Below are 114,934 nucleotides of genomic sequence, written 5' to 3' on the forward strand. Positions count from 1 at the left end.
CCATTCATGGTTGTGCTCCTTGAGTGCAGCTCTAGTGTCAGATTTTACAGAGTTAAAAACATCAACTTCCACAGCATTTCATGCTCTGGTCCTACCCCTGTCTGACCAAACACAAACTCTTGGGCTGATACAGGAGACATGACGCTGGCATTTAGGATGAGGTCTGAGTCAGAACTCAAGATTATAATGAGCCTTTAATAAAAACCATGTCAAGTGAACTCCAGAGGAAGAACGAAGAGGGAGGGAGAGAGGGAGTGAGTGTCTCTGGCTCAGACTGCAAACTCTGATCCTCAAACCATCAATTGCCTGACCCAGGGTGTTTCACATGCTTCAGAGCGACCTTTAGAGAACCAATTACCCTTGCGATGGGATGAAAGTGTAACAGCCTGTCATGTGCAAGGGATCACTGCAGTTTATCCAATGTTTTATTCTGGTCTTAGAAATTACAAGGTGTACTTTTATTCCAACTGCAAAAGCAAGCACTCAAAGGTTAGGAAACTCCGCATCTCTGAGCAACAACACAACCGTATTTCAGCTCATTCTGTGCACTAAATGAGGCAGAGGTCCTTTGGGACAAAATGGTATGCAATCATGTAATTAAAAACTAAAGCATATGCACAAGACAGCACAATTATGGCTGTAGGAAGCTTTTCCTAGCATTTCAGCACTGGATTTACCCACCTAGATTAAATTCTTTTCTATATGTAATTTTATATTCAATATTACCATTTTTTTATAAGATCAAGGATGGTCCATTGCGTCCACGGGGACGCTGTGGGCCCTACTGCAGGGGCCAGAGAAGGGATCTGCGTTACAGCCCGGGATGAAACTGTCCCCGGGGCCACTGTGGCCCACGCTGTGCCGTGGGTGGGCCCAGCTGCTGGAGCCGTGGGCGAGGCTGAGGAGCCAGCCTGGGCCCCTCATCGCACTCCTCTCCTCCCAGCCGTTCCTGGCCTTTCCGCCATGTTCCCTGTCTTGCCGCGGTGCCAGAGACCCTCTCCAACAACCTCAAGTTAGAGGGAGGCTACCAAGAGAGACAGGTTTAGGTTTTTTACTTAATTCTTCCAGAAAAAAAGAACAGATTTTCTGCTGGTAGCATTATGCTCGTTTTCTTTTCCTTATTCTAATTTTCTTACACTGAGTTGTTTCAACCCTAGGTACAACTTTCCTTCTGCCTATATGTCTTTTTAAAACTGTATTAGGCTGTCGTTCATTGGAGAGTTTTAGAAAACCTCCATTCGTTGTAGCACCTCCCCGACATAACCCCTGCCGGCTCACGGGGCTTGGGCCCAGGGGGAGGACGGGGACTGGGACAGGCCCTCGGGCGAGCTCTTCACCCGCACCGCTTTGCGGCCGCGCCACACTCAAGATGGCGGAAGGCAGGCGTCGGGCTGGGCGCCGCGCTCAAGATTGTGCCTCTCCCCGCCTCCTTCTCCGCCCTCCCGGCGGTGACTTCCGGAGGGAGAGGGCGTCCGTCCCATGGTAACTGCGCCACGGTGGAGACGCCGCCGCTGCGGGGGCTGCTCTCTTCCTGCCGCCACCCGGGCCGCAACAACGGCCAGTCGCCTCTGGGGCTCCGCCGCCGGCAGCCGCCAGGTACGCGCCGCCGGGCGGGCGGGCCAGCTAGTGGTTTTCCCCGCCCGCCCCCGGTCGTGAGGTGAGAGGAGCCCGCCGTGGGCGGGCGGGCCCCGCGGGGCGGTCTCTCCGCGCCACCGCCGCAGAGGTGTGCGGCCCCCGCGGCGGGAGGGCGGTACCGGCCGCGTCAGCCGCAGCTGGCTCCGGCGGGCACCCGGCAGCCCGGGGCGGGCGGCGGCGGGGCCCCTCAGCGCGGCACGGGGCGGCAGGCAGCCCTCCCGCCTCTCGTCCGTCGGGGTCGTCGCCGGGACGGCTCCCCCCGCCTCCAGCCCCTCAGGGCTGGCGGGCGCGCCCCGGGCCCCCTGCCCCGTCTCCGTGCGGGAGGCGGCTCCCCCCGCCTGCGCTTTCGAGTAGGTCGGGCCGGCGGCTTGGGGGAGGCGGAGGTGGCCCCGTCCTCCGCCGGCGGCTGTAGTGGGGAGAGTAACCCCCTCAAGCAGGGGTAGCGCTCCTGAGGGCGGGCCCGCCGCCGGTGGGGCGCGCCCAGGGGCCCCGTACCCGCGGGATCCCGGCGTCTCCTCAGCGGGGGAGGGAGAGCTGTCGTTGGGGCGGAGGTGTGCAGGCGGTCGTGGTTGCCCTCTCAGCCGCTGAGCAGCCAGCGATGCCCTTGTGTCTTCTGAGCCTTATTTTAAAACATTATGTGAAAATGAATTATATTTTTACGTTTACTTCTGAATTTTTGTGTTTATTTTAGTGGGAGCTGGGGCCTTTTTTTTTTTTTTTTAAAAAGGTGTTCAGGCACCTAACTTTTTTCATTCATTATGGACTGAAATATGATCAGCCTTTCGTGTGCTTTTGGTCTTTGTTCAGACATACGCTGCTTGTAGTTGCCTAGTTTATTTGTTAGGAGCAAAGACACTGAGAACATAAGGTCTACAGGCAGTGGTTTCTAAAGGATACTCATATGGCACCCTTTGTCTTGGGAAATTAAGATACGGTAACTCCTAACTTCTGTCTGCACAACCGGTATTCTGATAAGTTGCTTAAGTATTGCTTCCAGTGGTGGTGGCAAACGCTGGAGGTGTATTGGAGAGACCATTAAGGCAGAGGTCTGTCCAGGGATACATATGTTATGAGTAGTGCACAAGCCTCTTCAGTTTCTGGATCCAGTGCAAGTAACCAGTTACCGTGTTGTCAGCCATGGCATCTGCAACTGTTGCAACTAGTTATCACTGTACTCCGCTTACAGAATGGGTTAGCTCCTGTGTGAAGGACAGCTCACCTGGTTCCATCTTTCTCCTAGTAGAGGAGGAGAGGATATTAGAAGTTTAATTGAAAACACTTCTGTGAGGAAAGTAATAGGACACTCCATCTGTTTTCTCAGCCACTGGATAAGATTGAAAAATACGATTTTGCAGAATAGTTGATGGTTCACGTATGTCAGCAAGTGAGAGCCAGCTCTTTTCAGGGGAGGGATGAAGAGCTGTAGTTACTCAAAGTGTGTCTGTAGTGTGTATGTATTTTAAATGAACAAAAACTGTCTGATCAGAATTGGAAGTAGCTTGTTAGGGAATATCTGGCTTAGACAAGCCTGAAATAGTAACAAACACTTAAGATAAGGCATCCAAATTGTCAATGGGCTTATAAACGTGCTCAGCTTTAAAAGTGTTGACTGGTGGAATTGCAGGGGAATAAAGGTGCAAGAAAGCAGTTGGGACAGATAGGGACTGGGGGGAAAGATAGGATTTCTTAACTGGGCAAAGGGATGAGAGCCTGAAGCAAACAGCCTGTGGTGATGGAGGTGGTGGAAGAGATCTAGTGTGAAACAGATAAGGGAGGTACCGATCTTTGGAGCGGGGAAATGTGTATTAGGAAAATATAAATACTTAAAACATCAGCATTTATAGACTCTTGTGGCAAATACTTAAGTTTGTAATCACTAAGTTGTTGACTCTAACAAATAATAATGCTTATAAACATTCACAGTATAATGTTTATAACATTCACAAGTTGTGTTTATCTTACGTATATTTACATTTTACTCTGAATGTGAAATAAATTACTTGTGCTTCTTTAGTTTTTCAGTAGCTCCCAGAAACTGCAACTAGTACTGGGATGCAGCTGTGCTGACTGCTGAATGTACAAGTGAACTGAGATACAAATGAGAGGCAAACAAACATCCAGGGGCTTTTTTTGCTTAAATAATTAATCTTTAAATGTTAAGTTTAAAGTAACAAAACACAACAGCCTTTGACACTAGTATTCTATTTAGGAATAGAATGGTTGAACTACACCATGACTGTAGTATAAAATATTTTGAAGTCATTAAATAGAAAGGAAAATCAAATTCTGCAGAAAGATTTATTTCTTCCTTTACAGCAAAGTGGGTAATATCCTGTAGTAATATAATAGCCTAGTTTGAGGACACAGTTATTTTGAGATTAGAAGCTTAAATGTGTATGTCAGTTAAAAGCAGATGGATGTTGAAATTGGGACCTGATACTGTAGTGGTGCAAAATATGGAAGACTGCATTAGGGTTTGAGACTTTGTAGCACAACTCAGGAGAGTGGTTTTTTCCCCCCTTTTGGGGATGTAGGGAATAAAACACAAGGATTGGGTTTTCCATTTTTTTAACCTGCTTTTGAACTCGTTGTAGCAGAGCTAAAGTTGTTTGCGGGTTGTATGATGTGATAAATAGGGCTGCAGCGGTGACTGACTGCCTTCATGGAACCTAGGAGAGAACAGTGTTGGTGGCTGGGCTTTCCTGTGTATAGAGCAGTACCTTTGCTTCAATTTGATTGTCTTCTCTTGCTCAGTAATGCATGAGAGGCGCCACTTCAGGACGAAGCTTGTTCTCTATTTTTTAGCAGACAAGCTTACAGCGTTGCTGAGAAAGTAGTGTTTTTCCCTTCAGATGATTTTTTCCTCACTCCTTCTTTCCAAATCTGCTACCTCCTTCTTTCCAAATCTGCTACCATTGCAGATTCCCAACTCTGTTGAAGAATGCCATGTGAAGCTATTTTTGACTGATCAGAGAATTACTGTAGCAGGAACAGAAGACATTGATGGGGGAGAGTGGTCCCAAGGGGCCTTGAGAAGAAAGAGATGGAATTCAGATTAGTAGCCTCCAAAAAAACCTTGCCATAGAAGAGGTGAAAAATAAGACTATAAAAGAACAAAGGTAAAAAGAACATGTGAAAACACTTAGTTCTCATAATGTTACCCTTTCCCATGAGGAGGCTTTTTGAATGGCTTTCATAGTAATGTTTCTCATATGTTGACCATAGATTTGAGCAGTAAGCTTTACTTTCCCTCTAAGCCTTTAACAGAAGTGATTGATTTATTAGCTTTGATAGAAGTATAGAATTACTTTCAAACTTTGAAATACATAATAAGCACCTCAGATAATTAGGAAGCTTACAACTATCTCTCTTTAAAGTGATCAATGGCATTAATTTGGTTTGGTAACCATGGCTATTTCTTGTTCCGTGACCGTATGGTATTTCTGAGTGTAGTGTGACTTCCTGTGAGCAGTTTTTACAAAGTCAGCTGGGCTTTGGTGTGAAGTGCAGCAAAAATTAAACACTATGGGAAGGTGTGCAAATCTTCTTATATTTAAAAAAAAAAAAGAAAAAAAGCAGGTCACTTTTCTGCCCTAAGAAAGCAGGTTGCTTTCACTTTGGTGTAAGAGTGGATTGTAGCCTCTAAATCATACATTTGGTGAGACTGTAATGCTAAAATAGTCAAAATTTGTGATTACTGCTTGTTTGACACTGAAGTTTTTAATACAAATAACTATTAACAGATCAATGTTTTCTTGTAAACAAAATACTTTCTAGCTTTACTGTAAAAATGAGACCCGTTACAGTAACTTACCCTTTTAAGGGGATCTCTTTTTGAGGTGTGATATGTAATGCTCTTGTTGCATGTGTCTTGACATTAATAGAACAGCCACATGAAATTTTCATCTGAATTCTGATTTTTGAGGCTTGCAGTAGTCAAAGTGTGAATTTTCTGTCGCATAATTTTTGGAACACCAAATCCAACAAGTCAAGAGCTTTTGAGAAATGTTCTGGGCATCAAGGAGCACAGTCCAGCTGAGTTGGTGAAAGCTAGAATAACAGAGAGGATTCCTTGGTTGGGAAGCCCTGAGCTGTGTGTGAAGCAATTTTATAAAAGTGAAAGTTGGTTTTGGTTTTTTTTTTTAAGCTGACCTTTACTCTCTGCTTATTAATAGCAGTTTAAATTGCTCCATGGGAGATTCTCCAACATGCAATATTAACAGAAATAAATTTGTCTGGGAGAGTTGTGGGGAAGGAGAACCAGTGTTGGATGGTGAACCAGGAAGGAAAAGATCTAAAAGTGGAAGCAAACAGGCCAGGTGAGTAGGGCAAAGAAAAGCATGGAAAGGGGTGTTGGGAAATGGAGTGGGGTGAAGCTAGGGTCACAGGAGACTAAAAGTTGCTAGTGGTGATGTAGGGTAGCATAGACCTTGCAAGAATAAAGTTTTCTGGGGAGGGAAGGTCGCATTGAGGAGAGACGGAGGGAGGAACTGGTTGGTATATAGGCAGGAAAGTGCCACTTGAAATTAAGTAGAAATACATCTGAAAGGAGTGACGGACACCAGAAGAACAACTCGTGACTGTAAGGTGCATGGTCTCTGAGTGTGTGGATGGAGATAAGAATCAGAGTATGCGGAGCCCATGCCGCGAGGGGAAACCTGAGTGCTGAGGTGGGGAACTGAGGGACTTGTGGTATGGAGACAGCTTAAGGCATGCAGCCCAAAACGAGAGGAGCTGTACGGGTACCATCAAGAGGGATATGGTAGGGTGCCATGCTGGGTGTCCTCAGTGGCGCAGAGCCCAGAGCGGTGGTAGCAGTGTGCTCAGCTTACAGCAGCTGTGAATGAAACACTCTTTCTGCCCTCCCTGTTCTTATTCCTCCCCCCATCTTTATCCTCTATGGTAGAGGTGAAAAACTTGCTTTCTAGTGGGTTGGTGTAGTCAACCTATGGCTGGAAATAATATTAGCTTTCTGCATTCAAGTCTCTGAAGAAAGGTCTTGCTGTGTATCTTAACCTATAGCATTGCTGTTTGTGTAGAAACAGAGAAATGCAGCACGATAAAACCATTCTTGTGCTGTCTATAGTACAACATAACTCTTGTGCTATGTAGCACAAGTTAATAAAAATGACTAAATTAAGCCATAACTATTAGCAGATGGATACTGTGTTTTAGTCTGGTATAGTCTCTCCTTGTTAATGAACTTGACATGCTGATAAAATGTGAACAAGATAGTTTAATAGGAGGAAATGTTTCCCTTGTCATCTGAAAACACATTCCCAGGTGAAGCGCGCATGCTCAGCAATAGCGCTTTCTTGTGCAGAACCATAGCATTTAGAAATTGAACTATTGTTATTCCTGGATTGTCAAGAATCTCAGCCCCCGCTAGAGCTTTAATTCTTTATCTTCTGTCTTTATGTAACCAAGGTTGGTCAAGGGCTGTAAACAGCCTTGTTTTAGACTTCCTGGTATTTCTCTATGCCATTGCCATCCTTGCATGTGATAAGACATGCCTGTTGGAGCTGTACCGAGGAGTAAATCTCAAAGGCAGTAAGTTTTATTGCCACAGCTAATACTTTTGAAAAGCAAGCTACAAACATAGTATCACATTTGCTGTTTTCCTGAGTGTTTGAAGAGAGTATCGATGAGCTTTGTTTCAGGTTTAAGTACAGCAGCATCATCTTCCTGTGACTTGTACCTGTCTGATCAATGAGTTTGCTTTAAAAATATTTTAGACTTAAAATGACTAACTTAAGAAATTGGTTCTTTCGATGTGCATCTTTTTAAGGCTTCTTTACCAATGTCATATTTAATTGTATGTGTAACATAATTTTTCTATGTTTTAGCTTAGGAAAGATGCATTTACCGCTGATATGTGTTCAAGCTGCCTTTTGTGAAGTGCTTGTCTGTGATTAAATATTTATACACAGGATGGAACATCAGTAGTGAGATTTGAGAAGACACATTTTGTAAACACAAAATCCATTCTACCTGGAATGTGAGTGGAATGATACAGCTCAGATTACACTTGTGCTTCGGGGTAGTGCTGGAATTAAAGCTGGGGCTTTTGGGGGTTGGGTGGTTTGGGATTTTTTTTTTTGCGAGGCCTCATCTGTGGTCTTCTGAGTTATGCACTTTCCTATTAATTGTAAGACAGGTGGGTGCTTGATACCTATAGACTTGGACTGAAGATGCTTCTAGACTTGATGTGAACTTAAAAGACTTTCTTAGGAATTTCCTCCTCTTCCTGTTTGCTGAAAGTAGCTGCTATGCTCAGCAATACAGCTGATAGGATCCACTTCTAAAGGTAAAAATATTTACTATTGAAACACCCTTGCTGGGCAGCAGTTCTTAAAGTTACATAAAAAGTGGGTGATGTGGAGATATCTTTGGGTGGGAGGAAGGAAGAGGGGGATTTTGAGAACTAAGTAATTAATTAAAGACTGCAGTTAATGATGTTTTGGGCTTAGAAAATTACAGAGTACTATGCCAAATAGTTTGAATATGTAAGTAAGGTAAAATATTTTCTTTAATACATATGCTGTTCAAAATAATTATATAAAGCTGAAGGGAATTTTTGCCTCTTGGAATAAACTTTACCCTAGTCTTAAACATATGTTCTCACTTATTGTTGATAGCTTCTTTAATACCATAAAAAAACTATAGCAGGTATTGCAAGAATTCAGTAACTTAATCTTAACCCTTTGAAGTTAAATCATGTGAAATGTATGTCATGCTGATACCTTTATAAAAACATAATAGAATTAAAACCAAAATCATTATTAAAACTAAAAGTAAGATCACTAATATAGTTTAGAACTCCCTTCTGTGACAGTGAAGTCTAAGATCCTGAATAGTCCTAGAAATTTGTGGGCCTGGATTAGTCATCATGTATTTGCTTTGGTGGTGAAACTTTATGAAATGAAAAAGCAAGATTTGTATCAAAGTTTTTGGAGGAGAGTATTTATAAATAATCATTGTATAATAATGTATAAACATTAAAACAGCTGAAGAAAGTAGTGTTATGGTTGACTGAACTGTAACTGGCTTTTTTATGTGTAACTGCTTAACTGTTGTGTCAGTAAACTGTTTTTCTCTGCTTAATCTGCTGTCAAGCAAAGCCATTTTAAGATCCGTTGCAAACTCAGTACTTTGGCGACTTGTTCTCTGTTAAAAAATGGTAGAGATGACATTAGTGGGAAAACAATTACTTGCTTTGTAAGTAGTGCTGTTGAGTTATGACTAAGTATATTGATTTGCCTGGCCAACACAAACTCCAGACATATTTTTTTTTTATGGCCTTTCCACGAGAGGGTCACATGGCTGTTTGTTATTGCCTTGGATATGGTTGAATTCTATAAACCAAACTGCTTTCTGGGGAAATTGAGAGGTTTTTAAATGATTTTTTTTGCAAATAGATTTTGATCACCGATGTGTGATGGTGGATGGATTGGGGGGGCTTGTCCCTCTCTTCTTAGCTTTGCAAAATCTGTTACTTTGCAAAACTCTTCTCTTTGTCACAGCTTTACCAATAACGTATACAATAAGAGGTTATTGACTTTCAGAAGTACATGTATTTCTAATCTTTTTTTACTATCTGGGCAGGACAAACTAGCATCTGTTTGCTTGTGCCAAACATGTTTTTGTTTTTTCTTAAATTGGCATTTTTTCCTCTAACCCCCAAAGGTGATTTGAATATACTGTTCAGAGTTCCTTTCTGCATTTAGAACTTAGGTTGCTAAATCTGTAAAACCCACAAACTGAAGCTGTAATAATGGGATTATGAGACACTGGGGCTTCTTCCTACTTTTGAGGTCTAACAGTAATTAACAGAGCTCCCTCTTGCCTACCCTACCTTTCAGTATTGCCCTCTCTGTTTCAGGGAAGGGTCTGGTGGTCACTGCCTTGATGTCAGAGGTTCCAAGTTAAAATTTAGTAAACTGGTAATAGTGGGTCTGAATGATAGCCCAAAATGATTATACTGCTTTGCTCTTCAAGGCTTAATGCCAGCTCTTTTGTCAACCCTGTTAAGAGGATGTTCTGTGGTATCTCGTTTGCCTTTACTGGAAACTTATATTCATATTTTTGTTATGAATTTTCTCCACTGTATTACAGCTCTAAGCAGAATGACTGGAGGAAAGTAGAAAACAAATACAGTAAGTGAAAAGATTGAACAAAGTAAATATTTTGGTAGTTCTTAATAAGATGTAGTTATAGCTTATGTGAGCTGCTTCTGGGTAGTCTTCCATGATTTACTATTTAGTGTAATAAAACATGGGCAAAAGCAAGCACTCGTGGTTATTGCATGGAGAAGGGCAGGTGGGGGTGGTAGGAACTGATGCAGCAATTTTGTTCCACGGCTTAAATTTTTCTTTCTCACAGTTACCTTCTTTCAGTGAATTTAGACTTGTACAGACTAGCTTCCTGAGAGTCTATCTATAACTAACGCTATCAAGTAGTTTTAGTTATAGACGTGGCTGCCGTGTGCAGCAACTGTGCTCTTACTGTGGGTAATGTTCTAGGTTGGGATGGCAGCACTTGCTGGGAAATACGAATCGGAACTTCCTACTACAGCACGCAAGCCCAGTAACGTGGTCTTGCTTTCTCTTTATGTGTTCATGGCATAAGACTATACAATCTGCTAAGCCAGCAGAAAACTACTGGCTTAGGTTAGCTTTCTGGTTAGCAAGTTGAATGAGTTCAGCACATGGTCAGATGTACAGCAGCATGACTGGTATAGCTCGACCAGAACAAGAGGCAAGAGACCTCATTTAGTACTGATGAGGTATTTGGTGATCAGTTAGATCGTTTCCATCTGTAACATAAGACTTTGTTTTCCCAGTTTACCAAACTGGACTATTGATAACTTGAATGTGAGATGCTGCTGGGTGTTTACTAAATTAGGGTGCAGACAACTGATAAAAGAGCTGAGTAGTGAAAATATTCTAAGAAATTAGTTGGTTGCAACCTTTTTGGAAAAGATTTGGATGAACCTTTTTTCAGAAAAATATTTAAAACTTCTGGTTTAATAGAAAGAAATCCATACTTTAATGAAAGTATAAATTTGGTTAAGAGCACATATTGGCTGAGAGTTCTGACACTGAGACAAAAGTTACGTTAATTTTAGAATAAAGATTAAAAGGTAAATATGGTTAAATAATAGAAATGCATGATACAAAGGCATTATACTGTATAACATGTATAAGTAAGCTGTTAACATTAGTGTGTTCCTGTCTTTAGAGAGGTTTTTCTACAGGGCCAGCTCTTCCTCTGTACCTGTTCAGGCATGTTTGATACTAAGGGCATCCTCTTATGCTTACTGCAGATAAGATAGCATACTTCTGGGATAGTTTATATGGTGGTAAGAAGAGTAAGGGGTTGGCCTGCTACTGAGTAAAGAAATGTAACATGATGCTGAGAAAACTGTATGTTTAGTGCCCTTGTTGCTTCAGATTGACCTTTATTGTAGGATAAGCTGCAATTATACCTGACCCCAGAAACAGAAGTGTAGGAACTTTCCTTAGGTAAGGAAGATAATGAAGAACACTTATAAAAGTGCTAATTTGAAAGGCAGGTGAAATTCAAACAAGGTTATTTTGCTTCACCTGGTTCCTGGTCTCGGAACCATTATCAGTTTCCATGTTGACAGATAAAGTTCTTTGAAGAGGGGGAGAAGCCAAGCCGGTACCTGTATCTAAGAGGGGCAGGTGGAATTCTCTCCACTAGAGAATTGGAGACCACTTGCAAAAACATTGCAACAAATATGAACTATTTGGTAAGCTCTTCAAGGAAAAAGTATAAAGGTGGTAAATAAACATAAATGTGGATTTTCTCAAAACAAAATTCCCAAGCAGTCAAATCTCCTTTAATGACATGGTATCCAGTCTTGTTTGGGAGGAACAAATATGTTCTTAGTTTAATGAGCTATTCTAATGATTTTGTCCGTATGAAAAGCAAGGAAATGTTTCTCTAAATACCGTAAAGTTGGTGAAAAACCTTAAATAGTTTTGTGGATCACTGTCAGACCAGAGGATGTCTAGACTGAATGGTCTCTGCAGGGTTCTGTCACTAATTTCGACTTAAGTGAAACATTAAAGCTATACAATATTAACAGCAGATGGTACCAAGCTAGGGATTGCTGCAAGTGTGTTGGAAAACGTGGTTAGGGTTCAGAATGATTGGAAGAAAGTGAGGAAGCAGTCTGGGGAAGAATATGCCTTTTGGATAAGGACAAGACTCAAGATCCTCCATTTATTGATCATCTCTGTACACGTAGACAATGGCGGAGTAGAATGAGTTTTGTGCAAAGGATCTGGGGGTGTTGCAGTTAACAAACTGGATGTGATTCTGTTAACACAGATGTTGCAAACAAGTTGGATGTACTGTGATACGTAGGCAGGATAACTTTCTGTCAATCGCGTGACAGTCCTTTATTCTAGGCTTAGGCATTTCATCTTAGGAAAAGCTAGAGTACTTTGAGAGAGTATAGAGGAAAATAAAGAGAACAAAGTCTTGAAAATGTAATTATTTTATTCACAGAAAGATTTGGAACTGTTTCCCTTAAAGAATGGAAGACTACAGGGAGAAGGAAGGGTTGTCTTCAGGTGAGATATAAACAAGAAGAGAGGAGAGCATTTTTCACTCTAGCCACTCTACCAGTGGTTCTGTCATCAATGTGCTTAAACTGCAACAAAGATGGTGTAAATGGACACTAGAAAAAAATTGTGAACCACTGGAACAGATTGCTTGGGAAGACTGTGGTATTTCCATTTTTAGAATGCCTTGTAAGGCACAGATTAACTATGTCTAGACTGTGCTTTTCTCTTGCGGTCCTGAGAGGGTGTATTAGCTGATTTATTGAGCTCCTTTCCAACCATTATTTTATAGTATTAGAAAATCCTAGAAGGGTTTCTAGAAAGCAGGGGCATACAAATTAAAAAGGTATCAAAGTGGTTAATAGCTTTGGGCCCATGTTAATCACTTTCTCATTTTGTGCTAATGGGTCTTGCTATCAAAATCACACATCTGTACTCCCTCATTTCCACTCCCTGCTCTTCAAAGAAAAGTAATATTGCGTTGGGGGAGAGGGGGGAAATAGTTTTATAACTCTTCTGGCTCACTTCCATTTCATGGCTGTAAATATCTTCCAGTTGATACACTAAGTGTATACTGGTGGCTACAAACTTCCAGAATCATCTTTCTTCCCCAGCTTCATATAAAATTGCTTTGGGGACAAGGGAGAAATTAGACTCTTCAACCCCCCCGGTAAGTTTGATATCAGATTCTGAGATTTCAGACTGCTTTGCTCATTACTCCAAGTTAGAGTTAAGATATAAAATAAAACATTCCCTCATTAACAGATACCAGCCTTTATCTTGCATGCCCTTTTTCCTAAAACTAGCAATTAAGATGCATGAATAAGAGACAGTATAATCTGGTAGCAGGAACTTGGGCCTGGGAGACAGAACTGTCATCATCTTAATCTTAGATATGATGTTGAATTATGATTTGCTGAAGGGCACGTTTAATTCCTGGCCCTGTTTTCCACACACAGAATGTAATGCTGTAAGGATTAATTTTTGTCTGTAGCTAAAGAGATGAAAACTCCCAGACACGTATCTCTTGCTGCATTAAAAGTCAGTATGTAAGCCCAAGATTTTCATTGATGGATTCTTAGGTTGTGTTTGACTACTTCTGCTACAGTATTTTCAGGTTAAAGAACAACTATTTAAAATTTTGGTAGGTTGAAAATACCTATCACAGTAGAATTTACTGTGGTATTTTCCCTAGTCTTTGTATATGGAAAATGCAGCCTCTTGTTTTCTTCCTTTGTTTTTTTCCTTCCTCACTACTGTTGAAGATAGCTCCTTTCTCAGACTTCAGATGTATAGTATAGTTGTTTGGCTCCGTTCATGATTTATAAGGGTACAGAAGGCCTGCAGAATTTAAATTTTATTGGAATCCCAGTTCTGTTTACTACCTAGCTTTTCTAAGTGAGGAGGCTGCATCAGTATAAATTGATTTGACTTTTAGCATTGTTATAGCAATACAACTATCCTATGGATTTCTTTTTTAAGTTCCTTAGGAGGCTGGGGGGCTGTGCTAGTATGACTTCATTCTGGTTTGACACACCAGCAGTGTTGAAGAGTGAGAGGGCGTGTGGGGTCTTTAGGGTAATGAAATACCTTTTTTTAAAACTGGTAGCATCAGCCTGAAATCCCTGTGGGTTTCAAGCTAGGCCTCTACTGACGTTTACGTTTAAGTTATTATTACAGTGTCACCCTACAGGGTTTATAGTTCCTTCAGTGAATTCTTTGTGAAAGAACTAGCGTAATTTTTTAACAGGTTATGTTGAATTCTGGTTTCCACAGCACAAGTTGCCATGGATATGTCAGGTTCTTAATGTTTGTTTACAGAGGAATGAGGTAGAGAAGGTTCACGCTAGCTATTTTCAAATGAATGTTCTGCATCCAAATGATGCTGTGCTCATTGGAAGTTAACTGGCCAGTGAACGTAAATTCTACTGCTTTGAAAATGGATTAAGTTCACTTTGGAATGAGTTAATGCAGAGATGTTCATGTATATATCTTTACTTTGCACTAGCCTGTTGGTTGTTCAGGTTGCTTTTTTCCCGCTCTGCAGTAAAATGAGCCTGCTGATTTTGTGTGCCCTGCAGTACTTTGGAGTCCTGTCAATCAGAATTTAAATAGGTAGACAATGTATATGCATTATTGCAGTGCCCAGGAACTGAGGAACGCAGCATTGCCACTGCAAAACCTGCTGTATTTTGTGCATCTTCATGAAGCAAGAAAAGGTCCTAGACTTCCTGTGATCTGGGAAAAGGGGATGGCAAATTTTGCCTAGCTAAGAGCTGGCATAACAAGGAAGTTAAACCATAAAACTCCTGCATGCATAGATCAAATGTCCAGGAGAGACTACTTAAATAATACAACACTTTAAGTATGTTTCTGGTCAGTTTTCTGCCTTCTAAACCATCTGCTTTGCTCCTTCCTAACTACTCATTTACTTTTCTCCTCTTCCAAAATAAGGATCACAAAGATGAATGTGTCTATGTAACCCCTCAAATCTTGATTCAGAAACACAGACTGCTGACTTTTAAGCCCATGCAAACTACCTGCACAGCGCACCAGACTGTGCTGTTAAGTAACCACTAGAAAAAGTATACAATTAAAACGGAAGTCAAACATTAACTTGCTGCTTTCCCAGGTCACACTGAAAGTGGCATGGGCAGGCACATTTGAAAACTTAAGAAAATCAACCCTATCTTTGTTACAATGAAGATACAGGTAGACTAAATGCTGCTCATGTCTCGTTCTAAGCTGTGCAGTCCTTAAGGACAAGGCGAACAACTGCTGCAGGATACATGATTAGTTTTTTGGTCAAATAAGCCAAAAGTCAAGAGGCAGCATAGTGGAAAAGAGTGAAAAGGTGAACTCCTTATGTGGAAAGTGAAAGATGAGTGAGGAAGAAAAACACCTATTAAAGAAGCAGCTCTGTAAAAGATAGATGACCACTTTTAATGGGGCAAAAAAACAGTTAGCAGCTGTTTTCTTGGCAAAATTGAGCCTCCTGTACATGCTGAGATAAACTTAATTCTGGAACTCCACAGCCACAATGGCTCTGCCCCTTTCACTTCATAATCAAAGGCAGGTTTCTTGAGCATGATCTTCTATCTGTGTAGCAGGGTGCTGTGTACCAATCACTTCCCGTACTAGCTCTACTGTCAACCTTGTTTTAAAGTTCTCTCACATGTAAAGCTTATTAAAGGTATTTTGACAGAAGTGTGATAGTCTTATACCTCGTGTGTTCCGCAAACCTGAAATGTCTCTACAAAGGAGTGTCTTGTCTATTTTAAAATGTGTAAATAAAATAGCCTCAGTGTGCTAATTCTAGTTGCAGTACATCTGAGCTGAGTTTCCAAATGGAGGTAGCAAGGTGTTCTATGGGTTTGGTATCCATAGCAATAGCCAGAGAGGCGTCTTTGTGAAGTGATAGGTACAGAGATAGGTGTGTTATAAACTATGCTTGTTAATAGAAGAGCTCTTTCATTGCTTTTATAGATGTAGTGCAAAATACCTCAGATGATTCATGCAAGATAAATACCACTTAGCAGCCGCCACCATTAAACATCTTCATTTTCCATTCAGAATCTGAAACACGCATTCTGTGATTTCTGCACCTGTTTGGGAGATACAGTTTAGTTGGGTCCTTCCTCGTAGCCAAGCATCCAGTCATGAGTGTGTGTCAGGGAGGGAATCTTTATCTCGCAGAACAGTGAGGCGAGCTGTAGTCTAGTTTTCTTTGACACAAGTTCAACTTCTTAGGGAAGAAAGTGGGCATGGATCTGAAGAGGCTAGTATCACATGTCTAGGATTAAATGAAGTTGTGAGAATAGTCACTGGAATCGCTGAGAAACAGATTTCTAGCTTCGGGTTTTGAGGCCTGATATGGTATGGCTCCCCTTGCTGGCTCTATTATAGCCCATATACCACAAATGTACAAATTCAGCAGGATGTTATAAAATGACAGTGCTTGGGGATGAATGCCTTTTGCAGTCTGTGCTTATTTCATTATATTAGGTGTTGTCTTAACAATACCAAACTGTCTTTCCGCTGGTAATCACCAGTGACCAAATGCTCTTGGGTTAGTCTGCTTTTATGGCAGTTCAAGCCTACTTTCCAAGTAGATTTCTAGGTAAAAGCCACCTTGTGTTTTTTTTCTAATCATCCCATATGTCTATTTTCCATACTTGGAAATTGTGCTGTAGACAGAAAAGCCACTTGGGCTAGTGACAGGAGAAGAAAACCCAAAGCGCTATATACATCTGCTGGATTACCTCATTTTCTATCAATCCTTTTGGCCCAACCCAACAGCTAGCTTCCAAAGCTGACGCTACCAGCCATCAAGATCCTAAATAGTCACGGAGCAATTTCTATTAAATGTTTTCTGATTAACCCTTAATACACAGTGAGAAAAAACCTCAGATGCAGAGTGTCGGGGGGAGGGGGGGGGGAGATATTAACTCAGAATGTTCTGTTATTCCAAAAGGGGTGACTGCTCCTGTGAGTGTGTCGATATGAAGGAAGCTGAGCAGCCACCTTGTTCTTAAGCTATACTTGCCTCCATATTACTGTTCTGGAACAGCTCATGTGATACGAGGTATATTTTGAACTAAACAATCAAGTAGATGAGGCATTAAAGTGAGAATGCTCAATCTGTGGAAAGTGTTAGGTTCTGCTTCACTGGGGAAGACTTAACATTTGTCCATTTTTTCCGTACAGTGTGTTCACATAAAAGATTCCCAATCTCATGGAAGAAACTGAAGCTTGTTCTATGAGCCATAAAAATCAGTCTTAATATTCTGAAATTATGAGACTTAATTCTTCAATATTGTTGTTTTTCCATAATCTTTTGATGTGATTTATTTTCCTATGAGAGAGGAATGAATGTGTATTACTGTTTAGTAGATTCAATTTTGAGAAGTTTGTCCCAAACCATAGGTTAGGTTTAAAACTTAAAGCTCCCCTTATGTGCAGATGGGATGTAGGAGTCTCCTGAGAGCTCATGATTTGCACTTCTATGCTGCTTTGTGCAAACAGTACTTGATAGCGGGAACTTCTCTCCAACCATGTTGTTGCAGAGATTTGTTACTCTTGATCTCTGAGGGTATTGCTTGTTTGATCCACATGCTCTTTATTAATCATCTGTGCTGAATGCCTGAGATAAATTAAGACGTAGGTAGGTACGCTCAGTTTAATAAATGAAGGCATTCTTGTATCTATTTGAAATTTCAGAAGAGGACCTCTTTACTGGCTAGAGCTGTGTATCTGACTGTTCTGTAAGGCTGCCAGGTTTTGAGGAAAATTCGTACTGAGAAATGGTATTTTTATAGTTAGTTTCTTGAAGGGTGTGGTTGAATTCATACTGCTCAGTCTTTTCTCTCATATAGTTATTTCTCTTATGTGGATAAATGTTATATCTTGATTCTCTCGTGTAGATTTACAAAAGAAAGAGGAATAAGAAATTATTCTTAACATACTTTTTCATTCACATTTAAATAGCTGAACTACTTAATCATGTTTTAGAGGTAGTGGAGCTGAAACTCAGAGAGAATTCTTTGCTTCTGGTGCTCTTGATATGATGTCCATCATTTATAAGCCTCAAAGTCATGACCAAGGCAGAGACGTAAGGCCTTGGATGCCTTTTATGTTGGTTTTTTTTTTTGTGAAGCATAAGTGTAGTAATCTAAAGTATCCCTTTTTCTTCTATTATTCCTTTCTCCTCCTTTTCGTATTAACAGAAAAACATTTATCAGCTATTTAGTACTAGAATTCTATCTTCTAATTTCTGTAAAAGGAACCTCTTAAATATGTGAAATTAATTGAATTACTGCAAGCATGTGATGTTTTTGTGAAACTGAAATAAGCATAGAAAAAGTTGCTCTTTTCTAGCATGTCAAGACATTGAAACAAGGATGCCTACGCAGGGAGAGTTCTATATACTTTTGAAAGCATGGCAAGAATGTTGGTGTTCATATGTGAACTTTGCACTTTCAAATAAAGTGGCAATGTGTTTAGAATTGATGTTACAAAGCCTACTTCCTTGGTGATCAATGATCTAAACACTTAATTTCTTGCTATATATCAGTTTTTACATATCTTAGGAAATAAACAATTGATTTTTACATGACTGAATCTCAACTTTTCTTTTTGGTTTGGAATTTGTGCACTTGGTATTGCCTCTCGAGCAGGTTATTTGTTCTGTTTTATATGTTCCTGGCTAAATAGCATGGATGTACATGTTAGGGATGAGTACTGGAAAGTCTCTGCTAGGGATTTCTTAAGTATGTACAACTCTGGAAGTGCACAGATGGCTTGCTTGCTCTCCTGTCCTAGGAACAGTTGTTACACACATGCTCTGGCATTCTTGAGGACAAAGAAACTGTTAGCTTTTCAGTTACAATGGTCTTGAAGAGAATGCTGTGAAATGTGAATATATGTTACTAGAGTATTGTATGTGTTATAATGACTCATACTTAGCAAAAGACTCTGGCTTGCCTCAATCCTACATAGCTGTTATTAAACTCTTACTTCTTTTCCCTAATATTTTAGGCTTTTTAGCAGCTGTCATTAATCATGTGGTTGAACAGTTTGAATGCTAGTTGGAAACAGGTGGTGCATGCTCTAAATCTTGAGATATAGATGATGGTCAACAATGTTGTCATTGAAAACATAGATACTTGTGTCAGCCTATGTTGATTTTGTTTTAGCAGAACTTTGATATTCTTTGCTGTGGAGAAGTATGTACAAAGCAGTCTAAAACAAATTTAGGGGTAAAATGTTGCTGAAACATCAGTTCATTATAGATTGCCAAGCCTGTACAAAACCAGCATAGAATTTGCTGGCTTAATTGTAGAGGGTATGGATTAAACCAGCAGCAGAATGTCATGACTATTAGCTGAAAGACAGCTTTGTATGAAGCATTTCATTTAGTCTTCTACGATTCCCACCCAGAATATTGCTATGTTCACTGAATGTGGCATGCGTATTAACTTAGAGATACACTTGCATAATGCAGTGAAATCTTTTACAAGCAGACACTTTGGGAAGGCTTAAATTTCAGGCAGAATCTGTTATCGTGTACCTTATTTGGACAGTAAAAACATCCAGTTTGCAATAGCTTATCCTGTAGCATAGCATTAGTTTTGGGTCTTAAATCTATTTGCAAATTGAACTTTGTAAACTTGCAGCTAAAAGTGCATAGTTTCAGGTGCACTGTAACTGAAGACTTTAGAGAAGAATCATCAAATTGAGGCAATTAATTGGGCCTCCTTAATTAAATCTGTGGCTGAAACACTTTTAATTAAATCTTTTTAAAGTATTATCCATATTTCTGTACAATGTTGTACTGACTAATCTATTCAGTTGGGTAAATGAGGGTTGATTCAGACCTTTCTGTTAAGCAAAGTCCCTAGACCTTTAAGCTAGCTAAAATAAATTTAGACATTTGGTTTTCATTAGTGTTGTAACTGAAACAAAAACATTTTAATGACTGATCCCAGAATATTTTGAAGTTTGTGCAACTTTGCTGGGAAGGTATTTAAACTGCAGTATCAGTTGCAAGTTGGCCATAGGCCAGTTTTTCGAAGCTGTTTCAAGGCAAGATGTTGGGTTTTCAGTGTGTAACGGAACAGGAAAACTTTGAGAGGGGAGAAGCAGTGGAAGGTAGTTACGGTAAAATTTGCGCTGGTGAAATGAAAGTATCTGCTAAAAGGAGACAGTGACAGTATTTGTGCTGTACTACAGTTTGCTACTCTGTTAAAGAGCTGTTTCAGTTATTTGAGAAGAGATACAATTTTGAGCTTTAATACTTGTATTAATAAAGAATCAACTACCCAAGGAATCGATGTGCTTTTTAGATGGGTTTTTAGTATCTTGAACTTGCACTAAATGGGACCCCCTTTCTAAGGGAAAGAACTTATATGTTGCTTACAAGATCTAATTTTAAAAATACCTTTGGGGAAAAATATTTGAGTTGGTCTTGGGAGAGGATGGCAATAAAATCTGATAAAAATTAGTGTGTGGACTTCACCTTTGACAAATAAAATATTAATCTGTAGTCTTACATTCATGGGAGAAGCTGGAGACTGTTAAAGTGCTGTAAGATGAAGATTGCTTATTCTGTATCATGCTCTAGTCACAATAATGTCTCATGGAAAACCTGCTGAAGTTGTTGAAATGTTCTGAGTGATCAGGGGTCAGGAGGGGATCCAGGGACTGGATATCCAGGGCTTCATCGTGTCCAAACTGGATTCTTGTGCTTGCTGCTTGGCCTGGCTACACAGAGTGCCAATAGTGGTGTTTACCAGAGTAATCTTAGGTTTTGAAGTTTGTAATTTTTTTTTTTCTTGTAGGTGATTTGGGGTTAAGTGGCAATTAGAAAAAGACCAGATTACTTCATTTAGGCTATTAGAAATTGATAGTGATTTGAGCTAGGGCAAACTAGCACTTCTAGCAAAAAAAATACTGCTCAGATGGAATTACTGAATTGTCTGTCTGAACAGGTGTGGTTTAGCTGTAATTGACAAAGACGAAGTGTTCCTACAGAAATCCACCTGTCATAAGCAAGAAGCAGTGATCTGAAAGTGGCTGAAAGTCTGGGTAGCTTCTGAGAGTTTCATCCTGATTTTGCAATTGATATGTTTATACTTGATTTTATGTATTGACCTTTTAGGAATAATGTTGTTATATAGAATGTGTATAGCCAAGCTGAACTTAAGTAAATTATGGTTGTCTTTTGCAACTATTATGTTGTTGTGTGTCTGTTCTATTCTTTCAATTTCCAGTATCTCATGTACAATATATACTTTTTTCACTAGCTTTCTAAGGATTCTGTGACTTCCTTTAAGTTTTGAACAGAAATATAGCATTTCACAGCATAAATTTTACCCAAAGTAGAAAAGTGGTCCTCTGTCTTTTTAGGAGACTGTTCTGTGCATGTCATGGAAGTTTTATTTGAATGCCTGAATTAAAGGTTTTTACAAATGTGAAATAACGCAAAGTTGCGACTCTTCTGGGGAGAGTCTGAAAGGCAGTATGCCTTTCCTTTCCTCCCATATTCTGTCTCTGGGATGTTTCTTTTGTGGTTTCACTATTGGGATGTTGTAGCTGAATTGTCCCACCTATTAAAGCTTATAAGGAGTAGCTGCAATTCTGAGACTGAATTAAAGGAACGGCCCGCTTCTCACATGTGTGCAGTGCTGAAAACATTGTGAACTTACACCTTCACGTTCTGCAAATGGAAATAATGGAACAGATGCAAACGCGTGTTTACTTTGATACCTTTAGCTACAGGTTAGAAATCCAATACCATATTCACATTTATTTAAGTTCTTTTTGCTAGGTTATGTAATAATTATCTGACCACAAGATCATAATAGAAAGATTTTTACTGTCTCCTGTGGTTAAACTGAAGATATCTTGCCTGAACTGAAGATTTTTGGTAGTACTAGTTCTGTGTTGTTCAACACATGAGAATAATTTGAATACTGAAGGACTGCATAGTTTGTCATAATTCAGTGTAAGGAAGATAACTTCATTTTGTGATCATGAAATGCTAGAAACTCATATATAATTGATACTGTGCTTTGAAGCTCCTTCAACCAGATGTAAATTTTTTTTTTTATATCTTCCCCCATTCTAATAGTCATTAAAGGATCTGTCCTTGATAGAGAGAGGCATTTAAAGAATATAGAAATGGCTGTGTTGAATTTGACTTGTGATCTGGCTGCTTACTGTGTCACCTCTGGTGTCAGCTACTGCCAGAACCTTCAGGGTCAGCGGGAAGTATTGTGGTAGGTAATTGAGAGAATCTGTTTGCTTTTGTCTTATACTCCCAGTTCTGACAGCGCACCTAGAATCTATTTGCAGCTGGCTGACGTCATCTCAGGCAAAGTTTCAATTCACTGAGCCTGTGCACCTCAGTCCACAAAATGTATTTTCAATGCGAATCTATCTGTTCGGGCATAGGGATATAGTCATCATAAATTCAGAATTGCAGATTTGTTCATAAGAAACCCCTAAACCAACAAACTGAAAAGTAGGAAATCCTATTTTAGGATAAAGACAAGTGAATTTCCCCTTTTCCTCCTAAAAAATCTGGATCTTATATAATAGCTGCAACCCCTTTTTGCCAAAATAGTGGTCAGTTGCCGTACTGCTTGTGTGAGGTACTGTTTTGCAACATCAGCTAAGTTGAAGCCCAGCAGCCAATTCTTTTCTCTGGTACTGTGATTTAAACATCTGTTGCGCTTGTGCTTCCAGACTGAAGGGAAGGAATGGTGTAAGTCCTGCTTCTGTACCAGACAAACTTGACAGCTTAGCTTTTGCGGAGAGGAGCTTTGACTTGGAAATCTTTTGAGGGAGTCAGTGAGCATGAAGGAAGAGTTTATTAGGAATAATCAAAGTTCAGGGCAATCCAGGCAATGTAATATATGTATGGCACAGAGCAGTGTTTTCTCTTGATTGTCTGCAAAAGCTTGGAGTTTGAAAGTAGAAAATCAGCAGACGGAAGAAAGAACCTGAGATGTTGGCACACATGATACATCAACAAAAGTAGTATCATGTTATGATGTGAGCTGGAGGAGAGATATTAGACACACACTTCTGAATTTGACCAGGACTAGTTCAGGTGCAGTACTACCTAAGGTCAGCTAGGGAGAAGACAAACTGGATTTGCAGTACCCTGCAGTCTGCACAAAAAGATTAGGAACTATGGCATAACTAATGTTTAAAACCATTCTAATTATCTTAAGGTATTTGGAGCCAACAGCTAAGTTCTGCTGCTTGCAAAGAAATATTTGTATATGGGCATAAATAATGTTAACTGAAAAAAATGAAAAGCAGACCTGCTCAAATATTCTGTCAGTCTGTTATGTTTCTTGTAGAGTACAGATTTTTAAAAAAAAAAAATCCAGGTTTTATTCAAATGCTGTTTGAAGTACTGACTTTCCCCTTCTGCAGTACTGTATGTTCCAGTGATCAGTATAGACATGTCCCACTTTGAAGTGGTCTATGCTTAATTACCTTGTTAAAATTCCAACCAGAGCTCCACTTAGAAATTTATACTGAGATTCCTTCCTGCCCTCGTGGGGCTAATCAGTTCAGACACTGTTTATTTTCAATCCAGGTACAACTACTGCTTTTTAACTCTTCCAAACTTTAAGAAATATGGATTTCGTAGAAAAAAAAAAATTTAGAAAGTGTTAAGTGGCATGATATTCTGATACTGATAATGAGAAACTTTGTTCTGATCTCTCTCTCTCAAGTATCCTTTGCGGAGATGTGATCTTGGCGAATGAGCACAAGTAGTTTGTACTAGTTAATTTTCCACCTCAAGTAAAGAACGTATAAACATGAGATCATATTCCTGACATAAATCAGGGTTTAAGAGTATTAGAAATCTGCCATCAGCTTGCTCACAAATGTTTACCTTTTGATTATTTAAATTATACAGATTTGATTACATTTTGGGTACTGAGTAAGGTACTTTATATTTATGTAGTAGGCAAGATCAGCGTGATGCTTACAGTTCCTTGGACCGCTAATTGATGTAGCTTTCTGCACCTAGTGTAAAATTGGAAGTAGAGGCCTTGATTGGAGTATGCTTGGGAGTCTTCTGACCCGGTGGTAATCTTCAGGGTATGCTGAAATAACTTCAGGGCATTCTTGAAAGCAAGTCTGCTCCCTTCCCATCACTCCTGAGGCTTCTACTGAGTAAAAGCTTTTTACTGTGGAGAAATGAGATTTCTATTCAAAAAATTAAATAAAAATCTCGATGGTTAACTGCAATGGAAACAGGCTCCTGTGTGCCTAGAAATTTTGACTTTCCGAGACCATCAGTTCTGAAATTAAGGCATCCATTCAATTTACATGAGCAGTGAAGAAGTTGTCTGATAACTTCTTTAACGGATACTGCCTGAAACTGGCTATCAACTAGCATATTAGAGAACTTCATTTCTCACTCCTAATCTCTAAGCTGTATTGTTATTTTCTGAACCATTCTACATGCAGTATACTTAGTGTTTTGGTATCTCAGAATTTCTCAATCCTTGCTTTCATGTTAAAAAGCTGTTTAAAAACTTCTTTATTTTTAATACTCAGAACTATATTTAAATAGCTACTTGTTGATAATAGCTCTGTTTTGTTGGTAATGTCTAAAGTTAAAGACAGAGGGTAGATGCTGTCTTCTTTCACTTTGTTTTTTGAGACTTGAAAATTTTGCTTGAAGATACTGTAGATGAAATAATAAATCCATACCAGTTACCTTTTAGGGAGAAAGGGGGATATGATGATATGCCTACTAATCTTATGTAAAAATTGCATCTTGGTCTAAAAGTTCCAAGTTAAACATAGTTCTGACAAGAAGTCATCGTCCAGGAAAAGTAGAAGTTAAGATTTTTTTAATTGCATTAGACAAACTAAAATAGAGGGTTACTGGTGAAGCAGCACAAAAGGAAAAAAAAAAATCAGTGTTACCTGTTTGATAGAGGGGTTTGCAGGAAAATTTTAAGAACTCAAAGATATTGGGCTAGTAGTAGTTGGACTCCCTGGATAACAGTAGAGTGAAGTTACTTGTACCTCTATGGTTGGCTCAAAAATAGCAAAAGAATATGGGACTCTTCTGTTGAAACACCATCGATATGACCGGTTTGGTACGTGAAGAGAATGACTACAAGCCTAGACTCTCCTCCGTTCAGAGAAAAGCTATGCCATTTCTAGGACCCCAGGTAGTCACTGCTCAAAAACTCTGTAAGAAAGCTAATGGATGCCTCCAGATGCTGCCAGCCATAAGGCTTTCAGGAAAGGAAAATGTCCATTTCTACCTTACATTTCTGTGATACCAGTCCCAGTAGCTCCAGGACAGACATCTGCTTTTCATAGTCAAAGAACTTTTTGTCTGCTCGTCAGGATTGACAGATGAGGAAATTGATGTGACTGCCACTTCCAGGTAATTGAAATTATCCTTATATCTTATCACTTTAGGTGACTTCTCCAAGACAGTGGTTTTCTTTCATGACCTACACGACATATAACCAACTGCTATGGCAGTAGGGATGTCTGCTTCATCCCTACTGCAGTTGATATCACCAGTCAGTGTACATCTGTCCCATTAGTTAGGTGATCCAGCTGACACTTTGCTGCTCAAACTCATAAAGCAATATCCAGATATAAGAACGTCTGTACTGAAGAGTTGTCAAAAGTTGAAGGTAGCTGAAGGCAGCAATGTTCTGCAGGTAGGCAAACTGCTGTTGCCAGCTTGTTCAGAGGCAAATTCAGTTCATGTTACTGATGATAGAGAGAATGTGTTACAAATAGAAGAATGGGGCCAAGAGCTGCTGTTAGTAGACTGAAATGAATGAGTCGATTCCAAGGCAGGACGTGCAGCTCTCCTAGCCGGGTGGTGTAGCAGTACAGGGGAAGCAACAGATACCCTTTGTTCTTACACTTTTTGGGACAAAATGTGGAGATAACTGGTAATTTGACTTCTCAAAATTATATGCACCCATGTTTCTCTCTTCAGAGAGTTTATTAAAAGCTTTGTTTCTCTTCTCTTCCCCGCCCCTCCCCCCCCCCCCCCCCCCCCAAGTACAGTGGGTTGTATGAGGGGAAGAGGAGGGAGAATCTGCCCTGACAAAGGAATTTCTAAAACTCATCTTAAGCTTTTCCTGTGCAAAAAGCATAATCAGTCAAGAGTGGGCAAAAGTTCATGCTAACACAAACAAGATGCTGAACTTGGATGCAGAACGTTGCATGTGACGGCAGTCTTTTCAACACATGCACACAAACAGTGAATCAGCAGTGCCTAGATAGCAGACAACAGCAGTGTCATGGGATTTCTCAAAACTGCATGTCATAGAATAGATTTATGACTTAGAATGTCTCAGACCATGCTTTAAGGCTATTTCTAATGCGCAGAAAACATGCACAGGTTTGCACGTTGAAATGGTGAATATGTTTGCCATGTTAACCCTTCTCAGGACAGTGAACTTCCATGTACAGCAGTTGAGACACAACCTCGCTCCATATTCAGACTTAACTTTACATTTCGGAAACTAAGTGTATGTGTATTAGCATGTATCTCTGTGCTACCTCTGTCTTTTGATGTGCTGGATTTGTTCTGCTTATAACTTTTCAAGTAAAACAGACATAACTGGCTAAAGACCCTTAATTTTTCTGCTTGTTTGGAATCCATTTTGGATTGCGTGGGATGTAGGAAGGGAAGTCAAGTATTGCAAAACATTCTTCCAAGCTGTGACAATAAATGCCTGATAATCTTAAGTCTCCAATGATTCTACTGATCGAACCAGCAAAATCCTTCTACAAATATTGTGATTTCTCTCAAATTGACAACAAAGTTAAGTCAACTTCTTACCTGTGACAGGCTGCTTTGGGGATTTTTGCCTCCTTTTGGCTTTTCCTTTTAAGGAGGGAAGTACATTTTGGGTTTTTTATTGTTATTATTCCCAGCCCGTATCTTGGCCAGATCCTTGGATTCCAACCTGATGATGACGTTCGGTCTCTCTCCTCTCCTGTAATGTTACTCTGGTTACTAGGCCAATTCCCTCTTCAAGTCTTTTCATTTTCTTCTCAGAACACTTGTCCAAAAGGCCAAAAGAAAGGATTTACTTTCAAATGCATAACACTTTCTGAGCCCTTCACATTAAGGGCAAGTTGAGGTCCTGCTTTGTCATGTGTATTTTCATTGTTATTTGTCTGATCTCTACCTGGTTCCGACTTACTCTTGTGGCCTTATTGAGAGGCTATGCTGTAGTTGGCATACCGGTTCTGGTTTGTCTCCTGCTGACCTCCCATGACAAATTCACAGAGGATGTCTGAGCTTCTGGCTGGCAAGCCATGTTTTGGATGCTGAAAGGCGATATCCCATTTGGTGTCTGTTTTGTTCTGCATAGGTAGTAATGTGGGGAACTTCATCGAACCAGGTGCTCAGAATATGAGATACTTGTGCACAAATAGTGGGAGTGGTTGGGCTAGAACCCTCTAAGTGCCTAAACATAGTGTGGTGAAGACATGCCTGTAGCTAAACCCTATCATTGATTCCTTGACAAGAATCAGTTTGCAGCCTCCATTAAGTTCTGTTGATAGTCAGGATTTTTCGTGTGTCAAAACAGCAGTGCTCAATTCAACTATGGAACTCTCATTGCTTGGATTGTTTCTACCTGCCTGAGACTATTGCTTTAAAAAATATTGTAAAAAGGAACACTTTCTGTGGCACTGTAAGGCAATGTTCTGTTTGATTATGTCATGAATAATTAAGATAATTTGCTTATATTATCAATAATAATATTGGTATATAAGTTTTGATATTTATTTCTTCAGTGGTGAATACACTTTTATAAAGATATTTTAGAACTGTGTACTGAAAAACCACTAAAGACTTATCTGCTTCATTTTTTCCTAACTTTGGTATTGGAAACGCAAAATATGTAGATACCCAAATTGCATTCCAGCACAACCTACTAGCAGGCAAGAGGATTTCCGTTTCAGTGCTGCAGTTCATTAAACAGTTGTAAACAGAAACGCTGCAAAAATGTATTGTGGGCATGTGACGAGAGATTTCTGATAACCTCAAGGCTGGCTCCCAAACGATCTTATTAATTCTGTGAGTAATCCGGGGAAAATCAGTAGGGTTTCTTTGACTTTTGCCCTCCGAGGTTGCAGTTTTTACAGCTTGGAGCAGCTATTAGTAACAATAGCTCTTGAAGTGTAATTTAAAAAACCCCAGGAAATGTGTTCCTGTTTTTCTTTCTGACGCAGTTACAACTGACAACTCCTCTTCCTTTAGCCCCTAATTCACTGTGCTGCTGTTCCTGGAAACCTGTTTGGAATGCTATAATGAAGTTTTTCACTTGCCTGAAGTACATCAAATGTAACATATGAGCCTGCTTTCCAGTGGAGACTTCATTCTGTGTGCAGTCAGCTGTTTCTCATGAGTCACACCGCTGGCTGGGTAAGGAGGGAAAGGGTTGCTTTGTGCAGGCTCTGGGAATTCATGATTTTAATTCTTCTGTATTGGGAAGGCTTCTGTTACAGTTGTCAGCTCATTTGTGTTCAAGGTAACTAATCCAGAACCAGAAAGTGACATCTTTTCTAGCTATTAGTGACAATTAAAGCATCGATTAAAATTTAGACTGTAGGAAATCTGGACATAAAGTGTGACTTTTTTAGTGATGGGTAGAAGAAAAGTGTAACAAGTATTTGCATATTTTCTTGTGAACACATTCTCTTTTTTTATCTAGCTTGAAGTTTGTTTTCTTCAGTTCCCCTTTGAGAATTATTTTCAATATTATTAAAATCTTATCTTGAAGAGTAATACAAAGAGCTATTTTAAATTGCTTTTCTCCTTGTGCAGCACCTTTGAGTGGCATCATCCTGCCTAGAACTGGGCTACCTCTTTCCAGGTGCCTTTTCTTCTCCTGTTCCATTTTGCTGACACTCTCCAGAGTTGACATCATACAGTCTGTGTTGGAGAGGGCAAGATTCCTGAGAATATCAGACACTAACTGTTTTGAAAGGCTTGTATCTGTGGCTTGGTGTCTGGATGTTACTTATAATATATACAGAACTGTTAACTATATATATATAAACATTTCTCATTTTAAGACTGTTCCTTACTATGCAAATTAACCTTGGCTGTTCTTTAAAACTGCTGCTCTTTAAAACTGCTTTTCAGCTTAAGGTAGGCATGCTTACCTTGCTATTCAGTGTTAGCAACATATTTCTTTGACATATATCCACATAACTTTGACACTATTATAGTTTTCCAGTTTAGCTAGCTGCCTTATCTCTCTGCTTTTAAGTCAAATTTGGTTAAAGTATACTCTTAAACCAGATAAATGGGAAAGCATGTAATTGGATACAAAAAAGAGCATTAAAAAGTTTGATCCAGTCTTCATTAGTATTTAACCTTTGGTTACTGCGGTTTGGAGATTATGAAAGGTTCAGATTCTTTCAGCTTTTTAAAATTTCCTGATGATTACTAGTTTTGAAGCCAGCAGCTGTGTTACTTGATGCATCAAACAAGTAGATGATAATATTGTGATTAAACTTGTCTTCGGAAATCTTTTCCATTGTTCAGTGTCTGTTAAGCCTAATAATACCAAAGTCACACTATAACCCTGAAAAGTCATAATATTCATTATAGCTGGTTAGTATTATTTTTGTTATCAGCTTAGAAAAATCACAAAATCCAGTAATGCTATTAGGAGGCATATTTTTTTCTCCAGATAGTTTTGATAAGAAAAGCTACCTTCTGTAGCTTGCTCATGATCTAGATAAATTGAGAATTCATATTTGATTTTTTTCCCCCACTAGTTTTCTTTCACTTATCTATCATTGTTCTTCAGAGACTGAAAGATAACAATGTCTTAATTTCTGATTTCAGGCAAAGGCAAATACAAGTTAGCCAATGTGCTGTATTTACATCCCAGGACCAGGCCACAGGAAACATATACTGTATATAATAGAGCGAGTGATACATAGTATGGCCATTGACGGTGTTTAGGCTTGTTCTCCTTTCTGCTTCTCCCTTTTTCTGGTTAAAAGAATATAAGGTCAATCTTATAAAATAGTTTCTTAAATACTGTTAGAAACATGTTAAAGTATGTGAGAAGTATTTCCAAATCGTAGTTAGTGACATACAACACACCTTGGCTTACCTGCTTTGCAAACCAGACTCGTGATACTTGCAGGGTTTAGATAATCAGAGGAGATGCAGGGTTTAAAGTGTTTCACGATTATCAGTCACTTTGATTTCTGGTACTCTCGACTGATCACAGATCCCGTTGCAGATGGGGTTGGGTAATGTGCCTTTATCCCTTCAGTAAGCGTTTAGGGCAGGCTTCTAACTGTTCAGCTATGAGTCTTAAATGGCAGAGGTAAAGAATTGTTCTTTTCTTTTCTTACGATTTCTAAAGCAGCTTTTATAAGTATAAAAAAAAGTTTAAGAAAAATAAGTACCTACAATTTGCCAGTGTCCACTGTTATTTTTAAAGCACTGTTTTCAAGGGTTTAAAGTTCTAGCACTGGTTTTCAGTATTTTCTTTTAGAAGGATAGGGGCTTTGATAAATAGCTAGTGTTTGTTCAGTGGTCTTTTGACAGTTTAAAATAGTTGACTGGCTTGATCTGAAATTGGTGAAATGTAACTGTATTGTAATTTACCAGCTGAGTAAGAATAATTTAGAAAGGGTTTTCTGAAATATTTTCTTGGTGAAGTTAGTCTGTAAAAACAAAATCATTTTAATGATGACTTTGAATATTACAGTTTCTCATGAATCTCATGAACAAAATTTCTGGTTTCGTCTTCCAGCTGTTTCCCTTAGGAGGATAAATAGCTTTGAAATAATCTTAGCCTAAATTGGAAAACTTGAGACATGCCTCATCAATGAGCTTTATGGTGCCTGACACTTCAGTGTTGTGGAAGGTGGAAATGCAGTGCAGGTCACTGCAATGATTAAAAGGTGAAACTGGTTAATGGAGTCTGTAGAACCTGTGTGCCTACACTAACTTCTTGGTTATATGTTAAAACTGTCCTACACATCTAAACTTCTTCCAATGATAAATAGTGTTTATGTAGATAGGTATTCTACACAGTAAGATTGCCTACAGGACAGATGCAGAGACTTGCCCTTTCCTATCTAGACTGCTGCTTCTAGAAATTAATCTTCTGAGTTTCTGGTTCTGCTGATTCAGAAGATTTTGTAATTAGGAAAATTCAGGAACAGAGGAGATAAATATAAAAATATAAGCAGGAGATGAGAAAGAAGCAAAGGTCTGTATAAAAGAAAGAGAAATGGTGCTGTACCTGGAGCATAGGGAGAGACCGTTATTGCTAGACTGGCAGAACTGTGTGAAATGGGTTTGGTAGTAACAACCATACCTTTGAAGTATTTTTTTTCTGGTTTTGTAGATATTATGACTTGTTCATAATTATTTTGCTGCCTTAGACTGACAGGCAGATTTTGGCAGCCTCTGCTTTCTGATTTGCCCGTGTAGTGTTCAGAGTTGGATATTGAGGAACTGTAGCTCCCCACTGTGTGGAAAACTGTTTTTATTTTAAGTTTCATTATATTCCTCTGTCAATTACTACATACACTTGTACAGATTGTTAAGGAATCCTGGAATATATGGGGACAGTGGTCTCATTTAGGTTCTTATCCCCCAAGTTTTCAGCAGCCTTAAGGGGGGGAAATCCAACTTTATCAGATGGAATATACACGCAAAGAAATGTTTGCTTTGATAACAAAAGAGGCTTAGTGCTCAAAAAGATTTTCTGGAAGGATTTCCTTCTAGTTAGAGTGCATAATTTGACAACTTTAAAATAAAGAATACTATAATACATTGATACTTTTATTCACAGCTTCAGCTAAGATGACGTGATCAATGGCTTTAGCAGGTTTTAATTAGCCTTCTGTATGTTCTGTTGCAACAGGAAGAATAACTGCCGTAGCAACAGATTTCTGTTAAGTAGGAGAATTTAACTTGGTGTGTGATTACAAAATGAAGAAAAGGAAAACTGCTTTTGTCTCAGATTACCCCATAGTATCTTCTATGTTTACATCTCCTTTAGATTTACTGTAGCTTAACTTGTTAGACTATGGGTTTGATTTAATAAATAAATAGGATATGGAGCATTTCTCTTGTAGGTCACCTTGCTGAATGCATATGATGCCAGCAAAGACCAAGCTGGCTTTCCCCTTTGGTAGCAGTGGCTAAGCTGTCCCTGTGGAGATTCCTAAATGTTCACTAGCCATAAAACTGGCACTTGTTTTCCTTTTTTGTGGTGTTTAATGCTTGCATTTTGTTTGTCTTTTCTTAGTTTTTTTGATTAAGCTTTTACTTTTACTGAATCCTTATCTGTAATGACAGTTTAATTTTTTGGAAGATAAATTGAAGTGGCATATACAGTAAAATAACTTTTCAACAGTTTAGTGCTAAATGTTTCCAGATATAGATGCAATTTAATCACATCTACGCTTTATGAAAAATGTAAATCTGCAGTTCTCTAAGGAATGTTTATTAATACCTTTAATGTTTATCATTGTACATGAGGAAAGTATACATAATCCCTTCTGTGTTAGACGGACCCTTCAATTTAAATTTATTGAAGATTACTTTACCCTGTCATGAACAAAGTGTCCCCTAAATCCAGTTCCCTCCCATGAAAGCGTGAGAATTTCTACACTACTTGGGGTCTGTGCAAATCATCTGCACTACAAAAGAACCCAGGCTCCTTCCATTTTAGGAATCTGGGAAGGGTAAATATTTAGAAGCACTGGCATAACAATAGCAGAAGTAGAAGGAAATTAAAGTTCGGGATCCAGTGCTGAGACACATTTGGCTTAAACTGTGGGTGGAAAAAAGAAAAGCTTTTTAGTAAATTGGTGAAAGGTTATGATTTTCATTTTTGGAATAAGGAATAAGCAGAACTCTTCTATGTAGAAGAAACTACCCGGTTTCACAGACAAGAAGTCTGTTTTGAAAAGGTAGCCTCTTTAGTTCTTGTTTAGGTTTTTTGGTTTTTCTGTCAGACTGGAGCATGTTGTTGTTCAGTTACTTTCTGACAGGTCGCAGGAACTAATATTTCACTGAGCAAAGACTAGCACTGTTAAGTGAACAAGTCCTTTTTATGAAAGACTACTGCTGGCATGAGAACTTGAATGTAAAGCTTAGAGGCTGTAGGTTGAATGAATATATGAAGTAGAGTGAAATTAGGACCATGGTGTAGAAATTGATTTCATTGTAGAAACCCTGGTGTTTAGCTTGCAAAGTATTTTGCTCTATAAAAGATTTTCTATAGAATCTCTTAAAGAATTTCCAGCATCTGTTGTTTGCAACAGCTGTTAGATATTGAGCAGAAAGATTCGTCTGTGCTCAGAATAGCAAAAAAAGTATTCTTTATCGTGATAAATTCAGTTCAGGTTGAGTAACCCATCGGATATTAAAACCAGTTTTCCTGGTGTATTTCACTTATCTTTAGGAGATTTTTGGCACTGTGTCCAAATACCTAAACGTGTATGTTCTAAAGACTAAAGCCTGTTTCTGCCAAAATTTGCCGTGTGACTTATGAGCCTATATAAAGACCATTATAACTTAAGCTGTAACTTAAGCTGATACTTGGCTTGTGTTTATGCAAGACAACTCCAAATAATACTTTAACTTAATTTTGAACAGTGCTACGTTTTTCAGAAAGAGACTATATAGAGTTGGCTGGAAAAAGGGAACTGTACTTTTGCAAAGAATTTCAGTGTTCTGAAATTTGATTTTTTTTTAATCCAATTTAAAAGTTAAAACAAAACATTCTGGATTTCTTTGTAGAAGGAAATAGAGTTTATCTCCAGGGCGTTTATCTCCACAGGTAGGAGACCCTACTGGGTAGCCTCATCTGATGCCTGAGGGCTCTTGGCTCTCACTCAGCTTGCTCTAAGCTGTATGGGTCATCAGAAAAGGCAGGTTTCCAGTTAGTTCTGTTGGAAGGTTGTCAAACTCTACCATCACCCTCACGTTTTTATAGTATTTTTTCGTTACCCTTCATATAATTTTGATTTTTACGGTTTCCAGATGGTAGATAATTCAGTGCAGCCCCTGACAGAGTTTGTTGAATTTCAGATCACCTACTGTCTTGAAGGCTAGCAGAAGTTGCTCTTCAGATTTAGGTGCCATTTGCTGCAAGGGGAGTGAGACCCACAGACCTTTGGAACTATAGTGAAATACATTAATTAGTATTAGTGAAATATAGTGTAATAGTATTTGGAGATAGAGTAATTTAGACCACTCCAGGACTTCAATGCTTGAGTTTTCTTACAAATTTCTCAGCATTTTGGTTATCTGCTTACATGTGGATATTTATTACCTTGGAGTTTCATTTGCAGGATGACAAAATACTTCAGTATTTAACTGCCTGTCCCCTCCTGGCTGAATCTTACTGACAGTGCTCTGCAAATTCTGCAAAGTGGAGCAAACAGTATTTATAGTAAACTGAATTTAGACCATGAAATCTGCGATCTACGGTAGTTTAGTCTCTTAATAGCAAATTAATATCAGTCTACTTCAGATTCAGAGTCTATATGACCACTGCTGAATTTTGGTCATAGTTCCACGGAACTTGTGATGAGGGTCAGTGGGATTCAAGTATCTTTGCATAATAGCTTTCTACTGGTAAAACAAATCATAACAGAGTATATTTTAAATCTATTCAAGGCTTGTGGAACTATGAGAACTTTAGTAGGTTCCTGTTCAATACTAATGAACGTGGCTTAGTTGTGACAGTGAGGTAACGCTCATTTTAGTGTGAGATTTACCATGACCATTTTGTGGGGTGTTGCATTTCTTCTCCAATAGTTCAGCTATAGGACTATTTTACCCGTCAGTTCCTTATGAACCAACAGAATTAAAGATGTTCATTTTACCCTGTTTAAAAATGGGGATTCCAAAATGCTTTTAGCTAGGATAGCGTCATTACTTCTAGAAGTTCTTCTGACAAAGTATATCAGAACTTAGGAGGGGCAACAGGGATGAAGGCCCTTGTTGCATGGGGGAGGAGTGAAGAGCTTGGTATTAACAAATGCAATACTCCAGGCCCCTTGTAGTCCAAGCATCAAGGTATACCGATGTATCGTAGAGCAGAGGCTGTGCCCAGTGCTCTTTCTACCAGTGCTCCAGTGTCTAAATTCCACTGCGACAGCAATAAAGAAGTGTCTCTGAATGCCTTGCAAAACTTTGATATAATTGCTGGGCAACTGTATGACAACTCCAAGAAAAAGATGTGGATTTTATGCTGAACTCCATCTGAAGGATTTCAAGCTCAGGTTTCTCACCAAGTAGTGGGGACTTAACTACTTAACTCCTCAGCTGTTTACTAGATTGGGATCAAGGGCATCCTTTGTACAACTAGGAACACAAAATTTACAGGACCAGAGTGAGGGAGAGCACAAGCAAGAGAAACAGGGTTTTGTTTGGAACCAATGATGAGGTCACTTACCTGGGAGGGGGGGAAACAGGCTGTACTTCGAGGACCGTATATGTATTTTACATGAAACAGTGCACAGAGTTTATTAGCAGTCTTGGAAGCTTAAACAGAACTAAGCATAGCCTATAAAGTGGTGGATTGAACAATTTTTGTCTAAGGTCCTTTGTAAATAATTGAGCGAAGCTTTAAAATGGCAGTAATAAACACAGAATGAAAGTAAGATTTTTGTGAATGTGGTTTCTTGTTTTTTCCAGATTCTTGATATTTGCAAAATTGATTCATTTCATAACAGAATGTTGCATGATGAAAGCTTCTATTTAATCCCATTTTAAGCCTCTGTTTAATCTTATTTTAAATGTGCTGATCAAGCTACGGTTTGTGTACTTGCCAGAGAAATTATTCTTGATTTGTGTTATAGTTTTAAGAGAAATGAGCATATTGAAAATCAATAGAAATTCTACATCCACATCTGTGGATATAAAATGTTGATGTAATAGCGGTGCATGCCAGCACTCGTGTATTTCTCAGTTTATAACTTCAAAGTGAAGAAAATGCAAATGTATTGTACTTCAGTGCATGACTAAATTAGGGTATTAAAACAGGTTCTTTTATTATGTTTACCTCTAATTTTGGTGGTTTAAAAAACTCACTTGTTATTAGCTAAATTTACAATGGCAGTTTTAGGTTTCTAGGAAGCTCTAGTGACCTCTGTAAAGAGGTAATTCAGTGAACCTGTCACTAATAATTTCATTCTGCAGCTAATAGTAATGGGTTTAATCCAGAAATTATGAGCTGGGCCCCCTTTCCCTGAGGGAAGTATTTCTTTCCATCTCTAAATGTAAGGGGGGTAAGCGTAGTAAATTTAACAGGACCTGGCTGTTCTTTTATTTTTGAAGTCTGAGGCTTTTGCTAAGTACTATACAGAATTCAGTAATATGCAGCACACTTTCTCTTGAATTACCTCCATCTGAAGGCACACGTGTTTCACCCATGTCGTTTTAATGGAATACAGCTTTGTTTGCTGTCACTCATGTGTTTACCTGCGGCCTTGCAAACTATCTCATGATGGCTGGTATCTTTTAGATGTGTTCTGTGCACAAGAAGCCTGACCATTACAATCATGCTCTAACTGATAATCTGAAGAGTATCGATGTTTCTGCTCCGTGTTTACAGTAGCCATGCAAGTAGATTAGTAATGCAGCACTTGTGAAGAAAGTCAGAGATGATAATGACGTTGTTGGACTGTTGGCTTGTTTAGCTCTGAAAGAAAAAGTGCAGTCATTCAACAAGAAAGCAAGAAACCTGGGAAAATGCCTTCAATGGCTTTACCAGTTGTACCCAACTATGTTTTAGTATTGAATTAGAATGCTAATCACTGAGTTCTTCTCCATCTTGTCCTAATGAAAGAAATTCCTGTACGTAGGGGACTGGAATTTCAGTTTGTAAGCGTTTCAAACACAGCCCTTTGTTTCTGCTTTGTTATTTTGTGAGAATTCTAAACCAGTTTAGCAGCAACTTGTCTTATAGAAAACTTACAACCAGAAATTGTCATGCTTATCCCTTTGATTTGCAGTTCTACTCTTTAGTTATATTCTGTGTACTACATGCTTTTTCTTAAGCAAAATTTTTTAAAAAATTTCTATTTAGTGCTAAGTATCAACTCTAAGGCCTATTGCTTTTACAGTATGTACTATAATATACACATTAGATGCCTACATTCTCCTAAGTGGACCTAAATCATCAGTGCCACTGAAAGAAGCTGTTGTGGTTTAACCCAGCAGGCAGCTAAACACCATACAGCTGTTCACTCACACTCCCTTCAGTGGGATGGGGGAGAGAACTGGGGGGGGGGGGGGGGGGAGGGGGAAGTAAAGTTCATGGGTTGAGATAAAGACAGTTTAATAGGATAGAAAAGGAAGGGAAAGTAATAATAATAATGATAAGAATATACAAAGCAAGTGATGCACAATGCAGTTGCTCACCACCTGCCAACCGATGCCCAGCCAGTCCCCGAGCAGCAGTCACTGCCCCTGGCCAACTCCCCCCAGTTTATGTACTGAGCATGACGTCGTATGGTATGGAGTACCCCTTTGGCCAGTTTGGGTCAGCTGTCCTGGCTGTGCCCCCTCTCAGCTTCTCACTGGCAGGGCATGAGCAGCTGAAAACTCCTTGACTAGTGTAAGCACTACTTAACACACCGATGTTTTAGTTATTGCTATCAACGTTATTCCCATCCTAAATCCAAAACACAGTGCTGTACCAGCTACTAGGAAGAAAATTAACTCTATCCCAGCCAAAACCAGGACAGAAGCACATCTCTCCACTCTGCTGGTTATTCTTGCCTGTTATGGTTGTCATTCTTATGCCAGCAAACAAGTTTGTGCAGGTATGTGGTGAGTTGAATTCAGAAAATTTATTTGGATTAAAACTAATCTATGAGGAGGAAGTGTGTGGGTGAGCGTCTTAGCACATGTTTGTGTGATAGGCACTCGCCTCTTAAAATTATCACCTAGCTTTGAAATTCCTCGTCCTCTGACCTTGGTCCGAGCATTCCAGGTTCCTTTTTTTTCCTCCCTTCTTCCCTGCCCCCTTCCCCTTGAAAGGCACAGCTTGCTCTCACCCCTGGCTTATATGCCAGTAACCAAGGAGCTCAGGGTCACCTGTTTCTACTCGCCATGCACAAATACTGCTGGTCCTGCCTGACATCTCACACTCCGTTGTACTGGAAAGGTGGGAAGAATGCTGGTGGATGTTACAGTCTCTTCTCATACCTAGCAATAATTTTGTATGCATTTGGCTTTGAGTTCTATGGCCAGATCCATGTGATACCTTTTTGTTCACCGTGAGGAAGAAAATGTAGCGGTTATGTCATGCGAGCATGAAGAACAAGTCATCCAAAATTGATTGGGGTGCTTTCCTCAAGGTTAGGTTTTTTTCTTTTTTTCTGTAAAGCAAACTCTTTGGGAAAGATTTTTTTTTATTTGCTGGTAGAGTTATGCATAAATTGTTTTGGAAAGGGTGTATGCAAAGATTAATATCTTCTGACAAATAGAGCAATCTTTCTGTGGCTGTTCTTTTGCTTTCAATAGCTGTGAGTTCTTGCTGGGAAGGTCAGTATCTTATGCATGCATTGCTCATATTAAAGTAGTATCTGGCTGATGACTGTTAAATACTGTAGACTAAACAAGGCTGTTAAATAAGATTTAAAATTGTAAAAAGAATATTCAGGTTTTAATATCTGAACACTGCTGTAAAAGTTCAATGCCTCGGTAGTAAACCGATTTCTTAGCTTTACTAAAATTAGCAGTGCCCGTGCCCTGGAACAGGTACGTGGCCCAATGAAGGGAGTTGCAAAGGGACCAAAACTTTTTCCTAGCCATGGAATGGCTCTGCAGCTGCTGCTGCTGCTGCAGGGCTGCTAGAAGTCTTCGGCAGCTGCTGTATGTCTGTGTCTGATACGGAGGTGGTTTACTGGTGCTAACTTTGTACAGCTGTGGTAATGCTGGCATACCCCCAGTCACTCTTTGCCAGGATATAAAAAAAAAAATCTCCACAGTCATACTCTGTAATGACCAAAAGTGACTAGTGTTCTCTCAATTCCCATACCCTGGTTTCCTGTGCCAAAGACCGGTATCAGTCCTGCTGCTTCAGAGTCCTGGAGTGCTTCACGATCCTCAATTCCTGGGTACAGAAAGAAACTGTACTCCTAAATACATTTCAGCACCTGATCCTCTTCAGATTCCTTAATTCTTATGCAAAGAGAGTTAATCTGATACTACAATTCATGTAACCACTAGAGAACCAAATCCTATTCCGATGAATCTCCTAGAAACATGTATAGTACATACAAAATGGGTAGCCTGTAGTGATTGGAAAAAGCAATATTGTCTAACTGAATTGGCTACATACATCACAGACTGTAGCAGAAGTAATCTAATTGAAGTCTGATCTTGAATTCGATCTTTAAATAGCTATCCAACTGTATTTATTGAATGCAAATCTCAAGAGGTACCATTAGGTTTAAAAAGCCTTCGAGTATACCATCTTAAGACATTTGGTCAATACTGAACACATTCAATATAAAGATTAGGTTTGTTAAATGGTCCTCATGCAGAGAAGTAATATATCTGGGTTTGTAATACAACTGTAATGCAATTTCTGTATACCCTGTGCTTTTTCCAAAGGATTTTTTGATTTGAGAATTGATCAGGAAGGTATACAGTTGCAGTTTTGTACTGACAAGAATACAGCTCAGAACTGTGTGGCTCCAGGGAACCTGTGTGCGCTGCAGAAAACGCCAAATCAGGTTTTTGAGAAGATACACCTCAGTATCCCTAGGCATAATATAAGAGGAATAGAGAGAGCATTTAAAAAAAAACAAACAAAAAACATGTCGGGGAATGTTACATAGATGTTTCATAGTTTAGACTTGTCTCAAGGTTTTTGACTTAGAGTAGCAGGTAAAACAGACACGTATCAAACTATAGTGAACAGCTTTGGAAATTATGTGGGTTGCGTATGATAGGCAGTAACTGTAGTTTAGTCTGAACAGTGTGAAATCAGAGGGTCCCAGAGAAATCTGACATCTCCTTCTAAAGCTATGGAGGTTGGTGCTCTGAAAGGTCTGGTTCTTGATTTATCTGAATGTATGAGAAATTCCCAGGCTCACATCTGTTTGCTAAGAGACAGCTAGAAAAAATTGACTTCCCATTGCAAGAGCTGTGTTTGGGTAACCCTCTGGCAGGCAGGCAGCCTAGTGAGCAAACATTGAGTTTGTGTTCAAATGGCATTTTCTCTTGCCTTGTCTGTCAGGCCTTCGTTAGTGTGTCAGTAAAGCTCACATTAAATAAAAGCTCCTCTATGGGCTCTAGCAAAGGCCGTTTACTCCAAACACTTAGATCTTTTTTTGCTGAAGAAAAAAAGATCAACTTTGGTGCTTATTTCACTTTCCTAATGAGGAAAGGTGAAGGTGTGATGTGGGTTGTGCACAAAAGGGGAGGAGCCCTTTCATGCACTATTTGAAGGTTTAGGCAGTTAATTTTGAAAATCCTTTAGAAAAATGATTACTTTTATTTTATTTTAGAAAAATGATGTTACTTTCACTAAGCCAAGGGAACAGCACGCTAGGTTGAAGGTTGAACTTGCAATAGGTAGAAGAAATGTTTCAGAACTACAGTCGTCACCTAATTTGCTCTTAAATGAATAGCGAGAACCTTCTACTTTCTTTAGCTGTGAAAGTGATTGAAATGAACAGCAAAATGAATAACTTTCTGGTATCTGCAACATAAATGTTTATTTTGCACATAAATGTTTATATTGCACACATAATATATGGCAATACTTATGCAGTTGCAATAAATATTGATGTTACACTTTTAGTTTCCCTGGAATTAAGTGCAAAACAATGGTCCCTATCTTAAAAGTAATTGATACTTTAGTGTTTTAAAAGAATCCCTTACATTTCAAGACTTTGCTGTTTCCTGAACTAAGAATATGAATCTGAAAAAGTGACTTTTCCTTTGCCTCTCTAGCTGAAATAGAAATAGTGGTAGTTGTGTTTTCTGGACTGTTGCTGTATGAATGCCTCCAAATGATGGGAAGAATGCAGTTCTTTGTTATTTCTTTGATTATAGACAAGTTAATCTTAATATGGTAATTACTGTAACAATATTGGTAAAGTGCATTTCTCCTGTCACTTGGAAAAAATTATACTGCAATAGTTGCTTTCACTGTAACATCAGGATAGTGGTTGTAATTTAAATACTATCGTTGTACAAGTGATGGAATTACTGCTTTTTATGTCATTGTTTTATGTTCAGATAAAGCATTCTGTTAGTTTTTCCCTCTGGTCGGTCTGGACTATTTTACAGGTGACATTATACACGTGTGCACTTACCTAAGATACACGTAAGTGTAGCTAGTTCATAGTGGAAAAGGTACACCTGTGAGAAAGGAATGTGAATAAGAAAATGTAACTGTGTGTAAATATGTTTATGCAGCTGCATTTTAGTGTAACTTATTATTGGAGCACTCTGTTTAGAGAATAAAACTGTTACAACTGAAGACAAGCTATTAAAAACTCGTTCAAAACATTGAGAGCTGTAGATGAATTAAAAGTATAGATCTTCAATTCTGCTTCCAGATTTATTTGTACTTTTAACAAGTTTTATTCATATTAGTATCTGAAAACTATTTGAGATGCTAATAAAGCTCTTACAAACTTCCCATACTAAAGCATTTTTGCAGAGTATTAAATCTGATTTTTTCTGGTTTTCATGATTAATACACAACTTTTTTATTTTAGTAATGTAAATAATTGCTTCCAATGTGGGGAATTTTTTAAACTTAAGAGCTTTCCAAGACTTGTGTCATGTGGGACTTGAGTTACTGTGGAGCCTCAGATGTGCATTTCAATTCAGAGTACATGTGATTTGGAAACATACAAAATAAAGGATTTATCTCTATTAGATCTTCACTGAAAAATCATTAAATTGATGTTGTTCTGTAAGTAGATAAAACAAGACAGTCTTATATTTCATAAAACTCAACCTTCACATGACCTGGTTTAAAACCTCAGGATCTCAATGAAGAAAGTTAGAGAAATACTGCTAGAGTGTCTTGTTTCAGTTGGAGGAAAAAAAAAGACTGGAAAATGTCACTGTCATACTTTGAGAGCTTTTTAAAAAAATCAATAAAGGAAATAGTTTAGAATCCTGCTGTATTTGTTTGCAATAGCATACTGAACTGACTCTTTAATTACACTAGGGACTGAGAGCACATTGTTCTAGGCACTTCATGGACAATGAAAGACCTTCTTTGCCCCCAGAAATTTATTTCTGTGCTTTGACTTTCAGTGTTATTTAAGATGATGTGACCTTAATATTCTGGAAACTGGACACTTAAAAGAATGTGCTGGTATCTGTTTTATTGATTGTAGTGTGTAGAGTTTAAATTTCCCAATTACAAGCCAGGAGTCCTTTGTTTATCTAAAAAAAAATAATAGAGCACAATCAAGCAATCATGTCTAACATTTCCCCTGTCACTAGTGCTGGAGAAGACTGCTTTGCAAGGCTTAAAGATTTTTCAGCCTCTGTACTCACTTAATTCTCAGTCTTTCTTGAAGATATCAATTATGAAAGATTTTGTGATGAAGTCTGGATGAGTGGAAACTGGAGAAGGACAGCTGATTTACTTCACGACATCTATTGATCAGACAATGTTTCATCCTCATGGAGCTAGCAGTCTAAAAATGGAAGGCTTAATACTTAAGGCTTCAGCCATAGGTATATGATGATACTGAATCAGTTCTGCTTACATTACGACCTATATTTATATGAAGGCTTGTCTCCTCCACACGCTAGGGGAAAAAAGTGTATAGAAGAATGCCAATGTAAGAGGATGTGAGTTTTTACGTTTAATACCTTGTATTTCATTCACTTCCTTTTCTTCATCTTGTATCTCAAAGAAATAAACCCACAGATCTAAATACAGGGGTTTTTTTCCATTGCTGGGTGCTTTTGTTTTTCTCTCTTACAATATTCTCTTTCATCTCTGGAAGGGTAACACTGGTTGTGGATTAAGTCCACTCTCTGTTCAGAAGCTCTAGAATGCCAATATTGAGAGTTTCCATCTCGGGGGTGATGCCTGATGAACACGTCAGTTCTGTTTTCAGGCTCAGTTTAGGTCTAGGAGCAGATGACTCATGTTTGTGTGGCTGCAGTCTCGGATAAGTCAGTTTATGTCTTCACCTTGTATATCTGAACCCAAGAGCACTTGGGAGCACCGTGCAGGCACTCGGATATCTCTGCAAAAGTGTCAGGTGTGGCACAATCAGCGGTGGTCTAGATCTAGAAATTTCCAATGGATCAAGCTGACTCAGTCCGATTAACTTTCTCAGTACTGTGCTCCTGGCATGTTCCATGTGCTGCTATAATCTGGAAGATCTCGGTATGTGCCGTATGTGCCTCTGAGTAATTAAAGTAGCTGCCGCTATCTCAGTATTACCTCAAGTGTTGCATGAAAATATACTTTATTATAAAAAGTAGGAAATAAATGGTTGGTTCCCTACCATATTTCTTCCACTGCATTGTTTGTTTTAAATGGCATTTGGTAAATTGCCTACTGCAAGTACTGTGCTATAGCATTTGAGATGCAGTTGAGAATATTGTGTCCAAGAAAAAATCGCCACCAGTCAGGAAATTCTGTAGGTGGATAGGAATTGTAATAAAAATTCAATGTAGCTATAACAAAATACTAGCAGAATACATGTGCCATGTACAGAACTCATTCTGTCACTTTAATTAGCTTTTTACTTCTATTCCATATTCCCTTATTCTCCCCAGTTTATTAGCAATTCAGCAGAATTTCTACAGCACCTCTGGTGCCCTCTGTCTGGCCTTCAAGGATTTCAAAAGTCTCTGTGCTTTTTCTTGAGCATTTGCATAGTCCTTCAGCATCAGTTTGTCCCCAGAGCACCCAAAAAGGCTACCAGCTCTCCTATTAATGTCCAACACTGTCAAAGTCCTTCAGCTTCTTCTGAATCTCTCTCCCCCCCTCCCCCCCTCATTAAAAGACACTGCTCTGACAAGAAGAATCAGTGATTAATGTCATATTAAGCTCAGAGAGGCACGTGAAGGCATCCAGCCAAGAAAAGGTACAGAGAATAGCTGCAGCTACAGTGTTGGAAGGGTGTTAGCTAGGTAGCAGCTCTTGATCGTGGGCAGCCAAAGCTAGCAGAAGTGGCTGGCGCTTGATGGCATTGCCTGGTGTCTTCAGTTTAGCTCCAGGAGAGGCTATGAAAGGATCATGGCAACTCTTTATATCTTGTTTGAATGGAGAGAAGGCTCAAACTTCATACGTTACAACACAGTATGTCAGCCATACTTTGTAAATACAAATAAGCTTCAACTTTTTAGGCTTATCTTCTTATATATTATACAAACTGTAATTCATTTGAATCTCTAATGTGGTTATCATAGTATCAGTATTTATTTTATTCCTAAGGATTGTATATAGAATTCTGGGAACTGTAGTAGTATTTCTACTACTGCTTGATTTTATTAGTTAAGCATACTATGAACAACGTTATTTTAAAATCTCAGTAAAAAAAGCCGCTTATCATGATAAGTTACAATAAGAGATGGTTTGCCTGTTTTTCTAAGTTCGAAGGATTTTTCTTTGATCAGAACATGCAAAGTACTTTTGTTTGCCCAGAGCAGCATGTCTGTCTTGAAGGGCTTGAAGTTCAAATCACAAGTTTTTAAGTAATCTGTGAAATCTAAAAATAATAATTAATCTTCAAGATGGTATAATAGTCAAATTTTATTCTGCTCATTTTTTTTTGATGCATAGTGAAGCTTAGAGTTCACTTTATTTATGACAAATCCTGTCGCTTGTAAAAATGTATTGATAGATCCATAGGTAGATGGAACTTCCTGGTGGATCGAGGATCGTGTTGACTTAAACCAAGGCTGAATTAGTAGTGCAGATGTCCTGCAGATTTTCTGCATATATGCATTTCCAGGTGGTGGATAGAGCAAAGTGTTACTCGTTTATCTTCTCGAGGCCTCCACAGACCAAATTTGACATCCCTGATCTGCCTTGAATTGGTCTAAATTCTTCCATCATTTTCCACCTTCCCCCAGTTTTCCTGTACCTGCACTCCATGTGCTGCAGAGCTCAGTTGTCTTTCCTAATCACTTACAAATGAAGAAGTCAGCATTTGTCTGATATCACTGGAGATAAACAGTGGGATAAGTAGCAACATTAAAAGTTGAATGTAGTGCAGAAGGGGATGTTAAAGGGTGTATGATGGAGATGTCAAAACCAGGAGTGTGCTGAGCGGACATTGGACAATTAAGGCGCTGCGGGGATAGAGCGTAGCATGGGGGAAAGGTTTCTCAGCACTCGCAGTGCCGAGTTTGCTTTTCCAGATACTGTAAAGGCAATAATTGACTACAAGTCTGTAATTCAAATATATGATACAGTATTTAAATCCAATTTGCACAGGAATGATTTTATTAAGCATAACCTATGAACATACATTATACATTCATTTTACTATCATCCTTGGGAACAAAGTAGCTGCAGTAAGATGTGCTAAGATGTAGTAATGCTATTTTGTGCAGTACATATAATCTAAGAGCTTTAATAGATTGTAATCCTTTAGCTTTTTATAGTACTTTTCCTTCTAGATAGCAAAGCAGTGAGCAAATATGTGCCTTTTGTCACTTCTTTGAGGTGGTTAGCAAATACAAGTGATACAGTATCTGCAGTGAACTGATATACAGTAATATTTACATACTTAAGAAATACTTTTATTAGTAGATAGGTTTTTCAAAAATACCTAGAGCTTTGTGACTTTGCAAAAGTAGCTTTGAGATTATTCTTGTGACGCTTCTGGGTATATATTATGCATTTCAGATATTCAGAAAGTGAGTACCATTTTATAGTCCTGCTTCCATTTTGAATTATGGTTTAAAGTTATCTGCTTTGAACAAAACAGCAATACTACAATAAATAGTGAGAAAGGCAAGGAACATTGGTTTAAAAAAAAAAAAGTTTCCCCTTAGAAGTGGGGAAGCAGCACAGTCTCTCGCCACCTGTTAAAGACCAGATCCAATGAGCAGGAAGAGCTGCCTTGCGTAAAAACTTGGACCAGAGTTAGGATGCATAATTCCGAGGTCACACTGAGGTAAACTGAGCGCCAGTGTTTCCGTTGGTAAGATTTTTTTTGCTTTACAAAGAGTAAAGGTGCTTGTGGATGAGAAATTCCTTTTGCTACAAACAGCTGAACTTGGCCCTGAAATCAGAGCTCCTGTATTTCAGCGGGGGAGAAAGAGCGCTCTTCTAAAAAGCCAGTCCCAGGTGGATTATGACCTGCTTCGGAGTGTCAGGACTGGTTTATAAGATCTGCCCCAGCAGGATGCCAGTTCTGAGGTTTGCATCTGAGATACCCAGAGCTGAGGGAAAAACCAGGAGTCGCCTCCCAAAACATGAGGCTTGTGAGCATGTGAGGTTCAGTAGTTAGTTTGAGCATACCCTGGTAAGGCAGGTTGAGACCAGCTTGTGGCATTGCCCATAGTAGTATTTTAAAAAGTTCCTCCTAATACAGCTCTGCAAATTGAGCGAGTATAGTGTTCCCCACCTTAATACTGAGCTCTTTGTAAACATGACCTGCTGCTTTATTCTTGAGGTCCTAGAATTGAGGGTTTAAATATCCCCAGAATTTGGCCATCCCTGTTTTTTTGTTTTGACTTGTGACCAGGCTGTCTTCTCTGCTCTGGAGTTTTCAGCTTTTTGCGTTAATGGTCTGTAATAATTACATTTGTTTAAAAGACTTTATAAATACAAACTGATCTGAGGAGTATGTGGAGATGTTCACTTTTGGACTACCAGGTCCTCAAGTGCTCAGGTGTGAAGGAAGCTCAAGAAAAGGCATTTTAGCTACAAGCATCTTAAAACCTGGTGGGGAGAAAAGCCCTGTTTTTCCAAGTTGTCTTTTTTTTTGTTGTTGTTGAAGTGTCAGCGATTTGTAGGCACGCAGAGATACTTTGTAAGAAATGCCTGACAGCTAAACGATGAAGTCAAGAGCTTGGGGCTGGGGGACGAGACATGTTTGCCAGGAACTAATGAGGACTGAAGTGAGTTTGGAAAACACTCCAAATGACACTCGGTGCTGTTTTCAGCGTCCTGCCTTCCTCAGCTCTTTCCATTTCAAAACCGCTGGTGGCAAGGTGATGCCACTTGTGCTTCCCAGGTAAGCACGTGTGTTGAAGCTCGAACAAGAGCAAGGCGCCCCGCGGTTGCAGGTCCCACAGCTCCAGTGGGCGCAGGCAGATGAAGCTGCAGAGCGCGGCTCTAATCTCCAGATCAGCCTTAACCAAACCAGATCAAAGGGGGCTGGAACCGAGGGCGGGGAGCGGCCCCGGGGCTCCCGCGGCAGCAGGGAGGAGCCGGCGGGTCGCTGCCAGCTCCCTGACCTGCCGCGGGGAGGGGCGGCCCCGGCCCCGTCTCCCCGCGGCGGAGCAGCAGCGGCCGGCTCGGCTCGGCTCGGCTCGGCGCTCCCCGCTCGGGGCCATTGTTGGGGCGAGCGGCGAAGCGGGCCCGGCTCCCGGGTGCGGCTGCGGCAAGAGCGGGCGCGTAGGCGGGGGATACCTGGAACAAGAGGGGGCTGCTTTCTCCTTACTGCTAATCTTCTCCGGCTTGGGTCTGGTAAGCGTTGAGAAGTGTTACGTTGGGTTGCTTCAAATCTGGCCGTGCGTTCCCGTAGCGTATCTTAGGTTACAGCTGAAACAACTCGGGCTTTCAGAAAGCGTTAGGATGTAGGTTTAACTAAGACTATTGTGTACCTTCAGTTTATTTACACTAAAATGCTACTTTGTAATGCAAGTAGGCTCCTGGGCTTGTAAAAGACTACAGCTGGGTAGAAATGCTGGAGAGCTTAGAACAGGACCCTGCTAGCGCTGAAGAGCTGGTGAGAAAGAAAAACACCCCCCACCCACCCCCCCGACTCGAGATCCAGCTATTTCAGCAGATGCGCTGTTATGGAAGTGGTATACGGGGTTTATCATTTGGCCTTCAGAGTGCGGCTCAGCAAATGGGAGACTTAAAACCAACGTACACTTGGGAAACGAAGCGGGGAAAAAAAATCAGTTCTTGCATGTTTAGCTTTTGAAGAAAATGATTGTTGGACTGCTAGCGTAAAACTGTTTTGCTATATTTTCTGTAGCTAAATGCAAAAAATGCTCTGTGTTTATCAAATAGGTGTGACTGCTGGTGTATACCTGCTTGATGTGCCCCGGCGTTCTCACCGAGTGTTTTGCCTGTTTAATATACAGCAGTTGTAAAATTTGTTAGTGCTTCTATTAAAATATGAAGGAAGAAAATGCTATTATTAGTAACAGATTCCGTAAGGATGTTCAAACATAGCTTTTAAATTTTATCAGAAAACAAAAAACCTGCTTCTAAACAGATGGTTGAGAGGTTTCTTAACCTCTTATGTAACACTAATATAGTCAGGATGACGGGAGGCATAGCTGGAGCTGTATCCTAAAGAGTATTGCTTTTGAGTCCCTTTACAGCTGTAATAATTCAAATGTTAATCCCACAGCATGATGAAGTAAAAACCTGTGGAATTTTCAACGCGGGTAACTCCTTTTACATCCAGAGAGAGACATATTTTGGTTTCCCCCCCCCTCTGTGTAAGCAGGATTAGAGCTATTTTGGATCAGAATATTTGCAGTTACAAAAACTTAAATGTCTTTCGTATGGTAATGGAAGTCAGTAAGTTGTGTAAATAAGATTTCGTGTGATGACAGTGTCGCAGTTGTAAGCAATATTTGAGGTTTTCTTATTTTGAACAGCTTTCCATGCTCTTACACTGTGCTGAGGTATACCTGCTTTCCAGAACTATGCACGTTTTTTCTTGAAGTAGTATGTTTTGTTCCAGTCATTTCTGCTTGTAGCTGTATCGCTTTCCAAAACTCGGAGTATTTGAAGCTTTTTTCAATTTTCTTAATATATTTTTTCTCCTATTTCCCCTATGTATATATGCTTAAGTTATTTTTAAATAAAATTTTAGGATTATACAAAACTTCTGGAAGAGAATTTTCAGGGCTTCTTGCTGTTGTTTCTATCTATAGTTTAATTATATTTATTATGAATTATGACTTTAAAAAAGACTTTGTAGTTAAAGCACTGCAATTGATTTCTTTAGTCGAAGCCATGCAAATGATTTCTGTAAATGGTCTGCTGTTGTCTTACTGTTTGTGCCAGGAGAAGTAACTTTAGCTTAAAACCAAAGCAAAATCTGTTCCTGAAGTTCTGGAGAATGCTCTATTTCCCACCCTTTGCAGTCTCTCCCAGCTCCCTCACCCCACAGCTGTTGGCTGGTGGGTCAGTTCATGTGCCAGCTTGGCAACCCTGGTTCGCTAGTGCCCATCTGTGGCATGAGCTGTGGTCCTGGCACGGTGACATCCGGAAACTCCCTGTCACAGGAATTGCAATTCCCGAGCCAGCCTGCGACGCAGGAAATGAACTCATGGTGTCTCAGGTTCAGGACGGGACAGCTTCTCAACCTCTCAGGCTGCGGAGGGGGATGGAAGGGGCTAGGTGGCTTTTGAAACACTTTCTACAAAATGGAGGAGCGGAAATTTCCCTTCGGAAAATCTCTTCTGCTTCGTAATTGTCTATTAGTAATAAATACTGCTGCATGGTAAAAGTACTTAGATATCTGCTCGTTAACAGGGAAACATTAGTTCAGAAAATGGGTGTGTATAGACTGTGCAGAAAATAAACCGACCGTACTGGCATTTCTCAAAAATAGGAGATACATTGTATCAATCCTCAGAGTGAAGCAGTTGCATTAATAAGTATGTGACCTAAACTGGTGTGCTGGTAAAATAAGAATTAGAGAATCTTCTTGAAGATGAAATACATACTTTTAAAATATACTTTAAATACTTGGGAAAGAAGTGGAAAGGACAGGGAAGGCTTGTTCTAGTAAGCATCTGTATTTTGTATAGTGAAAGTTTTTCAGGAAAGACCTAGTGGTTAACAGCTGAAATGGAAAAGCAAGAATCGGGGTATTGAGAGAAACCAAGCACCGCATATGAACACATAGGAGTAAGAGCTAGAGAATTTGAAAAATGTCTAGCTGAGAGCCAAAATGGAGATCAACAACCATAAAACATTAAAAAGCTGCTTGACTTGCTAAAGACCATTGCAATGATAGATAACTAGATGTCTCCCATAAAACCCAGTATCAAACACCAGGCACCACCTGTTACTCCTGCGAGCACTGAGAAAAAGCAAAGATGCAAAGAATCTTGGTGATGTAAGGAGGAGAAAACCCTTCTTAAGAGTGGCTGTGTACTGGCTGGCACAGCAAACGAAGTCTGGAGAGGATTTAACTGAGTTTACAGGTTGAGACCATGTAACCCATTTGCCACATTAAAAAACTTTAGCATCTTAAGGGACTACAAGTCCATTATAAAATTTCATCTGGAAGGAGACTTAATAGGTAGCACTGAGATTGTTAAATGTGGTTATTTGAAGAATGCACTAATTCTAGAATCAAAATGTTTTAGATGAACTTTTGACATGAAAAGACATTTTTGTTACTTCAGACATCATGTTCATCTCAGAACCACGATGCTTTGTAGTTGACAGGTCTGCAAGGTCCAGAAAACCTGGACTGGTTCAGCTGGCTGAGTGGCGCGATGCTGACTACAGCTGAAAGGCTTTAGATAACTTTTAAATGAAATTTGAGTTTTGTCCTGCCTTAAATGAAAAATGTAAAGTCTTATAACCAGCTTATTTTAGTGCGATGTACAGATTTTGGGGAATTTTTTTCTTACATGGTTAAAACAACCCTTAACTTAGCTGTTTTCTGTCATCTTCTAAAGATCTATAAATTATCTATACTAATATACTAGGTTATACTAAATTTCCACTACATCATTCCCTCTTGACTTTGCACTTCTGTCATTCTCAATTGCAGGCATTATGAGTCCAGATGTGATTTGTTGAACCAATGTTTTTTTTAAGTCTTTTTTTTTTTAAAGAAACTTTAAAGTGAAGAAAAATTCTTTCAGTTGCAGCCAAAGGAACAGGTGAACTTAATCCAGGTCTAAAAAGAACATGCCAGTTAGGGAACACCAAATCCTACATAGTTTCAGTGTGGTACAGCATTACTTTATTTCCTGAAGGGCTTGCAATGCAGATGGCAGATGTCTGCTGGCTAAGCTGTGTTCATTGTTAGCTCCACAAATAATAGAGAGATTACTCCATAAAACTGTCACTAAGTAACATTGCCTCTACAGACCGTGGTACTTTCCAGATATGACACTCTTCCAAGCTGTTGTTTTGAACTGCATGGCTAAAGTGCTTTCTTAGCAGTTACTGTTATCAGGCGTGCAGTAATTAAAGATAATTCTAGTTTTCTTTCCTTAGCAGTCCAGCTGGCATAATTTCTAAATAGATGTTACTGCTTAAAACACTGTGTGTCCAGCTGGAGAGGTGGATACCTACATGTGATGTATTAAACATGTAGGTTAATACTTTTTCTAATTGTATTTAATCTTCTGTTAAGTAGGACTGTCTATATTAAAACCTGTATTATTTACAACCTCATTATTCAGAATACCTGTCCTGTCCATTGCTTCAAAACCTTCAGATGTAAATTGGAATAAGTCTGAAAAACCTCACTCTGTTGGGGGATACTAAATCCTAAAGCATTCTGAGGAATGCAGCAAAAATAAACTTTCAGCATTGAAAGAATTCAGAAATCTTAAAAGCTGCATTTTGAAAAATTCTTGGGTTTAGATTTTTTTCATGATGATCAGGTTCTTTGTTTTTCCAGGTCCATATGCTATTAAAATCTTACTGTGCTTTTACTTGTTTCATTTAGCTTGCCTGTTTGTGCATCCTCTAAAGGGGAGATTCTCAGTTAACTGTTTCCTTGGGCCATTACATCTCACAGTATGTTCCCAGTCACTGCAGTTGTGGTAGGGGAGACAAAATACAGAGAGATAAGAGTGTATTCTAAAGATATATTTTGGTGCAATAGCTGCAGGTGCAGTTTTGCTGTCAGTGGAATTGCAGTTGCTTGTATAGAGCGTGACACAAATGAAGTACCATGCTACATAATTTTTCATACCTTCAAACATGAGTGAAACAAAACTTGGATAACGTTAGACTTGTCAAGTGACATCAACCATCTTACATTTGTTTAAAAAAAGAAAAGCTACCAAACCAAATGAGAAAATACAGCCCAACTCATATTCTAGAGAATGGGTTTGAGTCCCAGTTCTTCTTAACTGTGATTGAATAAAATACTTAATCAGATGGCTACCTTACACATGCTTACTTTAATATGGCATTGAAAGAACTTCAAGGTAAGCAGGTGCTTCCATTGCCTTGCTCAAAGACTCCATGAAAATGGACAGAACTCGATAGTTTCTCAAGGCTTAGGAAGAAAGAAAGAATCAGCTTGATCTGTTAAAATTTTTATAGCTTGAGATAGCTCTTGAGTAGCCTGTTCAAAAGGAGAACAAAGGCACAATTATATGCTGTGGTACTGATGATGATCATCTTTGGCTTCTCTTTGAATTTACTAGTTTCTAAAGAGTCTTTCTGAAGATTGTGTTTAAACTGAAAGGCATGCAGGTAAATATTACATCAGTTGAAAATAAAGCATTTTATCTTTGATCATATTAAATGGAGGCTGCTGGGCTGTCTGGAACAAAAGTTATAATTCCTGTGTCGGTGTTCATGAGGGGCACAGACACGCTGAAGGTCCCAAGCCTGTGTGTCTGTGCTGGGATTGTCCAGCTTCCGTGGGTGTGAGTTAGCTTGCATCTCTGTCTGGCACATGTGTGCCTTGCGTGTAAATGCAAGGTTTCCTTTGTAAAGTGATTTGAAACAGCTACTAAAAATTACATCTTGTTATCTCAATTGCTGCATGCTGCAGATGTCCTGGGTTTAAAGCAAAAAGAACGGTGCATCTGTCTTCTTGAAGGGCTAGATATTTGCAGTGTCTCCATACTTTATTTTCAGTTATAATAGTAGTCTGCAGAACAGTAACTTTGATCGGTGTACAGCAGTTTCAAGCATGGATGTGTCTAACTTAGAAACAGAAATGTAACAACATCACCACGCAGCCTGTCTCTTATATGAGTGAATGTGAAAATAAGCAGTGAGAAATTCCTAAAATGCTGCCAGACGACTTGAGAGGAGCTTTCTCTGCCTTGATGTCCAGCTCTGGCTCTGTCCACTTCAGCAGGCTTTGAAGCTGCCTACAGTGTGAGAGAAAACCAGACTGTTCAAACACAGCAGTATTTCACATAACTAATATGTCTCTTCAGACTGAAACGAAGTTTAGCCAGCCACTTGAATTTACTCTCTCTGCTCAGCAGAAAGTCCTCCATGGGCTTGACTTGCCTGGGCCAGGGGAGGGGGTACTCGGCAGGAATGTGTGGAATTGGAGGCTGGAAAAAATTTGCTCGTCGAGCAGCATATTCTCCCATTCTGAGTGGTTGTCTAAATGAAAGTGATTTCCCAGGGCATCTGGCTCTGCACATGATCTAGAACAAATAGCAGAGGATTAATTTTTGTTTCAGAAGTGAAGGATTTAGCTATGTCTAGGGCAGATGCTGCGTGGGGGGGCTGCCGGGGGTAGCATTCCACTCTGCAAAGCACTTTCTGCTCAGAATTAGCATTCAGGCAATTAAATAGCTCAGCTGGCTGGGCAGGCTTAGCTCTCTGAGCACTCAGCAAAGGTATTGGAGAAGAAAACGAGTTAGAAACTTCCTCGCTTATCTGTCTTAATCTGTATGTTGTGTCTTTCTGCAAAGTTCAGTGTCTGTAATGCAAGCCTTGCAATTTGGACTTGGAATGTTGTTGATTAAATTCAGTATCAAAAAGGTAACATTAAGTTAGCCAAAGCAGTTGTAATTAACTGATTCTATGTTTTAAGCAAGTGTTGATTTATTCTTCTAAATAGTACATAATTAGTGTTCTTTCTTCCTCGTTTTCCTCCCTCCTCCCCATGTAACTTGGGAAACAAATTCTTATCTAAGTGTGATGTTTGACCTTTTGTGTTATTTATCAAAATAATAATCTCCAACTTATTTTCAAAGCTTATTAAAACACGATTATAGTTAACACGGGGGGAAATTGAGTGCTGCAAGCACCTCAGATAGATAGGTTTTGACTTTGAGCCAAGCTCCTCAGTCACCTTTCCAGTGTTAATAGTTTTCACTTTTTACATTTTGCTTGAAAAAGACAAGACTTTGTAGAAGACAATCTTTAATATCCTTTATTTACAGCACAGTGCATTTCTTAACTGCCTTTGGAATACGTGTCTCTCAGAAGCATGAGCTTCTCAATCAGCAGTAATTTAATCCTGAGATTATTTTTTTTTAAGCTTGGGAAAAACATGTGGTTGTATTTTATCTTAGAATCACAGAATCATCTAGGTTGGAAAAGACCTGTAAGATCATCGAGTCCAATCATTACCCTAGCACTGCCAAGTCCACCACTAAACCATGTCCCTAAGCACCACATCTACATGTCTTTAAATACCTCCAGGGTATCTTTTTAGTATTTGTAACAGTTCATTTTGAGCTTCTGCTAAAGACCTAGTCTACCATCCAAAAATTTTGACAGGCGTCTGCTGGAGTGGCTTGATTTATTTAAATAAGGCATTTTAAAAGAATTTCTTAAAAAATATAAATATGCCTTGTTTTCAATAGAAATTGGAGATAGGAAAGGAGGTTACTGAAACCAGCACATTAATGATTATTAAACAGTCTCTGCTGCGTGGTCCTGACTCCTGCTGGCTTTCAAAGCACACAAGCAAATTGCAGTGCAAGGTGTGGATGGTTACACAGTTTATACCAAAATCTGTTTTCATAAATAGTGGCTATTACTTAGTCTTGTGCAAAATGATCTTGTTCCCGTGCATCTCAACCATTACTTGTTAGCTGTGATCCAGAGACTATCAAATGTCTATTCATTAGACTTATATTTCGGCTTAATCACTGAGCATTTATGTAACTTCACTCTTAACTTTGTTGAACAAGTGAGAGTCCTCCATTCCTGACAGTGTGTGAGTGACTCCTTTCCATTTTCCTGTGTTGTGAAAGATGAAGATGAGGGGAGCTTTACTCATTTTAATCTAAAGTTATTTCTGAGCATCTGAAAACACTGCAGCTCTGTAAACTTTGCTTTATTTGTTTCTTCAGGAACATCACATATCCACCAAGAAATTGGAGCATGGCTATGAGCAATGTCAGTGACTCAGTGGTTTTGAGCAATGGCAGCATCTTGTCAAATGCTACTGGCCCAGGTATCGTTGCAGCTAATGACGGAGATGTCACGGTCCAACAACTCCCATCCAAGGAAACACCAAGAACAAAAGCGAGTCCAAATGGTTGCCTGCAACTTAATGGTACAATCAAACCATCCTTTCTGCCTTTAGACAACCAAAGAACTCAGCAGATGTTGTCGCAATGCTGCCACCCTTGTCCATACCATCATTCTTTAAGTAGCCATAATAACAAGCAAGAATGTCATTCAGTGGTTGGCAGCTCAGCACCATCTCCTATGACTTCGTGCTGCATGCAGCCACATACTGAGTATTCAGCATCTATTTGCCAAAAACACACCCCCATATATCAGCCTGCCTGCTGTCTTCAGCCCTCCCCATCCTTCTGCCTTCACCATCAGTGGCCTGACCATTTTCAGCATCAGCCTGTGCAGCACCATATAGCCAGGATGAGGTAAGCAAATTGCATTATTTGTTAGTTCTCAGTATGGGTAACCTTTTCCATAACTATTCCATTTTCTTACAAAAGCAGAATATCAAAAAGGAAGATCAACAGAATTTCTTCCCCAGTATTTTTACATGTTAATCTTTGGTGCATTACCAACTTTTTTAAAAGAAGAAACCAAGTCAGGAAACTAATTTTGCTGTGCTACATGAATATTCCTGAAGTGAATTCGTTCTTTCTGGGGGGTGGGAAAAAGGCTTTCTTTTTTTTTTAATTCTTGGGGATTGATTGGAAGCTCATTAACTCTTTTACAAGACAAGGTGTACGCTTACATTGTGTGAAGCAAACCAATACAGAGATAGCTAAGACAGCACTGAAAGAACTGGTATGTCTGTTCTAAGTCTAATCAAAACTCGTATTTCCTCAAAAAGATGCGCTGAAAAATACTTTCAACTATTCTGTTCATAAATGTACTGGCTGTTTTTTCTTTGTCAGACGAGCTGTTTCAGTGAGCTGCCCCCATGTCTTTCAGTGTATGTATCTGCTAAACTTCAAAGTTGTGCTAGGATTGAGAAATTTCGGATTGTTCCAGGTTTTAATCCTTTCTATCCTCCATGTCATGCAAACTTGCCTCTTTGTATCTGTTAGTTTTGGAGTTCCAGTGACAGTAGTCCCAGCTACAAGGAGCAACAATCACAAGGAAAATCTTCTACAGCCTGCTGGTCCTGCACAAAATAGTCCAGGAGGCAATTTCTAAAAATCAAATTCCCCGTTGCACTAAGACACTTTAAAGCTTTTATGCAAGGTGGTTTTTTTTTCGGAATTGTAATTGAACCAAACTGGATGAATTTTCACCAGGGTAATAAGAGCTACCCTTCTCCCTATCATCCAGCATCTGCATCCTTGCTCTAAAACTTGGACCTACAAGTATTTCTTGGTCGGTTATAATGATTTTGTCTTGATGAAATATATGACACACTAATTTTAAACTTCTGAGAATATCAGACTGGGACAAATATGTAATGTGGAAAAAGCCAAAGTGAATAAAGCTTTTTTCCTTAAGGTGAAAGCAGATGAAAATAAGGATAATAATACAAAGTGCAAATCAGCTTTCCCCTGCCAGTTATTCCTCTTACAAATGGAAAAAAAATCTTAGTTGTTGGAACTGCTTACAATCAGACATGTTTTTTCCACCCCATACTTGTTTAAGTGTTAAGTAAAGATGAAAACTTCTTATATAATTTTGTATGCAAACGTATGCAGGAGGTTGAGCCATTACAGAATCAGTCATTCATAATTTTCAAACTGTCAGAATGGATGCACTAATTTCACTGTTTTTCTTCCTGTGCAGCAGGACTGTTAAACTTCATCTATATTCCATAGTCTTGAGGAAGGGAACAAATGTGATCCATAATCTGTGGTTCTGTCAGTAGTCTAGAAAAAAGAACAGTGAAAAGTTCTACCAGATATGGTAAAATAATGTCTTCCATAGCACTTCACAAATACGAAGACTTTGTTTGAACTGCTCTGATTAGGATCTTTAGCCAAGATGCTTTTTTTCATCTTGCACTTCCTCACCATGGTGTACATTTGTACATAAATTATAAATAATGATTTATGATAAATGTTCATCTTACTGTTAGCAGTCAAAATAAGGATACAATCTGACCTTTAAAGCACCTGTACTTATTAACTCAACTATATGCATTAGCATACTCTACATATCCCTATCAAGTGGTTACTGTTTCATTTCTGGACTTCCTACTAGCTAAGGCAACTGGATTTTCTCAGCAAGAAGATACTTGTAATATGCCTCACAGGTCATCAAATCAAATGAGTCCATCTTCTGAAAAGCCACCTAGCTTCTGCTTGCTGTTACCTGTTCTTTTAGCTCTAAATATGTGGTAAATAGGACTCGGGTCCCATGCCATGTTGGGGAAGCTGGACCTCTTGTATGCATTTTAACTCCTTAAGCTGGCCGTGGCTGCATTAATGGACAATGCGTATGTCTGACTGTATCACTTGTGTTATTAGCATGGAACCAAAGATGACTTTTCTCTCTGATGAAGAGTCTACAAGGTGTGTCTAAATGTAATAGTCTCCTGTTGCATTGTGAATGTAGTTTATCATATGGAGAGGCCATTCTCAATGAAGACATGTTGGTAGACGGTAAAAACAGGGAGCAACTGAATGCGACCTTGCAGCTGGATGGATATATGTTCAGGAAGAAGCAAACTGTCTCATTAGTAGTTACTTTGCAGTGCTAAAGAGAATAGGTGATAAATGCATAGTCATTTTTTACAGGCTCAGTTAACTTTCTGTACACAGAAGAGTAACACTTAGGTGTGTGATATTTTTACATGATCTTTGTTCCACACTTTAATTTTATTACATTTTGAGCCTATAATCTGCACGACAGCTTCTTCTCCAGATATTTTTCTTACAAGGCTACTTGGAAATCATCCAGCTTTATAACATGCGCATGTTTTAACAGGGTTATTTAAAATGCAGGTTCTCATACGATACATTAATTAAATTCAGTGTGTAGTCAAACTAGCTTTCATTTTGGTTCTTTGTGTTTTTGAAAAAAACATTCAAATATTGTTATAGTTTTAAGTTTAAGAGGGAGGAAAAAGATGTGATAGAGGGGGGCGAACACTTTTTGCAAACTGTATCGCTAATGCTTACAGCTCTGGGCAGGTAACCAATTGTTTCAGCACGACAGGTTTTGTCAGGTTTTGAAGCCCAAGGCTTAACATTTGTCAGTGACCTAATATTAAAGGAATGTGGCTCTGGTATATCATTGCAGATTGGAGTGTATAAAGAAGACAGATTGAAATAATGCCACACTTGTCCTATCCTCTTAAAGCTGGCTGGATCTGGAATTTTGTAGTGTGTTCAGCTTTGAAGTTGAAACTAAATTACATGCAAATGTCATCTATACACCGTAACTTGAATGTCTCGGGAACTGGTAATTTTTTTAGATTGGTGAAAAAGGCTTGTAGCATAAAAGAAAATATTTTTAGTGGTCGGTGGTTTACAACATAATTGTGGCAAAAAAAAAATCTATTGTAAAAGTGGGTAAAATAGGTCAACTGTTGGTCATAATGGTTCTGATGATTTTTAGATATTTTTCTGAGGTTAGAAGATCTTGAGCAAAGTTTTTTTGTGTTATTTTGTGCACATATTTAAGATGTAATTCATTCAAACATGTTCATACTTCTTTTTTTAGTGGGCGTAATATCTTGACCACAAAAACACTCCCTGGAAAATTCTAGCCGTCTCTCCATATCAGAATGCAATTGTCCGAGGACTTGATTTGCTTTCTGACAAACGGTTTCTGAACTTACCTGTTTGGAGCATGGTATGATTAGTTCTTCTTTTCAGGTACTATTGGAAGATTTTTCTCCACCCTGCCCCTTTGGAGGGCTCATGTTGAAGTAACCCTTTTAGACTGAATGCACTTATGTATCTCAAGAAAACCGTGAGGCTTAAAGCCACTGGAAAGGTGGGTAGTTATTGCCCTTCCTTTGCTACCATCTGCTTCTGTAATCATCAGCAACCTTCAGCGAGTAGACAGTAGAAATGAGGAAGAGGAACCAAGTAAGGCTTGTTAATGTGAAGAACTGGAAGAAGTATGAAGACTGATGCTTGACAACTAGAAGCACCAAGTTAGGGGTCACTAGGGAAGAGTAAAACTGCAGCCCAGCAGCATGTTTAGTGGGATGAAAGGAGGATAAAATAAATAATGAAGGGTTGCATATTCTAGCAGAACTAAACACTACCGTAAAGAAATGTAAAACCAGAAAACTCTTAAAATCGTTCCTGGTATTTTCTAAAATCTATTATTTATATAGGAATGTATGGATGTAAATAGGAGCAGAAGAGGAAGAATGTGCAGAGATCATTCAGTAAGTCGTCTCAGGGTTGTGGAAAGCATGGGGTGATAGTGCTGTGCATGGCTGTTGTTTCTGGTACCAAATTGAATTGCTTCTCTCAGACCTGTGTGTGAACCTTTTAATGGGAAAACACCAGTTAAAAGCTACCTGTATCCTTGCCAATCTTGATGCCAACTCTTTTGGAATCTCTCTTTGGAGATACAGTTTAGAAAACTTAGGTCTATGGACTCAGAGACAAAAGGTAGGGGAGAAGAGGTCAGGGAGCTGTGAATGAACCGATGGTACTGCTGATAAGGAAACTGCTCCAAACTGCCAGTGCATGTAGTGCTTGCACTTTGGCAATATTGAAAATGAAAAATTCGTACAAGTACTCTTTGCTCAGCGTAGACCTGCTCTGTATCACCTACTATTATTTACATTTCAAGACTACACTGTTAATGCTTTTGGCTAAAGCAGATAAGTAGAGAGAACTGTTCTGAAAAACATCTGAATTCTCTCTGGTAAAAAAGACAGGATAAAAGGACATGTGGGATGATCTCTCCATGATCATGCAGTCATCTCAAGCTAGAACATGAAAATAAAATCAGTTTAAAACCTCACAGAATCATTAGTTTGACTAAGGTTTAAGACTTTGGGGTATATGTAAATTGCTCCTCATCCCCCACCAGCCTAGTTTGGAGGTTTTAGCTCCCAAAGCTAGTTTGTTTGAATTGCTGGATTCAAAGTTTTTGCTTGCTAGACCAATTTATATTCTAAGCAAGGCAAAAACCTTAGTACTTCACAGTCAGGAAACTGGTAAAGCGTTAATATCTTCAGACTTATTGTACATCTTCCTTTCAGTTAGATTTAAGCCACCTTTTGAACTGTTTTGGCATTGCAGATTTATGTGACAGTTGTGGGATTCTGAGTTCTGCTGTATCTGAGAGTTCTGTGCCACACAGTTTGAACAGTATTGCAGACATACTTGAATACTGACACTTTTAATTAATACTTTAAGAGGAGATCTATGAAAATGAAAAAGCTGTGAAGTGAGGATAGAACATTATAGCTGCCTCTTACCCATTTCATATTTTCCTTCTAGTTACTTGGCGTAAAGATTAGAACCAGAAAGAAATAAAAAGCTCTTGTTTTTTCAAAAAGCAAGGGAATGTTTGCCAAATACCAATCTTAATAACAAGACTTTGTTATGAAACAGCTCCCTGCTTGGTTCCAGGAAAAGGATAATTGTTATCTAGTACATTCTGTGTGGCTTGCAGAGCTGATTATATGTATACATGTGTATACAGTACTTTCAAATATTCTCATTTCAGCAACATTAACTGTTCAGAAGAACTCCTACATGGAGTTTTTTAAATGAAGTATTTTCCACCTATCTAAATATTTTCCATTTTGAAAATTGTTAGCTTCTGCGGTATTTGATGCATTAAAAGATACTTTTATTTTTGCTTTTTATATGAAATGTGTACTAATGTCTTTTGTACAAAATACATATGCATATTCTGTGTTATAGATTAACAAAAGAGACTTACTCCCTTCCACTAGGAAGATTAAAAATAGATATCTTAAATCCTTTAGGTCAGATTTTCGAAGGTTGTTTCTGAAACTTTTTATCAACCTTTAGCAACTAAAAGGCAAAAGCTGTTAAACCATCATTTCGTTCAGTGTTCAGGGTGTTGCAAATATCTTGATTTGTGCTGTAGATCAGGAGTTCCTGTGTGTTGGTAATTTGTATGGAAACAATACAAATTCTGGCTCTATTCTCATTTAAGCCATTTATTCCATGCTAAAATAGGAATTCTTTATCCAACAGTTTCCCAGAATGAAAAGGCTGGAGGCACATGGGAACCACAAACTAGATGCTCCCTTTCATGTCGCAGCATTAACAGCCCAGTGGCATGCTTGGGGATTTTAATGTAGTTGACGAAAGGAAAGGGAATGTAGAGCAGCCTCATGCATCCTTCTGAAACTGAGTCCAAATGTGGGATTCTCTGTTGTGCACGTGTGGAAGAGGAGCACTCCCTGCAACCAAACAAACTGGTTCTTTTTCTTTCTCTGAAATTATTTTTCATGGCAGTCAATAATTTGAGCTGTGCTCTCATTTTTTCTCATTTTACTCATTTTTACTTTTAGTCTTACGTTATCCCCGAGTGTGATACCTTGAGGTTTATTCTGGTTTTATTAATTCATTTACTCTTTCCATGATAATTATTGTGCATTGTTGGCTATGCTAACAACATGCTGCGCTTCCTATTAGTCTTGCACAGAGCTGAAAGCAAAGGGCTGACACACAGAGACCGGAATATAAATGCCGTTCATAATTCTGTGGCTGACCAAGTTAAAAAACACATGCCTAGAAAAATAATCTCATTAATTAGGCAGTCCAAGGGATTTTTGCAGGCTTTTAATTGTACTAATTAAGCATTAGTATTTGTCTAGACTTCAGATTGCTTTGAAGGAAGCATTTTTGCAATAGGAAAGAGAGACTTGGAAAGTTCCTGCTCTGGTCTGAGTGCAGCTGAGTACCAGCCTGGCCGTATTTTGACCTTTCGTCTCTGCCACTTACAAACTCCAGGTTCTGTGTGTGCTTGAAGATGAATTTCCCGTGCCCTGTATCCCTCACCTTTCCTTGAACTATAGAAGAGCTAGTACTTAACTAGCAAGCTGCTGGGCCTTTGAACTGCAGTCTTCAGAAGACATAAAGCTGATAATGTGAGGGAAATGGTAAAAAACATGGGTCCTTTCTTTTGTACTAAATTGACTGGAAAACCAGTATCAGCTGTGTTCATTCTTGAAAAGGACTGATCGGTGTGTTTTTTGAGACGACTTTTAAAACTGAGCATTTATGTTCAAGTATTTAAAAAAAAAAAAAAAACCATGGCAGAACAGCCAAAATGATGGCAGTTTGTTGGAATGCTTTGACCATGTATAGTTGTTCTCATGCACTTTTAATTTAATAGTAGATTGTGATAAGTTTCAAATGTGAAACGATAACACTAGACAACAAAAAGCAAAAGTCTAAACTAAATGTGGCCAGTGACCTGAGTTTCAGCACTCTTAAAGAGATGGGATTTGAAAGATTTGGGTATTCCTACTTCTTAAAAGGTTTCAGTCTTCCTTATGATGGAGGGGAAAGTGCAGAATGAGGAACATCGACTTTGGAAAGCTCTTTGTAAGTTGCCATAATTGTCTCTGTCTCTAGCTCCTTTCAAAATCACTTGTCCTTCCTCTCTGATGACATTTCAATGTCTTCTTCATCTCCCAGTAAGTAATAATAGATGTGCATGCTTTTAAGTTGTCAGTGGTGCTTGAACAGTAAAACAAAACAAAAAAAACCCAAATACAATGCAAGGGAGAAATACACAGGATGCCTGAGCAATTTGGCATTAATTTTGCTACACTAAGATTGCTATGAAATTTCTGCCCAGGATATCTGCTGAATAAAGAAATCTCTTAAATCTTTGATTATCAATGCAAAATAGAAGTGAGACGGTACCACTAACAGATCAGTACAGGTAAGGGAAGTTACAGGTAGGAATCCTAAGTTACCAGTGCTGATCATATTCTAGAAAGCCTGACCTCTCTATTTGGAAATTAGGTTTTTTAATAAAATCATAAATAGACGAATGTACTGGACTAGAAAAGCTTACATGCATAATTTCTCCCACTTTTCCAGTATTTTCTGTGATGGTAGTGGGATACCTTTCCGCAAAATTCTTGCGTTACATTTCCAGTTTGTAGGATGTTTAGTTCATTCAGTCAAGTGGATGAACTTTTGCTAACTTCTTGCTGAACAGTTTTAATTAAGTCTGGTTTATAGTCTGTTTAATCTTGCAGTGCTTTTGTGGGGTCTTAGCTACAATACTGAAAACCTTTAAATGTTCAATAAATATTCCCTTTTTTTGCTTGCTGCTTACTGAGCAAACAGATTTAATCTCAGGAGGTACAGAAGGTGATGTCACATTATGTATGTACAGTTTTTCATCTATGTCAGCATAAGTTAGAGAGCCTTCTTTGTGTAATTACTTAGTAAATCCTTTTAAATCTTTTAGTTGTTTTGAATATACACTTGTTTTATATCATTTAAAAACTATGACATTCTAAGTGACTAAATTCACAGACACTGGAACAGCAACTCAACACCGAAATGTATGTTTGAAGTGAAATACTTTGCTAAATTTAGAACAAAATTGCTCAAGTAGCGGTATTTTCATTTGCTGCAAGAGATTAAATATGTAGAAAGATAAAAACTAGCATTTGTCCCCATAGTCAGTCTAATAATTTGTAGAAATTGTAGGGCTTGTAGTCTACCTTCAAAAAAGCTCTCTTGTCAAAAGAGGTTTTCTGAGAGCAAAAACGAACCCCCGGTGACTTACATTCACAAATTCTTACATCTGCACAGGAAGGAAGACTGAAGCATGTACCAGTTGAAGCGTGATATATGACAGTCTGAAGTCTCCCTACTCCAGAGTCAAACTTACATATGCTTAATGTCAATCATTAATGCCTACAAGAACATGGATTTCAGCCTTTGTGGAGAAATACCTGGATAAAAATAGGTGCTCTTGTACATCTCTCTCATTCTCTTTGGTATCAGGGGATGGAGTTTGTCTTGTGTGTAAGTTGTGATTTCTTGGGTCGTGTTAATTTCCTGTCTGTCAGAGAAATACAAGATGTGACCGTGACCTTGCATTGCTCCATTCAACTGGGAAATGTAATAAAAACAGCTTTGAAATAAAATATTTCTAAGGAAGGAACTTTTTGCCAGTAAAAATGCTGAAAACTACTCTAGTCATCATTTAAATCCCAGAACATTTCTATTAATTTCACTGTAATTACCAAGAAAAGAAAAAAGACTAATGGTTTTAGACTTGTGAAGGATCTTGAAATAATATTAGTCTGCTCCAAATTAGCTGTTGGCTTGTTTTCAAATAACGATTCATGGTGGTATTTTACTAAGCCTTTTTTATTGTCTTGAATAGTTCAGAACTTTTGTTTAACTTGCCAAGCAGTACTATATGTGGTCCTGCCCTTAGTGCTTCAGAAGTTAAAGGAATATATGTGTATATATATAGCTTCAATTAAACCTTTTGAAGAAGAATATACTTTAAATTCTGTATAAACTTTGCCACTTAAAGCTGGGATAATCCAGTTGAAGTATGTTTGATGGCAATTTTCTCATTGACAGTTTGAGAACTGTGTTTAAAAGTGGCTACACTCATTGGAGAAAAGTTTAGGGAAAGAAGAATACAAGAAAAATATTCGTAGGGTGTATATTACTTGGCTCCTTCGTACGCTGTCAGATTTTCCAACAGAGAACGTGATTCAAGACAAGTATATCAGGTAGACACTATTAAGGAAAAGAGCCAGCTTTCCTAGCAGTTGATAATATTTAGTCAGTTGTTGAAGATGAAAGAGGGAAGGCATTAGAAGTCAGTATTGCAAAAATGAGGTTCTAAAGAACCTTAAACTGAAAACTTTGTAAGTAAATCCTGGGCTCCTGCATGTATACTATCCGTATGGAGCAGTGAGGAAAAGGAGGGGGGAGGGAACCAAACCTTGGAGATGTTTATAGGAGCATTTCAATTTCAAGTCATCTGTATGCTATAAATTTATAGAAGTTTTAATTTTAGCATATAATGAATCATATTGGGATACTAAACGTACCAAAATACCTTCCAAATGAAAATACATGTGTATAGGATGTCAATATGATTGCATTGGCCTTTTCCCATCTCTGTTGACTTGATGGAAACACATTTTCCTGTTGTATGTTGGCGTGAGCCAGAAGTTTGTGATTGGGAGATGTCAAAACTACGTGTTACTTTTTCAAAGTAGGTTAATAAAGTTTAATATTGATTTCATAGCAGAAAGTGAGCAAAACCTTGGCTTAGTTAGGTATATAAGGTTTGCCACTGCCGTTCAAAGAATCTGGTTTTACCCAATGTGCATGAGCATACACTTTTATGCTAAATTTAAATCAGATAGAGCAAGAATCACTTGGACAATGATTTGTTAACACCTTCCTTACAACTGCTTTCCTTGCGGAAAGGCAATGTTATTTGCTCATACTTGCTATGAACATAGAGCAGATCCTCAGAACTGAAGAGGTAGGTAAGCATACAAGAGGAGCAGACAGGAACCTTTATGAAGCTTGGTATCTCAACTATAAAATGTGAATTGACATCTGTAATATAGTTGTCAAATAGCATATTGATTTTTGGTGTCTCTACTATAAAGACTTTCATTTTGCTTAATTTTATGCATAAGAATAGTCATAGCAGAAATAATTCATAAATAAAAGGTTAAGCAAAGCTGCAACATTGAGATTTCACACTTTTTAATGAGATGAAATAGCAGTTTCAGATCATCACACCCTGATAATCTAGAGATAAAAATTAAAATCCTTTTGGATTGTTCCTTGACATTTTATGTGGGAGAGAACAAGAAAATTCTTTGCATTTTTCTTGCTTTCAATAAAACCTTAAAAAAAGCAACTTACCAGAAAACTGGATTCTCTGTCATCTTTACAATATCCTTCTGCTGTGGGTTGTCCTATTCTTCCTTTATAGATGTAAGTAAGTAAACCTAAGTGCAGACAAATACAAAAAACACCACGTTTAAAAAACATCTAGAGAGAGTTCATTATTAGAATCAAGGAAAACTACACATTATAGCAAAAAATTAAATTGGGAGGCTTGTAAAAAGTTTTTTTGGCAACTTAATCTGTTGGATTTGTTGTCTGAGCATTTGCAGTGATTGTTAAAATGATAAAGCATGTAGGTGTTATACCTGATACAGCAGCAAAAGCTAGCTTGATATTTAAGAGCAATTCATATTGTTCTCATGGGTCAATGACATTCTGAAAACACGAGGATTTTCTTCCTCTGCTGGGATTTAGTTTGTATTTTATGTTCTAATGGAAGGCGTACAATATGATGCATATCTCATTCTATCCTGCAGGGATTTAGCTTATCCTTGAGTGTAATAATGACAAAAAGCTATGTTTTATCGCTTGTTGTAACTAGATCTACCAACAAAGGGAATAGCTTCCCTCTGGCAAAGTAAAGCATTGAGGTTAAACACCTCATAATCCTTGGACAGGGGAGTCTTTATATTGATGTTGGTTTGTTGTTTTTTTTCAGTAAGTACAGCTATTTATTGTAACTTAACATTTTTGACTCAAGTGAATCTTTAAGTGAAAGGCAAGAGTGCAAAATTAGTTTTTCTGCTGTTGGCTTTTTAATGATTAATTTTTGGTATCGCTATATTTAGACACCTGTGGTATACAAGGTGCTTCAGAAAGAAGATAAAGTTTGTGTCCTAAAGAGTACACTGTATCACAAATATGCTATATGTTTTTATGGATGGGATGTTACTTGTATCAAGAGAAATAATACATCGCTTTTATGAATACCTGCATGAGGAAAGTAGAATTAAGATTATGTGAAACAGTCAGTGTTTGTCCATACTGCCAGAAACTGAAGGTGTTACAGATTTACTGCAATGTCTACAATTTTCATTTATTCTGGATCCCATTCTGTTGGAGCGGTTGTCATGATTGCTTCTGCTGCTGTGTTATCTGCAGTACTATTAGTGATTATTGACAGCCCTGTAACAAGTACTTCATGATAAATAGCTGTAAGCTATACATTTATTTTCAAAATTTTGTGCAGCTCAGCATCAAAATGAAGGAGACCAGCCACCTGACCAGTTAGTTTTCTCTGAATGATTGTTTGGAAAATTGTTCTTTCCCTAATCTGTCAAGTTGCTGTCAGTGACCCTTTCCATGCTACACTTGTGCCTGGGTTTGAGCCGTGAAATTATGGTTGACTGTCACTGTTAATACTCAAACGTCACTGAGCACGGATCTCAGCTGGATTTGCTAAGGGATGGCATTCATCAGCAGTTAATACCTTTTCATCTAAGACCAGTTTCTGCAATGAAGTAGGAAAAGTGGTTGCAAAGACTGGTGCGTACCTTTTTTTGCAATGCTTCTAGTCCATTCAGCTGGGGGTTCATAATAAACTGCTTGATGGTGGGCAGTGGTCTGAAGAAGAGCAGTGCTTCCTCAATTAGTGCTGGTTCCAGCTGGGAGACAGTACCTTTCAGCCAAGGCTGGAAGCAAAGCACCAGAATCAGCTGGATATTGCTGCTGGGAGCGCAGCTTTCTGCTTCCCTTCGCTGCTGTCTCCCAGGAATGAAACAGAAGAGAAGCACCTGTACTGACTAGTTTCAGATTTATCTGTGATGCTGTTAGTTGTTGCTTTACACCTTAGAACAGGGTGCAACAATCCCAGGCAGTGCCTTTGTGTTGCCCTGTGTCGGGGGTGGTAGCCCCACAGGCAAAGGGGAAAAGCCCTTCTATGTCTGAGCTCCAGCCTCTACATCTGCACACTGAAGATGAAATAGAAATTAATTGCATCCAAGTGTCATGAAATAACTCAGAAGTCAAATGTTCAGCTAGGGAAATATGCAGAGTTATAATAGGAATTCAAAATGTTTTAGGAAGGCATTGTTTGGATAAGTTAATATGGAAGTATGTGTTGGGATGTATTGACACTTTTTAACTGTTCTTTAAAAAAAAAAAGTTACTATCCATGTAGGCAGGAATGTTGATGTTCAAGATCATATTAGTATTTTTTTCAACCTTTTAGGTTATTGGTAGCCACTAATATTTTTTTAAAATGCTGGTCGCTCCACAACAGGTAGAAAACTGTCTTCAAAATATGCTTCAAAACACAGCCCATTTTCCTAATTTTCTATTTCATGGCTACTTTCTCCAGGGTTTCTTGCACCTGCTCAGGAAGCAGGTAGCATTGATTCCTTGTGGTGTGAGGCAAAGGTAGTTACTTAAATTGATACCTTTCTCATGACTGAAGTTTACAAAGAAAGACTGCAAAAGAATGTCTTGAAATATCTAAGTACTTTTAGTGTCCTCTGATACGTTCCGGTTTGTATTCCCCTGAAATGCATTAGATTAATGAAACAAATGCACTGCAAAAACAGAAAACCATACATAATTTTATTAGTAAGCATTAAATTCATTTGGAACGGTCCCATGCTGAGGAACATGGTCATGAAACATTGCTTTGTGCCATGTAATGTCCAGGTAACATGAACGTTATAGAACTAGATTTAATAATATTTGACTTCCAAAAGCTTGCTCTTCATTGTGGTTCATGAAATTAGGACCAAACTCCTCTCTCTGTTATATATATTATAACTTTTGGATATTATAGCAATGCTTTTTAAAATCACCATTCCTCCTTTTCACTGTGTTGCACAGAAGGATGCTGGTCTACCAAATACATTTCACATTGAGAAACATCTGGGGTTTTTAAGCAATCTAGTTATCCTTTCTTTCTGTAGTTCCTCATTGTATGGTGCTCAGTCTAAACTCGCCATTAGGAAAGGACAGGATGAAGCAAAGCATCTGTTGAATAAGGGCTGAGACTTGCAGTAAATGGTGGTAGAATAGAGCCTGTCCTTTTCTTCCCCCTTCCCTTCTCCCCCCTTGGTGCATAGTATGTATTAGATTTTAATCAGTGACTGTAATTTATGTAATAACTTGGATGTGCTAGTTCTGTCACAAACAACAGTGATTGTCACTTTCCACTATCAAACTTGTGAGAACTAAGTACAGAGGTAATTTAATACACAGATCAGCTTGGCTTTTGTCCCAGCACAATTATGGAATTCACCATTTCTTTCTCATGAAAACTGATGAGGATTTTTTTTTTTTCTGTCTAGACTTTTTTTTTGGAGGTTAGTGGTGTTATTTAAACTGGCTAAATGGAAGCATAATACTTCAAAAATTAGACACAGCAGTGTTAATTAAATGGGAAAGATCTGGTTTTGCCATGCATTTCTGTATTTTAGAGCATAACTAAAGAATTTTTTGGGCATAGTTTTCAGGGATAACTTTTCCTATTGACCGGTATAATAGAGTCATCACAACAGCTGCAAGGGATTGGTTACACTGCTGGAATTCACCCAAGTGTACACAGGTTTTTTTAATGCATGCTTTTCGAAACAAAACAGTTTGATAGCAGGTGTGACCTTTAACCCTCCCTAACTTTGAAGAACTTAATCATCATCATTTGTTCAGCACTGAATATATTTTGCAGGTGGAGGAAACAGAGGGTAATGTAGTTTGGTTTTGATGGGAAAGGGGGAGGATGAGGAAGGGTTGTGTTGGTATTTTTACCTCTTTTGTGTAAGCCAAATTGGCCTCAGTTAATTTTTGAAAGTTCTATCTAAACAAATTTTACGTTCTGTTAAGAAAATCTGTTTTGACATATGGTTACAGAGACATAAATGAAAGACGGTAAAGTTTGAAGAGCACATCTACTAAGACTTTTTTTTTTTATGCAGAAGGGGCTGGGAGAGCTGTGGAAAGGGTGAATATACAAGAACATACATTGAGAAGGTGCCTGCGTCGTCCCCAGAACAATATCAATTACATGTTGTTCCTTCCCAATAAATGTTTGTCTCGCCAGCTTTTTGAGGACCTCAGATGATTCTGTGGTAGTTCTGAACCTCACTGTCCAAGCCTTGTATTTGGGGGATTGCATAGTGATGTGGACATGGGTCTCTGGATGAACCAGCTAACCCTTTACAGAGTCATGGAGATCATGGTAATGATTGTCCGAGGATACGGAAGGCAATTTTATCTGCCAATGTAAACCTGAATTGTCATATAAACCTTTATATAATTAGTATAAACCTGAATTACAACAGCCTGTACTAGTTGTTGTCCTTGGATGGCTATTGGTTGTGCCAAATAGTTTTATGGTATTGTTGCTCATGGTGAGGTCCGTTATGGCACAGACAAAAACGGGACTCACTTTCACAAGTGACTGAACATATGTGGAAATGCAAATCTTTACAAATAAAAGCTAGAAATACATGTTTGAATCACCATATTAACATTAAATATGTGCGGATATATCTCTCTCTAATCTGTAAACCCAAGAGTGAATGCTGCAGTTACAAAAATCTGTTACCTGACTCTGTACCTTTGTCCCCTTTCTCGTACAGGCATGGAAGCACGCATTCCGTTTGCGCTCTGCATTGGTGCTGAATTAGTCCATGAAAGGGCTTGTCTGTTTAAGCATTTCCCTTCATACGGAGTCCTGTTATACTAACTTCAGATTCAGGTTTAGTGAGTTCTGTCTTCAGTACCTACTTTCTTATTGTCCAGTCTAGCCTTAGTTGAGAAAAGTTGGGTTTGTGGTTGAGGCTGCAGATAGGACGGTGAGAAGACCCCTGAGCCTGCCGCAGCTTCTTTTCGCCTTGGGTAACTTACTGTTGCAAAGTCATTTCAGAAGTCAGTTTATTTGGGTTTCTGTACATTTTGGCTGCTGACGAGTTTGTTCTTCTCGTGGTACCAGAAGTTTTTGGCATTAGTTGTGAAACTGAGTATGTTCAGTAACTCTGAAAGTCAGATTTGTGCATCTTGGACTACAAACTGAAGGTTGGTGACATTTCATAAATTTAATTTTTGTGGCTGGATTTAACAGAAAATCCTTGTCTGTACATTTCCTTAATCCTTGAGTTACTGCAACTACAGATTGGTTATTCTGCTTTCCTCCTCCTTTTCTCCAGCTTCCTCATGGTTGCAAGGAGCAATTTTTACTACTATGTATTACCTACGGGCATGTCCCAGTTAGCAGCTCTTGTTGGGTTGGAGCATTTCCAGATAGCAGTGAATTACAGTTGATAGAAATTTGCTTTTATACAATTCTTATTTCTTATAACAGTTAAATTAAAATGGATATATATTTCTTGAGGAAACAAATATGTTAGCTTTATATTTCTTGATGGAATGTTCTATCATAGTTATATTTATGTGCTATATTGCTTGAGACACATCATGAATGAAGACGAAGAGTAAAAGAGGGCTTAGCATCAGTGTTTAGCTTTGCTAGTTTAATTTGTCATTCCATCTTCCCTGCCAAGGAAGGGGATAATAGGAATAGTCACATTTATATTACTCTATGCTGTCAATTACATTTTCATCACCCTTTTGCTATCGTGTTAGTTAGCAGTGCTTTGAATATATGTCTGAAGTGGCCTGTTACTGCGTTAAGAGCTGGTTTGCATTGGATTGTACTTTTTGTTTGGGGTAACAGAGCACGGTGTTTCTGAGGCTCAGTTTTATATGGATTATTTCCCCTTTACCTTTACAGTTAGTTGCTCAGAGTTGGAAAGATACAGTCTAAGCAGTACTCGCACCTGGTATGGGCATGGTTGCAGGTACCTTGAGATGATGATGCCAGGACATTCTGGTTTGCCTGGACTAGAATTTCAACCCAGTGTTGTTGAACCTTACCCTTTGAAGGACAGCAGGTCTCATTCCTGAGCACTGAATTAAGCTTTAAACTTTTGTGAATATCTCCGAGGAGCCCAAAATTTGAGCTGTTTACCCGGTGGTGTGAAAGCATACAAATCTTTACTCTTTTGGAGACCTCAATGTAGAAATACTAAGTCATCCATTTTATGCAAGCAGCTGTTTCTTAATTAATTGTTTTCTATACCTTTTTTACCACCAAGAACATATTCAATATTACTACTTTAAAGTAAAACAAGTCCATAACTTAACTGAAGCCATAGTATGGTTACATCTTTGGAGTGATTGTATGTCACATTCACAGACAGGAAATTCTTGAGAGGACTTACAGATTCTTCATGGGAATTTTTTTAAAGTGAAATTTATGTGAAGCTTACTGATCCAATAGCTAACAAAATGAAGTGCTACCTGAACAGCAGCAGATACAAATAATTTGCAGTTGGGTTTATGATCTCCTCATCAAAGTAATGTTGTTTGTATTAGATTTTTAACAAATAACAAAAACTTCCATAGAAAAGTTATTTTATATAGGTACCTTTTGTCATTCTATTTCCTGCATTATGACAAGACAGAATTTATGTCCCAAATAATTTTTTGTTATGGGATTATGAAGGACAGTTAAGAAGGTTCATGAACTGCAATGTCAGAACATGGTGTTTTGGTTGTCCATTCCCATCATATGCAAACTGTGTCATGGTTTTCAATGGTACTGATGAATTTTTATCATGTTAGTTTATTTGGTCTCTTGTTGAAAACTGGAACAGACTCTTAAATAGTAATCCCAAAAATCAGCTGCATAAAATTTCACTTTTGAAAACCCAGCTGTCTGTAGCTATAATTATTCTCTGAATTACTTGTTTGCAGACTCATTTGAATATGATTGTATGCCTTTAAAAATAATTTATATTCTAAAATATCTGATTTTTAGAATTTAGCTGCTTATCCATGTATGGGAAGAATTAAACAAATTGGCACGTGCATGTATGTTTCATATATTTTCAATTACTCTTTTTTTTCCTCCTTCCAGGCCAGCCAGACCGTTCAAGTTACCAAAAAGGTAAGGTCTAATACTGTCACATATGAGATTTGCAATATCATAAAGGCAGTAGATAAGGTGATGGCAAAACTGTTATTCCCCACACAATGCAAGAGTAAGGAATGTTCAAGGAAAATAATAGGCAATCAAATTAAAACAGATTAAAAAAAAAAAGTATTTCTTTATGCAGTGGGTAGTGAATTTTTGAAACTGCCACAGGAGATTGTGGAGGCAGATAGCATCAGCAAGATCAAACAACATTTAGAAGAATTGATCTGCAATGGGTCCCTAAGTAAACACTGAAAGGAGGAGCCAGGGACAAGCTCTTTAACATCCCTAATCACACATCTGTGAATCCTGGGGGAGCAGGAAGAGGATAGACCACAGATGGCCAAACTCTTGTGCTCCCCTTAAGTAGTCTTTCTGTAAATAGCTTCTTTTGGAGAGGCTTTTGGAGACAGTATACTGGGCCAGAATTTTAAAATCTATGCAGATTTCAGTGTTCCTCTTTGGCAAGTATTTTATGGTATTTTTTACTACAGTCCATGCCACTCTCTTTGTGTGTATATACACTTTCTGCACAAGCATAAAAAGCCTGTGACTCAGTACCCTTTTTTTTTTAAGGGTTATTCTGTGAAGCAGCTTGGTTTTATCATCAATAATGATAAAACAACCTGACAGAAAAGTTCAGAAATTTCATCGTAATGATCTTTTTTTCTTCCTAAAACCAGAAACCCCAGACAGTCAAGAACACTAGGTTTGGACTGCATATGCTCTGAAGAATGTCAGGGTCAGAGAAAACAATAGAGCACCTTATCTAAAACTGCTACAATTTGCCTTCGGTAAAGAACAAGCCTGTTTGCTAAATATCTGGTTTGAGTTACATAAATCTGTTTGTTAATATGAATTCAGCCACACAAATACCTGTTGCTCATAGCACCCTCTTTATGTTACGGAAACTATATATGGCATGTTTCTGTCTCTTTATATGAGACTGGGAAGTGGTTTAACCTGAGTATGTCTGCCTACATGTGCTGAATTGAAAAGTTTAAAACTATCCATGTGTCATGCTGTAGCTTAAAATGAGAAGAAAAAGTGGAGCACTATCTTTTTTTTTTTTTTTTTTCCCCCCCTTTCTCCTTTTTAAGAAAGCATCTGAGGTCTTAGCTCAGCTTGGGGCAAATTGCTTGAAACCAGTCTTTAGTGATGCTAAATGTGTGAGATAACTATAGATTGAATTAATTACTGTATCTCCTACGCATTTTTAATTGTCTAAAACATGAAGGAAAAAAAAAAACACCAAAAACCTCAAACCTTTTTCACGTGTGTGAAAAACAGTAGAAGGAAAGAAATTAATGAAAACTATATGCATCTTCATGGTACAAGACAGCTTACAGCAGTGTCACAATTCTAACTAGATTGAAAGCAGGGGGTGAAATGACATTAAAAAAGATAATTCAGTCAGTGTCATAGTTGCTGAGAATTCACCATTTAGTGCTTGAGTCGTTTGGAGGAAAAAAAAGAAACAATGTATCTGCATAGCCATATGCCCAGCTCATTGCACAACCGCAGTTTTAATTAGGCATCAAAAAGCAGGATTTAGAAAAGTACTAAAGTACGTTCTTAGCACAAAGGATGTGCTTTCTGAATGTGAGTGATTCCGTGACTGAGGAATTGATTTAAGTGCTTTCCTCCTGGACTCGGACGTTATCAGGCAAGTGGTCATTTACGTGGAACGTAACTCAGGGCAGTGACTTACTTTTCACAGAGAAGATAACAAGTAACTGAACTCATTTTATGGCTTTTTAATGGGTGGAAAATAAAATTACTGCCATCTGTTTAGCCACTTGTGGTGGGTTGGGATCAAGGCTGGCTGTAGGCAACTTGGTTGGAGCCAGGGCCCTCAGCAGCACCAGATGATGCTCAGACAAATAAAATTAAAATATAGTGTGGTTAGTCCTTTTTGATCTTCTAGCCCAGGCCAGCTTTGCTTATCTGAATTTCAGTATGTGATACAAGAAACAGGACAAATTTGCAGGTGTAAACAAACACTTACTGTCTTCTGTATGTGGCTTACTAACATGTTAAACAGTTCGCCTAGGACATCGTTTCTTTTACAGCTAGTGACTGAAGAATTTAACCAGTTTAAGAGCTGCTTAGCTGAGAATGTAAGTGTAGAGACATGTCAAAGCGGTAAATCTGGCACTAGTGATTAACAGGAAAATAAATCTTTTGGGTATGATTTTTATGACTTCAGAGCAAATGTTTATAATAGCTAGTCAATCTAGCACTTGGTGTTTATGAAAACATTTAGTCCTATAAATAGGAAATTTCTATTAGGTCATTTACTTCCCTTCACTTCTACTTTGTACAATTGCTCATTTGGCAAGCTGCCCCTTTGTGATTCACTTTAATAAAAACTTACACTTCAGATTGCTTTTCAAGCTTTTGCTAATTAACCTCTTGTGTGAGAATGTAAGAATTATTCCATATTTACCTAATGGGAAATTGAGATACACCCAGTGCTTTGGACTTCCTTGCTCCTTAAAGCTGTACTTAGACCCCTAGACCATACCTATTTCCACATGCTATGGAAAGTCAGCAATAAGCTTACTCACTGCTGTTGATTTTACAGTTAGAAAACTGGGAAGCTGTTGCTGGCGTGAGGAGCGGGGCATTACCTCCCTTCTTAGCAATGGGACAGAAAATTTCTGTAGAGCCGATAATTGAGCTGTGATTAGATAATGAGTTGCTCTGAAACTGGACAAGAACCATAATCTTTTAAGACAGTAGAAATAAGTAAGAGCGCTCTGCTATAAACTTTAATGTTACATTGCATGTAAGCTGAGGAGGAAATGAGAGTATAGATCTTCTTGATCAATATTTAGTGTGTACAGAGACTACCGTATAGAATGATTCATAGCCTATAATTATTTTTCTAATGCCTTTTAAACTTTATGGGACTTTCTGTACTCTCTTTGCTTGCAAGATTAGACAATGTTGCCCTTGAAACATAAACTATGAATTCAAGTCTTTATGTAAGAAAAATTACTAAGAAATTAAGATTTCTGGGTTGTATTTTATTTTCTGATACTTTTCTGTCAGTTTAACAAAAATAAAAATAATTTACGAAAATTATGAAAATTAGATTTGCTTATAAAAATTCTTGCACTCTTAAAATTTAGAATGAACTAGGAGTTAAAATCCAAGGGTATGTGTTATACTAGAAGACTAAACAATTAATGCTGATTAGTTTATGTATCATGTCGCAACTCCCTTGCACCTTTGAATTTACAACAGATTTTATGGATCATTAGTATATAGGATTTGAGTATTTTTTTAATGACTGTTTTAAATACAGAGGAAATGTTTTCTTTTGGGTTCTACTTCAAAATTGATTTTTCTCCTCTTTGATATTTTTCTTAAAGCTTAAGCTTTCAAACAAGAAACTGTGATATTTTCTATCATTAAATTTTTAACAGAACATCTATTTTCTAGTGGTCCCCAGCCATGGATAATATCCATGCCAAAAGTTAAGTATAAAGTTAAGGAAAAAATGTTTATATAAAAAAATTGTGTTTAGTCTTAATCAACAGTTTTCACTTCACATATGCTTTTTTTACATTTTTTATGTAAAAGCATTTTATGTAAATTATTGCTATGGCAGTTTTAAATACTGAACATGTACTAAACAACAGAAATACCTGTTTCAGTAGCCCATAATTACCTCTGTAGCAGCATGAAGAAAATCTAAGATAAAGCCTGCGTTTTTGTCAGAATCCTGGGGGAAAAAATTATAGTCTGATATGAAAAGCTTTTCTGTGTAAGAATAGAAAGTTTCAGTAGGGAGATTTGATAGAAAGTGGTTGTGGGTTTTTTTTCCCTTTAAAAAACAAAGTGTAGAAATAAACTGTTTCCAAACTGGTTCCATCCATTTGTGACAGCTAGCTTTATTTCCTGTAAGTATAACAAAGAAAACGGGTCAGTGTTTCAACATGGTTCTTTAGAGAAGTATGGATTAATTTTGTGTATAACTTTTGTTTCTGTAACATCTTTTTCTCTGCTCCTCTCCATGTAGCTATGCTGCGCTGATAGCTGACTGGCCCGTGGTGGTTCTGGGCATGTGTACTGTGTTAATAGTGGTGTGTGCTCTGGTTGGAATATTGGTTCCAGATCTTCCAGATTTCTCTGATCCATTGCTGGTAGGTAAATATTAATCAATTGTACTGTCAAATAAGTAATTTTGGTTTGCTGTCTTTTCAGTGATAGCAGTAAACAGCAGATGCAAGTACAGCAGTTGATATATTCCTCTTCAACTGAGATCTGCCCGGAAGAAGAAACTGACTCTTAATGTCCCTGAAAAGGTTCCTTGTACTATGAATCTGTTTGGGAATCAATTTCCAGAGAGATTCAACTGGTAGTAAGCTTGCAGAAGCAAGTTCTGTCTAACGAATCCATGGAAGAAACGAGGTGTTAAAGAGCCTTGTAATTCCTCTAATTAAAAAAAAAAAAAAAAAAATAAAAATAATGTATTAAATCCTGATATTGGAGCAGGTAACGGTGATATAAAGATGGAGTTGCCATCAGAGTGTGTTATCCACTAAATTCCTTCTGCATTTTGCTATTGAAAGGTCATATGTCCTTCAACAGAACTACTGTAGATTGAATAATTCATCCCAGTTTTAGATGTGCAGCAGAGTACAGCACAGACCATACGTTCTAAATCAGGTTTCAAAGAGTGAGGGCCAGGATCTGCTAAAGGAAAGGGGATTCTAAGTGCCTTCTGGGGATGAAATGATATCCATATTGAAAGACTGAAAGTAATTTTTATCAGATTCTATTAAATACTGCGCTCATTTCTTACTTTTCATGAGCTGTCTTTAGGCTCATAGTCCAGGACTTTTATTGAAAATACTGTATTTAATTACTGTCCTCCAATAAAAATATACTGTTCCTATAAGTTATCGTTATTTCTATTATAGTAGCGTATATCTGTATACATAGATATGTAATGGATATTTCTTGAAAACAGCCAAGTTACTAAAATTGTTTCAAAGTCACTTTCAAAATTATTTAAACATTTGCCTTATTCTTGGAGAAATAGAGAAGATATACTTGAGTGTTTTTTAATGGGTAAAGAGGATAATTGAGATACAGAAGAAGACTTTGTAGAATGCCCTTGCTCTGAAAACTAAGTGTTGAATGTTTGATAGACTAAATCATCATCCATCTGTCCTGGTTTCAGCTGGGATAGAGTTAATTTTCTTCCTAGTAGCTGGCATAGTGCTGTGTTTTGGATTTAGGGTGAGAATAATGCTGATAGCAACAACTAAAACATTGGTGTGTTAAGCAGTGCTTACACTAGTCAAGGACTTTTCAGCTTCCCATGCTCTGCCAGGTGCACAAGAAGCTGGGAGGGGGCACAGCCAGGACAGCTGACCCAAACTGGCCAAAGGGATATTCCATACCATACAATGTCATGCTCAGTATATAAACCGGGGGGAGTTGGCCGGGGGGCGGCGATCGCTGCTCGGGAACTGGCTGGGCATCGGTCAGCGGGTGGTGAGCAGTTGCATCACTTATTTTTCCTGGGTTTTGTTCCTCTCTTTCTCTCTCTTCTTGTTTTCCTTTTCATTACAATTTTTTATTATTATTTTATTTCAATTATTAAACTGTTCTTATCTCAACCCTCCAGTTTTCTTACTTTTGCTCTTCCGATTCTCTCCCCCATCCCACCGGTGGGGGGGAGGGTGAGCGAGTGGCTGTGTGGTGCTTGGTTGCCGACTGGGGTTAAACCATGACACTTCTCAGGGAGAGAAGTAGTACGTGCAAGAATTCTTAATCCCTTGTCACTCTATACAGTTGGTCGTTATTTTGTCTGACCTGTCGTAAAGCATTTTACCTTTAAAAGTAGATGCCTGGAGTAGCTATGCTTCATAATGAAAACTATCCATCACTTTGATCATGTTTCCACTTTCCCGTTTGAGCTAAAGAATGAAAAGTATTAATGGAATTTTGTGATGTTCTTCTCTTAGGGTTTTGAACCAAGAGGGACGGCCATCGGACAGAGACTGGTCACATGGAACAATATGGTGAAAAACACAGGGTACAAAGCAACACTTGCAAACTATCCTTTCAAATATGCAGATGAGCAAGCTAAAAGGTAAGAATTGGTATTAAAAATGCATTTTATTTTATTGGGGGTTTTTTGTATGTACATAGCGCTTGCTCCAGTACCCTCTGAAGTTAATATATATACTGCCACTGATTTCAATAAATATTGACTCTGATCATCTACAATTCTCAAGGCATTTCACGTGGAACTAGATATTTCCCATTGCAAGCTCCTTAAAGTGTATAATTTTAGTTTTCTCTTTGAATTATGGATATTTTCAGTACTGGGCTCAATGTCATTTCCTTTGAAGTTTCTAATTTAAACAAAAAATTCAATGAATATTTCAGTTTTTGTCTACCAAAGTCACATTGGTAAAAATGTTTTCTCATACATAAGAGCTATCAAGATGCGTGACTTGTTTGGATGCTCCTTTTATTAACAATCCCTTTGCTAAAGTAAGGTAAAACTATTCTGGTTTAGTCATCAAGATGACAGATGGTCAGATGATCACTACGAAAGAGAGAAGAGGCAAGCAGACTGGAACTTCCATAAGGATACCTTTTTCTGCGATATTCCAAGTAAGTGGAGAAATGATGTAAGGAATGCTAAAAACTTCTGCCAGTTGAATGATTTCTGAGCTCTTCTGTATATTGTATGCCTAATTAGGAAAATATTTTTTGCTTAGTACATTCACAATAAGCACCTTCTTTCTGTGTGCAGAAGTCTTTGAAGAAATCGGGCTGAAATGTTGTGTTCTATTGGTTCTTCCTAGGAAACAACTGTATTTATTTAAAGTGCTTCCTTTAAGTGGTTCCGTTTCCTGTGAGGATTTTTGTTAGTTACTGGTAATGCTGATCATTGTAAAAGCAGTGTTTTGTGTATGACTATAGGGGTAGCACTTAATTCACACTAGGGAAGAAGTTGTGTTTTATCTGTGCCATTAACTTAACTCTCGAAAAACCTAAATCAAAATACTTTTCCTGTATACATCCTAAAAGACATCCACAGGTCATAACTTGTACAGAATTTAGGGGTTTGTTTAGGAAAAAAAAACACAAAAAAACCTACACACACACAAAAAAAACCCCAAACAAAATACCCTCCTCAGAGAAACAAAAATCAAAAAAGACCCCCACCTTAAAGTACTGAAGGCTTATGAAGCTGTCTAAGTTAAAGTAGAGGACAAAAAGGACAAAGAAGTCTTTATTGACTTTTTACAAGGCATGCTGCAAAACTTTGATAAGTCCTGTTCTGGCAGAGAGCATACATTAGCAGATGTAGATCTTGCCTTTATTCAAATAACAATCTGGGCTCTTTTGCAGCTACTTCAATATGTGAGGACTGATAACAGAGCACAAAAACATACTTGTGAAATTATTTGTTTATATTGATCTGAGAGAGTGATGAACAGTAAAAACTGGGGTGAAAAACAGATTTATGATTTCCCCCCCCCCGCCCCCAATTGCGGTATGGCCTTACATCTAAGTGAGAAGATGTGAGAAAGGTCATCATTTCTGCTCCTGTGAGCAGAACCAAATTAGACTGAGCATATCTTGTGTTAGGAAGAGGAAATGAACACAAAAGTCTACTGAGCATTAACTGCAACTTGAAGCAGAATTAACTCCTCTTATCCTGCCTGCTGTTTCTGCGTAGTCTCACTCTCATTCTTTCCACTACTGCTTCTGCATAGTCTCAGTTATGGCAGTCATGAAGGAATTGCGCTTCTATGGGAAAGTTTGCCAGTCCATTATGTAAAGAAAACAGCTGATTTCCTCTTGACCCATTTTTGTCATTCCTGGTATCTTTCTTTGTCTGCTCCAGCATTTGCAGATTTCAGTTTCCTTGATCCTAAAGCACGGTCAGTGATCATAAAGCACTACCGCTGAGTCTTTTCATTAGTCTTGTGAAAGGCAAAAATCCCGCACGTTCACAGCAGTGAACAGCCTTTTGTTTTTTGGAATATTGTAATTAATGTGATAATGTTTCTTAACCCAAAGTACCATATTGTGTTACGCAGTACTGTATATTTGTGTTTGTATATATGTTTCCCTTTTTAGCTATGCATGAAGATCTCACTGCCACTAAGTAATTATACCCTTTCCTAAAAGCTGTCTTCTAATAAATGTGATTTAATTTGTAATTTAAGCTGTATGTGTCTAAACTGTAGAATTCTTAAAAGTGGCCTCAAGGATATCACAACAGTTTCCACTGCAGACATTTGCTTCTAAAGCAAAAACATTCTTGGAGAAACAGCTTTATAATTATTATTTATATTCCCAAATGACTTACTAAATTAGCCTTTGATTACTATTATCTGTGTACTGCCATTATGCTGTGCCAAGAATTTCATAGTTTGCTGATTAGATCTTTTGATTTTTATTTGTTTGTCATATTTCAGAAGATAGTTTGCTTGAATAGAAGTCTGTAGAGCTTCTAAGTGGTATATAGTATTGAAGGTGCCATATTTACTATAAGCACTTTAATAAGGAAACTGAAACTTTCATGTGGAGTGAGTCTTACAGATAAATAGCTCATCTTGAGAAGGAGGTGGATTCCCATGACCTGACAAAGATTTCATCTGTGTCATTTGAATGGTGGGATTTTGCCTCAGTCTTTGATACCAGACACACCCAAACAATCTATAAAACCCCCCTCCTGTACTTTCAGGTGATCGCTATTCACGAGTGGTGTTTACATCAACAGAAGGAGAGAATTTATGGAATTTGAATGCAATTAAGTCAATGTGCAATGTAGATAACTTGAGGGTAAGTAAAGATCGCATTTAAGTCGTTTAACTTGCAGATATGAAGCATGTATTTGAAACTTTGTTTTGCTGCCCATTGCCATCCAGTAGCATATGAGAGGACTTCACATTGTTTGCATCCTTTTCAAATGGTCAGTCAGCATGCAGACGAAGTTAAAAAACAACTTCCAGTTTGTAAATCAGATTATATAGGGGAATTTATTTGGTGTTGCTACTAATACCATCCAAAATGGGATGGAGGAGGGTTGCTTCAAAAGGTTTCTTTGCAGAAAGGACTATCTTAACTTTTGCTGTGTGTTTCCTCTTAGAATATTATTCCATGGATTTTTATTCTTGTTTCCCAGCAAATAATTCATTTTTCTTGCTTTTTCACCTTCAGGTGAACTAGCTGCATCCTCATAGCATATGCAGTTTTCTCTGACACCCAGCGGGTCACTCATTTTTATTTATTTAATTTTTTTTAGGTCAAAAGAGAGTAGGTTGGCAGATGAACATCAAAGGAATGTAGATACAGTAGCTAGAAATACAGCCCAATTAATAAGATGTGGATCGTGATACTTTCAGAGTAATACTAATTTTCTCTTTAAAACTGAGAAAATGAAAGAAGACATTTTGGCCTTGTCTACCTGGCCCTATTGTAATTTTTCTTAGCTTTCCTTGTACTCAGTACCTTGCATAGTCAAAATAACCATTGTAATAGCCAGCTTCAGAGGCTACCATAGCTGCTTTTACATGTGTGAGAAGATAATTTAGTGCTCTGATTGAGATCGATGTCCAGTTTCAACTGATGGAAGTTAACTGACAAAGGCTAAAATAAAATAAGCATTCAGAAGGTACATTTGTAAAATATAAGCTTGTCACTTGCTGGAGTGAACTCCTTTGAACTGCTGAGTAACCATAAATTTTTGTGTACTAGTGACTTTGTATGGAAATAAAGCAGTATGTTTTTCTTGTATTAATAATGATCAGGTTATTTCCAATTTTTTCTCCTCCAAAACAAAAATAATCATAAACAACTAACTTCATATTATACCATGTTTATTTCATGAGGAACTTTTTCATTATTAGATTTGTTTATCGTTGCCTTTTAGACAACTGTATTTATTTAGTGAATTCCCAAACTGTTTTCCCTAAGAGCTGGCATTTGCTTGCTTAAAATGTTGAGCTGTAGTGAAACATTGTATAATGAATCTCCCTTGGCTGTCTGCTGACAGGCGTTTTGTCCTGGTTGGCCTCTGTCGGTGTAAGTGGGTTTTGTCCTCACATGCTCATGAAAGGTTCCTTATTTCCCCATCAGAGGTTATTGCACTGACAGGATGGCTCACGTGATTACCCTTTATGTCTTTCAGTCAGAATGAGCCAGGTGAGCAAAGTACAGTATTTAAACTAACCCAGCTCAGTTTTGAATGAACTGAGCTAGGGAGGAATCATATTGCCGGTTCAATCAGGAGACACAGTGGAGAATAACTTTTTACAAGGGTAAAAACTGAGAATTAGGGAGGAGATGCTAATCTCTACATTAAACTGTAGAAGTTTAGTGACATAGCTGATGCAGGTAAATCCCAGGTAGTACAGATCATTGCAAAGCAATGCAGTCTGAATTAAAAAAAAATATCATTTCTGTATAACAGAATAAAGACAGTTAATTACCTCTGAAGAATAATCTTTGTAATGGTTGCATTACTCCTGAGGAATTTCTTTTTTCCCTCCCTATATGCACGCTTTTATAATAATGTATTATTTCAAACACTGCTTTACTTTTTGAGGGAAGGATAAAACTACTTCAAAAAACAAGCACCACACATCTTGTATCCATAAAAATAGCTCTTCCTTTGAAATAAGAACACTTCAGAAAATTAAATATTGGCTACTTCAGCTACGCTCACAGTTGTGTAGATATTTATAGAGAATATTGTTGCAGATAATGTTTCTATGGATCTTTTCTGTAATTTAGGTATTTACTTAAGAATATGGTAATCGAACATCTCAGCTGAGCAGAATGACAGTGCATCATGATAGCAGCATTGATTTTTAGCTAGTTAGTAGACAAAACAAATTGATATGGTTAGGTTTTGCAGTTATTGCTGGTCTATGTATGTAAACTTATAATAAAAATTAGATATTCAGGGCTCAGAAAGGGCTGAAGCTTTTTTCATTAAATTTTTTAAAAAATCCTTGTTACTTACAAATAACATGTTTAAACGACTTTAACACTTTCTAATGATTTCTAAGGACTTCTAACGCTTCTTAGAACTCATGAAGTGCTGCTATATGCCCCACTTTTGAATGCTAAGTTCTGCTAGCGGCCAGTCCCTAGAGAGGATGCTGACTTGCACTGCAGCTATCGGAAGAAATTGATGACTTCAGTGACCTTCTGGTCTTACAGACTCTCTTCTGGCTGTAGTTATTTTTGTTGTTGAATTCATGCTTGTTTAGGGCCACAGTTCTGTTGAAATAAGCGGCAAAACTTTCTGTATTCAAAGACAGGAAAATCAGACGCTATTTTCTGGAAATGCAAACCTTAGAATTTAGGTTTTTTTCTGATGATAAGCAGGATTTCAGCACCAACTAGTATTTGCTATACTATGAACTAATAATATATCCCCTATGTGTTAATTGTATTCCCATCTGCTTGTAACTACTTTAATTATATGTTTTACTGACACTTAGGGGCTCCATCCTGCAGCTGCTCAGCATATGGTAGCCCTATAATCTTCATGGAAATTTTATATACAAAATAGCTGTAGGAGGTGTTCTAATTTTTTACTACTTGGATAAGAGCAGCCCTTTTTTCCACCTGTTAATTGCAGAATGTTTTCCCTATAAACTGTAAACAGTTATTTTATAAACTTCAAAGACTGTAAATGATCTCCTCAGTGTGCTTCCCCAAAATCGTGTATTTGTGATTCTCTGTCACTGTGTAGATCCATTTAGGCAGATCTGCCCGCAGATACAGCATGTGCGCAGGTTGCACAGCTTAGTTTCCTTACTTGTTCCAAAATAAATGAAAATGTTGCCAGTGGCAGACCAAGTCTGGCAATAGTAAAATGGCCTTTTCAGTTCCTTTGGATCACCAACAAAGCCCAGTGCTACAATATATTAACATTTTACGTAGTATTTTAATGAGCTATCCGGAGCTAAATTTTGTTTTTTAATTTCTAATTTCCAGTTGCCAGCTCATGTTACTTTATCTTTGGCAACAGTTACTTTACCAGTGAATGTTTATGGCCTGCAGCAAGTGTTGAAGAACAGCATATAAACCTCATTGTCCCATCTTGAACTTCAGTACATAGAGAAGACAATACAATCCTTTCCTCCCAATTTGCCTATTATATTCTCATAGGATTAACCTGGAGATGTGCCATGAAAAATACAGATATGCTATTCCAGTGCTTCCTTTTATTTAGTAGGTTGTTCAGTTTTCCTGAGTTTGCATGTGTGAATGTTTTTATCTGGAAACAATTAAATGTGAATTATCCTGGGTTTTTGGAATGCCAGTTTGTTATTGTTCAGAAACTGGTTGACAAAATTAAGTCCATATTAAAGCTTTTATAACTGCCATGAGAATCCCCAAATGCAGGGTTTTTTTGTCTGCGTTATAAAGGATTGCTAATAATAAACCTGTGCAATTTTGCTTAAAAAAAAAAAAGGCAAAGTGGTATATTTCAGATCACCTAAATTTAAAACGTACATGGATAATGGTTTCAGGGCCCAATCCTGTAAACTCTTAAGCACATGGCTTTATTAATGTGATTGTATTAATATGTGTTCATTCATTTTCTATGTAACTTGATTAAGACTGAAATTTTATATATATCTAACTATTTGAAGGATTAATTCTAATTTGTCATGTATAACAAGCCAGAAGTTCTGGATTTAAGACTTATATTCCCTGTGCCCTATCGAGATTGAGTTTTCCCAACTTGAGAAAACTTCCCTGATCTAACCTTGTTACTTAAGAGTTTCAGTTCTATTTTATAGATGCTTTCAATTTTGCCTAGAAGTACCTTACGGTGATTTAGCTAGGTCGTGCTCTTACTGGCTTCAACTAAATCTGGAATATTCTTGAAGTGAAAGGGGAGTTATCCACATAAGGGATTAACACTCATTTAGCTAAGGACAGTCCAAACATTTTAACCAAAATGTTAAAATTGTTATCACTTTTGTAAAGCTCTGGTAGTTCCTAGGCTTTGGGCAGTCACTTGAGCTGACAACAGCAGTCCTCCCCCATGACCCAGCTCTGTGCCCTGTCTGCACTTGCCACTGGTGCCTGCTTGTCCCCGTGACTTCTCTGGCCTTGCTGCTGCTGCATCTTCCTCCACTCCACTCCTGAGTCGACTCTTGGGACTTTGTCCCACGGTGGGTGCAGCATTCAGAGGCGTGACCGTTGTCTCTGTGCAGTAGGGCTTATTTTGGGGTGCTTCATGCCACAGCGGAATTATCTTGTGCTTGTGCCTTGGAACTCCTGCATGACTTAGGGGGACGCAGTGGCTGGGTGGCAGGCTGACCTGGTTGGGGGAAATGTCTGTCAACTGTACAAGAGCTAAAAAAGACTCATAAAGTGAGGGCTGTAGAAGAGAGGTCAGATGATGGAAGTCATAAAGCTGTCACATCCTTTCTTTCTGGATGGTAAGTCCCTGCCTCTCCTAGGAACTTCAGTATGTGATTCCAAGCAGAATGAAACTTCATTGATGTATGGCTGATTGTTTCTTTTCAGGAGTATAGCATAAGATAATAGAAGAGAGTTAACAGTCCTCAGTCTGTGGAAAAAAAACCACCTCAGCGCATCTTCAGACAGTAAAATTACAATATTCTTAATGCTTCTGCCAATTTTATGCCACTGCGACAAGTCAGTATACTGAGTTACTGCTGGTTTAGTTTGCTGCATGTAAGAGGATAGTGATCAAAAACAATGTGTGTGGAAATAAGAATTTAAAATGTTAACACAAAAGGACCGTAAGCTGAATTTTCATCACTTTGGGATTTTTTTGTGGGTGAATGTTTCTAATAATTCAGACTATTACTTTAAACTGGATTTTTTGCCCTGCCTGTCTTTACACAGATCAGATCCCATTCTCAGTTTGGTGATCTCTGCCAGAGAGCCACTGCTGCTTCGTGCTGTCCCAGCTGGACACTGGGCAACTATATCGCTATTCTAAACAACAGGTCATCGTGTCAAAAAATCGTAGAACGGGATGTCTCTCACACCCTAAAGCTGCTTCGCACATGTGCCAAATACTACTACAACGGAACCCTGGGGCCAGACTGCTGGGATATGAATGCCAAAAGGAAGGACCAACTAAAGTGTACAAATGTGCCTCGCAAATGTACCAAGTACAACGCTGTTTACCAGATCCTTCACTATCTAGTGGACAAGGATTTTCTAAGCCCAAAGACAGCTGACTATGTCTTACCAGCTTTAAAATACAGCATGCTCTTCTCTCCGACTGAGAAAGGGGAAAGCATGATGAGTATTTACCTAGATAACTTTGAGAACTGGAACGCTTCTGATGGTGTAACAACCATCACAGGGATTGAGTTTGGAATAAAACATAGATTGTTTCAAGATTACCTGTTGATGGATACTGTGTATCCTGCCATAGCCATTGTAATTGTTTTATTAGTTATGTGTGTATACACGAAGTCCATGTTTATCACGCTGATGACTATGTTTGCAATAATTAGTTCCTTGATTATTTCTTATTTTCTCTATCGGGTAGTATTTAATTTTGAGTTCTTTCCATTCATGAATCTCACAGCATTGATTATTCTTGTTGGGATTGGAGCAGATGATGCTTTTGTCTTATGTGATGTTTGGAACTACACAAAATTTGATAAACCTCATGCTGGAACCTCTGAGACAGTGAGCATCACGTTGCAGCATGCTGCTCTTTCCATGTTTGTCACAAGTTTTACTACCGCTGCTGCCTTCTATGCTAATTATGTCAGCAATATCACAGCAATCAGGTGTTTTGGTGTTTATGCCGGCACTGCCATTTTGGTGAATTATGTTTTGATGGTTACATGGCTACCTGCTGTAGTTGTATTACATGAACGATATCTTCTCAATATTTTCAGTTGCTTTAAGAAACCTCAGCAGAGGGTATACAACAACAAAAACTGCTGGACAGTGTTGTGCCAAATGTTTCACAAGATTATTTTTGCAGTCTCAGAAGCATCCAGGATATTTTTTGAAAAAGTTTTGCCATGCATTGTTATCAAATTTCGATATATTTGGCTTTTCTGGTTCCTTGCCTTAACAATTGGTGGCGCATATATCGTGTGTGTAAATCCAAAGATGAAATTGCCGTCATTGGAGCTCTCTGAGTTTCAGGTATTTAGGTCTTCTCACCCATTTGAACGATATGATGCAGAATACAAAAAGCTTTTTATGTTTGAACGTGTCCACCATGGAGAGGAGCTCCACATGCCAATCACAGTAATCTGGGGTGTCACACCTGAGGATAATGGTGACCCTTTAAATCCTAAAAGTAAAGGAAAGCTGCAGCTAGATAGCAGTTTTAATATTGCTAGCCCAGCTTCACAGGTTTGGATTTTACGTTTCTGTCAGAAGTTAAGAAATCAAACATTTTATTATCAGACTGAAGAACAAGACTTCACAAGCTGCTTCATTGAAACATTTAAGCAGTGGATGGAAAATCAAGACTGCGATGAGCCATCTCTTTACCCCTGCTGCAGCCACTGGAGCTTTCCATACAAACAGGAAGTTTTTGAATTATGTATAAAGAGAGCTATAATGGAGCTAGAAAGAAGCACAGGGTACCATTTAGATAGTAAAACCCCAGGGCCTCGCTTTGACCTAAACGACACCATCAGGGCAGTGGTGTTGGAATTCCAAAGCACCTACCTCTTCACGCTGGCTTATGAGAAAATGCATCACTTCTACAAAGAGGTGGACTCATGGATTTCAAGTGAGCTTAGTTCTGCTCCTGAAGGTCTTAGCAATGGTTGGTTTGTCAGTAACCTCGAATTTTATGATCTTCAGGACAGTCTTTCTGATGGTACTCTGATTGCCATGGGTCTTTCAGTTGCTGTTGCATTTAGTGTAATGCTTCTTACAACTTGGAATATAATTATAAGCCTTTATGCAATAGTTTCAATAGCTGGAACTATTTTCGTCACTGTAGGTTCTCTGGTTCTTCTTGGATGGGAGCTAAATGTGTTAGAATCTGTCACTATTTCGGTGGCTGTTGGCTTATCTGTAGACTTTGCTGTTCATTATGGAGTGGCTTATCGCTTAGCCCCTGACCCTGACCGAGAGGGAAAAGTCATTTTTTCTTTAAGCCGTATGGGTTCTGCTATTGCAATGGCTGCATTGACTACATTTGTAGCTGGAGCAATGATGATGCCCTCTACAGTGTTGGCGTACACGCAGCTTGGCACTTTTATGATGCTTATAATGTGCATTAGTTGGGCTTTTGCAACGTTCTTCTTCCAGTGCATGTGCCGATGCCTTGGACCCCAGGGCACTTGTGGCCAGATCCCACTACCAAAAAAATTGCGGTGTAATGCCTTCTCTCAGACCTTTTCAGGAGCCCAAGGAGGCAGAGGTCAAAATAAATCGCATCCTGTTAGCAAATATCAGCTGGACTCCAGAAGTCAAAAACCAGAAATGGAGCATGAGCGCTATGAGCTCGAGCCTCTGGCGTCACAGACTGGTGTCTGTAACCCTGCAGAGAAAGCGACTTATGAAGAAACTCATGTCTGCTCAGAGCTCTTCAGCAGCAGGCCCCAAAACACATGTATGCCTATGCATTCAGCCTATAATAGCGAAGTGAGTAAAAGCATAAAAAATGTTGCTAGTTCAGCTATGCTACAGACATCTATTGACCAGCATGCCATATGCCCAATTTTCTCTCAAAACAGGCAGTGTAGCTGTCCTGATGCATATAAGCAAGTGGCAGTGAAGTGGAGTCCACACTCGTGTCAACAGTTAAGTGACACCTTCTGTTACCAGTGTTCTCCTTCACCGGGAACAGTACAGATCCAAAGCTCTGTAGCTCCTATAAACGCTTTACAGCAAGCTGCCGAAGGTTATGTGCATCCAGTCCAGCACGTCCTCCACTGCAGTTGCCTTCAAGGAAGGCTCAAAAGAACGATGACGCAGAACTCTCTGCCTAAAAATTTTTTCCTCCAGTCCGTGCAGCAGTTTCAGGCACATCAAAGAATGAATAGGACAGATTCACGTGCTCATCAAAACCCAGAGGAAAATGTAAGAACTGTTCCAAAGGTGATGAGCTCCTCACAGTTTCTCTGCCGAAACGCAGGACCTCTAGTAGTGCGTTGCTCTGAATGTGAGAACAGCATATCAAATAACCAAAAGGGATTCTGTCAACAGGCAGACAAGTGTGATGAAAAGGGTGGTACAGAAGCGAATGGGGTTGAAAGCAAGAAAGTCTCTCTGTCAAAGCAGAAAAAGAAAGCTGAGAGCAAGATAGATCAGCATTCTTTGCAGAATGACTGGGTTTTGAAGGCTGACCAAAATGATGAAAAACATCTGCTGAATAGGTCAGTGAGAGAGGCTCGCTATGAGGGTTGCCGTGAGAGTTCACACTGTTGTAGCAAGGCTATCACAGTGAAGTGCAATTCTGTTGACTGTCAAATGCCAAACATCGAAGCCAATGTGCCTCCTATGTTAATGCGCCCAGAACTTTCCAATGAAAGTTTGTTAATAAAAACACTATAATAAATCTTTAATTTGGCAATCCTGTGTCTTTCTTTTAACAATAAGTTTAAAACACTAAAAAGGAAAGTCCTGAATAAATATGAACTATAATTTGCATTTAGAACAGTAACACACATTTCATAAAGCCGTTACATGTAGCAAAACCTGATGTTGTCCAGAATGTTTTTTTGCTGTAACTCATAAACTGGATTATGCTTAATTTAGTTTTTGTCCCAGGGCATTAGAGTTTGAATTCTCCTTATAAACCATCTCAAGAAATAAAGCGTTACAAAGAAACTCTCCATTTTCTGAAGCCAGGGCTTGTGAGATTGATAACGTTTGGGGGCAGACTGAGGTTGCCACGTTTTCCGACTACGTCACTTACCTTTATTCTGCTGCTGCCTTGGCAGGCTTGCGCGCACCTTGAAACAGCGGCGGGACTGTAACTGTGTTCATTCAGGATTGTCTGAAAGACCGGCTCTGCAGGGTAGCCTGTTTGGGGAATGTTTTTAACTATTTATCCTAACAAAATCTAAAGAAAAGCTCTTGGAGGTCAACAGCACTTGCACCGCCGTTGTTGCCTATCTGTGTATATAGTGCAGTAAAACATTTTAAACTGCCCTTTCTGGCAGTTACTGTGTAGACTTTACCATTAAATACCAGAGAATACAGGTGGAAACAATAGTAAGTGAACATTAATTCTCAGTGATGACAAGAAAAGTATTAATTCATGTGTATGATATATAACTCCTGATTTTATATACATACATAAAGTTGGGCATGAAGTGCCTTGCAATACTGAACTTTTTCCCACGAAGTATGGAAATTCAAAGTAAATCTACTGTGGAGAAAGGCATAGTTAGCGCATATGTTCTAGACTTAAGAGTATCAGATTAAGTCAATTCAAAAGGTTCAAATACATAAATTAAAGTATTGTGCTCCGAGTTTCCTTACCCAGAGAAGTTCCAAGATGTTAGTTACAAATACTGAACTAAACCATGTAACCAAGACATTGGATTTCAGACATTGTATTTGTCTAACTACAGGGTTTAGTCAAATGGCAGCTATGGTTTGGTCATGGGAATGCTCGCTGGTCTCGTCATTCAGGGAGAGTGGATTTGAGAGCTGGAGCTGTGTAGTAGGTCATAATTGCTATGCACCTTAATGACAAATCTCTCTTCATATAATTGCTTGGTTATGCTGATTATGTTGGTTTACTATACACAGATAACAGAAGATAGATTTCGTGGACTGATGTGATATCATGTACTTGGCGTGTTACGAATCACTGGAGAAAAAGCCTGGCTTTTTCTGTTCTAATGTTCATGTTGAAGGGACGTGGAAGATTAGTATCATACAACAAACCACTTTGGTTTGTCTGGGAGTAGTGATGTTAGTGCTTATATATCCCAGTGACGGGAACAGAGTGAGAGGTTGAAATCTACAGAAAAAGCTAAAATAGTTTTATATGGTTTAAGAAGAGTAGCATTCTTTCTTAGATATAAAATAAAACTCAGTTTTAGTTCTTTTAAAACTCATAACTCAATTTAGAGCCAGATTCTTTTTAAATATCTGTAATGAGAGCAATTCAAGGATTTTCTGTGCACCATAGAGGCTATTAATTATAAAGAGCCAAGACTTGCAGTGCTAGCAATCTAAAGAAATTAAAAGGGATAAGAAATAAACTGGGCTGTTGCTATTGTCCAACTTTTTTCCTGACCACTGCACCTGCTTGAGTGCAGTTTCTGTGAGGGGCGTTATGTAGCATGCTAAGCAATAAATCGTCCTGAAATAAAAACAATGTTATGATAGTTTAATTGACCTGCAGTCAGACCTTGCCAAAGCAGTGTGTAATGCTTATGTAGTGCCTGTCACATAAGCTGTCATTCACAGCTGTGCCTTTGAGACATGGGCCTTAGGGGAGGTCCCCAGCTAATGCATCTACGGAACATAGGACATTTTGAGCTGATGAGCTCAAAAGTGAGGTTTTTTCTAAGCCAGTTTTCCACAACTGCATTCTGTATAAGGAAAACGCCTTTCGACTGCTTATATTAATAACTGCTTTTATAACGGTGAGGTAAGCGATAGAGATGAATGTTGTATTTTCATTATGATTTATATGTTCTTAAAGGCTGATACAGTAAAAAAAATGGGGCAGATAAGGTATTGTGATGTAATGTACTCTTAGAAAAGATTAAAATGAGCTAATGTACTTGGCTAGCGAGTAGTATGACTGTTGTATTTGCCTTTTGTGACTTTGCCATTGCCTCCCTGCTAACTGCTTTATTCTTTCCAAATCACTTAGCTGGACAAGGAGCAATCATTGAAATAGATAAGTTTAATATTTATGTAAGTAGCACCATGTGTGCGTGTGTGCCGCATCTATGTCAATTCATGTATAGGCTCTAAAATCCAAGCCAATACAACTCCTGGAGAGTGGAAGAGAATAGGAGTTGGTTCCAGTGACAGTTGAAGGCTGATGAGGCTGTGCATTACTCTATCCCCAGAAAACTCATGAGAGAAAAAAAATAAATATTAATAATTAAGTTTTTACAGGCTACTAGGAGCAAGCGAGGAGAGGTGGGATCCTGTTCCACTCCAGGAAATCTTAACAAGGACCATTACATCCTACTGAGACATCTCTAAGACTTGCCAATGATTGCCAAGTCCCAAGGGAAGCTGATGAGCTTAGAATACTCAAAATAATAATTTCCATTAACTGATCTGCTGTCACTGAGGTCCCCCCTTGCATTGAGATCGCATAGTGAATCTGGATGTGTGCACCCCACTCTGCACTCTGGCTAAGCGTGGTCCTTCTCTCGTAGGCTGCCCACGTGGGGTAAGGGCCCTACCACTGGCACTGGCTAGTGCTTTCTCCGTGAAGCGACATGGTCCTGGCTTTAGAAGATGTAGAGCTTTATTTCTATGGATAATCCATGCTGGGGTATTTACCAAATTGGGCAGGGTATTTGGTAATTGTTCTGGCAGTGATGATACGTGTAGCTTGGGACACGACAGACAAGCTTTCTGCCTTTTCAAAGTCTAGGAAAGACTTTACTGTAACTTGTACATGCAGTGGGTCTTCAAAGTGACATATCTTCAATTATCCAAGGGGGGAAAGAGAGACTTTATGTGGGAAGACAGTGATCTGTTTGTGGCTCTGAAGTTGCTAGTATGCTTTCTTCAGGAATAAAGAATACAAACCAGAATCTTCCTGGGAGTGGGACTTGCATCTGAGACCAACTCTCTCAAATTCACCTCAGCCAGGGGAAAAAAAGTTTGTTTAACATATTAGATACCTTAGTTGTCTGTATTGTCCTTTATAGTGTGGGTAATACAGTGATTAATTTAACAAAAAATGATACAATGCAAATTACAATAAGTCCTTTAAAATATTACACCAGGCTCAATATGTAATCATTCTGAATGCAGCTGCCTCATAGAAAGTATTGGTAGATGGGTAGGTAGCTGCTATAGTAACGTAGAGGGGGTTTTTAAGTTACTATTTCACTGTTTGTGTTTTTTAAGAAAATTAAAATCCACCTTTTTACAATCACCTGCAATCACTTTAATTTGATCTTTTTTAACTAATGTGGGAGAATTGTTTTGAAATGCTTTGGATTAGGAACACGTCTAATTTTGCCAGATGGAGCCCTGGCAGTAAGTCCAAGAGAGCTCTAAAAATACAGGTTGACAAATGACAAAAATTTTAGCACCGTAAGAAATGTCAAACGTGATCAAAATTGAGTATATTTTCTTTATATGGAGAATGTTATACTACTTAATATAGGTAGCAGATGGGTGATTCAGGCCAAAATCACACTGACTTCATTGGATCGGCCCTTAAATTTTTTCCACATGCTGGCAAGCTATATTAAATTTTACTTCTGCCAATAACACCTGATGTGCCTATATATCTAGCATTTGATTTATGATGGTGAGTTGAGACACCATCCTACTAAGTATTGCGTATTCCCACAGTGTGAAACAACACTTGCCTTTGCAAAAAAAGCTCAGTCTATGTAAGTTAGAGAGGCTGAAAGGAAGGCAGTAGCTTCTCGGAGTTCGTAACAGATCTCCGCAGACTCCTGAATTTGGATCCAGTGTCACTATCGCAGAACTACTCTCACTTTGATGTTGTTATCCTTTGACTGTTTATTCTGTACGTAGTATCGATCTGGCATCAGTCATTCCACCTCTGTTTATCTCACCGGTTCACTCACTTTATCAGAATAAGGTCTCTGAGGTCTGGAGAGCCTGTAAAATAGATCATGCGCAGCTTAGGGAGGCTGCAGGTTTTAGGTACTACTATGCTGTAACTTCCAAATACTAAGTAGTCTTACACACCAAGGACTTTTGTCTTTGCTGTTTCCCTTTACTTGGCAGTTTGTATTCCGAGTGTTTTTCCTAAGGTCTCCACTTTGGAAAGTTGCATAGACTCAGGTGCTTCCTGGAGACACGTAATTTTCGGTTGATTCCTGAAATGTATTAAAGGTAATGTCCAACTTGGGTTTGGATTCCATTTTTTAGGTTTTGATAAATGTCACTTTACCTGCAAATGGATAGACATATTCCAGAGGAGCAGCTGGTTGTTGCTTTTATTTAAATTCTGTTAGTTAAAAATGTATGTTGAGTCTAGTTCCCAAGCCGTTCATTAAAACTGGTGCTGATTTGTCTTCTTAAAAGCAGCAGGGATAACACTTGCTCTCTTGCTGTGGGCTGGCCACAATGATGGTAGGGTCAGTAGTTGAACTCTCCCAGCGGTGAGTCTTCAGAGCAGATGGATGGCTTTGCTTTGAGGCCTAAACAAACTTTCTTAAACCCTTGTAAAGCCTCGTATTGGGTTTGCGTGGCAAGGTTTTGGTAGCCGGGGGGCTACAGGGGTGGCTTCTGTGAGAAGCTGCTAGAAGCTTCCCCTGTGTGTGATAGAGCCAATGCCAGCCGGCTCCAAGATGGACCCACCACTGGCCAAGGCCAAGCCCATCAGTGACGGTGGTAGCACCTCTGGGATGACACATTTAAGAAGGGGGAAAAGTTGCTGAGCAACAGCAACTGCAGCCAGAGAGAGGAGTGAGAATATGTGAGAGAAACAACTCTGCAGATACCAAGGTCAGGGAAGAAGGAGGGGGAGGAGGTGCTCCAGACGTTGGAGCAGAGGTTCCCCTGCAGCCTGTGGTGAAGATCATGGTGAGGCAGGCTGTCTCCCTGCAGCCCATGGAGGTCCACAGTGGAGCAGATATCCACCTGCAGCCCATGGAGGACTCCACACTAGTAGCAGGTGGTTGCCCGAAGGAGGCTGTGACCCTGTGAGAAGCCCATGCTGGAGCAGGCTCCTGGCAGGACCTGTGGACCCGTGGAGAGAGGAGCCCATGCTGGAGTAGGTTTGCTGGCAGGACTTGTGACCCCGTGGGGGACCCACGCTGGAGCAGTCTGTTCCTGAAGGACTGCACCCCATGGAAAGGACCCACGCTGGAGCAGTTCGTGAAGAACTGCAGCCCGTGGGAAGGACTCACATTGGAGAAGTTCATGGAGGACTGTCTTCTATGGGAAGGACCCCACGCTGGAGCAGGGGAAGAGTGTGAGGAGTCCTCCCCATGAGGAGGAAGGAGTGACAGAGACAACGTGTGATGAACTGACCGCAACCCCCATTCCCCATCCCCCTGCGCTGCCAGCGGGGAGGAGGTGGAGAATTTGGGAGTGAAGTTGAGTCCGGGAAGAAGGGAGGGGTGGGGGGAAGGTGTTTTTAAGATTTGGTTTTATTTCTCGTTGCCCTACTCTGATTTGATTGGTAATAAATTAAACTAATTTCCCCAAGTCGAGTCTGTTTTGCCCGTGACGGTAATTGGTGAGTGAACTCTCCCTGTCCTTATCTCAACCCATGAGCCTTTCGTTATATTTTCTCTCCCCTGTCCAGCTGAAGAGGAGGAGTGACAGAGCGGCTTTGGTGGGCACCTGGCATCCAGCCAGGGTCAACCCACCACAAGCCTTAAGCAGAATTGTCTGTAGATTTATCTTAATAGCAATTCTAGCACATTTCTCCATGGCTTAGGAAAGGAACAGATTATTCATAACTGACTCTTTAGTAATGCTGGCTATAATACAGTGCCCTGATCTTCAGAAAACAGTATGACTAACATATAAACTGAGTCATGTCAGACCCTTAAAAATTTGACCTAAGGCCATGTCTTCTGCATACAATAATATTTTTAAAATACTATTCAATAATAGGAAATGTCATAGTTTAAATTTTAAGATGGATGATGTACTGAGATTATTACTGAGTTTACGTATATTTGAAGTAATTGATGGATGCGTGAGGACAGCTTGGCTTGGGATGACTGACGAGGTGGCACCTCTGGTTGTCTGCCCTCACCCAACCCTAGCAGCAGGTCGCCTGAAATCACCTTGCTGTAACAGCAGCGTTCAGGAGCTGACAGAGGAGCAGCCAGGTACCTGCAGCGCGGGGGGAGCAGAGGACCAATAACTGCATCAGCTGCCTCTTCTCCCCTTCCCTCACCGGTGAAGTGCTTCATTTTGTAATAAAAAACCCCTTCTGTGTATTGCGTGCTGGGACAATAATTCAACTCTCACTTCAATGGTATAAATCAAAAGTAAGTTAATTGGAGTTACTGGAGCTGTGTTGGTATAAGAAAGAGAAGTATCACAACTGCTGAGTTCTTGGCGCTCATAAAAATTCCTAGTTACGCTTTAGTGTTTGGCCCTAAAACCATTTTTGAAGAGAGATGTTTATGTGCAAAAGCAGAACCCGTGGATGTCCTTACAGTCCAGGTAAAAATGAACAGAAATGGGTAACTGAAGGCACGTGAACTCAGTACTGAAAAGATTGACAGCACAGAAAGATGGGTTTAGCAGTGCTTTGAGTGGAGAGTTCTGTTGGTGCCATCCTGCAGTACAAGGTTAGATACTCTCCTTCACTTTTTCTTACAAAAATAGTCTTTAAATATATATTTTTAAATCTATGTTTTTAAAATTTATATTTTAAATATCTGTTTTATAATATATGACAGCATTGTCCCAAATATTTTCCAAGTGATCTGATATGGCATGGCTGAACATCAAACCTTTTTCCTAATATATGCTCTTTTCAACCTGACAGAGCTTGAACTTGTGGCTGTCATAGCTGCAAAGCTGTCCAAGACCCTTATTCACCCTTTCCTCTATTCTCTGTTCTTAGTTGGGGTTCTGTCTCATCTGACCCTAAAATTCTGGGCTTTTCTTAGATGCCCTAACAGCTTGATTTCTTTCCTGACATAGTACGCTAAAGGTAACCAATTTTCCCCGTATTTCATGTATTCATAAAACTGCATGTAGCAGGCCTTCCTCTTCTTATGTTGATTCCCATTTTTCTTGAGTTTTTGAAATACAGCTTGTGTAGTTGCGTAGCATAATCTCTTTGATCCTTTCTTATTAGAGAAGCTTTATTTACATTTGGGGGGTATAATCTGTCAGCTTTTTAACACTTCACAGCAGTATTACACTACTAAATAGGGCAGAAATAGAGAGTACTGTGTTACACTGACACTAGTTTGAATACTTCTAGCACTAGGTAGTTACATGATTTGGAGGTGTTTTACTTGGCATAGCACTGAAAGTATAATCTTCATAAAGACGGGCATTATGAATTTTGTAACATAAAAATGACAGATAATGACTGACTTGTCTTCTTTTGTGTAGCATTATCTTCACACAAAGAAACTTAAAAGAAGTCATTCAGGAAGCATTAAGCAAAACAACGTAAAATTGAAAAATGCTAGGATTAGAGTGGCTTGCCAGGAGGTAAGCTCTGCTGCTTCCTCAATTCTGTAAGGACTTTTTAAACCACATAGCTTAATATGTCCCAGGTGAAAAACACGCTGTTGTTGAATGAGAATTCAAGAAACTGTCCTCTGATATCTCTAGACAGTATCACTTTCCAGAAAAGTTTGAATGTGTGAAATAACAGCACTGGAGAAAGATAGCTTACCAAAATAAGGTGTTGTAATGAAGACTATCATTCAAGTGTTACTTAATCTGGCATTTTCATCATTTGCAGCTGAGAAGCAATATGGGACTTGAACTAATATATTTCAACTGCACGATACTCAAGCCCGTACGCAAGAATTTGAGACAGCTCAGTAAGTGCACTGGATAACTTAGATATATAACCTTCAATTAGCCTAGTTAAGACAGAGGGAGAGAGACACGTACCCCAAATCCTTATTTGCATTGAAATACTCTTGTACACGATACAGAGGGAGTAAATGTCTTGAAAATGTGTGTAAACCACAATTTTTGAGACTGGAATAGCTTTTATGATCTCAGAGTAATAAGCATGAAACAGAGTTGCAAATAATAACATATAAAAGGTGATTGATGTTTTATTAGGGAATTGTAAACTTCTATGCATTTAAAATCAGTGGTATTTGAAAAGGAAGCATTCCATGAACCTGCAATAAATGTTGGTACTTGTTCAAGATGACCAGTAACTTAGTACCTCCAAATAGTTTTTAGTGCTGTAACTTTGACATATTCCACTTGGCATCTATTATACAGGTTCACAGGTACATCAGTGCAGCGAATTTGGCTGTTGCCAGTCAGGACTTTGGATGGAGACTGAACTGCCTCTGAATGAGCAGCTCAAAACTGAGACCATCTGTAAAAGTAGAATGTGAGTATGTCTGGCTTTTGCCAGGTACTGGTTTGTTATGGGCAGTGGAGGAGGGAGGTTGCAATCTGTACTTCTGTTTGTCCCCTGAATACAGAAGCTGATAACTTTTGACCAGCGTAGATGTTTCAAAATTCAAAAGGTGAATGAAGTCCTTGTGATGCTGTAGCTGAAACTGTGTGTGTGCTTGGATTCTTTGGTGTTCCAAATACATACTTGGATTTTTGTAGCTAAGAAGTTACTGACATTCAAACTGATTGTTTAATTTTTCACTTCGCCCTGGTTAAGTGTAAAAAGTGGCCTGATCTGTTTCTGTTTTGGCGATCTCAAAGAAACATTATGCTCTTATGCTTAAATTCGTATTTATTTTAAATATATAAAATCTAGAATAATACGCCTCAGTCTTAAACTCCTATTATTATAAACTGATGTTTAATGTTATCATTACTTCAGTACTTTTATAAATGGTCCAGCACAGTAGGGACATATAAACTCTGTTTTCATTTACCGTTTTTAGTACTTCATGATTGTATTTCATAATGCCTTTAAAATAATGGATTCGAAATGCTAGGCCGGGATGCATAGATGATTCAAAGTACCTACAGCTAGCTTTAAAACTGCTTGAAACAACTGGGGGAAAAAAAGACAAAACACTTGACCTATGATAGTAAAACAGGAGCCAAATATACTTCATTGCTAGCGAGTCTGTACACACATGCCTCACATCTAGCTTGCCTTTTTCACAACCCTCCTTTCAAGACTACCTCCATCTTTGTTCTGTCTTCAAGTTCTCTTTTCCAGCTCAGCTCTGGTTTCCTTGCAGTGTCTGAACATGCATCCTAAAGGACGAGAGCTGGTTATCATTCTGCAAGGGGCCAACCAGTTCGGAGGGGCCGCAGTTATGCCATTGTGTGCCTGCTATTTAAGCGTATGTTCCCAGACACAGAGCTTGAATAAGACCCACTATTATATCTTGCCTAGTTCTCTGACCACAAGGGAGTGATTGATCTCAAGCAGCAGAGCAGGTGTGGTGGCCTATGCAGCAGCGGGGCACTGGGCCATGCAATCCCTGGGATTAGTCTCCAATCATAAGAACTCTCAGCAATTTATCTTTCTGATATTAGGTCTAAATTTGCCTTTTGTCCACTGTCGTCGTGCTACTCTGCAAGTTATTCCTCCTCCTTTGGGCAACTGAGAGCAGCTCCCTCCTGGTGCTTGCGTTCCTCAAATCCTTGCAGTCGCTGCTGCATGCAAAGAGGCCCTGCTGAGGAAGGAGCCCCTGCTGCTTGTGTACAGCCTTGTTGGAGCCCCTTGTCAGTGGAGGAGAGCTGGCGCGATTCATTTATTTAAGTGGCCTTGCCCCAAAGATAGCTATTGTTTGTATTGTAACCTCCTCTGCCACCTGGGGACTGGGAACGGGGCAGGGGCGGCGTGAGCTTCTGAGGTGGACTGTAAATCTCAGGGCTGTGGATTTAAACCTGTTTTGTCTACTGACTATGCAAGAGCTCAGAAATCATCCTGACATCTAACATTTGCTGTCTCACTCCTGTTTTTTGATACACTTTAGCCTGAAAAGCCTGATTGATGTGAAACCCTGCTGGAGTCTTCAGCTTTCACACTTGCTCTGGTTTCACATTGTTGTAATTTAAGATTAGGAGAGCAAAGATTCATGTCAGATGTTGTTGCTGCTAGTGTCTTCCGCCTTCCCTCCACCCAAGTCCATGCTATCTGGAAATGGGTCCGCCCTTCCTTAGGAAACCCAGACAGTGAGGAAGCCACAGCCTCTTCATGTTTTTACATTTAGGTGTGCCTGACTGAATGTAGATTTCCTCAAAGCTATCGCAACTCTCAGATTGGTTTGTTTTTACTTCAGAGGATCTGAAGTCATATCTCAGTCTATCGAACTAGATACAACTCTTGTTTGTAACCTCTCCTACAGTGGGAGGGAAAACGGGGAAGACAAACTGCACCTGTGTCAAAAGACTCATTCTCAATCTCTTCCATCCCTTCTCTATAGGATGGTGGCTGATCTGTAATCGATGATCTGAACCGAGAATTTGGCTCCCAGCTACCAAATTTTGCCATATACTGAATTAGTTCAGTAAAGCGAGATCCGAAAACTCCAGCCTGCCTGGGTATGGATGTAGCAGACGGTAAGTATGCCAGCACCTGGAGCTGACTGCTGCCACTAAGAAAAAGCACATGCATCCTGGGCTGGGGTGTCCTGCCTGAAATCCCTCTGTTCTCACTGCAGAAAACCTCCAAATTAAATGTGGGACAGCTACTGACTGCGTAATAGCAATCTGAGATGTACTCCCACTGTCTTCTTCAGACATCCAGTCCAGGTGCAACCTTCTGGAAGCACCTGTGTCTCTTCCCAGTGACTGTCCAGAGAGCCCGAGATCCTAATTTAGGAGCAGTGAATTGTACCTAACTCGGAACATCACCCTCTGAAGGTTTCCAGAGGTTGCAATGTCTTTTTGGCCAACAATGCAGTATAGTCTCTTTCTTTCCTGTTATCTAACGTAGAAGCGGATTGAAACCTGAAACTGGAATAACATGGGAAAGTCGGACAAGCACAGGAACAGGTGAAATATTTCTTTCCTCTTTGAGGTAGCAAGCTTGGCAAAGGGTCTACTTCGCTTCCATGAATCTTTTTATTTGACCAGGCAAAGGAAAGGGTTGACAGCCTTACCTGAGATACTTGCCCTGCTCCCCTTAGCCACCAAAGGAATCGAGCTGGGACAACACAAGCTCTGGCCTGGCTTATTTATCCTGCCTTCAGTACTCAAGCTACCGCATGTATCTCTGTGCTGTACTGTGGTCCGCAATAGGAAATTAAGCCATAAGCCAATGTTGACTCCTGTTGGAAGTCATCCTATACAATAGTCTTTAGTAATTGCCTTTTAGGGACAGAACACCACCTTTTCTGGATAACTGGTTACCTATTTCATGATAGGGTAGAATCAGTGGTTCTGGTAGTCTGTGGGCCCAGTGCTCTGAGCCCAGCTCTTGTCTCTTGTCTTCCCTGTGCTGATGCTTTAAATCCAGTTCATCTTCTTGCTAACAGTCAGCCATCAGCTGTGTGCTGGCTTGGGAAAGCTTAATTCAGTTGACTAATCTATTGTTCCCATTTGTTTGTGTAGGTTTTAACAGGAAAAGGCGTGGGTTTTAGTCTATGGCAGCAGACAGCACTCACCCAGGACACCTGGTAATACTTCTTTGTGTGCAATATGCATATTAATAAAAAAGTTATAAATCGTCTGTGCTTTTTGTAAACTAAAATACTGGATTTCCAGTTCAGAGTCTTTCAATATGTAAATATAGAGGCTAGGAAATACAGGTGATCTGCTCTTGTTCTTACAGATCAGCAGTTTTCTTCCACACCTCTGTACTTACACGTAGGAGCCATCATTTGATTTAGGTTTTGAACAAACCCTCTCTGACCCTGAAATTTACAGTCATCCTTTCTTGTAAGAAGAAATGAAGTGAGTAATTTCCAGTGGGAAACAGTTTTTCTCGTAAGGTCTGGCATCATATACATATATGTAAGTGTGTGGATAAAAATATAAAATAAATAAGCAGGCATAAACCCAGATTTCTTTAAAGGTTAGATCTGTTCATAAAGGTTGAGGCTGTTAAAAAAAAAAAAAAAAAATCTTGTTCTTACAGGGTTTACTTACAGTGTTTAGCCCAGCTGAAGCTTTGAGACACATCAGCATACTTTACTTGAGGAAGCTCAGGTTTACATTAGTTTCTAAAAATGTAATCTTTCACTTCCAGCTTTCTAAGAAAGTTTGGCCTTTCTTCCCTTACACAGCATCTGGCCACATTATGCCAATTCATTCATCACCGCCAGATTGTGTTACTGTGATTTGTTGTATCTAAAGCTGGGTTTGAAGATGATGCACAGATTTCAGTGGGGACAGCATGTGACTGCCTGCCTGCCTTCTCCATGCCTCAGGCCACAGTGGGCATCTAAAGCCTGCTCTCTGCTGCTTCCATTTAGTTTCAGTGCCAATTTAAGGCATTGATCTAGTTTTCAAACCAATAAATGGATCAAGCTTCAGCCACATTAGGAGCTGAATATTAATCTATATATGACTGTGGCTGCTGCATTCTTGCAGGACCACACCAGACACACAGCCCAGACGTGCCCATTCTCTTGACGATTGACAAGGAAAAACCTCTGAAAAGATATTAGATGAATCTAGAATCAGAACTCCCTGAGGATACATTTCAGAGCTTCCTTAGAAAGCCTTTTTATACTTGGGTACTTAAATTGTGAACTTCAGTCTTGTATCTCTAAATCTTCTCCCACCTGCCCTTTCTCTACTAAAATATTTACCCCAATGAATGTTGACCTTCAAGAGGGAAGACTGCCAGGCACTACATGGTACCTGCTTCATTTCTGCAGTATTACAGATAGGGCAACAGTGAAAAGAATGCCAAAATAAGGCAGATGGTTTCGTTGTCCAGCATTTTTAGTTCTGTATTGCTTTTGCAGCCTTTTGTGGATGTTCCAGGATTTACAGACAAATATAAGGTCAACTCTGGAGGGCAAGGATATTACCAGAGAGGAATAGATACAAGAATTAGGGAGAGCCAGGTAATTAATATACATATTAGCTACTCCTGATTCAGAATTTGCACAGCTCCAGGAGAAGGCACAGTCTCATAAATTACATCTCCGCTGTGATTGCATGATTATTCTTATTAAAAATGATGTATGAAATAAAAAGACAAGCCTAATTCTCAGATGATGGGTTAAATCTACAGCACTGGCAGCCAGATAAATCCTTCTTCTGCCTGGCAAATAAAGCAGAGACAGAACTAGCTACTCAGAGGTGTATTTAATATTGGCTGAACAAGGAGTAAAAGGGACATATGTAGAGACAGACTAGCTGAGCCTGAGTTGTACATGTGCCTCTGAGAGTGTGTATTACTGTCTTGTTGAGTAGTGGACTTTAATGTGTTAGAGTTGAGTTAAGAAGAACTGCCAGACTTAAAGGCAGTTTGACCTTGCAGGAACAGTGATGAGAACAACTAGAATTAAACAGTGTGTGCAGAACTGTAATACGGGTCCTTGGTGGATATGCAGACAACATGCTGTGAAGTAACTGTAGTACCTTAACAGACACTCATTAATGTGTTGGCATGAATTGCAGCAAACAGCCATATGTGGTTCATCTGCCAGCATTTCAAGAGGAAAGCCAAAAGTCCTTTATTACCTTGGTCTGGATTGCTACCCTGTCTATTTTTTGTACTGCTATAGGAATTTTTGAGGCGAGTGAGTTGTCTGGTCAGGTGTTTTCTTTCCAGTGCTTCCAGTTGTGGCTGTTTCAAAAAAGGTTTAAATGCTCATTGTGTTCCCATTGTAATTACATTGAAGTGTTGTGTGGATGAGGGTGGGGAAGATGTTTTTTCTTGACCTCAGCTGGCGATCAGTTTATCCCCTTGAAGCATGACAGTTGGTATCTTTGGACATTTTTCATTAGCTAGTGTAATATTAGATACTATTCTTATTCGTACAAATGTCCAATCCAGCTTTTGTTCTCTGAGCTGGCTCTGCCAGAGGATATCCGAGCAGAAGAGGGATGAAGAACAAGGAAGACAGTGTACTGATGCGGTGTGACTGATGTTACAGGGAATGCATAACAGTAATTGCAGGTTTTTCCTGCCCTAGTTTCCTCTTCCTGTTGGTACTGAAGTTAATGAGGATTTGAAATAATTCTTCAATATTGTGTTTGTATAATAATTATTGATATTATGAACAATGAAGGCTTTAAACATGCAACATACTGACATGCCATCAGGAAATTTTAAGTGTTGTTGCTGTGGGTGGTGGGGGGTCACACAAAATACAGTGCAAACAATATTTGTTCAAGTGAGGCTGGAAGTCAAAACCTTCCCCGAGCATTTATAGTTCAAGAATTTGTTCTAAATTTTGCCAAGAGAGCAACTTGTCTAAGAAAGCAGTTTCTGGAGTAAATCAAAGACCTTGTTGCCCTTAGGGCCTCACTGAGATGCTCTTCTCAGATATCAGCTGCATGAGAAATGAAAATAAGTGTGTCTTTCTGACTGGTTGCTGTTCTACCTTGTCTTTCCAGCAGCCTGGAGAGAATTAGCAGAATCACAGCCCTGGAATGAGCGTGGTGGTGTCAGAAATCTCAGTATTTGGGAGGCCTGAGCTTTAAGGGAAAACCTCAAAACATGGCTGAACTAGAAAACTCTTAAGGAAAACACAAATACAAGAAATTTAGCCATTTAAAGAAATAAACCCTGTTTATCAGCCCTGGAAATTACTGTCTTTAGCTGCGTATGCTATGGATTGGCAGTAGCAAGTGCTAGTTTTGTTCTGCTTGCCATTCAGCATAGGACACTAGGCAGGAATAAGAAACAGTGAGCCCTGTACTCCTTTAAATGTTGTGTTTAAAAAGAGAAGCTGGAGAGAGAATAAGAAATAAACATTCATGTTACGCACTTTGTTTTCAAACTGATGCTGAGTGATACCTGAATCCAGGGACTCAGACCTCCAGGATTATTCTTTGTTTAAACTGTTATTACCCTGATTTTATTCAAGTGCAGTTTGGAAAATCTTGAAATGTCAGAAATGCTTTGTAAAACTCAGAGTGTTACTTTAGGGCTTGTGAAGTAATGACAGTAGAAAAACGATCTTTAAACATGTTTTAATTTTAAAGGCCTTTGCATACAGCATAAACACCTTATTAATTCAAAATATTTCACCAGCATTTGTACAGAGATGTCCAGGTTTCTTTGTGGCTACTTGACATTTTCTCTTTTTCTCTCTCTCTGAATCTTTTTATTTTGCCACTGAAAAAGTGAAAGAAGAGGAAAAGTGATAAAGGAAATCGACCAAACAAAAGAGACAAGAAAACTGAAGCTTCTTTAATCCAGGGTTTCTTTTTTTTTTAGGAAGATGATTCTGACAATAAGATTTTTGCTGGAAATCAAGATTTTATATGTTTCCTGAAATGAAAAAAAAAGCCTTAATCTGATAAGGATAGCTTGTTCTGTTTAAGAACTTTGATCTCTTTCCTGCCCCTGGCCTTTGTGCAGCTTTGTCTCCCCTTTGTATAAATCACAGGCTGGTCTTTTCACTCCAGTTCGGGAAGAATGTCAGGTATGCCTGTGTCAAATTGCCCACATAACCTTTACTGCTTTAAGGCACACACTGACACTAAGTTGTCTCTGTGTGACAGTGTCTAAGGTATTTGGTTTAGCTCTGTCACCTCAACGTAAAGTCACCTTACACGCTGACTTTTTCAGGTAACTCGATTAAAACCAGTATCTGCCCAGACTTCTCAGCTCTGCCATGTGTGCCTAACGGCATGGCAACACGAGTCCCCACAAACAAGAGACCACAGATGAAATCCAGCTCCAGTGAAGTCTGAATTCCTGTTAATTTTAGCACTGCAGGATTTGAAGAAAAATGCCTGTTTTTTTCTCCCGTATTGATGAACTTTCTATGTGGAGATGACTGGAACTCCAGAATCCTTCACCTTCTTTCCTTCTTTTCTCTTAGGAAAAGTTACATCATCTTTCAAGTGCTGGCATCCCCACAGCCTATCAGTGCTTAAAAAAATCAGAGATCACCACTCCGTGGTTTCAGTGAGGTTATTTGGGTCATTTTGATTCCCATCAAGATGTTCATACAGTGTTGTGCCAATTTCCCTTGCTGTATACCTTAATTTCTGTTCGCAATTTCCTTCTCTTCTAATCTCAAATTAGTCTATCCCAGTAATACTTAGTTCTGCTTCTTTGCTTATTTCCATGTTTCACACAAAAACTGTTTATGATATTTTGCTTAGCAAAGGTACTTGGAAATTAGGGGCATTATAAGAATAACACTGCAATGCAATGACTTTTTTTAACCTAAACCAAACCTCCCTCCCTATGAAGCAAAAGCTTTTACAAGTTGAAAAGAGGCAGGTCATCAAGACCGTACAGTGAAACTGCCGTCACAAAAAATTGCTTGTATTCCCCACTGAGCTGTTTGGTGTGTCCACCCAGTCCTTGGGCAAAAACTGCGTCTTTGGCTTTGTCTTCTGTTGGAGCACAGATTCAAACCAGCATCATGAGTTTTGGAGTGGGTTTTTTTCCTGTATGAATTCTTTAATTATTCCCCAAAATTCTGTAGTTGATTCCATTTCACACCTTGCACCTTGTAGCTCTTCAAGATCTCTATCCAGTGTTGTCATACCTGGAGACACACGTTAGCTTAGATTTATCCCGTTTGTCAGATATTGCTTGGAAATGAGATAGAAACCACTGGGCTGGAGTGTGGCTTCTTCCACATGATACTAATGCTATATAAAAAGAAACTATAGATGCTGAAAAACTTCCATGACTCAACTGATCTCCCAAGGTACTGGCACTTAACCATCCTGTGAATTCACTTTGTCCTAGGTCAGTTGTATATGTGCTTAGCTTTTGGAAATAGTTTTGGTTTGTAGCATGTGCAAATGGAGTGGAAGTCACAGAAGCCATTCATGCATATAATCCAAAGCCAAATACGGTACTCAAAACTCAAAGAATTTTGCCTTTAAAGTGTCCTTGATCGATTACCCAGTTCTTCCTGTTCCAATAATAGCTTCTCTGATTCTTTCTCTGAAAAATGAAATCGTATTATGAAATTACATAAGTGTGCATTGAGAGAGTACCAGTTAGCTGACCTGACATTTTATATATTGATTGAAACGCCGAGAGACAAGAAAGTCATGATTTGTAACAGTACAGTGAAAAACTGAGAAACAGATGAGGTAAGGTCACGAAACACGGACGGTAAATGGGAGCTGAGCGCACTCAGCTCCTGTGAAGCACGAGCCTGACAGGGCTGCTCCGTGATGGTAAGGAAGGATATGAGGGGTTCTTATTCCCCGAACCAAGTTTGGTTTGCTTAGCTGTTTTATTTTTCTATGTAGTCTTACCAACCTATATGGAACAAAAACTACTGAAAGTAAGAATATATTGTAATGCCTAATCCAAAACTTCGTATTTATAGGTCTCAATAATACTTCAGAAAGGTAAAGCAACAGAGATGTCCCAAAGTAATTACCTAGCAGGTTGGTGGGGGAGCCAGGACAGCCCCCAGCACTCATGAACCCCAGTCCAGAAGTCTGTCCTTTTGGCTGAATTGCCTCTAAACATGAGAGCAAGGAAGGGTGATGTCAGGATTGTGTTGTCGTCCACAGTTTGAAATAGCTGGGCAAGTTACATTTAGCTTGAACTGGTTTGTGTGGCACGTTTGGCTTTGTCAGCCTGCCAACCTTGGCCACTAGAGAAGAGCCCAGAGTATCTTTTAGGGGAGGGTTTTTTAAAAACAAGATTTTTGTTTTAATTGCTATTTACACGTTCCACCCTTTGCCCTTTTTCAGCTGCAGGGAGATCTTGTTCTATTTTAAAAGCTAGGGCAGGAACTTGAGGCTAGAGACTGCAGCCAAATCAAACAGGAATCTCACCAACCTAATAGAGGGTTGGCTGATAATAAAGGCTATCTTCCCAAGCCTTTAAAGCTCTCTTCTTCCAAAGGCACTCCCTTATCTGAAGCCTCTGGCTTCCCATGAGAGGGTATAAACATCTCCCTATGCGGCAGGGTACCCTTTGACATTAAGAGGAAAGTACAACTCAAGATAAGTTGAAGAGGCTTTTATGTCTAATCTCAGTAAGCATTCAGAGGCTGTGAATGTCTTTTTATCCTGAGTTGTTGGGGTTTGTTTTGGTTTTTTGGCTGGGAACGCATTTTACTTGGAGTTTTATTACATCCCTCATGGCTTTTTTTTTTTGCCTTTTTTTTTTAGCTGAGCTATCAGTGCAGTACTTGTTTGGTCAAGACTTGTGTGTTTACTTGGCATCTTCAGTGTATAAAACTAGCGCTGTTCGCATGGCTTCCATGCAGCCAATTCTGCTAATATTTTAAGGCTCTAACTAATGCGGCTTGAGGGTAAATGTTTTCTGACTTTAACATTGTACCTTGCTCACAGGAGCAAGTTTTGATGGCTTTTTTTCATTGGCAGGGGTTTCAATTTTGTCAATTCACTACTATTCCTCGTTAGAGTTTTTTTTAAAGAGGTGGCAAAGTTTCAATTCTTTTTTCACAGGTGTTGGGATCCCATCAATGAACAGCTCATAGAAAGCCCAGCTCACTTTCATACGAATGCATTAGTATATCCATGTGATTGCTGAAGGCAAGACCCCTACGCTCCCGCTGTAATAATAATCTGCTCTTCCAGGAGTGCTGGGCTCCGATGCGCTCTCCAGGACCTGTTCACTGATCCTTGTTTCATGTCCCTTCCCAGCCCTTGCATCCCAACCAGCGGTCCCCTGGATGATGCAGAGCAAATGGGATCTTGTTCAGAGCCTGGCATAAGCCGCCCCATTGTCCTTAAGGACTGATGCTGAAGGATGTGAGGTGCTTCGTGCCAGCCCAGGGCTGTACGCTTTGCTTCTGCTGCACTCCAGACTGTTTGGCTGGGAAGGTACTGGAATTGACCTTTCCCTCCCAGCAGCAGTGCCAAAGGCCTCTCTCTTCTGCCCGCTGGGAGCCAATTAGAGAGAAAACAAAGACATTTCAGCATAAGATTTACCCCTGTGGCTTAGCAGCAGTGGTGAGCGTCAGTGGAGGCTTTGCTCAAAGGCTGTCTTGGACCTCCTCCTTCTATCCCATGAATGAAGACTGGGAGTCCCTTACACGTTCCCGGTAACCACCAACGGCCCTCCACACTGGGTGTTCCCCCATGTTCCAGCCACCCTTCAACTACCTTCGTTTCTTTCAAAAGGAAAACGTCCCTTGAGGCTCATGATGCGGACTTGTTTTTAGATAAAGCACGTGTATTCAACTACCATAATTAACCTTCCATTTAAAACCTCCATTTTCAGATCAGCTCTCTACAGGCTAATTTTTCTGTTTGCAGGAATGCGTGAGTGATGCACAGATGCTCTGTCGGGATACTTTACCTATTCATTAAGTTTGATTAGATAGCATTTGCACTCTGCCATCTAAGAGTGCGCCACTTTCTGATATAATTAGTGTTCCTCCAATTAGGATAAATGGCTGTTTCATTACTTTTAAGTGGGTCATTAAAGTGCCATTCCTGTCTCATGCCTCTGGAGCTGACAAGGGTACCTGCACACTCCTTTTCGCAAAGTCAAATCTAATTTCGGAAGGCTAATGGAGAAGGTAATGTACCAGGGCAGATGTTGCTCATGACTCCTGCTGAGAGCAGTTCCTGGGTAGTTGATTTTCCTGTGTGCTTGATACTCTGATTTACTGATGAAACAGAAGTACCTATTTGCTAAGGCACCTTTTGAAGAAGTTCCTGGAGGCATCAAAACCTGGGAATTATTTAAAATACGTATTGATAAGCTTCTGTTGCCATATGAATTCCTGTTATGACTGTGGAAGTGTGTGGTTATCACAGGAAAAACACAGAGATTGTGCCTTATCAAGAGCAATCCTTGGATCTTCGTTTTTGCATCCCCATATTCATCCACAAGGATGTCTTCTCTCCAGGGGTCATGCTATTTGCTTGTAACCTGGGTGTAGCATCCCCTTCTATTTCTTGAAGAGGCCTTGCAATTCCTGAATCATTAGATAACTGCAATGCTATAAACACCATTTTCTGAGAATTGGAGGGGAGATTTCTGGCCCACATCAGAAAATTGTGACTCATATTTTGGGAAGGGATAGAGACATCTTTTTTGCAAGGGAGATTTGAGAGTAGTGAGTCACCATGGTGGTCTCGTTCTGTGACTTCTCCTTTTTAGATGTGGAATTCATAGGCAGCTGCATATTTTAAAAATGCTTAAGGCCACATCTGCAGGAGAATGATCCTGATCATTTTGGATGCTGTAAGTCAGAAGCTGCTTCAGGGTTGAGATCATCTGATTCTCCCCATCAAGATCTAATACTGTTTTAAAAATTTCTCAAGAAGGGCTAAGATTTTGGAAAACAAAGATTATACTTCTTGCTGTAGGATTAATCTACTCAAGATGTAGTAAAAATGCCTTTTTTTTAACTAAAAGATTTATGGAACTCCCTGGGTATCTTTCTATTGATGAAACTCGGTCAGATCTTAGATTGCTTAAAATGTAAAAAGCCCGTTTGTTTTTCTCTGCATTTTTTGTTTTTCTCTAGTTTTCTCTGATTTTCAAGCCCTTTTGTTTTCTTCTGCCTTATGGTCCCTTTACCACAACGTAATTGTGTAAGACTTCTCCTCCCCAGTTCATCCAGCTTACAACCATCTAGATATTTCTCAGGCTCTCATCTCAGATGACTCATCAAAGCCAAAGCGCCTATTAATCACTCACCATCTTACTGATTAGGTTCATTTCTATTAAGCGTATTAGTACTGAAGAAAAAATTGTTCAAAGATGTTTTTCCCATCCTCCTCAAAGTCAGTGGATGAAGGGCAGGCAGGCTGCAACCGTTATCCCCTTCAACCACTTCTCAGTGGGTAGATTGAAACATGCATAGTCATCACAAAAGGCAAGTGGGAGCTAGGCAGGAGGGATTAGGTCTTGAGGAATTTTATTTAATTAACCTTCCTGCTAAAGCAATCACATCTCACTTCTCAGACTCTTACCCTCCTAGGTCATGTTTTCTTTATCAAACTGTGAAGTAACACACAGAATTATATAGCTTTCTTGGTATCTTTGATTTAAAAAAAAAAAAAAATTCTGAAGTGACATGAAAGTATAAATAGATGGAGTATGAAAATATTTACTACTGCATAAACTGTTATCAGTCTGACAAAAATCTATGCAGCTGCTGGATCTCTGTGGGAGGCAAGCCTGAGTCTCGCACCTTGAGCCACTTGTGACAAAGGTTTGCATTGATCCCAGATGCTACTTTGAAAACTGAGGCTTGATCCGTCTCTAGCCTTTGCAGGAAGTCAGAATAAATCCAACAGCTTCTGTCTAAAAATCTCTGCTGTTTTTGCTGTGGATGGTGTCTTGGTGGCGTAGCAGCTTTTAGTGAAGATTCTGGCTTCAGATACACATCCCAGGAGAACAGAATGATATTTTGCAAAGCCGAATTTCTGTGACTAAGGCATCAAGCACATCACAATAGCTCATCAGGCATTATTAATGCATGTATCCTGGAGCTCTAAAGATGAGGGTCTGGCCAAAGGTTCAGAGGTTCAGGCAGGATGCGCTGCTTTGTCATGCCAATGAAATACAGTCAACAGGATATGGGGAGAACTCCAACCTGAGTGTAAGGGCTACCAAAGGGTCACTGAAAGAAAAGCTGCTGCTTCTATACGTGAAGTACAAGCTGTATCCCTCCAGAGCGTCTCCTGCTAAGCTTCTTCCTTCAAGGGGGTAAAGCCAAGGTCAGAGAGCAGTAAGTTGTTAAGTTAAAAACTCTGTATTCTGAGGTCATCTGAGAAGCAGCAGAATCTACAGCGTGGCAGAACGGAGGGTGAGGCTTTGCCCAGAAAAGCTGCTGTTGTGCTTCTGCAAGATGTAGGTCTGTTTGCTGGATTTCATCACCCATTGCTGTGTCTCAGGTACGTGAATTACAGGCCAGTTTCTTGATAAACAGCCTGCTCCCATGGGAGAACAGACATATGAAAAATACCTCCTTTCTCTGAAAATTGAGAAGGCAGAACAGCCCAGCCATAGTGGTTACTTGCAGCTACCTACTTGGTAAAATATTTTTCTGCAGATACTCCTGATAGGTCCCTAAGTTATAGTGCCAGGCCTCTTTCCTAAAGCTTGCAAATACTGAGTACATGGAAGCCTGAGGTGAGTCAGGAGATCCTTCGTAAACCATGGACCCTGCAAGGAGCCTGTGGAGAGTAACCGAGTGGCAGAAATTATCGTTTCCTAAGAAGAGTGTCCCTGCTCCCTGAACTCAGTCAGTGGTGTCTGAGCAGGTGCCACAGGTTGCCTGTTGAATGGGAAGGATAAAGGTGGTAGAGTGGCCACTGCCACCTCCTCACTCTGTTCTTTGCAATTTTTATTTAAGTAGCTTCTTAAGTTCGGCAACCCCACAGTACCAGCAGGACAGACTGTCCCTGGGCACCTCTGCTAAAAAGGTGCCTCTGGTGCCTTTGGCAGCTGCCAGCAAGTATGCTGGACCTGTGTAGAAAACTGCAGCATCTTATTTGTTCTTCTTCCTCAGGCTTCATATGACTGGGCAGCCCTTTTATCTTCTGACAATTTTAGGACCATAAGATGTACGCTGACATAGTGGAGTGGTGCAGAGGAAGTGTCAGATACACTTCGTAGCTATGCGCTTTATAGTGCTGTAACGCGAATAAGATAGTGTAGTTCTGTCCCTTCGGCTAATACCAAATTACGTTATAACCCATCCTCAGACAGACGAACATTTTCTGTACACGCTGGCCCTTCCTCCTCGCAGGGCACAGTACAGGTAGAGGAGCAGCAGATGAGTCCCCAGCACGTGCATTGCGGTTGGCCAGCCGCAGCCTGGCCTGTCTCTCTCTTCAGGGTCGGGCTGTTGTCCGACTGGGTCGGTCTTCCCCAAATTATTTACTACAGCTACTCTCAAGCATTTTATAGGCCTTCCTCTTTATCTCTTAGCTTGCAGGTAGCTTATTCCTCTCTCATGAGGTGTACAGTACGCGTTCTGCCGGCTTACATGTCTTGGTGTGGAAATAGTCACGGTGCCAAGTCCTCTAAATATTGTAAAATTCCAAGACCCGGTCTAAGTCTCCTAAAATAGCACGTCTGAGCAAACTTCCTGGGGCTTTTTAAACAGCCTTCTGATGTGTGTGCTGGGGTATGAATGGAACTGTGGATTTCTGAAGTGTCAAGGGAGCGAATGTGTATATACCCAAATGAGAATATTATGAATGAGTCTCTTCAGAGAAGAACACTGATGAAAAGGACACTGTTAGCAAAAACAACCACAGAAGTATGAGCAAATACTTGAAAGGAAGAACACCCAGGGGGAGTGGGTTCCCACTTTCTAGTGCACTACATTATTTTCTTTTCAGAAGTCATGCTAAATAGGAAAGATTTTCCAGTTTTAGCAAAAAAATGAAATAACGTCTGTCCTCAGTGAAAGTTCTTCTGGGTGTGAAGACAAGTGCCAGTGTACTTCCATGGCCGTAGGACAAGCCTGTGGATTCCTCTCTTAAGAGGAGAGTAAGTTTAAAAAAGTTAAGGCCTTATCTGTCTTCTGTGCTTACATTGCTCCATCAGCATGGTGTTTAAATGTGTCTCAATGTTAATGTATTTACAATTACAGCACCCTTAGGATAGAGGGCTTGTGCCAGTCTTCCCATGAAAAAGATGTAGTAGTGAGACATGAAGAGGGTGATTTACATGAGATGCCTTAAAAGTTGAATTTCTCTCCTTTATTTCAGGTTATTAGCCTCTCATACCATTCTTTACCTTTCATTTAGTCCCCGTATCTGCAATATGAATAGATAGTGAGTTGGCAGGGACAGTGCCCTCTGTAGTAATGCAGTTCCTCTTTCTTCACACTGGAAACTTTTGCTAGCTTCAGATATAATTTTCTTGCAGCCATTGTTGTTGGTAGTTCTTTTGCTTCTCTGGGATCTTCAGCTCTTTCAAATCAGACTACTGATCTTTTGCAACCTGTCTTTTCTTCTTCATGAAGTGATTTGTTTCCATCTTCAGCCAGAACCTAGGCTAGGAGAATTGCACAAAAATGGAAAACAGGGCAGAAAACTGACTGGGCTTTTTTAAAGTCTGTCTCAAGTTTTAGCAACAAAAAAGAAGAAATTCCTTCATTATTTAAACTAACCAAGCTCTGTCATTCCCAGCTAGAGTCTGTTCTCCATCAAGTCACATTCCAAATTACTCCTGATAAAGAATTGTAAAGACAGAACTGAGTGAAATACCACTAGCTTTGTATTAACCGACAGCCTACATTTTCCTCTTGCTGGACGTGTCCCTGAAGAGTATCGAGGGATTTTTGT

General features: G+C 39.2%; 1 protein-coding gene across 5 annotated transcripts; it reads left to right on the plus strand.

Annotated features, from left to right (window-relative positions):
- The first annotated feature begins 1,507 nt into the window (after window positions 1–1,507).
- On the plus strand, window positions 1,508–90,363 carry DISP1 (dispatched RND transporter family member 1). Of its 5 annotated transcripts, none has more exons than XM_076334631.1 (8): window positions 1,508–1,596; window positions 54,952–55,488; window positions 72,758–72,787; window positions 76,845–76,968; window positions 78,802–78,929; window positions 79,362–79,459; window positions 81,549–81,646; window positions 86,708–90,363. In XM_076334631.1, exons 2-8 carry the CDS (start codon window positions 54,983–54,985, stop codon window positions 90,350–90,352), a joined length of 4,629 nt encoding a protein of 1,542 aa, XP_076190746.1. In that variant the 5' UTR covers window positions 1,508–1,596; window positions 54,952–54,982; the 3' UTR covers window positions 90,353–90,363. The 5 variants fall into 5 exon arrangements, with proteins under 5 accessions (XP_076190746.1, XP_076190743.1, XP_076190745.1 ...); XM_076334628.1 differs by lacking the exon at window positions 1,508–1,596 and adding an exon at window positions 1,610–1,657; XM_076334630.1 differs by lacking the exon at window positions 1,508–1,596 and adding an exon at window positions 28,145–28,185.
- The last annotated feature ends 24,571 nt before the right edge of the window (window positions 90,364–114,934 follow it).

The sequence above is a fragment of the Aptenodytes patagonicus genome, chromosome 3, assembly GCF_965638725.1.
Source record: "Aptenodytes patagonicus chromosome 3, bAptPat1.pri.cur, whole genome shotgun sequence".
Classification (NCBI taxonomy): domain Eukaryota; kingdom Metazoa; phylum Chordata; class Aves; order Sphenisciformes; family Spheniscidae; genus Aptenodytes; species Aptenodytes patagonicus.

Bases quoted from the DNA above. Each gene is read 5' to 3' on its own strand.
- DISP1 (XM_076334631.1), top strand. From the start codon at position 54,983: ATGGCTATGAGCAATGTCAGTGACTCAGTGGTTTTGAGCAATGGCAGC. The intron at 76,969-78,801 runs GTAGGTAAATAT...TTCTTCTCTTAG, and splicing joins ATTTCTCTGATCCATTGCTG to GGTTTTGAACCAAGAGGGAC. The intron at 81,647-86,707 runs GTAAGTAAAGAT...GTCTTTACACAG, and splicing joins GCAATGTAGATAACTTGAGG to ATCAGATCCCATTCTCAGTT.